At 43.2% G+C, this 144,179-nt stretch overlaps 11 protein-coding genes and 2 long non-coding RNA genes across 24 annotated transcripts; 6 read left to right on the top strand and 7 right to left on the bottom strand.

The window, feature by feature from the left end:
• Positions 1-32,123: 32,123 nt before the first annotated feature.
• LOC136117248 (uncharacterized) lies at positions 32,124-35,313 on the top strand. Of its 3 annotated transcripts, XM_070996103.1 has the most exons (3): positions 32,124-32,166; positions 32,221-32,285; positions 32,345-35,313. In XM_070996103.1, exon 3 carries the CDS (start codon positions 33,367-33,369, stop codon positions 33,802-33,804), a length of 438 nt encoding a protein of 145 aa, XP_070852204.1. In that variant the 5' UTR covers positions 32,124-32,166; positions 32,221-32,285; positions 32,345-33,366; the 3' UTR covers positions 33,805-35,313. The 3 variants fall into 3 exon arrangements, with proteins under 3 accessions (XP_070852204.1, XP_070852205.1, XP_070852203.1); XM_070996104.1 differs by having other exon boundaries at positions 32,126-32,285; positions 32,342-35,313; XM_070996102.1 differs by having other exon boundaries at positions 32,126-32,285.
• A 15,191-nt stretch (positions 35,314-50,504) lies between these two features.
• On the bottom strand, positions 50,505-53,916 carry LOC139352985 (uncharacterized). Of its 6 annotated transcripts, none has more exons than XM_070995949.1 (4): positions 53,822-53,916; positions 52,549-53,767; positions 50,739-52,454; positions 50,505-50,639 (listed from the first exon to the last, which is right to left on the bottom strand). In XM_070995949.1, exons 3-4 carry the CDS (start codon positions 51,131-51,133, stop codon positions 50,588-50,590), a joined length of 447 nt encoding a protein of 148 aa, XP_070852050.1. In that variant the 5' UTR covers positions 51,134-52,454; positions 52,549-53,767; positions 53,822-53,916; the 3' UTR covers positions 50,505-50,587. The 6 variants fall into 6 exon arrangements, with proteins under 6 accessions (XP_070852050.1, XP_070852047.1, XP_070852048.1 ...); XM_070995946.1 differs by having other exon boundaries at positions 50,739-53,643; positions 53,703-53,767; positions 53,822-53,899; XM_070995947.1 differs by having other exon boundaries at positions 50,739-53,646; positions 53,703-53,767; positions 53,822-53,870.
• On the bottom strand, positions 51,485-51,853 carry LOC139352844 (uncharacterized). The gene has a single exon (XM_070995482.1). The coding sequence runs from the start codon at positions 51,851-51,853 to the stop codon at positions 51,485-51,487; it is 369 nt and encodes a 122-aa protein (XP_070851583.1).
• On the bottom strand, positions 52,186-52,623 carry LOC139352845 (uncharacterized). The gene has a single exon (XM_070995483.1). The coding sequence runs from the start codon at positions 52,621-52,623 to the stop codon at positions 52,186-52,188; it is 438 nt and encodes a 145-aa protein (XP_070851584.1).
• A 15,075-nt stretch (positions 53,917-68,991) lies between the features above and the next one.
• Positions 68,992-72,314, bottom strand: LOC139353078 (uncharacterized). Of its 2 annotated transcripts, XM_070996295.1 has the most exons (3): positions 72,299-72,314; positions 72,180-72,244; positions 68,992-72,120 (listed from the first exon to the last, which is right to left on the bottom strand). In XM_070996295.1, exon 3 carries the CDS (start codon positions 69,606-69,608, stop codon positions 69,237-69,239), a length of 372 nt encoding a protein of 123 aa, XP_070852396.1. In that variant the 5' UTR covers positions 69,609-72,120; positions 72,180-72,244; positions 72,299-72,314; the 3' UTR covers positions 68,992-69,236. The 2 variants fall into 2 exon arrangements, with proteins under 2 accessions (XP_070852396.1, XP_070852397.1); XM_070996296.1 differs by having other exon boundaries at positions 68,992-72,123; positions 72,180-72,301.
• Positions 69,972-70,328, bottom strand: LOC139352846 (uncharacterized). The gene has a single exon (XM_070995484.1). It carries the CDS (start codon positions 70,326-70,328, stop codon positions 69,972-69,974), a length of 357 nt encoding a protein of 118 aa, XP_070851585.1.
• A 477-nt stretch (positions 72,315-72,791) lies between the features above and the next one.
• On the top strand, positions 72,792-76,300 carry LOC139353209 (uncharacterized). Its single transcript, XM_070996735.1, has 2 exons — positions 72,792-72,959; positions 73,011-76,300. The coding sequence occupies exon 2, from the start codon at positions 73,523-73,525 to the stop codon at positions 76,298-76,300; it is 2,778 nt and encodes a 925-aa protein (XP_070852836.1). The 5' UTR covers positions 72,792-72,959; positions 73,011-73,522.
• A 69-nt stretch (positions 76,301-76,369) lies between these two features.
• LOC139353211 (uncharacterized) lies at positions 76,370-78,727 on the top strand. The gene is made up of 2 exons (XM_070996738.1): positions 76,370-76,874; positions 76,941-78,727. The coding sequence occupies exons 1-2, from the start codon at positions 76,370-76,372 to the stop codon at positions 78,557-78,559; spliced, it is 2,124 nt and encodes a 707-aa protein (XP_070852839.1). The 3' UTR covers positions 78,560-78,727.
• A 563-nt stretch (positions 78,728-79,290) lies between these two features.
• On the top strand, positions 79,291-82,068 carry LOC139352847 (uncharacterized). The gene has a single exon (XM_070995485.1). It carries the CDS (start codon positions 79,291-79,293, stop codon positions 82,066-82,068), a length of 2,778 nt encoding a protein of 925 aa, XP_070851586.1.
• Positions 82,069-82,137: 69 nt separating this feature from the next.
• On the top strand, positions 82,138-84,606 carry LOC139353210 (uncharacterized). Of its 2 annotated transcripts, none has more exons than XM_070996736.1 (2): positions 82,138-84,495; positions 84,547-84,606. In XM_070996736.1, the coding sequence occupies exon 1, from the start codon at positions 82,138-82,140 to the stop codon at positions 84,325-84,327; it is 2,190 nt and encodes a 729-aa protein (XP_070852837.1). In that variant the 3' UTR covers positions 84,328-84,495; positions 84,547-84,606. The 2 variants fall into 2 exon arrangements, with proteins under 2 accessions (XP_070852837.1, XP_070852838.1); XM_070996737.1 differs by having other exon boundaries at positions 82,138-82,642; positions 82,709-84,606.
• Positions 84,607-87,045: 2,439 nt separating this feature from the next.
• On the bottom strand, positions 87,046-87,232 carry LOC139353212 (uncharacterized). Its single transcript, XR_011604385.1, has 2 exons — positions 87,133-87,232; positions 87,046-87,078 (listed from the first exon to the last, which is right to left on the bottom strand). It is a non-coding gene; the product is annotated as an uncharacterized lncRNA (long non-coding RNA).
• A 3,437-nt stretch (positions 87,233-90,669) lies between these two features.
• On the bottom strand, positions 90,670-94,267 carry LOC139353110 (uncharacterized). Of its 3 annotated transcripts, none has more exons than XR_011604257.1 (3): positions 93,701-93,770; positions 93,582-93,646; positions 90,670-93,522 (listed from the first exon to the last, which is right to left on the bottom strand). It is a non-coding gene; the product is annotated as an uncharacterized lncRNA (long non-coding RNA). The 3 variants fall into 3 exon arrangements; XR_011604258.1 differs by having other exon boundaries at positions 90,670-91,027; positions 91,083-93,522; positions 93,582-93,753; XR_011604256.1 differs by having other exon boundaries at positions 93,582-94,267.
• A 38,024-nt stretch (positions 94,268-132,291) lies between these two features.
• Positions 132,292-132,888, top strand: LOC139352848 (uncharacterized). The gene has a single exon (XM_070995486.1). The coding sequence runs from the start codon at positions 132,292-132,294 to the stop codon at positions 132,886-132,888; it is 597 nt and encodes a 198-aa protein (XP_070851587.1).
• Positions 132,889-144,179: the final 11,291 nt, after the last annotated feature.

Consider the following 144,179-nt stretch of genomic DNA (forward strand, 5'->3'; position numbering starts at 1 on the left):
AGATACTCGTTACTCAAAGGGAAATGGAGATATGCAAGCAGCAAAGCGAAATTAAAATGCGCCACCTACCGGCGGTAGACAGATTTAAGCGTTATGGGCGTTAGAGTGGGCGTGGCAAATTTATTTTTGGATCAATCGATAGGTATTGACGACACCAATACATTTCAGTTAAAATTTTTTATCTAGCATGCAAATTGTGGGCGTCACAGATTTTCGCGGTTTGTGGGCGTTTAAGTGGGCGTGGCAAACTTTTTTTTTAGGTCAATCGATAGGTATTGATGAGAACAATACATTTCAGTTAAAATTTTCTGTCTAGCATCAAAACTGTAGGAGTTACAGTTTTGGGCGGTTTGTTGGCGTTAGAGTGGGCGTGGCAGTCTACTGAAACAAACTTGCGCTGCGTAAGAAGCTCAGGAATCTGTACGCCAAATCTCAATAGCCTAGCTCTCATAGTTTCCGAGATCTCAGCGTTCATCCGGACAGACAGACGGACAGACGGTCAGACGGACAGACGGACATGGCTAGATCGACTCGGCTAGTGATCCTGATCAAGAATATGTATACTTTATGGGGTCGGAAACGCTTCCTTCTGCCTGTTACATACTTTCCGACGAATCTAGTATACCCTTTTACTCTACGAGTAACGGGTATAAAAAGAATGAATGAAATTGCATGTGAATTATAAAAAAAGTAAATATAATTTATTCTGATTAGTGAATATGCTTGTAATAAGAGTGCAAAAATAGTAAACTGTCAATAGATGTTGGTCCCAACCTATTCCGCTTTTCAGTAATGACATTGCCAGCTAATGAAAATACTCTTACAGCCGGTGCACTACTTGCAGGTATTGAAAGAAACTTCAATGCCACCTTTGACAGAAGAGGGTAACGGTTTTCATTTACTCGCCACCACTGCAGTACATCGAAATCATGACTTAAAATAACCCTTTCCCTAGAATATTGTTCTATTTCTTCTATTGGGGATTCTCTAGAGTTCTTATTAGATGGTGCAGCAACTAATGTTGGGAAAAAAAATTCTGGTCTTGAAACAGATCTTATGCTTGGTGACGGCTCTGATAAAGTGGACATTTCTGTGCAGGACGTATATAGACTAGAAACATGGGTTGTATCACTTTCTTTTGAAATTAAAATTTTTAACATTTCTGAAACACACTGCTGTTTAATGTCGGCCAGGTCTGTTTCCTGCATATGTGCAGCCGGGGGATACACAGAAAATGTTACCTTGTGCCATATGGTCAAATTTGCCGTCCATATGCCAACAACTTTTGTTTTTATTGTTTCTTTTAATGTTGCAATTGATAAGATGTCTGCAGCTGTGCACCCAGGACACAACCCGACCAGGGCGCTCTGTTCTCCAGGACATAGCGGAGGAAGCGGAGGGTACCCAGCCCGAACCCAGTCCCAAAGATGGTGCAGTTTCTGCAAATTAATCTGCACTACAGCAAGGCAGCATCCGCTGCCCTCCTCACCCGCCTGGCAACAGGCAACATAGACGTAGTCCTCATTCAAGAGCCAGGATTGTTGGTAGCAACATCTGTGGCTTATCAACCCCCCTATACAAGCTTTTTTACACCAAGGACAAGGGTAAAACCAGAACCTGCATTCTTACAAAGTCACACTTTAATACATTTCTTATTCCACAGTTTAGCGAAGGTGACCTTACCACGGTCAGACTGGAGCTAAACGAACACACCCATCACACCATAGCATCATTCTATCTGGCTCACGACTACGAAGGGCCACTACCAAACACCACTACACAACAACTCATACGCACTCACTCATCTAAGGAACTCATCCTGGGTGGGGACGCTAACTCACACCACACACAATGGGGAAGTACAAACACCAACGAAAGGGGTGAGTTACTCTACGACTATCTCCTTCAATCAAATCTATTCATCTGCAACAAAGGTAATGACCCAGATTTCATCATTAGAAATAGGAGGGAAGTACTAGACATTACTCTAATATCTGATCCCTTACTTAACCAGCTAGACGCGTGGAAGGTGGGGATCGAACACTCATTCTCGGACCACCGATACATAGAATTTACAATAAGTCTAGACTATCCTCCCGCCGAGAACATAACTAATCTAAGATTAACCAACTGGGGATACTATAAAAATCTCCTCAACAGGAACCTACTCGCTCCTCCGACACACATACGCAACCGTCAAGAATTAGATAGCCTAGTTAACACTTTTACTGATATCTGCGGTGAGGCCTTAAAAAGGGCTTGCCCAAGTAGAGCAGTCAAAACAAAGCACAAACCCCCATGGTGGAGCCCAACCCTAGCGAACCTTAAAAGAGAGTGTAGAACTTACTTTAATAAAGCTAAATACAACAATAGCGAATCCTCCTGGAATTTATATCATACAAAACTAAGCCTATACAAAAAGGAAATTAGAATATCAAAACGAAGAGCCTGGGCTAACTTCTGCAGTAGTATAGAATCTACTGCGGAGGCATCCAGACTCAGAAAAATTCTAGCTAAAGCTCCAGCGACCATTGGCTATCTTAAAACCAATGCTGACAGCTGGACGGAAAACAGTCAGGAAACCCTTGAACTACTGTTAGACACCCACTTCCCTAAGAACACCCATGTAGTGGAGGACCTCCACATAGAGGAGAATTTAGACGACCAGAGTATTGACAACATTTAAAACCCTGGCCGCATTCAGTGGGCTGTCAACTCTTTCAAGCCCTTCAAATCACCTGGCCCAGATGGGTTCTTCCCGGCCCAGTTACAACGGACACTAGATATGTCCCTTCCCTGGCTGACAGCCATCTTCCACGGCTGCCTTGCTCTAAACCATATTCCAACAAGGTGGCTGGACGTTTAGGTAATTTTTATACCGAAAGCCGGCAAGCCCTCCCACACCAACCCAAAGGACTTCCGTCCGATCAGTCTCTCTTCTTTCTTGTTGAAGACCCTGGAAAGGCTAATCGACACCCATATCAGACTAACCATCGACCATAGCCTACTCTCTGACGCACAGCATGCGTACCGTAAGGGTAGGTCAACCGATACCGCCCTCCACTCTCTGGTGTACAGTATAGAACGAGGCTTCCGCAATAAGGAATACTCTCTTGCAGCGTTTCTAGACATAGAAGGCGCCTTTAACAACGTCACCCCAACGGCGATTACTTGTGCTCTGACTGAACTGGGCATTGAGCGGCCCATAGTGGGACTCATACACACCATGCTAACCAGCAGGGTAGTGCACTCCACTATGGGACCGGCCCACTCGACCAGGAACGTCAGTAGAGGAACCCCACAAGGGGGCGTACTCCCACCTCTTCTATGGGTTTTAGTGGTCAACAAACTGCTTTCACTCCTAGAAGAGGCGGGCACAAAAGTGGTAGCCTACGCGGATGACGTGGTTATCCTACTGCAGGGTAAATTCCCGCAAACCCTTTGCAATCTAATGGAGACAGCCCTATCCACCCTCTCCCGGTGGACAGCTGGCTGTGGACTGGGAGTTAACCCGGAAAAAACCGAACTAGTTCTCTTTACAAGGAAGTACAAGGTACCAATTCTAGTTCCCCCAAAACTACACCAAACGCTCCTAACCTTTAGCAACCAAGCAAAGTACCTAGGTGTCATTCTTGACAAAAAGCTCCTCTGGACTGATAACATCCTAGATCGCACACGCAAAGCGGCCATAGCCCTCTTCGCTTGTAAAAAAGCCATAGGGAGGAAGTGGGGTTTCTCCCCCATGATAGTTCACTGGCTATATACTGCAATAGTCAGGCCCATTCTACTCTACGGAAACATCGTTTGGTGGCCTTCTCTAGATAAAAACTGTAACCTTCGGATCCTTCACAAGATCCAAAGAAGCGCAGAGCTCTGCATCAGTGGGGCGCTGCGCACTGCCGCCACTGAGGCACTAAATACAATGCTCGATCTCTAACCCCTGGACCTACTTGCCAAAAGCTGGGCATCTGCCACAGCGCTGAGGCTCCGTGAAGCAGCGGCATGGACAACAGGCTCCACGGGTCACTCCAAAATCCTATGAAATCATTCACCCCTACCACGTTATACAGACTACGTGCCACCCATAGTCGACTTCGAAAGAAGATACAAAATTGATATACCCACCCGTTCAGACTGGGACAACCTCCCACATCAATTCGTAAACGCCGTCAACATATACACTGACGGCTCCAAGCTTAACTCCCAAACAGGTGGGGGAGTCTTTTCCCCCGAACTAGACTTAAAAGTCTCATTCCGCCTACCAGACCACTGTAGTGTTTTCCAAGCGGAAGTGATTGCAATTCAGGAAGCCACTACCATCCTGAACACGTCTGTACATCAAGACATAGATATCTTCATCTTCTCGGATAGTCAAGCTGCCCTCAGGGCCCTCGACTCCTACACAACGAGCTCAAAAACAATCTCTGAATGCCGCAAATCTCTTAACGAGATGGCCACTCATCTGAGTATCAACCTCATCTGGGTGCCTGGACACCGCAACATTGAGGGCAACTGCATAGCAGACGAGCTAGCAAGACAGGGGACAACCGCCGATATCCTTCGCGATAAGGACACGGTAGGGATGCCCATGGCTACCTGCAAGCTCCATCTCAGACAGAGATTGTATACTCTTTCCAACAACCGTTGGAACTCAATCTCAACATGACACAATTCTAGACTCACATAGCGAAACTACAACACGAAAAGAACAAAAACTCTCCTACAATGTAGCAGGGAGAACATCTCCACTCTCCTAAATGCCCTCACGGGCCACTGTCTTATAGGGACTCATGCGATAAGGCTGGGTCTAAGTAACCACGACTTCTGCCGCAGCTGCAAACAGATAGACGAAGAGGAGAGCATCGAACACCTCCTATGCTTCTGCCCAGCGCATAACCTAAAGCGCTTTCAAACCCTAGGTAGCTACACACTTCCGAACCTTGCGGCCATTCAGGACGTAAGCATTCAAAAACTACTATGTTTCTTGAGATAAACAGAATACTTCGCGAAAGCAGATAACCCATGAGCTAGGGAAACGGATCTTTTCAGAGATCATGTGGTATCACAAGGGGCCCATTGTGGCCTAAGTGAGGGGACTAATATTTAGTCTCCAACCACTCCTACCCAACCTAACCTAACCTAAGATGTCTGATATATTCGGCTCGCATAGCGCACAAATTTTTGTAATTGAAGGCAGCACAAAACAAATTGAAGGCGAGCTGCAAGTTTGAAGTTTTTTAAAAATCCTTTCGAAGGATTCCAGCAACCCAACTAACATTTTTAATGTTGACTTATTGACATCCATCAATCTTTCGGCCCCTTTCTCGCTTAATATATTGTAGACAGCCACCCAATTATCGTCGATAGATTTTAGCATTGCGTAGTTTGAGTTTCACCTTGTTGGGCATGAACTCTTTAGAGATTTGTTTAACTTATGCTGCGAATTGGCTTTTTTGAAGTACCTAACAATTTTTTTGCATGCTGTCACTGTTTCGATTAGATCCGTTGTTTTTGAAAATGATTGTTCTAAACAATTGTTTAAAAGATGTCTGCTTCAGTTAAGCCTGATGTTGTTTTCTAATGCTTGTATTATGTTGCTGTCCCTATCTGTTACAAATATGATCTCGTCAATGTTTTCAATATTAAGTTTTGAGAAAACTTTTTTAATTTTAGTTAAAATGTTTTCTCCGCTGCTTTTCTCTGATTCCATTGGCTTAAGGCTCAAAATTAAATCACAAAGAACATTGTTTTTAAGATAATGAATTGTGATGCCCAAGAAGTTTCGTTGTATATATTGGTCAGACCACATATCAACAGTGGCAGCTAATCCTGCAGTATCTGCTGCAATTTGAATTTCCGATGATATCAACTCTTTTTTTTCATCAGCGTCTTTGTGGACCTTGCGACTTAACGTTGATGGACTAGGCAGCAAGTCATCCACATCTATGTGATCCCCATAGGCGGCACCAATTTTGATAAAAAACTGCACCATGCTTTTATATCCGGGCCCGGCCACTGATGAAAACGGCTGACAATCTTGGACAATCCATTGACTGCATTTTTTAATGGCTTCTGCTTTGTCTGTTGCCAACACTTTCGTCACTTCTTTTGGTTGCCTTAATGTCATACAACATTTATGCCGAGACAAATTTGATGTGTGGCCAGCCACAAATTTTAGAATTTTTCGACAGGTGCTGCAAAATAGCCACCCTTCCACGGCACTTTCGTCTGCTTTAAGAATAGAATGTAAAATGTTCCACATAGCACTTCTTCCTTTATGTTTTTGTGTTAAAGTGTACGTTCCACAATCAATTTTACTTTTTATAGAGTCCGGCGTTTCAGTCATTTTGCTTATTCCTTTTAAGGCTTCAACTAACAAATGAAATCAAGCGACCAAAAAACTAACCAGCGATCATGCATACATACAAGTTAAAAACACTCGAAACATAAGAACATCGTTGAGAGAATAGCCTGAGGAACTGGCCGCCGATCCATCAAAAACTACGCGAAGCTTCGAAGCGGAGCTATCTTCCTTTATGACGCAATAATGAGGCAAGAAGTATCGGCACAACCCGATGTCAGCGGCAGAACGACATGTCTTACGAAATGTGCTTCACAGTCCAATTCTTCCCTAGTAGCGCGTATAATTAGCTCGGCGCAGCTTTCCACTTCCCAAAATCGTCGAAGAAGATGATCATCTAACCGATCGAAACTATTCTCTCTACTAGCGAGAAGTACATCTTGAGACGAAATTAAAGCCGAGCCATTGGAAAGGCCATAACCTCCAGAAACAACCCAACCCAGACGCGTCTTTTGAATTAGGGGTAATCCAGGTGGGAGCTTGATTTGGCCAACACACAACATCTCGAAAAAGAAGCTGGCTCCGATTAAAAGATCCACCCGCTGGGGAGCATAAAACCTTGGGTCAGCTAACTGTATATTTTTGGGTATGTTCCACCTGCCAATGTCGACGTTGAAGCTAGGCTGTCGCTCTGTAATGTTCGGAGCAATTACCGCGGTAATTTTAGCTGAGTATTCGGAAGTTCGGGAGTGAATCGTAATATTGACCGACTGACCGTCCGTCACAAAACTGGAATCTCCTATTCCTGTTACAGAAGCTGAAGATTTTATTTTCTTTACTTTAAGCTGATTTGCGAATCGGGACGTTATTAGATGCAGTTGGGAGCCCGAATCGATTAGAGCTCGACAGGGAACGAAAACCCCGGAACGGTTTTTAACTAAAACGCTAGCCGTTGCTAAGGCACAATATCATTACTAAACTCCTGTGCAATAAGAGCAGTCGAAGTAGAAGGCAGTGCAGAGGGTGAGGCAGAGGGAAGCGCTTCTTGAAGCTGTGCTCCTTCTTGTGAAGGAAAGGACGGTGAGTTTCCCAGGTGAAGCAGGGTGTGGTGCTTAGATCAGCGTGCACGACAACTACTAGAGTTGCATTGCCGAACTTGATGACCAACCTTAAGACAATTTATGCAAAGACCGAGCCTTTTCGCTTCTTGAAGCCTATTCGCAGGAGACAGGATCTTAAAAGTCTGACAATAAGAAATGGAATGCCCCGTATCATTACAGAATATACAAATCCAAGGGTTAGCATTCGAGGCAACAAATACTGATCTACGCGCATTGGGTATTCTGTTACTTCCCACCTGATTGCCCGGCGCATAGTTTGCCATGGCGAAATCCATAGTCTCCAACGTCCTGCACCGCTGCTCCAGAAATGATGGCATTGACTCCCACGTAGGAATTCAATTGAAGAAGGCAGGGTCTTCTAAACGCTCTTCCCACTTTGCCTGAGTTGCCGGATCCAACTTTCGGAATAGGACTTGGACGATGATGCATCCTGCGATTTGTTCCGTCGTGCCCAGTCCTTTGAGAGCACGAATATGGGCGTTAAATTTATTGGACAGCTCCCGAAGTGTCGAGACGGAACCAATGTGCACCGCCTTAAATAAAATGAATAAAAATCAAGGAAGAACGCTGTAGTCGAGTAGCTCGACTAACAGATACCCGTCACTCAGCTAAAGCGACCAAAGGGAGATGGAGGCATGCAAGCAGCAAAGCGATATTGTAATGCGTCACCTACCTGCGATCTCAATCTATGGTTTTGTGGGCGGCAGACAGATTATAGCGTTATGGCCGTTAGATTGAAAGTGGCAAACTTTTTTAGGGTCATATATTTCCTACTTTTTTAATCTAGCATGTGGAGCTAGCAGGGCATATCGAAGATAGCAGCTCGGCTTTTTTCACTAACACACCTAGCCTATAGCGCCACCTATCTTCTTTCTCTGCAGCGCCAACTAGTGGCGTATTAGTGAAAACAACTTATTTGCTGCAAATGCTGTGCAATCTCGATTGAATTGCACAATATTGACAATTATGTGGTTTTAACTTTTTAATAACAGTTCCAATTTCAATGTTTTTTGGCATGTAGATAGTTATTGATAATAAAAATAAACTCTCATTTAAATTTTTAAAAAATATTAAAAAATGTGGTTTTTGGTGTTGTAGTCGTTTGTGGGCGTTAGAGTGGGCATGGCACCCTTGAGCTGCGCAGGATGCATGCCAAGTCCGAAACACTGTAGCTCTTATAGTTTACGAGATCTCAGCGTTCATACGGACAGATAGAGATGGCTCGATCGACTCTGCTAGTGATTCTGATCAAAAATGTATATATTTTATGAGGTTGGAAACGCTTCCATCTACCTGCTTCATACTTTCCGACGAATCGAATATATCCTTTTCTCTACGAGTAACAGGTATAACCATCATCGAAGCTGTTTAACCAACAATCATCTGGAGGATTTATGGAAAATATCTCTTTAATATATCTAATGTTGATGCTTTTTTAGACCAACAGTAACATTTTGTACACAAAAACATTATTTAAAGAATTAAACATGTTTCCTTTTTCTCAGTGTTCAACTTGCAGCAATAAAACGGCGTCGATACATGTGTGCGTGTGTATTTATACCCGTTACTCGGAGAGTAAAAGGGTATACTAGATTCGTCGGAAAGTATGTAACAGGCAGAAAGAAGCGTTTCCGACCCCATAAAGTATATGTATTCTTGATCAGGATCACTAGCCGAGTCGATCTAGCCATGTCCGTCTGTCCGGATGAACGCTGAGATCTCGGAAACTATGAGAGCTAGGCTATTGAGATTTGGCGTACAGATTCCTGAGCCTCTTACGCAGCGCAAGTTTGTTTCAGTAGACTGCCACGCCCACTCTAACGCCCACAAACCGCCCTAAACTGTAACTAATACAGTTTTGATGCTAGATAGAAAATTTTAACTGAAATGTGTTAGTCTTGTCAATACCTATCGATTGACCAAACACGCCCACTCTAACGCCCACAAACCTCCAAAGAATAAAGCTATGACGTCAGAGTCAGACAATGCGAAATGTTTTTACGCATGTATGTGTGTGTATGTAAATAGTTGCCGGCCGAACTTAGCGGCAAAGAAATAAGCCCTGCCGGCGCTCAGAGAGAGCAAAGTGCGCGGCTAACTTATTCTATTGAATAATGAACCCTTTATCCATTTGTCCCATTGACGGGCAAAAACCTTTAAAGATCTGTACATCTTTATTTATCTCTTTCAAAGAATATGAATTAGCTTAATAAATACCTATAGATTGTCCCAAAAAAACTTTTCCGTTTTCAGTCCAATGCTCTCAAACCAAAGTAGTTAGGTCAAGCCATGACACTAGAGCCAGAAAACGACATACATACATACATATGTATTTATGCATGTGTGTGGACGTAAAAAATTGCAATCTAATATCCGCGGCAAATAGAATTCTTTCAAACAAAGCTATTCAACCAAATATTTTGAAATACAGAATGTGCCTTAAAATTGTGTATTGGCGTAAGCAAGCATACATAAATATAAATGTTTTTTGTCTATTTTATGTGTTGCTTTCTCATTCTTGGCGCTGGCTGAAACAAAAGCAGAGCCGAGAAATGAGAGCAAGGGAGAGAGAACAAAGTGCGCGGCTAACTTATTTTAAAGTTTGTTATCTGAGTAACGGGTATCTGATAGTCGAGGTACTCGACTATAGCGTTCTTCCATGTTTTTTTTTGTGTTGGTTTTGAGCACCTCTGCCCTTCATATTCTGCTGCCAGCTGAGTTATATTAAATTATTTGAAAATTAAATATATGTTCGGTATACCTATATCTACTTACGGCTTAATTTTGAACTATCAGAAATTTTGGTATTTGATAGGATAGTTAAGCAAACTTTTATACCCAAATTTTTAACCTTTTTTTTACCGCCACCCTTTTTTTAACTCACGTTGCATATAAAATTGGAAATTATCATGCTACTGTTTTGTAATATTTAATATTTATATCGTATTTTTTTCTATCTTTAAATCCAGTTCTAAAATCTGCACTGCCACAAGGGATCGCAAGATCGCTTAAGGATGTAATTCACCTGGCGATCATTGAAAAGTGGGGAAAGGCCGGTCAAAATTATATGAGCTGGTCCAACAGGAAGCGCTGATGGTTATAAGATTTTTATGGCTTCCTTACTATTAGTCCTTAATCCAGAATTGAGGAGTTAATAACAGCAGACATAGACATCTTATTCGCAGGTTGTTAGGTAGTTTTGGGTCTTCTTTTTATATAGTCTTCTAAACAGTCCTAAATACAGAATTGAGGAGTTAATAACTGCGTTATTAGAACTGGATTGTGTAACCTATACTAAATAGACCATCTCCGTGGTGTATGAAAATGTTGTTCTTTAAACAAATGATTATTGACCAAATAAGTCTGACTTAAGTTGGGTTGTGATAAATTAAAGCTACGACCCCCAATTAGGACTGAGAAAAAGGGAGAAGTTAGTAGATTCGTTTCGCTAGCCGTTTCGATCCCAAACTTGTTATACCTCTTCTGTTATGGCCCCTATGTCTCACGCTGTTGCAAATAAAAACAAGGAAAAACGCTATAGTCGAGTACCTCGACTATCAGATACCCGTTACTCAAAGGGAAATGGAGATGTGCAAGCAGCAAAGCGAGATTAAAATGCGCCACCTACCGGCGGTAGACAGATTTAAGCGTTATGGGCGTTAGAGTGGGCGTGGCAAATTTATTTTTGGATCAATCGATAGGTATTGACGACACCAATACATTTCAGTTAAAATTTTTTTAGCATGCAAATGGCGGGCGTCACAGGTTTTCGCGGTTTGTGGGCGTTTACGTGGGCGTGGCAACTTTTTTTTTAGGTCAGTCGATAGGTATTGAACTGTAGGAGTTACAGTTTTGGGCGGTTTGTGGGCGTTAGAGTGGGCGTGGCAGTCTACTGAAACAAACTTGCGCTGCGTAAGAAGCTCAGGAATCTGTACGCCAAATCTCAATAGCCTAGCTCTCATAGTTTCCGAGATCTCAGCGTTCATCCGGACAGACAGACGGACAGACGGACATGGCTAGATCGACTCGGCTAGTGATCCTCATCAAGAATATATATACTTTATGGGGTCGGAAACGCTTCCTTCTGCCTGTTACATACTTTCCGACGAATCTAGTAAACCCTTTTACTCTACGAGTAACGGGTATAAAAATGTTTTTTGGAATATATCTAGTAATTCTAGTTAAAAATGCTTGTTATGTACCAAGACTTTTAAATTCAACAGACGCCTTAAACTAGGTAAATTAAATACAGGGTTGATGAATTTTGCTAAATTAAGAAACTGAAATAATTTTTTTTCAGTGTATGGAATTCATTTTTCTTTTATTCATGTTAAAGCTCATTCAATTTTATTAAATATAGCTTAATTAGTTTTAAAAGTAATGGAATTTAAATGCCTCCCTTCTCGTTGATGCATGTGCGGCATCTTACCAAAAAGTTGTTCATTACTGCTTGGAGAGTTGAGACAGGAATAGCCGCAATTGTTTCTCGAATGGATTGCCTTAGTTCATTCTAATTTGTTGGTTTTGCTTTGTAGACTTCCTGTTTGCAATAACCCCACAAGAAAAAGGCGAACTGGGTGGCCAACGGAATGTGGAGTTTCTGGATATCAGCTTATTGGGAAATTTTCGTCGCAATTCTGTCATAACAGGTTGGGCAATGTGAGGAGCTGCACCATCTTGCTGAAACCACACAGAGTTGAAAGAAATTCTCATTCGGCGTAATTCTGGATAGAAAAACTCTCTCAACATGCTCAAGTAACGGTCTCCAGTAAGCGTAACGGTGTGACCGTTTTCTTCGAAGAAGTAGGGCCCGACAATGCAGCGTGATGAAACTGCACACCACACTGTGACACGAAGTGGATGCAATTCCGTCTCATGGAGTATCTGTGGGCTGGAAGCACTCCTTATTCGACAATTTTGTTTGTTTATGTTGCCATTTAAATCGAAATGGGCCTCGTCAGACATGTTCAACATGTTTCCATCCTCTTCCACCATTTGAAGCATCTTCTGGAAAAATTCCAAGCGAATCGGCAAGTCTGCAGCGTTCAGTTTGTTGGCCATTTGAATTTTATATGGGAATAAGTCCAAATCTTTGTGCATAAGCTCAAAGCTCAAACTCATTTGCTTCATTCTTAGATGCTTCTTTTATTTTCATTTGTGTCCCGTCTCTATTTGTTTTTTGTATCTTCCTCGCGAACTCGTATTTTTTGCCCAAATTGATAAAAGGGCCCCGCGCGTAACAAGCACGTGCTTGGTGTCGTTGGGCCACTTGTTTGTACTGCTCGTAGTGCATCAACGTCCATCATTATAATTGACTGTAATGACTGTCTGCTTACACCCATTTGAGCAGATAAGCTTCTTGTCGAAACACGTGGATTGATTTGTATGGCAGCAGCTACAGCAGCGATTGTTTCCTCCGTTCGAACTGAAGGGTTTCGATGGTAAGGTCTTCTGTTGACTGTCCCATGCTCGGCAAAATTGTTTACAAGTGTCATTATGGTCCATCTGCTCGGAGAATTGCCGCCAAACGTGCGCCTATACTCTCTTTGAACCGAAACTACGGACTCCAGTGCGTGATAGCGGCGGACAATCCAAATTCTTGTTTCAGTGTCCCAGTTATCCATTTTTGTTAAATGTAAAAGTCAATCTGCAAAATAAAAAAAAAATTAACCAGATTCATTAAATAGAAAAAAAAATATTTAATTTTTTTTGGGAGCGGCTTTCATCAGCCACCCTACTTACATACTTAAAAAAAAAAGGAAACTCGTGGACAAAAATATTGGTACACAAAATATTTTTATGGATATATTTCTATAGAAATTACTAGGTATTATGTGAAATTATTTTGTCTCACTCTAAAATGATCACTTGGTCACACAGAACATGCACTCTTACTCTCTATTGCTGATTACTTTGATTATTCTGGAAATAAACGTTGTTCAATACACAACATAATTGGCGACGAGCACAAGCACAACATTTTTTTCCGTACTTAAAGCTAAAAAAAAGTTAATAGCAATGTCAACAAGTGAATCCACAAAGTATTACAATATCTGTAGTATAACCGAAATTTCTCCAAACGGCGAGACATTTGAAAGAGAAAAGAGGTGAATGTCAATTACATAAACCGAAGTATCGGACAAACACGAAGGCAAAACGCATGGAGCAGTGAAGTCGAAAATTTCAAGGGCACTGGAAGTCAGCATACGGTGAACATGAAGAGCAAAGGAAGAAGTGAAGCTCACGTTGGAGGCAATGGCAGAGAAAAGCAGCAGAAAACGTGTATGCATTGTGGTTGGCAAAATCACAGAAGTGAAGAATGCAAATATAAGAACTTAACCTGTCACAGATGTGGAAATAAGTGTGATTTGTCTAGAATTTGTAAATCGAGTAGGGTAAATTATGTACCAAACCATCCATCTGATTATTCAATATTTGATTCAATGACTAATAAATTTAACTATTCAGTACTTAGCGTGGCATCAACTTACGGCAGTGAAGGTTATTACCAATACCTGTGGTAGAGGATGGATCTCACATGATCATCGCTTGTGACACTGGAGCAGCCTGTAGGATAATACCGATGACACTATATGAGAATGCAACGCATAAGAAGCCATTAAGAAAATGTAATATTTCTTATATTGATTACAATTACAATTACAATCTATTGAAATTGTTGGTGAGTACGATGCAACAGTAGAGTATCGTGGCTTAACCAAGAAAATGGTCAAAGTAGTAGCAAATACAACAAGTCCAGCTTTACTTGGTAGAAAATTTTTAAGAGCCTATAATTTTGAATCAATTCAGGTGAATAATATTAGTGAAACTAATCAGCATGCTATTTTAATAGAACAGATAAAAAGTGAACTTGCAGATGTTTTTAAATCGAAACTCGGTTTTTTAATGGAAAGTTATACCAAGCCAATCTATTTTAAGCCAAGACAGTCGCCACTTGCCTGGAAAGACAAAGTTGAAAAAAAGCTACGTTCTATGATAGATGTAGGTGTATTAGAACATGTCGACAGCTCCGATTGGGGCACCCCCCTTTCACAATTCTAAAGCCTGATGGCGACATAGAAATTTGTGGAGACTACAAGGTTTCAGTAAACAAATCTCTAATAGATGTAAGATATCCGTTGCCAAGGATTGATGACATATTTGCGTCCTTACAAGGAGGTGTATTATACACCAAACTTGACTTGAGTAACGCCTACAATCAATTGCATTTAGACGGAAAATTGCAGTAAGACCGGCTCGTTTTGAAGGAAAAACTTTACTTTTTTGAGTATCAAAGTAGAAAACTTTTTAGAAGTGTTAATTTTTTTTTTTATTGTGAAGAAAAAGGAAAATTACATCCATTAGAAGTGTTGTATTTTGGTGAGTTTTTGGCAGGCTGGTAAAACCAGCGGCTAAGAAAAGAATTTTGAAAAGAAATCTTTATCAGCACCCAGCAACCAGTTTTCTTAAGGGAGGTACTTGCGAAAAAATCATGCCAAAAAAAATGTACAGGGGTAATCCGGAGTAGGCAAGTATTAGTACGAATCAGAGGGACCTAATGAATGACCAAACTGACAGCAATGTGAACCCAAAAAACATGGCCGCCAAATCAGACAGCGAAGAGTGTGGTAACATAAATAGGAAAAGTGTGGCTGCAGCCGACTGCAGTCAAAGTAACCCGGATGTGACCAAGAAAAATACCAACACTTTTTAGATCCAAATAAATTAACAAACAGTGAATTGAACACAGCAAACGTTGAGGAAAAGCGTCTATCTTGTTTATATGGAGAAAATCATGTTGGTGTAGCTGCTGTTTTAGTTTCAACCCAGGAGTGTCAGCTGTTTGAAAATGAGATAATCGAGAGTGCTCTATTTCTGACGAAAAAATCAGACATATCAAATTTCACGGTTTCAAGGAAATTATTCCACTTGCAGCCTCTCTATACAAAATATACTTTTAAAACGCTCGAGATGCCAATTCCCTAGTTCTAAATGCCGAGTTAAAGAAGATGAAGATAAACGCTTTTATTCCGCGAAACATTGCTGAGTCTCTAGGAGTTATTAGGGGTATTTCCACAAATTTCACTGACGTCACGAAAACTCAAACGGATCTGAGGGTGTTAAGTACAACTTGATACCAACCGAGACCGTTAAGGTCAGCTTCGATGGAGCTGAGTTACCTGAGAAGTTTGTTCTGTTTGAAATCTGTTCGTCGAAGGTTGACCCCTACGTACCGAAAGTGCGTCAGTGCTTTAAGTGTCGTAGACTGGGACACACTGCTTTTACATGCAAGTCATCAGAACGCTTTTAGAAATGTGGAGACAAGGAATGTCTTGGAACCTGCTCGGTGCCTAAGTGCATTCTGTGTAATGCTAAAAACCACAGTGCCAAGGATAGACAAATCTGTCCAATATGGGCGAAGGAGCAGGACATCAATAAAATTATGACAATCAAGAAGATAGCTAGGAAGGAGGTATTAAGTACTCACTCAGTATCTCAAAATTACTCTGGGAAAATTATAATGGTAACTTTCCTCCCCTCAACAAACTGGATAGTCAGACACAGAACAAGGATCTCAAGGTAAATGCAGTATTAAAAAAAAAACACAGCCACGTTAGCAGATTGGTGAAAGACCTGTAGGTCCCGTGCAGAAACCTCACTTATATTTGAAGCCGTATACAAATGACACAAGTGACCATGTTCCTTTTTTCCCTGGTCTATCCACTGAGGATAAAACTCATCATATCATCAAGCTGCTATCCCAAATCAGCAAACGAAATCATAGATCTGATCAAAGCTACAAACGATACCAAACAAAATAGCCCAATTACCGCAAGGGAAAGAAGACAACCAGTTACTACCATTGACAGAGATTTTTGCAACTTCACACATGAGTATCAAAATTCTTCAGTACACCATTCAATCCTTAAAAAACAATAAAAACAATCTTGAATTTTTTTTGAATAATGTTACCTGTGACATTGCCATCCTATCGAAGGTTTTTTCACATGACTTTTCATATAGGAATATAGTTAATTTTGGCCGAATTGAAAAGCACAGAGGTGATGGTTACGGTAGAGTAGCAATAGCCCACAAAAACAGCATTGTTATTGCAAGTGCCTCTAACAAGGGAACAAATATGCTTTTAACCTCTGTATATTTTGAAGTAAACAATTTAATAAAAAAACTTGACCCTTTCAACAAAGTAATTATATCCGGTGATTTCAATGCCAGATTTAGTGATTTTGGAGACAGTATAAACAACAGGAAAGGAGTTTTTTTAAAAAGGGTAACGTCAATTGCTGTGTACAGACTTGAAAACAACATTAGTCCAACCTTTAAAAGAACCATAGACTCAGTGTCGGGATCAGTGCTAGATTTGAGATTCACCAAAGGTATTCACTGTACTGAATGGACATGTAAAAGTTTATACATTGGTGGTAGCCATCATTTTCCTATTGTTTACAAAATAAATGCTGATTTAAGCTTACCTATACAGTTCTTATCAAAAAACAGATTATTCAACGTATTAGGAAAAATAGAGTCATGTGGTAGTATATCAAACCTCACTTAAAGTGTGACGAGTGAAATCAAGGCAGCCACATATTATTTTGGAGCTAACAAAACTCCAAGGGCATGGTGTAATGATGAATTAAAGAAACTTTTCAAGGAATTTTCCGATAGTCAAAGAAAAGCATGTCGTGATCCGACATATGAATATTATGTGAATGCAGTTAATCTCAAAATCAAATGGAAACAAAAGAGAACGCTATAGTCGAGTACCTCGACTATCAGATACCCGTTACTCAGCTAAAGGGACAAAAGGGAAATGGATCAACCCAAGTAAATCGTTTGTATTTAATGTCGGTAGGGGATGTAAAAAAGGCGAATATAGCCTTAGAGAATGTGGCTACACCTAATCAAAAAAGTTTTACTTTTCTAGGTAGGATCATATCTGCCAACATGTCTTATAAAGAGCATGTCAAAAAAATAAAAGCTGATACTAAGATCAGCTCAAGAATTCTTTAATACGCTACTACGATCAAGTCTGGGTTGAAAACCAAAGTCAGTACAAACCTTTTCATATCGTTTGTAAGAAGCAAGCAGGCATATGCTATAGCTAGTATTGCGGACAAGGGCTGTGGAGTGAACCAAACCTTAGAGATTGCTCAGGCTGGAACCTTGAGAAGATGTGTAGGTGTGCCTCCTGGTACAAGCAAGCATGACATTTTTGTTCTTTCTGGTGTGATGCCACCGATACTCAGAGCCAAACTTTTCACCGCCAAAGAATTGTTCAAGCTGAAAGCACAAAATCTCCCGCTCTTCGAGGTCATTTTTTTATTTTCTGCACCTTTCTTATGCACCGTTTTTTTTTTACTTGTCGCTTTGTAGTTTTAAGAAAATATTTTTAGCACTTTTGAGTTTTGATTAACTGCGTAAACATGACACCGGCAAAGAAAAGTATCAACATTTTAAAATATTAAATGCAAAACATGTTTCCGAGTTATAAAAAACCACCGTGTTTAAATTTAAAGAAACATTTACAAAGAACATAAAAAAAAACAAAGAAGAACGCTATAGTCGATACCCGTTACTCAGCTAAGTAGAGATATGCAAGCAGCAAAGCGAGATTAAAATGCGCCACCTACCGGCGGTATACAGATTTAAGCGTTATGGGCGTTAGAGTGGGCGTGGCAAATTTTTTTTTTGATCAATCGATAGGTATTTACGAGTCCAATACATTTCAGTTAAAATTTCTTATCTAGCATGAAAATTGTGGGCGTCACAGATTTTCGCGGTTTGTGGGCATTAAAGTGGGCGTGGCAAACTTTTTTTTGGGTCAATCAATAGGTATTGACGAGAACATTACATTTCAGCTAAAATTTTGATTCTAGCATCAAAACTGTAGGAGCCACAGTTTTGGGCGGTTTGTGGGCGTTAGAGTGGGCGTGGCACTCTACTGAAACAAACTTGCGCTGCGCAGGAATCTCAGGAATCTGCGTGCCTAATCCCAATATTGTAACTCTCATAGTTTCCGAGATCTCAGCGTTCATACGGACAGACGGACAGACGGACATGGCTAGATCGACTCGGCTAGCGATCCTGATCAAGAATATATATACTTTATGGGGTCGGAAACGCTTCCTTCTGCCTGTTACATACTTTCCGACGAATCTAGTATACCCTTTTACTCTACGAGTAACGGGTATAACAAACATGAGCGAGAGCCGTAGCACATGAAAAAAAAGCATGTGCTCTGCTCTCATCTCGCTATAAATTTTTTTCTACCGTTACTGCTACGCAGGGCACAGAACTTCATTTTCTGCTATCGCTATTGCTACAGTATCTCAAGCGACAAAACTGCGAGCAGTTGTTTTGCTATGGCTCTGCTACGGCTCTCGTCAAAAAGAGAGCGATAGCAATAATAATAATAGCTTTTCAAACGCTGCATGGTTCAAGAGAAACATAACACAATTGAAAATTAAGATGTTGAAATGCTAGAACTAGTTTGGGTACCTGACCACAAGGGCATTAACATTAAGGAAAAGACTGACCTCATTGCCAAATCAGCTGTAAACGAAGGGGAATCAATAGACATTAAGCTTAACGTTAAAGATGCCCTAAGGGAAATCAAACAACTTTTAGAATCCAACTGGGATGAGGATTACAAGAATAAGTGTACAATCAAGGGATCAAACCTCATAAATAAAACCATGGCACCATGATCTAAAATGGAACGCCAAAAGTATAAAAGTTTTAAATAGACTTATGGTTGATTCGACATAAGATAAGGGTTTTCTTCACAAAATAAAAGCTGTAAGTTCGAATTTATGTGATCTATGCAATGTATCTGAATATGCCAAGCACATGATCTTCGAATGCCAAAAACTTAACAACATACGATCCAAATTCAAAGTATTTAAGTACTATAAAGATTTGAATGAATTACTTATTAAAAAAGAACCACTTCATTTAAGAGAGCCGGCAAAATTCATTAGTACAGCCAATATAAACTTTTAATCTACCTTTTTTTTCACCATCTATAATACGTGAAATTTTTTGGAGTTTGGCCAACAAACCACCTATCAAGCTCACTGCCAGGAAGTCCTTGTACGACCACCTTCTGTGGTTCCAAATCTGAGACATTCAGAGTGAAGTACGAGTCTATTCACTATCACATCCTGAAGCTCCTTGCAAAACACAACCTGTGGTCCTGTACCAACAACGCCAGATCAAAGCTTCTCGGATAACCTACCCGGAGGATAAATTACCCACATTTTTTGACATCACTACCTTAAGAACATTCGGATTTGGATTAATTGACACTTTAGTTTCAGATAATGTAAGGCAATTTACGTCAGATGAATTTCGTACCTTCCTGGCCAACAATGGCATAAAACATATCTTGACAGTTCCTGGTCATCCGGCGACAAATGGCCAAGCAGAGAGTTTTGTAAAACTATAACAAAATCGTGAATATGCGAAACAAAGAAAGAAAACAAGGAAGAACGCTATAGTCGAGTACCTCGTCTATCAGATACCCGTTACTCAGCTAATGGGACCAAAGGGAAATGGAGATATGCAAGCAGCAATGCAAGGTTGAAATGCGCCACCTACCCGTGATCTCAATATGTAGTTATGTAGGCGGTAGACAGATTTAAGCGTTATGCACGTTAGAGTGGGCGTGGCAAACTTTTTTTTGGATCAATCGATAGGTATTGACGAGACCAATACATTTCAGTTAAAATTTTGTACCTAGCGTGAAAATTGTGGGCGCCACAGGCTTGGTCGGTTTATGGGCGTTAGAGTGGGCGTGGCTATCTTTTTTTTGATGAATCGATAGGTATTAACGAGAATAATACATTTCAGTTAAAACTTTTTATTTAGCATATAAATTGTGGGCGCCACAGGTTTGGGCGGCTTGTGGGCCTTAAAGTGGGTGTGGCATATTCGCTTCACAAACGTGCGCTGCGTACAAGGCTACGGAATCTAAATCTGAGATCCCAATTCTCTCTCTTTGATAGTTTCTGAAATATCCGCGTTCATACTTACGATTTCTTGAAGTTTGTGGGCGTGGCAAACTTATTTTTAAATCAAGTGATAGGTATTGATGAGAACAATACATTTCAGTTAAAATTCTTTTTAGTTTTATTCTAGCATCAAAACTGTAGGAGTCACAGATTTGGGCGGTTTGTGGGCGTTAGAGTGGGCGTGGCACATTTCTGAAACAAACTTGCGCTGCGCAGGAGTCTCAGGAATATGCATGCCTAATCCCAGAATTGTAGCTCTTATAGTTTCCGAGATCTAAGCGTTCATACGGACAGACGGACATGGCTATCAAGAATACAGAAACGCTTCCTTCTGCCTGTTACATACTTTCCGACGAATCTAGTATTCCCTTTTGGTCTATGAGTAACGGGTATAACAATTGTTCTTACTTTGACAAAATTTTAAAAAGATTCCCTATTGACTATAGAATTACAACTCATTGCACAACAGGAGAATCACCAGCAAAATTGTTTTTAGGTAGGAAGTTAAAAACAAGATTTTCACTATTGAAACCTCCTACCGTAATGGAAAAGATATCTCAAAAGCAAAAAGTAAGGACTACAAGGGCAGCCGTGGCGTTGAATTTAGAAAAGGCCAAAGTGTAATGGTTAGAGCTTACAAGGATTCTAACAAGGCAAGTTGGATAAAAGCAACCGTAAGCCGGCAGTTAGGACCTCGATCTTATTATTGTATTTTATCACATAACAATCGCGAAATTAAAAGACATTTAAATCAAATGAGAGATCGAGAATCCCCAGAAATCATAACTGAAGAACAGGGTAGCCAGGTTGAAAGCGATCGTACAAGTGAGACCGGACATGAAAAAGAAGAAGTATCTTTTGCATTAACAACAAATGATAGACAGTAAAGACCTCGGGTAGAAGGAAAGGTCGTAATAACAATGAAATTAAAATGAATAAATTGATGAGGTTGAATCAAATGTTTATTTGGAATCTTAGTTCTTTATATGAAATATGAAACAATAATGTAAGAATAATGAAATGATTAAGAACCTTTTTAATTTGCAATTGATGATAAGTAATATAATATATATATTAATCTGTTAACTATTGTTAAGAAGCAAAAATGTACGTTAGCTCTATACATATAAGAACAAATCTAAGAAGAGGCGTGTAAGGTATTATGTGAAATTATTTGGTTTAACTCTAAAATGATCACTTGGTCACACAGAACATGAACTCTTACTCTCTATTGCTGATTACTCTGATTACTCTGGAAATAAACGTTGTTCACTCGGCTGAGGAACTTGTGAGATGGTTCCAAAGTCGCCTAGCTGGGGCAACCGAGCGGGTCGCAGGTTGCGGATAGCGGACGACCTCTCTCGAGGTCAACTGTGAATAAGCTGGTGGGATAAGTTAAACACGGTACCGTGGACGGAAACTTAGTAAATAAACAGTCCCGGACAGCCAGCGGGTATTTTGCAACGAAGCAATACCGACGATGCGAGTTGTTCAGCCGCATCTAAATAATTGCTTTACACAAACCCACTCCCAACACAACACCTACCCAACTCCCCTCCCAAACAACATCTCAATCCGGGCCGGACTACGGTGTAATTCGGACCGTGCCAAGAGTCAGCCTGGCTGGGGGCCCGGATCAAAAATAGCCCAGTCTCAAACGGTGTGCTCAGGGACATGGCGACCCTCTGTTCTAACTATCGCCTTACTTGGGCATCGCGGATCTCTGCCCGGGCGGACCTTTCCCCTTCTCCGCAACTCGTGGGACCAAAGTATGGATCAAAAAACAGAGGACAAAATAACAAAACACATAGAGACGGGTACTCTTAAAAAACACTGGTTCCACCTTCCATACCAGCACGGCCCAGAAAGGGCCGCATCCCAAACTGGGGATGATGGGTGGCAGAAAGCCAACCGCAAACGCCTCCGCTACGTGCGCATCTGCGCCGAAAGCAACGGTAGGCACTGCCAAGGCGCTCGGGCCACCCGCTGGTGCTAAATATACATACGCAGAAAGGCGGACTGCCGCCCAGACTCTGAGCTCACACACCAGGAGCACCGTTGCCACGCCTTCGCCTGAATGGCTAAAAAAGGTAGAGTGGGCAAGGAAGGTACTTCTAACTACGGGCAGGAAAAGCCCTCTCAAGAGGCGACTCAGGCGAAAAGGCAGCGATCCCTCGAACTACCCGGGCCATCGGCGAAGAGATCTAAGATCCAGCCATCAGTCTCTTTCGCCGAAATCACGAAGAATCGTGTATTACTTGGCCTGATTGACAGGGGAAATCCGGAGGGCAGGATCCCCAGAAACAAGTGGAAGGCAATGGAGTCCCACCTTTCCCTCATTTGCCTGTGCATGGTACGAGAGAAGCCAGGCACCTCGCCCTGCTGCATGTACGCGGGCTGGTACCAGGACAGCGTCAAGGTGGTAGCATGCGACAGTCAGCGGTCGGCTGATATGTACAAAGAGGCGACAAGCAAGCTCGGCGAGGTTTACGAAGGGGCGAACATCGTTGCGCTTGACTGGTGCGATGTCCCCAGTAGACCCCGAGCCAGGATCTGGCTTCCAGCAGCGATCAAGACGCCGGAGGACATCCTCTTCATGTTGCAAGAATGCAACCCGCACCTCCCCACGAAGGACTGAAGAGTCGTCAAGGTGGAGGAGCATGAAGGGGATGTCAACCAGGCGGTTTTGGTCCTGAACGAGGAGTCAGTAGCTCCGATCGAGACTGCTCGTGGAGTGCTGAACTTCGGGTTCAGTGCGATACACATCAAAGTGTATAAGGGCGACTCCAACTCCGCTAGCAGCTCTGCCGGCAACTCAGCCGAGCAGGTGCTTGCTGAGGAGTTGGAGGCACCTGGTGGGCCGGAGGACGGCTACTCTACCGATTCGTCGCTAAGCAGAGAGATGCGTGCGCTCGGACCGGCAATCGAGGACGTGGACCTCAGCGACACAGAGGTGGCCGACGTCACTGTGGTGGAGGTTGAGGCTGTAGATGTCATTAAGACTTCTACAAATAAACTTTCACCACAGTAAAGCAGCGTCTGCTGCACTTCTGCTTCGCCTGACAGAAGGCGGAGCCGACCTAGTCCTCGTACAGGAACCTTGGGTTGTAGGAGGCAAGGTTGCAAGGAACAAAGGAATACAAGCTTATGCTTGACCCCAAGAAGGTAAAATTTGAACCTGCATATTAGCCAAAAGGCATCTTAGTATATTTCTACTTCGCAATTACAGCAACGGAGACAACACCGCAGTAAGCCTGGAGCTGCAGAGTGGCTCTATAAGGGTTCTATCGGCCTATTTGGCCTTTGAGAAGGAAAACCCCCCAGATGCGCTGGTCAGAGGACTAGCAGAGGAATGCGAAAAGCCCAAGAACGGATTGGTAATAGGCTGTGACGCCAACGCCCATCACACCCAGTGGGGTTGCCCAAACAACAACGACAGAGGTGAGTCTCTTTTTGATTTTATTCTAAATTCGAACCTATTCTTATGCAATAGGGGCAATGTCCCTACTTTCATAACTAAAGCTTGCCAAACGATCATAGATCTAACTTTGGTATCAGATTCACTCGTAGGCGCAGTCAAAAACTGGGCAGTCTCTGACGAGCACTCCTTTTCGGACCATAGATTCATAGAAACTGTATTGTCCCTTGATTTGCCCTTGCAAAACCAGACGAGCCGACTTGCACAGGTTCAAAGAAGTTCTGACAAATATCCTCCCCATGGAACCGTCAGAAAGCATCACAAACCCACATGAGCTGGACGAAACAGTATACAAATTCACAGAGGCATGCAACACTGCCTTCAAAGTGGCATGCCCCACAGAGAAACCAAGAGGAAGGAAAAAACCCCCCTGGTGGACCCAACAACTATCTATCCTCAGAACCAACTGCAGATGCCTGTATAACAGAGCAAAGGCGGGAAATGAGGACACCAATTGGCTGAACTACAAGTTTGAACTAGCCTCCTACAAAAAGGCCATTAGAGCAAAACGAACGGCATGGCAGACCTTCTGCTCTGAAAAGGCTCAGGAAAATACTCTCTAAGACAGCCGCGCCTTTGGGCTATCTTCAAAAAGCAGATGAATCATGGTCAGACTCCAGTAAAGAGTCTTTGGACCTGCTCCTAGACGCTCACTTCCCGGGGAGCCGACAAGCAGGTCATCCACCTGAAAGAGGAGCAGGAGAGGGAATCGAAATAGATCCACTCCTATCAGACGGCAACATGAAATTGTCCATTCATAGTTTCAAACCATACAAATCGCCGGGACCGGACGGAATAACACCGGCTCACATCCAGCAAGCAGGACAAATAGCCATAAACTGGTTGAAAAAAATCTTCTAATCCATCCTGGCGGTAGGAGAACTACCAACAGCATGGCAAGAAACAAAGGTGGTTTTCATTCCCAAGGCAGGGAAGGCCACTCACACCACAGCAAAGGCCAATAAGCCTTACATCATTCCTGCTTAAGAGCTTTGAAAGAATGATAAGCCTAGACATAAGGGCCACCGTAGACCCGACACAAATATCAGAAGCACAACACGCTTACACCAAAGGTAAGTCAACCGAATCGGCGCTACACTTGGTGGTAAACAGCATCGAGAAATCACTCAACATCAAGGAATACACACTGATCGCCTTCCTGGATATAGAGGGAGCCTTCAATAACGTGCTTCCCACCGCTATAACAGAACTTCTCACAGAACTAGGGTTTGAGCCGCCAATGGTGAGGCTAATCCATAAATTGCAGATAAGCAGAATGGTCACAGCCACACTAGGGACCTCAACCCAGACTAGACTAGACTAGACTAGACTAGACTACTGCGGATCCTGGAGGCAGGAGGTTGTAAGGTCTTGGCATACGCAGACGACGTCGCCATCATCTTTAATGGAAAATATCCACAAACACTTTGCGATCTTATGACCGCTAAACTTAAAATACTATCGGAATGGACGATAGGGAACGGACTCGGGGTAAATCCCTCGAAAACAGAACTTGTTCTATTTACAAATGGTACAAAATTCCACAACTTAACCCACCTGTTTTAAACAATTGTAATCTCTCCTTTTGCGATCACGCCAGGTACTTGGGGTTAGTACTAGATAAACGCCTCAAATGGGGCTTAAACAACCAAGAGAGAACCAAAAAAGCGACCATTGCACTTTACTCTTGTAAAAAAGCAATCGGGCTAAGATGGGGCATGTCCCCAAGAATAGTTAACTGGATATACACAGCGGTAGTCAAGCCAATCCTACTGTACGGAGTGGCTCTGTGGTGGACCTCCTTACACAAACAATGCATACTGACTCCTCTAAACAAAGTACAGCGAATTTCGGCTTTGTGTATTAGTGGAGCCCTTCGAACCACCCCGAATGAAGCGCTGAATGCGATCTTGAACCTCCCTAGTCTGGATTTAACAGGCATACCAAATCGGCAGCTATTCGACTGAGTGACAGTGGGCAGTGAAAAGCCCACTTTTATGGCCATGCTAAAATTCTCCAGCATGATAAATCGATTCCGAAGATCACGGATATATGCAAATCTGTTGAATATAGTCACACACCCTTTGAGGCCCTGATTCCTGATAGAGAGGAATGGGAACAGGGCCGACCGGGCACGACGGACGCAATCTGTTTCTATACAGATGGCTCCAAATTAGAAGGACACGTCGGCGGAGGTGTATACTCCGAACAATTAGATATCAGGAAGTCATTCAGGCTCCCGGACCACTGTAGCGTCTTTCAGGCGGAGGTCCACGCTATAAAAGAAGCACTAAACTGTTTAAGGAACCTTAGCCTCCAAAGAGGACACCTAAACATATATAGTGACAGCCAAGCGGCTATTAAGTCGATCTACTCGACAAACACCAACTCTCGAACAATAGCAGACTGTCGCAGATCTCTCCACGAGATGGCAAATCAGTTTACTATCAGCCTTATATGGGTTCCGGGTCACCGGGACATCGTAGGCAACTGCATAGCGGACGAATTAGCCAGGCAGGGCACCACCAAGCCTCTCCTACCAGGAGAGGAAAATGTCGGTATGCCCATGGCTACTTGCAAGCTAAACACAAAAAACCACTTCAACACACTAGCCAACACCCATTGGCAAAACGCACCACAGTGTCGCATCTCTCACCAGACATGGCCTGTGATAAACAACAAAAAAACCTCGGAGTTACTCAAGCTCAGCCGCACAGAGTGTGGCATGCTGATCCGAGCTCTTACAGGCCACTGGCTTGTTGGCGCGCATGCCGGCAGGTTAAAAGCCCCGCAAAATGATTTCTGCAGAAGCTGTAGGGATGAGGAAGAAGTGGAAACGGTAGAACACCTTCTCTGCTTCTGCCCAGCCCTATGCAGACTCAGACTGAAACACTTAGGAAGCCCCTTCATCGACGATCTTACCGAAATATCGGAGATTAATCTCAAAAGCATAAGTGCCTTTATTAAATCTTCCGGGTGGAAGACATGCTGATCAGCTTAACACAAGCTGAAACTACTAGAAACGGGACCCTAAAGAAGGAAGAAGCGAGATCATGCGGTATCACAACGGACCCATTGAGGTCTAAGTGTGTCGGACTATAGTCCGACAGCCGCCCTAACCTAACCTAACCTAACGTTGTTCAATACACAACAGAAATCGAAACAAAACAAACGCGGAGGAAAGTTTATCATGGAAGGAAATCTACCTTTCGATATTCAGTGCTACATTTGTTTTAAATATATAGAATTTTCTTCACAGTTATAATTAACATTTAAGTCACAAATAAAGAACATTGCCCTGTTCGCAGATATTAATTAGAGACCACTCGTATAAACTTGACTTTTAGTACGGATTTTAATCAGTCTTCTCAGAGCTTAGCATCGGACAACATTCCAACTAGACTTTGAAGCCCGTTCGGTGCTAGCCATGCCAGTATCAATGCTGATGATAATATCAATGAAGAACAAGCTTCACAAGAGCTTATTAACAGAGCCGAGTAGATTCCAAGTACATCCATGCAAAAAGCCATTGTCAAGGCGATGGCCGATGCAGCGGTAAGGCAAATTAAATCAATGACTCTAGCAATAACTGCAGGACTTAAAAAAGCAGATATCAGAATGAATAAAACAGTAACAGTAAACACCATGTAAATACTCAGTAAAGTGCCTAGAATTCCAATTATAGTGGAGTTAATCAGTTGGGACGGTCAGAGAGAAAACTTAACCCACTATCACCCAGTTTTATGCCAAGGAGCTCAGAACTACGTACTGTAGTAGGATAAGTGACTTTCTATAAGTATAATTTAGTGTAACTCATAGCAGATAGTAGATATATGTAAGTATAACTCTTTGATGTAAATGTATAGCAACAAGCATTTGAATGTAACGGCTAGCTGTTTAATAGTCGTTAGCATCTAAAAGTATCTCCTTTTGTAAAGTGGCCAACCTAGCAACTATGCTAAAATGTTAAGTATCGATATTGATCCCAACCAACTTCAAGTAACCGAATGTAAAACCGACGCTATGTTAAACAGGCCAATTGCGAACAACAAGTGAAGGAGAACAGTGAAGTTTAACAAAGTGTTGTAATACTACTACTGTTTATACTACTATAAACTTTAGAAGGGGTCCTGACCAATAAAATGGATCTAATTGATGTCCAACAGTTCACGGTCGTCCAGCTCAAAAGGTGGTTGGCGGCATTAAACTTGCCGACGATCGGCAATAAGGCCGAACTGGCGGCACGACTTAATGGCGTGGAACCGCTAGTTTGTGGAACTCGCTCGGAGTCGCCACTGCAGCAGGACGCTGAAAACGAGCTCCTTGCTGATTGGGTTCAGAAGTTTTGATATGGTTTTGGATAGAAATTTCATAGAAGCTTGCGATTTAAATTTAGATTTCAGAACTTTAAAGATGATAACTGTAGAAGATATATCAAAACATAACCCGACGAGTGCTACTAGGGATTGCGCATTGAGTGTAATATATAGTCATGTAATCTTGAGTGTTTAGGTGACTATATAACCGAGAATGCTTGGGAATTGGCGACTGAAGTTGTAAAAGCGGAACATGTAGTCGTGAAAAATCCTAATAAAAGAATATGTCACAGGGCGATGATACAAATCAATAAAACAAAGAGTCAAACAATTACGGGACGAAACAATGAAACAACGAGTCAAACAGTGAAACAACGGGTCAAACAGTTACGAGACAAAATTGTGAAAATGACGGTCAAACATTTACGAGACAACGTAGTGAAAATTACGGTCAAAGAGTTACGAGACGAAATAGTGAAAATGTCGGTCAGACAGATTATGAGACTTAACAATGAAACAAAGTAATGTTCAAATGTAAACAGGCAACTGGAAATTGACAATTTGAAACCGAAAAACTTAATATCGACTGTACAAACAACAAAACAATTGAATTTAACTGGGACAAAAGCACTACTTATCAAATACAATGTCGTTTCTTAAAAATAATTGAAAACAGTTATGTAAAAGCAACTAGACCTAAAAAGCGAAGGATAAGAGCAGAAATGAAGCTATGCCTAGATAATGCAAAAGCTTTAAATTATAGTCCTCGACGATTATCATATACAGAAAAGGATAAGCTTGAAAAATTACTAGACGAATATTTAAAAAGCGAGATAATAAGACCAAGCGAATCAGAATTTTCAAAAAGAAAACAGGTGAAATTAGATTATGCATTGATAATAGGAAACTTAACAAAGCACTGCTAAAAGACAACTACTTACTGCCACACATCGATGATTTATTAGATAAAATAGTTGAAAAAAAAGTATTCTCAAAGTAAGATCTTAAAAATGGATATTGTTAGTAAAATTTTCGATGACATGATTAGAAACAACAAAGTAGTAGTGTACATGGATGATATAATGGTCGCCAGCAAAGATATTAATGAGCATCTAGAAACATTGGAAGACATTTTTAAAAGGCTTACACAGAAGAGATTAAAACTTAGAATGGATAAATGTGAGTTTTTGAAATCAAAAATAAAGTATTTTGGATTTTTGATTTCCGAGAATGGCATCTGGGCAGGCGATAAGGGCATTGAAGCCGTAAAAAATTGTCCAGCTCCCTCCAAGGAACAGGCAGTAGAAAGTTTTTTGGGACTTTCTTCACATTTTCGAAGGTTTATAAAGGATTTCTCTTCAATAGCAAAACCCTTGTACGACCTGTTAAGGAAAGTCAAACCCTTTCAATTTGGTGAAGAAGAGATGAATTGTTTTATCAGTCTAAAGGAATTATTGAATCACCAGTACTAGCGTTAAATAATTACAAAGACGATACAGAATTACATTGTGACGCGAGCGCTCTGGATTTGGTGCAGTACTGTTACAAAATAGAGATGATGGCAAGTTACATCCTGTATTCTATTGCTCTAAGTGTACTACAGCAGATGAGCCTAAATTACATAGTTTTGAACTCGAGACTTTATCGGTTATTTAGGCTCTTCGTAGATTTAGGATATATTTGCAAAGAAAGCATGTGAGACTGGTAACCGACTGTATTCCACTTAAGTTAACACTTAATAAGGCAGAACTCAACCCGAAGATGCCAAGATGGGCCTTGGAGATGGAAAACTATGATCTTGAGATATATCACAGGGCTGGAAACAAAATACAACATGTGGATGCTCTCAGCAGGTATAATAATATTCTAATAGTGGAAACCAACAGCTTTGAGGAAAATTTAATTATTTGTCAAGGAAAAGATTTAAGAATTAAGAAGCTTAAACCCGTTTTAGAGAAAGCAGAACTTAAATTATTTGAAATGTGAAATGGTATGAAAGCAAATGACGATAAAATACTATTTTACGTGCCAGAAGAAATGGAAGTTCAGGTACTATATAAATACCATAACGAAATAGGACATGTAGGAAAAGATAAAATGATGGACATAATTTCAAAAAGTATTGGTTTCCAATTTTGAAAGAAAAGTACGTTGCGCATATAGAAATTTTTTTAGAACGTGTAGCGCTTTCACCAAAATCAGGTAAAGGACAAGGATTTTTAAACAGTATTCCCAAGGGAAGCAAGCCATTCGAGTTAATACACATTGACCATTATGGTATAGTAGACTCATCGAGAGCAAAAAAGCTTATTTTTGTGGTAGTTGATGGATTTACGAAATTTGTAAGACTCTATTCAACTAAATCAACAAGTACTAGGGAGGTAATAACGGCATTAAAAGATTATTTTAGGGCATACAGTCGTCCAAAATGTATAATTTCAGATCGTGGTAGTTCCTTTACGTCTAAGGACTTCGAAGAATTCATGGAAGAATATAATGTGAAGCATATCAAGATAGCCACAGGCTCACTACAGGCAAATGGTCAAGTCAAAAGGATTAACAGGAGCCTTGGACCAATAATAGCAAAATTAGTTGATCAAAGTAAACGTGTATACTGGGACAATTTTATAGATAAAATATAACATGCTCTTAATAATACGTTGCACAGAAGTATAAGACAACTTCCAAGTAAAATGCTGTTTGGAGTGGAACAAAAAGGAAAGATTGTTGATGAACTTAAGGAAAAGCTAGAGGACATAAATAAAAATACAAAATAAGATAGTTTACCACAGATAAGAAAAAAGCTGCGACCCACCAAAGACAAGCTCAAGATTATAATAAAAAGGGTATAAGAAAGGAGACTATGTAATGGTGAAGCATTTTGATTCGACTGTTGGAACTGCTAGGTAACTGATTCCCAAACATAAAGGACCATATGTGATTGCAAAAGCGATGCGCAATGACAGATTCTTATTAAAAGACGTCGAAGGGTTTCAATTAGCAGGAAGTCCTCATCTAGGTGTTTGGAGTGCGCAAATTTTAAGACATTTCGTAAAAAAAAAATAAAAAAACGAAAATAAAAATGTAATTCATAACAAAAAAATGAGACTTATGTAACCATATATTATAAAAATAAAATAAACATTACTTCTAAATCAATATGTCTTGATCAGGTGATCAACAAGTCAGGATGGCCCAATTGTAGTAGGATAAGTGCCTTGCTATAAGTATGACTAAGTGTAACTCTGCTATGAATAGATATATGTAAGTATAACTCTTTGGTGTAACTGTATACCACGGCTAACGGCTAGCTGTTTAATAATAATAAAATTGATTTTAACATTTAAAACATTTTAGTATTAACATTTTTAAAAAAATTCATATTGTATTTTTTACTCAAGAAGTAAAAATTATAAAGTCGAATATTTTTCGGCTTAGAAAGGGTATAGATGGTATAGAGAAAACAAAAGAAATCAGGTAAACGGATGAGAAGAAGACTTGGTGTATTCTGTTTGAGTGATTGCAAGAAAAGCATCCATTGTAATTGTGCGCAGCAGAGTTACTTAAATCGTTTCTTTAAGTTAATATAATAAAGACAGTTAAGTGCTACATTAAGTTTTAGATGTTGTGCATTGATCTTAGTTTGAAGTACGTAAATTTTGAAGGTATAATATGGGTTCCGTTAGCCGAAAGTGGATGATAAAATGGTTTGTGCCAAAAAAATCCCGCAAAGGGTTTATACACAGTTCTAAAAGGTAAATATATAAATTGTCGCATGTCTAATTTGAGCCCGATAGTTAAGTCAGTATTTAATCGATAGGAATTGGTATTGTGCCCTGATGGAGCAATTGGGCACACTAGAATATGCCGAAACTCGTCGAATTGTTGAAAGTCATGGAGTGTGGGAGGTTATACTGCGGTTAGAAACTGTTATATTTTAAGCCATTGTAATTAAATTTGTAATCTCCCACAGAATAAAATGTATACTATGCCATACAGTCCTACATTCAAGCGTTGCCCTTGCTTGTTGTAAATCGGGTTCGTGTATATTGTAGGCAGCTCCCATTCTTGTTTCGACAGTGGTCTTTTATTAGCAGGAAGGCGGACTGCCGTGGATCCTAACCTACAGTCTGGCGTACTGTGTTGAGGTAGGACTGACTTGGCGACTTGCGCTTATGGCTTTGGAACGCGCTTGTCCGTGTACATAGAAAACCCGACCGAGTGGACCAGCGGACTGCACTGGAACGCACATTGGCGTTGGACACCGCTTGGAGCGGATTAATTCGATCACCCGGAGAATTCCATCGGACCCCAGGCGTGGGTCGCATTTGGCGCAGGCAGCGCAGTCCATATTTGGACGCAACTGGCGTCACTGGATACGTCGTGGGATAAGTGCCTGGAGGAAGATGATGCAGCTTTCCCCCAGAAGGAGTCCTCGTCTGAACGATGGACAGGAAAACGTGAGTGCGACGGCGCAAACAGATACCAGTGTTTTGGTTCCGCAGCGTTTGGCGGCCGAGGCAGTGGAGCCCCGGCGCCATCCAGCCAGTCGGCAAGTATAGGTGCCACCAACATGGGCTCTAGGCAATCGCAGAGCAGGAAACCCAAGGTGCCGACCTCTTGGAGAGGATCGCCGAGCTGGAGAAGGATTTAGAGCGCTTGCGGCGCAAATACGGATCGCGCTGATCCCGCTATATCGGGTGCCGTGAGTGCGAGCCAGCCGCCATTTGCAACCGGCTTGTTCGTACCTAACCCAACAAGTGTGGCATCAGTGAGACCGCCATCTTGGAGCGGATCTCAAACGGTACCGTGTACAGTTACAGAGAACTGCACGACGAGAAGCAGCTACGCGTCACAAGGGTTTCAGCGCATGGTTCGGAGCCATATAGTGAAGTGGCTGGCGGAACATTAGGAGGAGTGTCGTCTCTCGGAGTCGGTGGATGGACGACGGCCCTCGGAGGAAATGGAAGCTGGGCACCACGAAAGCTTCCCGAGCTGCCTACGTTCGGAGGAAAGTCGGAGGATTGGCCCATCTTCTACTGCGCATTTACGGAGACGACGCGGGCGTCCAACTGTACGGATCTGGAGATTAATCAGAGGTTACTAAAGGCGTTAAAGGATGAAGCGCGTCGCTAAGGAGAGCGACAGGATTTGGTACTTGCCACATTTTGGAGTGGAGAATCCCAACAAGCCGGTAAAGATACGACTGGTATTTGATGCAGCGGCACGTGTCGTTGAATTCAGCGCTGAGACTACAAGCCCTTGGCATATATTCTCTTCCACTTCAGAGAAGGCGCAGTCGGAGTCAATCAAAGAGATGTTTCATCGGGTGCTGATCCGACCCGAGGATAGATGTGCGCACCGATTTCTGTGGAGAGATGGGGATGACCAGCGGGATCCCGACGTGTATGAAATGCGCGTAATGACATTTGGAGCAGCATGTTCACCGAGTGCTGCCCATCATGTGAAGACCTTGAATGCCAAGCGATTCATGGATTCGGATCCCAGAGCAGTCAAGGCCATCGTCGACTACCACTACTATCTACTATGTGGATAGTTTCGCCACTGAGAGCGAAGCTATTGAAGTAGATACCAGAGTGAAGGAGATAAAGTGGCACCCATCGTATTGGATGGGACTAGGGTTCCCACAAAGCGGGAATTCCTGAGCATGGTTATGTCAACGTTCGATCCCTTGGGTTTTCTTTGTTGCCTAATGGTAACAGCGAAGCTATTATTGCGAGAAGTCTGGAGAAGGAAGATCCCGTGGGACGATCCACTACCGGATGAGATGCACAATGCCTTTATGGATTGGCGTAAGAAGATGGAGAAAGTGGATCAGTTCCGGAGCCCACGTCACTATTTTGGACATGGGCAAGTGAAGGCTACTTCATGGATGCCAGTCAGTCAGCATTCGCGGCAGTGATCTACTGGAGGATCACCTATGAGGACGGCGACGTACAAGTAAGTTTTGTGTGCGCAAAGACGAAGTGCGCGCCTATGCGAACGATTACGATTCCACGGCTGGAGCTGCAGGCACCTGTTCTTGGTACAAGACTGATGGACACCGTCAGGCAGGACCACGCTGTGGCCATCAGTGACATTGAATTATGGAGCGGCTCAAAGACAATGCTGCGATGGATTGGCAGTACACTCAGGCGCTACAAGCAGTTCATCGGGAACAGAGTAGCGGAAATTTTTGGAGTCAACGCAGGTGGCGCAATGGAGATGACTACCGTCCGCCGACAATGTGGCGGATGATGCGATTAGGTCGCGTTGTAGCGTGGACTTGAGCGAGGAGTCACGCTGGCAAAATAAAGCGGCATCCCTGAGGAGACCAGCGGCGAGCTGGCCAGGATCTGCACCCAGCGACGAGGCGGATGCAGATGATGAAGAAGAAATGCCGAGTGAGCAAGTGAGACCTTTATACCGTTTCAGAGATTCTCAAGCTACAGGCGATTGTTGAGGACTGCAGCCTGGGTCCTAAGGTTCTAGCGTCGATGCCGTGGACAACGAGATGAGCTTGAGAACTATGGCCTCACAGCAGCGGAGTGTGAGGACCCTGAGAATCTGCTGATTCGGAAGGCGCACTATGAGGCGTTTCCCGACGAGATGCTGGCCGCTGAGAATAGACTGGAAGTCGCTAGACGCAGCCACATTTGTGGACTGGCGCCATACCTAGATGGCAACGGAGTCTTGCGAGCTTACGGCAGGATTGATGCGGCGCTGTGTATACCCTACAGCGCAAAGAGGCCAGTGATCCTTTCGCACCGGCACAGCCTAACAGAGACGGTTGTGCGCCATGCCCATGTGAGGATGAAGCATCAGAACGTGGATGCTACGATCGCGGAGATCCGGACCAAGTTCTGGATAACGAAACTGAGACGAGCTTTACAGGGAGCTGATAGAGATTTTTTTTTTTTTTTTTTTTTAGTATAACTAATTCATTTATTTAACGTTGATCAGCCAACCTAATGGCTATAAAACGTTGTGTACGAAGAGAAATAATAACGTGGATACATAACAGAAAAGGTGATTAACAATATTTACAATAAATGAACAAAAACAATTTTATTGCTTTAGGACTCGAGAGACCTGACGTCCTCTTGTCCAGAGATCACCGGGGTGCCTTCGCTTTAATCTTCTTCTAGTCCTTGGGTGGGCCAAGGAAGCTGCTAGGTGGTTTTCGTGTGCAGTGAGCCGATCATTGTACCGACTAGAGTGCCGGTTTATCTGCTCCCTGACTGAGGGAACATGAAGGTCATTTGTTAGGGCGTCATTCCTGATGTACCACGGCGCGTCTGCAATCATGCGCAGCGCACGGTTTTGGACCCTTTGGACTTTCATGACGTTCGAGTCTGAAGCCATGCCCCACAGTTGGATGCAATACGTCATTGAGGGCACCACAATTACTTTGAACAGCAAGACTTTGTTGCCAAGGCTGAGCTTGCTCGTTGGCTTAAGCAACCAGTTCAGTTTTCTCAGCTTAGCTCTACATGAAGCTGCTACTTTGGTAGTGTGCTGCTTCCAGGTAAGCCGCTTGTCCAGGATCAAACCCAAATATTGCGCATGGGGTGATTGTGGTATGGTGATATCCAGAAGCTCTACTCTGGGAAGGATCTTTCCTCTCAAGGTGAAATTGCAGTGTTGCGACTTTCTTCCATTTATGGATATGTTCCACCTATTTGTCCACTTCCCGTAAGAGTCGAGGAATTCCTGGGTAATCCTTGACGCTTCGATTGGGCAAGAGGCGTTCGCAATAAAGGCCGTGTCGTCAGCGTATGTAGCCAGAATCGTGCCCGGCTTGTTAGGACACGGCAGATCTGAAGTGAACAGAGTGTACAAAACAGGGCCCAGAACGCTTCCCTGAGGAACGCCAGCTCGAACAATTCTGATTGTTGACCTTTCCCCTCTCACCTCGACCATGAAACTTCGGTCAAGCAGGTATGATTTTAGTAAGAGGAACTGGCTAGTCGGGAGTAGGGACTTCAACTTATACAGTAAGCCATCGTGCCACACGCGGTCGAAAGCTTCCTTAACATCGAGAAAAATTGCAGAGCTGTATTGCTTGTTTTCAAAAGCATCTAAAATGTGCTGGACAACTCGATGTGCTTGCTCTGGGGTTCCATGATGATGCCTAAAACCAAACTGATGGTCGGGAATGGCATCTTGCACGCTTCTTACTCCCATGATTCTGCTAAGAAATATTCTTTCGAATATTTTAGAGAATGTGGGTAGCAAGCTTATCGGTCGGTAAGACTGAACAAGGTTCTCCGGTTTTCCTGGTTTTGGTATCATCGTTATCACAGCACACTTCCATTGAGAGGGAAAGTGGTGGATACGTAGCATTGAGTTAAACAAGAGAACAAGGAACAGGATTCCCTTTTTAGGCAAGGCCTTGGCGATTCTGCTATCAATGCCATCAAAGCCCGGCGCTTTTCTAGGATGAAGCTTTTGGATATGAAGATACACTTCTTCTGGGCTCACGTGTTGAATCGGCAAGGCATCCGGGGAAGGGGCATCAAGGAAGGCAAGAGTTTCTTCAACATCCTCGCGGCTCGCGAGTTCAAATGGCTGGAAGCGTCTTTCAAGTTCGTCTGCAAAAGCTAAAGAAATTTCTGAGTCGGACCTGCACCATGTGTCATCAGATTTCTTTATGGGGATCTTTCGTAGGGGCTGTCGTTTCATATTCCGTGTGCATTTCCAGGGGTTAAAGCCGTAAGGTTTGGTGGGGTCAGCATTCAGGAGCATCTCATCAAAGTATTTCCGTTTGGTTTCATAAAGAAGCTTTTTAAGATCATCCTCCGCTCGTCGATATGCACTTTTGTCGACAGGATCTTGAGATCTCATATATCTGCGACGTAGGGAGCGTTTCAGCCTTACCAGATCCATAATCTCAGGTTTTAAAGGAGCCTGAGGTGGACTGGAGGGGCTTGAGCTTGAGGTTGAGGACTCGGCAGCGATATGGATGTTCCGGACAAATAGCTCGACGGCGTCGTTGATGGCGTCAGGAGAGCGCAACACCATATTTAGGTTAACTAGCCGGTTGACTGCTTCTTGAAAGCGTGGGAGGCTCGCATTCCGAGGAAGGATGCAAGGCCTACGGGAAGTTTTTTGCGCAGCGACTCTTAGTTTCACTATCAATGGGATGTGATCAGAGCTTAGTTCAAGACTTTCTGAGATGGAGAGACTCTCGGGCCGAATCCCTCTGTAGACAGCAAAGTCAATGGCGGTTGGCGTTCTTTGACTATACGGATAGTGTGTAGGCCCTCCGGTTGCAAGGACCTGGACATTTGATCTTTGAACATAGTCAGCTAGTGCTCTCCCGCGGGTGCTTGAGTTACGGGATCCCCAGAGACGGTGGTGAGCGTTCCAGTCGCCTGCGATTATGAAATTTGTTCCCAGATCGTCGAAGAGTTTTTCAAAGTCGTCAGCAGTACATTGAAAATTTGGTGGACAATAGATAGACGCAATAGCTGTTTCACCAAGGTCTGTTTTAACTTTGACGGCGACACATTGAACATTTGGGCTTTGTAGACTATAAAACTGGTAACATTGAAGGCAGGATTTTATTAAAATTGCAGAGCCACCGCGTTTCCGATCACCCGGATGGGTTGCTTGATGTATATCGTACCCGTGCAACTTGTAGTACGACCTCGAGCAGAAGTGTGTTTCAATAACCAACATAATGTCAATATTATGACATTTTACAAAGAGCTCAAGCTCAAGGGCTTTGTTGGCAAGTCCGTCAGCGTTCCACACACCAATGTTGAGGCCGATTTGACTCATGGTTGTGCAACATTGACTGGGAGAAGCTCAGCGAATGCTTGAGCAGTTGCAGGAGAATTCAGAGGCAAAAGTTTTGAGACAAGTCCCATCATAGACACCATCATTTGGAACAGCTTGTCCATCTGAGCGACGAGGACCGACAGATTTTGGTTAGATTGCAAAAACATTTGCTCCTGGCGCTGCCATTGCTGGTCGTTGATCAACTGCTGCGAGCTGCGTCGCGGTTGTTGGGGGGAAGACTGCTGCTGGTGACTTGGCTGTTGTTGCTGTTGTTGAGGCCTTTGTTGTTGCTGTGATAGCTGCTGCTGCTGCCGAGGTGGTACTACTTGATGGTGTAGCTGACTTTGCTTTCGATTGTTGCTGCCCAGTGGAGGAAACTGTTGACTCTGTGGGAAAGTCATAGGGGCTTGTTGGTGCTGGGGACGACTAACTTGACCACGGACGGCGTTTGCGTAGGAGTTCTGACCCACAAAGTTTGACCGAACATTCGAATTATTTGACTGTTGGGGAACAGTGCTACGATGGGATGCGATACTTTTTCGTCGATATGCAACTTGCTGATAGACGACACAGCCTTTATAGCTTGCTGTATGGTTTCCGCCGCAGTTTACGCACTTAACTGGGTGAACATCCTTTACGCAGGCCTCCAAACCGTGTTGTAGACCACATCTGACGCAGTTGGATAGCTTTTGGCAATGATTTTTAGTGTGTCCAAATGCTTGACAGCGGTGGCATTGGACGACATCATCCTTTTTATAGGGGAGTTCAACTTGAACCCGTTGCCGACAAAGTGTCTTAATTTCGTGAATTTCTTTGTTATTTGCAGCCGGTTCTAATTCTACAAAGACTAGATTCACGAACTTGGTCTTGTCGAAGCGGCTTCTGGGTCTATTCACAAATCGAACCTTGTGGCCAGTCAAGGTAAGACTTTCCTTAATGTTTTCATCCGGGATGGAATGATGAACACCACGGATGACTACTCGATAGGATCTCTCTTCTTTTAGCTGCCACGAATGGAATGGCACTTTTTTAAGGGTTAGAGACTTGGTTATCGCTCTGTATGCATCTGGATCTGCAGCCAGAATAGAAACAGAGTTGTTCGGGTGGCATTTCAGGGAGTACTTGGACGGGTCAACAATCTTGTCAGTGGATCTAATAAGTCCATTCAGATTCTCACAGTGATCGACCACAATTGGGGGTGGTTTGTGGGAGGGTAATTGTACCTGACTGCCAGACGGTTGGCTATGAATCTTATTGTTGATGGCGGGGTTGTTGCCAACATTAGTGTTGACTACGTTGTTGTTGCTGGTAGAAGTACTGGCTTTTTCAGTGTCGTAGGGGCTGACCGTTTGAGAAGCTTCCACGTCTATGTCCATGTTCGACAGTTCTGAAAAGCGGTTAGCAGAGACGTTCTTTTTTGGGCTATTGGAGTTTCTTATTATTTTAGTGACTGAATTCGGTGATCTGGAGTCAAGACGGCGTTTGCTGTTTACCGAACTTGGAGTCCACCAGTCCTCATCCTCGGCATTTATGGCTGCTAGTTCCGGATCAACTTCATTGGTTGGTACAGGTGGGTTGATGTGAGACGTGGCATTATATAGGCGACTAAATTTGGTTAATGAGCAATTAAGTGCATCACTCATTTTCTTCTGTTGTAAGGCCACAGTTTTTCGGATGCTTAGCTCATCTTCGGAGTCTGAAAGACCAGCCATTTTTTGCTATTAGGCACTGGTGTGCACTGCTTTATCGACTTATGGTATACAGAAGGCCTTTGACCAGCCTGCTTTGAGGCGATCGTGGCCTAGTGGGTAAGGTGCAAGTCCCGCAATCGGGCGGTACCCGGATCGAACCCACCGAGAGGCGAACAGATTCAAAATTATTTTTCTTTTATTTGGAAAAAAAAAATAACTAATTCAAATATATTTCGAATTCGAATTTGAACCAACTAGCGGTGATTTGTACGTACAACAAATACAACTGTTAGTTTTTAATTTCTGTTCCACTTGTTTTGTTTTCGCGACAAGGCACAACTAACGGAGCATAGAAGCACTGACACCGCGACTTTAGAAGTCGGATTCACAAAAAAAGTAGGTTTTGCCACGGAGGTGGACTTGTCCATAGACTCTTCACAGGGAATTTCGCAGCGATGCAAAAACGCGTCTGCACTCCACGAAAGCATGATCGAGACTGAGCTGATAGAGAGGCCAAGAAGTTTGCGGAGGTATTTGAACCCGAGAGGATCCAGATAAAGCTGTCGAGCAAAGGGATTGACTAGATCTTCAATTGCCCAGCGAACCCATAAGAAGCAGAGGGTGAAAAGGGTGCTGCGCCACACGGTGAAGGAAGTGGCGCCGAGATTTTTAATTTTTTTTAATATGCCCACACATTTTTTTAGGAGCGTTGGCCAAGGACTCCAAGGACCCGGACGCATTTTTGAGAAAGACTAACAAAACAAAAAATCTGAAATACTAACAAAATTTGTCCCCTCATTAAAAATCTGAATAATACGATCTAATTAAAATGAATTTAAATGTAATTAAAAATGTGTGTATTTCAAATTCTATATTTTCATAAGTGAAAACTCATGGATAAAAATTCTGAATTTCACAAGTGATTTTACTTGGGACGTGTCACTTGCAAGTGATTTCATAAGTAAAACCGCATTGGAAATATTCTGAATTTAACAAGTGATTTCACGTGGGACGTGTCATCGGCACGTGACAGGCCATTTGACAAATCAGTTTAAGGAACAAGTGAAATCCCGTGGGACTTCGAAAAATGTTCATTTGAATTTTCACTTGTGAAAATGCGGACATCCCATACAATTTTCTAAATGGAGTGTCACTTGTGCAAGAGCACATGTCTCACGGGATTCACAAGGTGATTCACAAGTGAAACTTTTTTTTGGAACTGACGGGTGGTTGCACGTGATTTGGTTGTCGTAGGGCAGTTATATAAAAAAAGTCACTAAGAAAATCGCACACGATTTTAGCTTTTTCCACTTATTATGTTACTATATTAGTATTACACTTTAGACAGATACACATTATATATATGAAGTTTACTCACCTTTTATTGTTCTGCGCACTTAGGGAAACACTGATAATGTACAAGGTGATTTCCAAAGTAAACAGGACTTTTTTAATCTAGCGCCCTCTAGTGGCGCCATCTATATGTCAACTAGTGCGTTAGAGTCTGCTATCGTTTATCGACTTAAAGTAAAAATTTCATGACATTTAATCTATTGGAAGTGAGGTTATTGCGTTTTAAGTGTCAGTATCTTTTTGTCATCGGTGCGAAAATGAGCTTCGAACAAAGAGCCAACATTAAATTTTGTTTTAAAATTGGTAAAACTTTTACCGAAACGTTTCAATTGATAAAACAAGCTTATGGCGATGATTGCCTATCCCGTAGCAGAGTGCACGAGTGGTTTCAACGTTTTCAAAGTGGTCGTGAGGACATAAGTGACGATGAACATGTGGGCCAACCAAAATCTGTGATACCAGATGATGTTAATAATGATGATGGAGCTTCATATGAACCAGTTAACCGGCAGACATGTTTAATTTCGGCATTCGTTTCTCATTTTGGAACGCCAATGATCTCACTGATAAAAGTCTCGAATCAGAGCACTCTGTTACCGCTGATTTAATTGATGTGATGCTAATAATCGAAACGCATTGAAACTTTTGGATATGATTTATTGGACGTTTTAAGGATTTTCTTACAATCCTTATTGAGAATAAATAATAATAATAATAAACGTTTTCAAAGTGGTCGTGAGGACATAAGTGACGATGAACATGTGGGCCAACCAAAATCTGTGATCACCGAAAATTCCATCGAAACTGTGCGTGAACTCATAAAAATCAGCCGAAATCATCATTGAAATTTACGGAAATAGAATTGAACATCTCCAAAACATCGATTTATCGCATTTTGACCGAACATTTGGGCTTACAAGAGGTGTGTGCACGGTTTGTTCCGCACAAATTGACTGATGTCCAAAAATTGTTCAGAATTCAACATTCGAAGGACATCATTAAAGAGGCAAAAAAAGACCCGAACTTCCTTTACTGGTGACGAAACGTGGTGTTTTCAATATGATCCCGAAACGAAACGCCAGAGTGCTGAATGAAAGGCGCCGGACGAGCCGAAACCCAAAAAATCGAGCGTGAAGAAGTCAAAAGTGAAGACAATGCTGATTTGTTTTTATGGTTCCAAAGGTATTGTCCACAAAGAATTTGTTCCACCTCGCCAAAACGTTAATGCGGTATTCTACCTTGGAGTTTTGAAGCGTTTGGTGCGCCGTATTCGACGTGTTCGGCCCGAATATCGCGAAGATGGAAGTTGGCGTTTGTTGCACGATAATGCGCCGTCTCATCGATCGACGCTTGTGTCCGACTATTTAACCAAAAATCACATTTTAATCATCAACCACTCCCCGTATTCACCTGATATGGCACCGTGCGACCTCTACCTTTTCGGAAAAATGCATTTGCCGATGAAATGAAAGCGTTATGCAGACGTGGAGGCCATTCAAAAGGCTTGCACAGGCATACTAGCGGCCATACCGCCAGTATGCAAAACGCTATATTTAAGCAGAAGGAGATTATTTTGAATAAAAAAAAATTGGTTTTGCCGAAAAAACTATTTGTTCTGTCTCTTTTTTTAAAGACCTGTTTACTTTGGAACTCACCTTGTACGTCTGACCGGCTTCACGATAAAACTTAAGTGTCAAAAAATCCACTAAGACGTATGTAAGTGCAAGCGAGACTACATGATCGAAGTAGGCCAATTAGAATTTCGAATATATCTTCTTCGCTTCCACTCACGTGATTGATGTCGCCATATTGCTATATCCTCTCTTTTTCGATGTCAAAGAATTTCCGAAAAGAGAGAAATCGACAACTTGACATTTTTGGTTATCAATTTGACATTTTTTAATGGTAAAAATGATATGTGTCTAAAAATCACAAATTTACCATGCGCATATCAAATTGATCATGGCTCGTTTTTTTTCTGTGTATAACTCCAGACTTCAACAGTCAAAAGGTGACTGATCAGTTGCGTTGCGAGTCAAGCGCATAAGGAAGAGAAGCGAGCTTGATGCTGAATACGGTAAGGATGCTTCGAATGATTCCACGTTTGGACCAATTGTTAAGCGGATTCGTAATCTTCATCGCAAGGTCCATTTGGAACTATTTTGACTCTCCTGGCCAATAATATTTAGGGCATGGAGACGGCTTTGCCCTCTTATCTTATAATGACATTGAAAACCCACTAACTAATGATCGTATGGGCACCCAGTCTTCTCCACCGGAGCCCTCTAAATCCTGCCCGTCTTCTGTGACTAGTAATCGTACACATTGATAGAAGTTATTAATTAAGGTGGAATTTTCCAAAATTCTAGGAACATTTCTGGTACTGTTTCGACTAAATTTGACCCCGTCCTCCCGCTTTTGTGATAGAGGGTGTTTCTAATGACAAACAACTTATTAGTCTCATCAAGGCTGCCACAACCAATATAAGATTTATAATGGTGATACATACAATATGGTGATACATACAACAAGGCTCAATATCTTTTAAGGAGTAATAATATCCCGTTTAACTTTGGCAATTGAAAAGTTATCGATCTTTCAGGAACGTGGATCTACGAATCATGAAGATATCAAGGATGATTTAGGCACCGCTGGTCATGTTGTCCGTAATGTTAACAACCCTTTTGGTAAGAACAATGGTTACAGACCCAATATTTTCTTCCTTCCTTCGGCTAGGAAATTACGTCATTGGCATATCAGTAAACTGATATAGTCCCTCCTGATTTCCGAGATGAATTGGTTCGGTGTTATAATTGCCAGGATATTGGAAAAAATATACTGTTTCTTGCCTCCAAAATGCAATAAATGTGGAGGTGATCATAAATTTCGAAACTCTGTTTGCCCCGCAAGCTATCAGGATCCGTTTACGTGGTTCTAGCACTCTTCCGTCTAGTGCTGGCTGTGAACTACTTATCTTCCGTATTTACCAGATGATGTTAATAATGATGATGGAGCTTCATATGAACCAGTTAACCGGCAGACATGTTTAATTTCGGCATTCGTTTCTCATTTTGGAACGCCAATGATCTCACTGATAAAAGTCTCGAATCAGAGCACTCTGTTACCGCTGATTTAATTGATGTGATGCTAATAATCGAAACGCATTGAAACTTTTGGATATGATTTATTGGACGTTTTAAGGATTTTCTTACAATCCTTATTGAGAATAAATAATCTGGTAAACTGAGTTGTCCTCTGTATATTAATGCTGCCGTTAAAGACCTGACTCTAAAAATTCTGTCTGCCGATGCCGCATCCACTGCTAACGGTAGTCACTCTGCTGTTCCACAGCTAAATTATGCCCTATTTATATCCTGGAAGAACGACTCTGGATAAAAACGCGTCATCCACAAGACTAAGCTATATTTAAAAGGCGGATTCATTATTAAGCAAAGCTCTTTATGATGCTAGGTCGGACTTTTTCCTCCGTAAACTTAGTGGTGTCGATTTGGATGCTGATGTGGAAATGTACTCGCGAGCTTCAGCGACAGCCTCTCCAGAAGTTTATTTTGCTTCGATCGGACGAGCGTGATGACGATAGATGATGGAATTGGAAGAAAGACTTAAGCCTTTTGAATTGGTTACGGATGCAGAGACTTCTGTTACAGAAGCTTTTGATGATGTTCCCTGTGGTTCTGCTTCTCAAATTCTGCTTATTAATGCTGACGAAGTTAAAGACCAACAATACAACACATTTCAAACAAGGTGCAATGATAATAAACTAAACTTAAGTGGCTCTAAGTGCAAAGTACTACAAACTCACTGCGAATTTTAAAATCAATAATAGTATTCTACCTAGCAACTAACTTGAATTATTATTTGACTCTGGACTAATTGTATTTTTTCCTGGTTATGTGATCTATTTAATGTCACGTAACAAGTGTTGCTTGGTGTCGTAGGGCCACTTGTTTGTAATGCTCATAGTGCATAAACGTCCGAAGATGACACTCTATTTCTGCCGACAAGTTAATCCCGCAAGATCTCAGCATGCCACTTTTCGTTGAACAGGCTGCACGCCAAATCTCAATAGCCTAGCTCTTATAGTTTCCGAGATCTCAGCGTTCATTCGGACAGACGGACATGGCTAGATTGACTCGGCTGATCCTGATCAAGAATATATATACTTTATGGTGTCGGAAACGCTTTCTTCTGCCTGTTACATACTTTCCGACGAATGTAGTATACCCTCTTACTCTACGACTAACGGCTATAACAGGTCAGGGGATCTTAAAATGTCAGGACGGCCGAATTGTAGTAGTATTGCTACGTAGTAGTATGTATATATGTGTATGTTGTTATATTCCTTCTAAATCATTAATGTACCTTTAAAGAAAAAGTTGTTGTTGTTGTACCAAGCCTCTCACTGTTCTCTATCTCTCTCTCTCCCCATAAAGTATATATATTCTTAAGCCACTTAAGTTTAGTTTATTATCATTGCACCTTGTTTGAAATGCATCAAGATCAGGTTGTAAAGCGAGGCTCTACGCGGGTCCATTATATTGCTGGCACAGTCTAACATCACCAGCGTACATAAGTACACGTGACTTTGATAGGACTAGAGGAAGATCATTAATGAATAATGTAAAAAGGAGCGAACCAATGCGACTTACTTGTGGTACACCTGAAGTAACTCAAATTAAAAAGAGTTTTAAAAAGTGACTCTTTGTGTCCTTTCATTCAAATAACTTGAGATCCGCTTAAGGAGATCACACGGGAACCCAAATTGGTAAAATTCCAGAATTATAAGCGGATGTTTCACACAGTCAAACGCTTTACTGAAAACAGTGCAAGCCGCGTCAGTACCAAAATTTTTTTTATTACAATTGTCACAAATAAAGTAAACTCCAAAAGGTTCGTCGTCGTTGACCTATAAAAGAACGGCTATTCCCTGATCCGTATTTGCGGAAAAATATTCAAATTTGAGCGATGATGGGTAACTGGAACATTTACGCTTTTCGTTAACAAACTTGTAAAGACTGTTTTGTATGCAGTGTAAGCTGAATTTTGCAACGAGCTTAACAGTTTTTATAACACTGGGCATTAGGCAAAGCGAAATAAGACCGGGTGCGTGTCAACTCTTTGCTAAGCCAGGGAAGTTTTTTTTTAGATCGAAGGATAACATATAGGAACATATAATTCTATTTAAAAGTTGAAAGTTTACTTTAAGAAAAAAGGAGTCGATTCCTTATTCGTTTTCTACCGGAAAAAGATAGTTTTGAACGCAGAACTTCGATGTCGTTTCTTTCCTCGAGAATTAGTACTTCCGATGTCAATTCTTAGTCAACGGCATTCACTTCACCTTCACGTCGGGTCGGACGATCAAGGCCTAAAGTTGTGTATTTAGTTGGAAAAGTTCGGAACTAAGAATATCAACTATATCTTGATCAGGATCACTACCCGAGTCGATCTAGCCATGTTCGTCCGTATGAACGCTGAGATCTCGGAAACTATAAGAGCTACAATACTGGGACTAGGCATGCAGATTCCTGAGATTCCTGCGCAGCGCAAGTTTGTTTCAGCAGGGTGCAAAGCCACCTTTAACGCCCCACAAGCCGGCCAAAAACTTCAAAAAATCGTAAATATGAACGCGGATATTTAAGAAACTATCAAAGATAGAGAATTGGGATCTCAGATTTAGATTCCGTAGCCTTGTACGCAGCGCAAGTTTGTTACGCGAATATGCCACACCCACTCTAACGCCCACAAGCCCACAATGGAATCAGGCTCAGATAGCAAACGGCTATTGAGCTGCGACTCACGCGCATCAAGCAGATCCGTATTCTTACGGCTGTTGCGGATAACTTCCGAAACAGTGCTCTTATTTGAGCCGCCTTATACAGATTGCCTGGTCCTCGTATGCAACGCAATCATCACAATCACATTGAAGATACGCGTAAGAAACGAAATATCTGTCACTGGCAGAGCTTTCAATACTCTCATGACCGGGGGCCTTAGCTTTTGTCGCTTTATTTGGTCTTTAACTTCGTCAGCATTAATAAGCAGAATTTGAGAAGCAGAACCACAGGGAACATCATCAAAAGCTTCTGTAACAGAAGTCTCTTCATCCGTAACCAATTCAAAAGGCTTAAGTCTTTCTTCCAATTCCATCATCTATCGTCATCACGCTCGTCCGATCGAAGCAAAATAAACTTCTGGAGAGGCTGTCGCTGAAGCTCGCGAGTACATTTCCACATCAGCATCCAAATCGACACCACTAAGTTTACGGAGGAAAAAGTCCGACCTAGCATCATAAAGAGCTTTTCTTAATAGAACCACGTAAACGGATCCTGATAGCTTGCGGGGCAAACAGAGTTTCGAAATTTATGATCACCTCCACATTTATTGCATTTTGGAGGCAAGAAACAGTATATTTTTTCCAATATCCTGGCAATTATAACACCGAACCAATTCATCTCGGAAATCAGGAGGGACTATATCAGTTTACTGATATGCCAATGACGTAATTTCCTAGCCGAAGGAAGGAAGAAAATATTGGGTCTGTAACCATTGTTCTTACCAAAAGGGTTGTTAACATTACGGACAACATGACCAGCGGTGCCTAAATCATCCTTGATATCTTCATGATTCGTAGATCCACGTTCCTGAAAGATCGATAACTTTTCAATTGCCAAAGTTAAACGGGATATTATTACTCCTTAAAAGATATTGAGCCTTGTTTTATGTATCACCATATTGTATGTATCACCATTATAAATCTTATATTGGTTGTGGCAGCCTTGATGAGACTAATAAGTTGTTTGTCATTAGAAACACCCTCTATCACAAAAGCGGGAGGACGGGGTCAAATTTAGTCGAAACAGTACCAGAAATGTTCCTAGAATTTTGGAAAATTCCACCTTAATTAATAACTTCTATCAATGTGTACGATTACTAGTCACAGGGGACGGGCAGGATTTAGAGGGCTCCGGTGGAGAAGACTGGGTGCCCATACGATCATTAGTTAGTGGGTTTTCAATGTCATTATAAGATAAGAGGGCAAAGCCGTCTCCATGCCCTAAATATTATTGGCCAGGAGAGTCAAAATAGTTCCAAATGGACCTTGCGATGAAGATTACGAATCCGCTTAACAATTGGTCCAAACGTGGAATCATTCGAAGCATCCTTACCGTATTCAGCATCAAGCTCGCTTCTCTTCCTTATGCGCTTGACTCGCAACGCAACTGATCAGTCACTTTTTGACTGTTGAAGTCTGGAGTTATACACAGAAAAAAAACGAGCCATGATCAATTTGATATGCGCATGGTAAATTTGTGATTTTTAGACACATATCATTTTTACCATTAAAAAATGTCAAATTGATAACCAAAAATGTCAAGTTGTCGATTTCTCTCTTTTCGGAAATTCTTTGACATCGAAAAAGAGAGGATATAGCAATATGGCGACATCAATCACATGAGTGGAAGCGAAGAAGATATATTCGAAATTCTAATTGGCCTACTTCGATCATGTAGTCTCGCTTGCACTTACATACGTCTTAGTGGATTTTTTGACACTTAAGTTTTATCGTGAAGCAGGTCAGACGTACAAGGTGAGTTCCAAAGTAAACAGGTCTTTAAAAAAAGAGACAGAACAAATAGTTTTTTCGGCAAAACCAATTTTTTTTATTCAAAATAGTCTCCTTCTGCTTTAATACAGCGTTTTGCATACTGGCGGTATGGCCGCTAGTATGCCTGTGCAAGGCTTTTGAATGGCCTCCACGTCTGCATAACGCTTTCCTTTCATCGGCAAATGCATTTTTCCGAAAAGGTAGAGGTCGCACGGTGCCATATCAGGTGAATACGGGGAGTGGTTGATGATTAAAATGTGATTTTTGGTTAAATAGTCGGACACAAGCGTCGATCGATGAGACGGCGCATTATCGTGCAACAAACGCCAACTTCCATCTTCGCGATATTCGGGCCGAACACGTCGAATACGGCGCACCAAACGCTTCAAAACTCCAAGGTAGAATACCGCATTAACGTTTTGGCGGGGTGGAACAAATTCTTTGTGGACAATACCTTTGGAACCATAAAAACAAATCAGCATTGTCTTCACTTTTGACTTCTTCAGGCGCGATTTTTTGGGTTTCGGCTCGTCCGGCGCCTTTCATTCAGCACTCTGGCGTTTCGTTTCGGGATCATATTGAAAACACCACGTTTCGTCACCAGTAAAGGAAGTTCGGGTCCTTCGAATGTTGAATTCTGAACAATTTTTGGACATCAGTCAATTTGTGCGGAACAAACCGTGCACACACCTCTTGTAAGCCCAAATGTTCGGTCAAAATGCGATAAATCGATGTTTTGGAGATGTTCAATTCTATTTCCGTAAATTTCAGTGATGATTTCGGCTGATTTATATGAATTCACGCACAGTTTCGATGGAATTTTCGGTGATCACAGATTTTGGTTGGCCCACATGTTCATCGTCATTTATGTCCTCACGACCACTTTGAAAACGTTGAAACCACTCGTGCACTCTGCTACGGAATAGGCAATCATCGCCATAAGCTTGTTTCATCAATTGAAACGTTTCGGTAAAAGTTTTACCAATTTTAAAACAAAATTTAATGTTGGCTCTTTGTTCGAAGCTCATTTTCGCACCGATGACAAAAAGATACTGACACTTAAAACGCAATAACCTCACTTCCAATAGATTAAATGTCATGAAATTTTTACTTTAAGTCGATAAACGATAGCAGACTCTAACGCACCAGTTGACATATAGATGGCGCCACTAGAGGGCGCTAGATTAAAAAAGTCCTGTTTACTTTGGAACTCACCTTGTACATTATCAGTGTTTCCCTAAGTGCGCAGAACAAGGAAAAGGTGAGTAAACTTCATATATATAATGTGTATCTGTCTAAAGTGTAATATTAATATGGTAACATAATAAGTGGAAAAAGCTAAAATCGTGTGCGATTTTCTTAGTGACTTTTTTTATATAACTGCCCTACGACAACCAAATCACGTGCAACCACCCGTCAGTTCCAAAAAAAAGTTTCACTTGTGAATCACCTTGTGAATCCCGTGAGACATGTCCTCTTGCACAAGTGACACTCCATTTAGAAAATTGTATGGGATGTACGCATTTTCACAAGTGAAAATTTAAATGAACATTTTTCGAAGTCCCACGGGATTTCACTTGTTCCTTAAACTCATTTGTCGTATGGCCTATCACGTGCCGATGACACGTCCCACGTGAAATCACTTGTTAAATTCAGAATATTTCCAATGCGGTTTTACTTATGAAATCACTTGCAAGTGACACGTCCCAAGTAAAATCACTTGTGAAATTCAGAATTTTTATCCATGAGTTTTCACTTATGAAAATATAGAATTTGAAATACACACATTTTTAATTACATTTAAATTCATTTTAATTAGATCGTATTATTCAGATTTTCAATGAGGGGACAATTATTGTTAGTATTTCAGATTTTTTGTTTTGTTAGTCTTTCTCAAAAAGGCGTCCGGGTCCTTGGAGTCCTTGGCCAACGCTCCTGAAAAAATGTGTGGGCATATTTAAAAAAAATTAAAAATCTCGGCGCCACTTCCTTCACCGTGTGGCGCAGCACCCTCTTCACCCTCTGCCTTCTTACGCGTTCGCTGGGCAATTGAAGATCCAGTCAATCCCTTTGCTCGACAGCTTTATCTGGATCCTCTCGGGTTCAAATACCTCCGCAAACTTCTTGGCCTCTCTATCAGCTCCCTGTAGAACTCGTCTCATTTTCGTTATCCAGAACTTGGTCCGGATCTCCGCGATCGTAGCATCCACGTTCTGATGCTTCATCCTCACATGGGCATGGCGCACAACCGTCTCTGTTAGGCTGTGCCGGTGCGAAAGGATCACTGGCCTCTTTGCGCTGTAGGGTATACACAGCGCCGCATCAATCCTGCCGTAAGCTCGCAAGACTCCGTTGCCATCTAGGTATGGCGCCAGTCCACAAATGTGGCTGCGTCTAGCGACTTCCAGTCTATTCTCAGCGGCCAGCATCTCGTCGGGAAACGCCTCATAGTGCGCCTTCCGAATCAGCAGATTCTCAGGGTCCTCACACTCCGCTGCTGTGAGGCCATAGTTCTCAAGCTCATCTCGTTGTCCACGGCATCGACGCTAGAACCTTAGGACCCAGGCTGCAGTCCTCAACAATCGCCTGTAGCTTGAGAATCTCTGAAACGGTATAAAGGTCTCACTTGCTCACTCGGCATTTCTTCTTCATCATCTGCATCCGCCTCGTCGCTGGGTGCAGATCCTGGCCAGCTCGCCGCTGGTCTCCTCAGGGATGCCGCTTTATTTTGCCAGCGTGACTCCTCGCTCAAGTCCACGCTACAACGCGACCTAATCGCATCATCCGCCACATTGTCGGCGGACGGTAGTCATCTCCATTGCGCCACCTGCGTTGACTCCAAAAATTTCCGCTACTCTGTTCCCGATGAACTGCTTGTAGCGCCTGAGTGTACTGCCAATCCATCGCAGCATTGTCTTTGAGCCGCTCCATAATTCAATGTCACTGATGGCCACAGCGTGGTCCTGCCTGACGGTGTCCATCAGTCTTGTACCAAGAACAGGTGCCTGCAGCTCCAGCCGTGGAATCGTAATCGTTCGCATAGGCGCGCACTTCGTCTTTGCGCACACAAAACTTACTTGTACGTCGTCGTCCTCATAGGTGATCTTCCAGTAGATCACTGCCGCGAATGCTGACTGACTGGCATCCATGAAGTAGCCTTCACTTGCCCATGTCCAAAATAGTGACGTGGGCTCCGGAACTGATCCACTTTCTCCATCTTCTTACGCCAATCCATAAAGGCATTGTGCATCTCATCCGGTAGTGGATCGTCCCACGGGATCTTCCTTCTTCAGACTTCTCGCAATAATAGCTTCGCTGTTACCATTAGGCAACAAAGAAAACCCAAGGGATCGAACGTTGACATAACCATGCTCAGGAATTCCCGCTTTGTGGGAACCCTAGTCCCATCCAATACGATGGGTGCCACTTTATCTCCTTCACTCTGGTATCTACTTCAATAGCTTCGCTCTCAGTGGCGAAACTATCCACATAGTAGATAGTAGTGGTAGTCGACGATGGCCTTGACTGCTCTGGGATCCGAATCCATGAATCGCTTGGCATTCAAGGTCTTCACATGATGGGCAGCACTCGGTGAACATGCTGCTCCAAATGTCATTACGCGCATTTCATACACGTCGGGATCCCGCTGGTCATCCCCATCTCTCCACAGAAATCGGTGCGCACATCTATCCTCGGGTCGGATCAGCACCCGATGAAACATCTCTTTGATTGACTCCGACTGCGCCTTCTCTGAAGTGGAAGAGAATATATGCCAAGGGCTTGTAGTCTCAGCGCTGAATTCAACGACACGTGCCGCTGCATCAAATACCAGTCGTATCTTTACCGGCTTGTTGGGATTCTCCACTCCAAAATGTGGCAAGTACCAAATCCTGTCGCTCTCCTTAGCGACGCGCTTCATCCTTTAACGCCTTTAGTAACCTCTGATTAATCTCCAGATCCGTACAGTTGGACGCCCGCGTCGTCTCCGTAAACGCGCAGTAGAAGATGGGCCAATCCTCCGACTTTACCGAACGTAGGCAGCTCGGGAAGCTTTCGTGGTGCCCAGCTTCCATTTCCTCCGAGGGCCGTCGTCCATCCACCGACTCCGAGAGACGACACTCCTCCTAATGTTCCGCCAGCCACTTCACTATATGGCTCCGAACCATGCGCTGAAACCCTTGTGACGCGTAGCTGCTTCTCGTCGCGCAGTTCTCTGTAACTGTACACGGTACCCTTTGAGATCCGCTCCAAGATGGCGGTCTCACTGATGCCACACTTGTTGGGTTAGGTACGAACAAGCCGGTTGCAAATGGCGGCTGGCTCGCACTCACGGCACCCGATATAGCGGGATCAGCGCGATCCGTATTTGCGCCGCAAGCGCTCTAAATCCTTCTCCAGCTCGGCGATCCTCTCCAAGAGGTCGGCACCTTGGGTTTCCTGCTCTGCGATTGCCCAGAGCCCATGTTGGTGGCACCTATACTTGCCGACTGGCTGGATGGCGCCGGGGCTCCACTGCCTCTGCCGCCAAACGCTGCGGAACCAAAACACTGGTATCTGTTTGCGCCGTCGCACTCACGTTTTCCTGTCCATCGTTCAGACGAGGACTCCTTCTGGGGGAAAGCTGCATCATCTTCCTCCAGGCACTTATCCCACGACGTATCCAGTGACGCCAGTTGCGTCCAAATATGGACTGCGCTGCCTGCGCCAAATGCGACCCACGCCTGGGGTCCGATGGAATTCTCCGGGTGATCGAATTAATCCGCTCCAAGCGGTGTCCAACGCCAATGTGCGTTCCAGTGCAGTCCGCTGGTCCACTCGGTCGGGTTTTCTATGTACACGGACAAGCGCGTTCCAAAGCCATAAGCGCAAGTCGCCAAGTCAGTCCTACCTCAACACAGTACGCCAGACTGTAGGTTAGGATCCACGGCAGTCCGCCTTCCTGCTAATAAAAGACCACTGTCGAAACAAGAATGGGAGCTGCCTACAATATACACGAACCCGATCCACAACAAGCAAGGGCAACGCTTGAATGTAGGACTGTATGGCATAGTATACATTTTATTCTGTGGGAGATTACAAATATAATTACAATGGCTTAAAATATAACAGTTTCTAACCGCAGTATAACCTCCCACACTCCATGACTTTCAACAATTCAACGAGTTTCGGCATATTCTAGTGTGCCCAATTGCTCCATCAGGGCACAATACCAATTCCTATCGATTAAATACTGACTTAACTATCGGGCTCAAATTAGACATGCGACAATTTGTATATTTACCTTTTAGAACTGTGTATAAACCCTTTGCGGGATTTTTTTGGCACAAACCATTTTATCATCCACTTTCGGCTAACGGAACCCATATTATACCTTCAAAATTTACGTACTGCAAACTAAGATCAATGCACAACATCTAAAACTTAATGTAGCACTTAACTGTCTTTATTATATTAACTTAAAGAAACGATTTAAGTAACTCTGCTGCGCACAATTACAATGGATGCTTTTCTTGCAATCACTCAAACAGAATACACCAAGTCTTCTTCTCACCCGTTTACCTGATTTCTTTTGTTTTCTCTATACCATCTATACCCTTTCTAAACCGAAAAATATCCGACTATATAATTTTTACTTCTTGAGTAAAAAATACAATATGAATTTTTTTTAAAAATGTTAATACTAAAATGTTTTAAATGTTAAAATCAATTTTAACGGACTAAATTTCTAAAACTAAACTAAAAATAGGATACGATATACCCCTACAGAAGTTATCGACGCTCATCGACGATCTACCGGAGAATTTTATTTTCCAGTAACCTATAATAAGACTTAAGGGATCCGTAATATAGAAGTATAAACTGCTATATTTATTACAACATTTATTATGTTCGTAATTGGCCTTTTTAACATAGCGTCGGCTTTACATTCGATTACTTGAAGTTGGTTGGGATCAATATCGATACTTAACATTTTAGCACAGTTGCCAGGTTGTCCACTTTACAACAGGAGATACTTTTAGATGCTAATGACTATTAAACAGCTAGCCGTTACATTCAAATACTTGTTGGTATACAGTTACACCAAAGAGTTATACTTACATATATCTATTCATAGCAAAGTTACACTTAGTCATACTTATAGCAAGGCACTTAACCTACTACAAACAGCCCATCCTAGTTCGGTTGCGGCCGAATACGGTCCTTCTTTGGCAAACCGTCTTGTCCTCAATGGCAATCCTAAAAGGCCATGATCCAGTCCAATCAGCAGCTTCGGTACTGCGTTCTACTAGGGCTTCATCGGAAGTCGAGCGTCCTTGTATACGCTCCTCACATCTTGTCGACGCAAGCTCTGCATCGGCAAACTCAAATTCGAAACGGCATACACATTTCTCAGTACATGTCGGTGGACTTGCCTGCTCCACTAATTTGCAGATGTACCACGCTAGTAGGCTCCCTGGTGGCTATACCTCCAAACCATTGTATATCCAATAAACCGTTGGCAGTCCAAGACTGCATGTTGCCTTTCACAAATTGGGCAACTTCTTTGGCAATTTTCCTGTTGCTCTTCCTGATCCCGGTCGATGCTAGCATGAAGGACTCGACGTCTCGCCTCCTTTCCAGATCCACCAATATCTGCTACCACGCAGACCACGTTCGCATAGTCCGTCAGCCACGAACTAAAATCCACAATACTTGGAAAGGGCTTGATTGTAACAGCATGCCTTGCCCAGTCCACTCGTTTGCTTGTTGGGAGTTTGGCCACAAGGTCTTCCATCAGGGTTGGGTTACCCAAATGCTGCTCTGCCTTCGCTGACCGCAAAGTTACTCATATGCGTGGCATATGTGACAAGCTTTCCCAGACTGTGCTCCGATATTGAAGGCACATCTCGGATGCTGTTGAGCTGACTGCGTATAAGCTGCTCCGATCGGCCATATCTAAAACGCAGCTGCTCCACTACTGCATTCACATTGCTTGGGTGAATCAATAGCGACTTTACTGTCTCACGCGCTTCATCCTTTAACGCTTTTAGTAACCTCTGATTAATCTCCAGATCCGTACAGTTGGACGCCCGCGTCGTCTCCGTAAACGCGCAGTAAAAGATGGGCCAATCCTCCTACTTTCCTCCGAACGTAGGCAGCTCGGGAAGCCTTCGCGGTGCCCAGCTTCCATTTCCTCCGAGGGCCGTCGTCCATCCACCGACTCCGAGAGACGACACTCCTCCTAATGTTCCGCCAGCCACTTCACTATATGGCTCCGAACCATGCGCTGAAACCCTTGTGACGCGTAGCTGCTTCTCGTCGTGCAGTTCTCTGTAACTGTATACGGTACCGTTTGAGATCCGCTCCAAGATGGCGGTCTCACTGATGCCACACTTGTTGAGTTAGGTACGAACAAGCCGGTTGCAAATGGCGGCTGGCTCGCACTCACGACACTCGATATAGCGGGATCAGCGCGATCCGTATTTGCGCCACAAGCGCGCTCCAAATCCTTCTCCAGCTCGGCGATCCTCTCCAAGAGGTCGGCACCTTGGGTTTCCTGCTCTGCGATTGCCCAGAGCCCATGTTGGTGGCACCTATACTTGCCGACTGGCTGGATGGCGCCGGGGCTCCACTGCCTCGGCCGCCAAACGCTGCGGAACCAAAACACTGGTATCTGTTTGCGCCGTCGCACTCACGTTTTCCTGTCCATCGTTCAGACGAGGACTCCTTCTGGAGGAAAGCTGCATCATCTTCCTGCAGGCATTTATCCCACGACGTATCCAGTGACGCCAGTTGCGTCCAAATATGGCCAAGCGCGTTCCGGCAACTCTCTAGCTAATGACCGCCAAATGCCAAAGCCATAAGCGCAAGTCGCCAAGTCAGTCCTACACAGTACGCCTGACTGTAGATTAGGATCCACGGCCTACAGTATACACGAACCCGATCCACAACAAGCAAGGGCAACGCTTGAATATAGGACTGTAAGGCATAGTATACATTTTATTCTGTGGGAGATAACAAATTTAATTACAATGGCTTAAAATGTAACAGTTTCTAACCGCAGTATAACCTCCCACACTCCATGACTTTCAACAATTCAACGAGTGCGGCATATTCTAGTGTGCCCAGTTGCTCCATCAGGGCACAATACCAATTCCTATCGATTAAATACTGACTTAACTATCGGGCTCAAATTAGACATGCGACAATTTGTATATTTAAGCCTAGTAATCAGATCGGCTAAGAGTTTCACTAGTCGAAAAATCTTATTCTTTGTAGTGTGACCGAAGTTTTCAAAGTTCACCCGCAATGCATATAGCATGGTCTTACTGTCAAGCAGTTGGGTTTGAAATTTAAATTTAAAAAGGAGGAGTCTGCTGGTACACAAAGAAATTAAAATAAAAATAAATCGAATGTTCAACGAATGTTTTTATTTATGTAAATTAGTTTATTAGTTTAAAGCTTCCTTCTCGTCCCACGGATGCTAGACCATCTTTCCCGCTCCACCGCAGTCCAGCTCAGAGTCTCAATAGGCATATTGGACCTTGAGGAAGTGGGAGCCGGATTGGGAACGGGGTTGATCCGCTGATGCCGCAGGAAGTCGCCCAGGATCCTGGCAGTGGCTGGCTATGGCTTCTCCAACTGTTCCTTAGCGGGCGCTCTATTTTCCTCCTCCCTATAGAAGCCAGCGTGTCCTCCAGCTCCGCTTAAGCTGCCAAGTAGCTGGTGGTGGTGGTGTCCGGAGTCCTAATGGAAAGGTCGTCGTGGATCGTATTACTGGTGGATACTTCTATTAGTACAACGCGACCAAATTCTTTTGGCCAGATCTTACTTTCTTTGCAAGGACGCGCCCAGCAGGACGTCCATGTAGAGATCGAAGTCCCACTCGGCATGTTCCGTCCCACTGGGATTCTCTAGTGGATCTCCTCCAGCACTTCAACTATTCTGGGAATTTTCCCCTTTTGTGGAATTGCTTCCTGTCGGTGAAATCCCACAATAAAGGGCATAAGCTTGAATTTGGCGTTCTATTTCATCTGCACTGAGCTCCCGCATTCGATTTTGGTGTTTTCCTTCCATTTTTAATTTTTAGTTTCCACATCGCCATTGCACGAACACCGCCAAAGATGAAATTTCTTATTCTTTGGCCGCGGCTAATGGCGTTCATCGAAAATTCACTCGAGAAATCTGGTATTTTTCTGGTATTTCCTTAGCTCATCTGAGTACCGCGCTGAAAAACAGACCCGACGAAAAGCGTTAGCCGCGTATTTGCCTCTCGCTCACTGCTCGTTGTCGACCATCGTCACCGAAGAACCTTCATTCAGCAGGGCGTATGTATCCACCTGCTTCCCACCTCCGTATAGCGTCACCGGCAGTACACGGAACAGTAGTCGTTCTCTGTCCTCGTCGACAAAGCTTAAATTCGTTTCCGGCGTCGGTTGAGCATCCGCTGATGACAATGTTCCTTCATCCACTCGTACGCCTTGCCTTGGTCCAAACGCCCGTTGGTCCCGATCGTTGCTTCTCTAATTGCCGCCTCGCTGTGGCGGTCTCCTGAAGCCGTTGTCCGCTCCCTGCAGAAGTCGATGATGCTTCCTCCAGCATCCATTAAGAGGGCACTCTCCTGTCGCAGTGCAGGATCCCGTCATGTGCCCGATCCTCAGACACATAAAATGTCTTTCACAAATTTTTTGTTATTACTCAATTAGTTAGGGTTTCAAATTTTAGTGAGCACTTTCAAGCTTATATGGTGGATGCCGAACTGGAATCTTATACGATTGTATTAAAACTATAATAATAAGTTAATCACAACTAAGAAATTTTAGTAAATAAGTATACAAAAGTAAAAAAATGACCCAATGTATATATATAGATATATCTAAAATTATGTGTTAAGAAGAAATACTGTAAATATTTTGTACAAACTGTAAATAGGTAATAAAACGTATATGAAAATAAAATAAAATAAATAATAAAAAATGTGGTATATTATTTTTTATTAAAAATTGTCTTTGACTTTATAATATTAAATTAACAATAATATCAATTTGGTAGATTTAATATCCAATCTATAATATCAAATTTACAACAAAAATATTTCAAAAAATTGATACCGCTTAATGTAAAAATGATATTACTGAAATATCGTTCTTACCATTTCGAACATATCAAATTGATATGTGCCGTATCAAGGCCGAATTTATACTGGATTTCATCAAATTGACCATCGTTTCAAATCAATTTTTATACCCGTTACTCGTAGAGTAAAAGGGTATACTAGATTCATCGGAAAGTATGTAACAGGCTGAAGGAACCGGATCAGGATCACTAGCCGAGTCGATCTAGTCATGTCCGTCTGTCTGTCTGTTCATCCGGATGAACGCTGAGATCTCGTGCAGATTCCTGAGCTTCTTAGGCAGAGCTTCTTTGTTTCAGCAAAGTGCCACGCCCACTCTAACGCCCACAAACCGCCCAAAACTGTGGCTCCTACAGTTTTGAAGCTAGAATAAAAATTTTAACTGAAATGTATTGTTCTCATCAATACCTATCGATTGACCGAAAAATTGACCGCCCAAACCTGTGTCGCCCACAATTTTCATGCTCGATAAAAAATTTGAACTGAAATGTATTGGTCTCGTCAATACCTATCGATTGATCAAAAAAAAAGTTTGCCACGCCCACTTTAACTTTTAATTAGGCATGCGTCATTTCCTCGGCTGGTTCGTTCTCCAAACTCTGAGAGTAGAATTCATGGATTTTGTGATGCCAGCATAGAAGCATATGGTGCCTGTGTCTACATCGATTGGAACGGCCGATCTCAATTACTTTGCTCAAAGTCAAGGGTAGCCCCCTTGAAAACACTCACTGTGCTTAAGCTGGAACTGTGTGGGGCGGAACACCTGTCTAGGCTCATCGCAGAAGTGGCTGGGACGAGTGCATTTGATGGAAAGGTTTACTGCTGGAGCGACTCTGCTGTTGCGCTTTCATGGATCCGAGACGAGCCGTCCAGATTTAATATTTTTGTAGCGAATCGAGTAGCTGCCATTCAAGAGCTAACTGAGTCAGTGGAGTGGCGATATGTTCCAACTTCTTTAAATCCAGCTGACATTCTCTCCCGAAGTGCTTTTCCTGCTGAGCTCAACGAGTCCTCTGTGGCCCCAAAGCTGACTGGCCGACCCCAATCAATGCTGAAAAGCCAACGCTTGAGGCTCGCCGGAAGATTCTACTAACAAAATCTCCATACGAAGACATAGTGGCCAGTTCAAAATTTGCCAATTCCTTTGCTGCCCTTCAAAAAATTTTCGGATACGTCTATAAGTTTAGTAATCGCATCCATCGCCCTACGCTCACGGTGTCTGACCTTCAAGGCGGTACTCTGCTATTGCTTCGTCTTGTCAAAGGGAATGGTGCACTCCTCCAGCTCGCTCGCATCTCTTTCGCTATTCATTAACCAATTTGGGCTTCTTAGAGTGGATGGCCGGCTGAGGAATTCTTCTCTGGATTTTAATGGGCGTCATCTAATTATATTACCACGGAGTCATTCGGTCACTATTGCCATTATTACTCTTTTTCATGAACGCAATCTACACACTGGGCCACGGGCATTACTCGGCATAATTCGATCCCAATATTGGCCTATTGGGGGGAGTAAGACGGTTATGAAGGCGGTAAACAAATGTATTAGATGCTTTCGAATGAAGCCTCGAGTAGTGGAGCATATCATGGCGGATCTTCCAAAGGAGCGACTTGATGGATCTCATGCATTCGAAGTCACTGGCATTGACATTTGCGGGCCATTTTTCTACAAGTCAGAGGCGCGAAGCAAGCATCCAGTAATATGCTACGTTTGTGTCTTCATTTGTTTCGCCACAAAGGCTATTCATTTGGAGTTGATCAAGGATCTCTCTACGGTATCGTTTCTACATGGCCTCAAACGATTTATATGCACTAGAAGAAGGCCGCGGCAGATTTGGTCTGATAATGCAACCAACTTTGTTGGCGCTCGCTATGAGCTGCTCGAACTAAGGCGCCTATTCCTCAGCAGTGATCACCAGAGAGCTACGTTAGACTTTTGCCTAGCGGAGTCATTTAATTGGTGTTTCATTCCTCCTAGGTCGCCACACTTTGGCGGTCTTTGGGAAGGGGCTGTGAAGATCGCTAAGCATCATTTCTACCGCGCTGTTGGCACTGCTGTTTTAGCCTTTGAGGAGTTGCGGACCCTGGTGTGTCACGTTTCGGCGGTTGTTAATTCTCGACCATTAGTCTCGATTTCAGAAAACCCAGCTGATCTGGATGTATTAACCATATCACATTTTTTGATCGGTGGTCCGCCTTCCTCTGTCGTCGAGCCGGAAGTGACCAGTGATAACTTCAATCGCTTGAATGGATGGCAACGCGTGGCTTACTTGCAGCAGATCTTTTGGTCCCGATGGAAGGAAGAATACTTAACATTACTGCAGCAGCGCTCCAAATGGCGCACCCCAAAACCTGGCCTGGTTGTCGATGATTTAGTTCTGGTCAAGGACGAAAACTGGCCCCCCATGAAATGGCCCCTCGCCAGAGTGATCGAGCTTCTGTTCGGTGGAGATGGGGTTGCTCGAGTTGCCGTTCTGAAGACAGCATCAGGAGTGACAAGGCGAGCAGTAAACAAGCTGTGTCTGCTTCCCCTTAAGGATGAAGTTGAAACCCAGGCTTCCAACGGGGGGAGTATGTCAGGTCACGCCGGCGCAGCAGCTTATCAACGTCTTAATTCGATCTCTTATACTAATTGCATCGCGAAAGGTAGCTCTCTCTATCTAGCTCTCTCGTTTTTGTGTACTGGCATTCTTTGGCCCAGCATTCGGCTGGCTGTCCCTTTGTAAAATCAGTACGAATTCTGATCTCGACATTAAATGCACTCTCGTCTCGCCTGCTGTACTCTCTCTCTCTCTCGCTAACAAATTGTTAACAAGTTTAAAGCAACCTGAAATTCGTATGGGGCCGTCCATAAACCACGTGGACAAATTTTAATCACTTTTTGAGCCCCCCCTCCACCCCTCGTGGACAACCCGCCCCCCCCCCATTTTGTCCACGTGGACTTTTTCATTAAAAAATTTTTTTTTCTTATTTAAAATAATATCTATAGAGATTTTTAAAAATGGTAAATAAATATAAGTTTAATAGTAAATTTAAAAGTGGAATAAATAACATAAAGGTTACAATTAAATTTTTACTATGTCCACGTGGACATTTACCTCGTCCCCCCCCCCCCCCTCGTGGAAAATCGTGGACTTTTGACGAACCCCCCCTCCCCACAAAACTGTCCACGTGGTTTATGGACGGCCCCTATTTTAATTTAGCAATAACTAATAAAAAAAGCTTAATAGTTCAACAACCAGATTTCTGCGACCGATAAGCGATCAACATGATGAGGTCCAGCAGGGCGGCCAGCAAGCCAATGTAGGCAACGCCGGCAAAGACGATGGGGTCCAAGTTCAAAAGCACAAAAACTTACAAAAAGTTGTTTTCACAAAATTATTGGCTAAAATTCAGAGAGCTGCTTAGAAGCACGTTAGAATCGGGACTTTATCATCGGACTTGACCATTCATACTTGACATTCCCTGTTCTAAAGCAAGCTTACCTTGTAAAACCCCTTCAATAAATCCCAAGAGTAAATCTTGGACTGCCATGCGCATAAAAACATACTACAACGAACACCCAAAGGAGGGAAAACCCGAATTATCTGTCATCATCACATCCGATGTTCGTCTATATGCAAATGTGTGTGTTAGGTCGTTCTTTATCAGGACTAATGTACACAGGTGCGTCTATCAGTTGCATCGGTTGAAATATTGCAAGAAAATATTCCTCACAGCCCAGTCGGACCGTCAGGCATGTGGTGCCTGATTCCACAATAATTTCCATAGGAAAAATTCAGGGGTTGGCACCACGTGAACTTTTTCAGGAGGTTTCAGGTGGAATTTTTCGACGAAGCGTTCGCTGCTCGTGTACATAGGAAATTCCATAGGACAAAGTCAGGGGAAAATATTCCATTAGAAGCGAGCCCAAATCAATCTAGTTTTAAAGCAAACTGTATATAAATTTGTTCTCCCCGATAATTTAAAACCTAATCAAAAGGTAAAAACTTAGTAAGGGCTCAGTACCCAACCAATCACAAAAGAGAGTCGGAGAAAGTAATAGTGGACAATCAAGAATGCAAGTAGACGAAAATTATAAACAAAATAAAGAGTACAAAGAAGTAGATATTTATGATGAAAATGAAAATTTTCCAATGCAAGCCTCGGACCAATTACATACATAGAAATAACTATAAATAGTCATAATTACCGTTGCGTTGTCGATACCGGTTCATCAATTAACTTAATGAAAAAGAATTTTCTTAACGGGAGCATACATAAAGATCCGACAATTATACGCACTATGACAGGTCATTATGAACTAAATGAATTTGTAAAAGTTGCACCTAATAGTTTATTTACTCAAGAACAAATATTTTTTATTCACGACTTTTCTTCCAATTATGATATACTACTAGGACGGAAGTTAAAAGAGGCAAACCAGGCAAACATTGATTTTTTAAATAATCGCATTTAAATAATACACACAAACATTAGTTTGAAAAATCCAACACAAATAAATGATTTTGAGGCACTGCTAAAATCTAAAAACTATACTGATAAAATAAATTATGCTGTTCAAAATGAATTAGCAGAGGGAAAAAATTATAGTTTAGAACACTTAAATGAAGAAGAAAAAGTTAAATTATTAAAATTAATTATCCAATATAAATGCATTCAATATCGTGATGGTGAAAATTTTACCTTTACGAATGTTGTTAGGCATGAAATAAAAACTCATCATGAAAATCCAATTTATAAAAAACCGTTCGGGTATCCTTTTTCAAATGAAGAAGAAGTTGAGTCTCAAATATCACCTTATTGCAGTCCATTGTGGATAGTACCAAAAAAGAAAGATGCTTCAGGTAAACAAAAATTTAGACTTGTAGTAGACTATAGGGGCTTAAATGAGATCACTATTAGTGATAAATTTCCCACTCCCAATATGGACGAAATACTAGGCAAGCTAGGACGGTGTCAATATTTTACCACCATTGATTTGGCTAAAGGTTTCCACCAGATCGAAATGGACCAAAATTCCATAAACAAAACAACGTTTTTCACAAAGTACGAACACTACGAGTACGCACGAATGCCATTTGGACTGATCTGTGAGAATAGGAGGTGCGTTAGTCATTTGAAAAAATTGCCCAAAAAGAACGGCTATTCCCTGATCCGTATTTGCGGCAAAATATTCAAATTTGAGCGATGATGGGTAACTGGAATATTTACGCTTTTCGTTAACAAACTTGTAAAGACTGTTTTGTATGCAGTGTAAGCTGAATTTTGCAACGAGCTTAACAGTTTTTATAACACTGGGCATTAGGCAAAGCGAAATAAGACCGGGTGCGTGTCAACTCTTTGCTAAGCCAGGGAAGTTTTTTTTGAGATCGAAGGATAACATATAGGAACATATAATTCTATTTAAAAGTTGAAAGTTTACTTTAAGAAAAAAGGAGTCGATTCCTTATTCGTTTTCTACCGGAAAAAGATAGTTTTGAACGCAGAACTTCGATGTCGTTTCTTTCCTCGAGAATTAGTACTTCCAATGTCAATTCTTAGTCAACGGCATTCACTTCACCTTCACGTCGGGTCGGACGATCAAGGCCTAAAGTTGTGTATTTAGTTGGAAAAGTTCGGAACTAAGAATATCAACTATATCTTGATCAGGATCACTACCCGAGTCGATCTAGCCATGTTCGTCCGTATGAACGCTGAGATCTCGGAAACTATAAGAGCTACAATACTGGGACTAGGCATGCAGATTCCTGAGATTCCTGCGCAGCGCAAGTTTGTTTCAGCAGGGTGCAAAGCCACCTTTAACGCCCCACAAGCCGCCCAAAAACTTCAAAAAATCGTAAATATGAACGCGGATATTTAAGAAACTATCAAAGATAGAGAATTGGGATCTCAGATTTAGATTCCGTAGCCTTGTACGCAGCGCAAGTTTGTTACGCGAATATGCCACACCCACTCTAACGCCCACAAGCCCACAATGGAATCAGGCTCAGATAGCAAACGGCTATTGAGTTGCGACTCACGCGCATCAAGCAGATCCGTATTCTTACGGCTGTTGCGGATAACTTCCGAAACAGTGCTCTTATCTGAGCCGCCCTATACAGATTGCCTGGTCCTCGTATGCAACGCAATCATCACAATCACATTGAAGATACGCGTAAGAAACGAAATAGCTGTCACTGGCAGAGCTTTCAATACTCTCATGACCGGGGGCCTTAGCTTTTGTCGCTTTATTTGGTCTTTAACTTCGTCAGCATTAATAAGCAGAATTTGAGAAGCAGAACCACAGGGAACATCATCAAAAGCTTCTGTAACAGAAGTCTCTTCATCCGTAACCAATTCAAAAGGCTTAAGTCTTTCTTCCAATTCCATCATCTATCGTCATCACGCTCGTCCGATCGAAGCAAAATAAACTTCTGGAGAGGCTGTCGCTGAAGCTCGCGAGTACATTTCCACATCAGCATCCAAATCGACACCACTAAGTTTACGGAGGAAAAAGTCCGACCTAGCATCATAAAGAGCTTTTCTTAATAATGAATCCGCCTTTTAAATATAGCTTAGTCTTGTGGATGACGCGTTTTTATCCAGAGTCGTTCTTCCAGGATATAAATAGGGCATAATTTAGCTGTGGAACAGCAGAGTGACTACCGTTAGCAGTGGATGCGGCATCGGCAGACAGAATTTTTAGAGTCAGGTCTTTAACGGCAGCATTAATATACAGAGGACAACTCAGTTTACCAGATTATTTATTCTCAATAAGGATTGTAAGAAAATCCTTAAAACGTCCAATAAATCATATCCAAAAGTTTCAATGCGTTTCGATTATTAGCATCACATCAATTAAATCAGCGGTAACAGAGTGCTCTGATTCTAGACTTTTATCAGTGAGATCATTGGCGTTCCAAAATGAGAAACGAATGCCAAAATTAAACATGTCTGCCGGTTAACTGGTTCATATGAAGCTCCATCATCATTATTAACATCATCTGGTAAATACGGAAGATAAGTAGTTCACAGCCAGCACTAGACGGAAGAGTGCTAGAACCACGTAAACGGATCCTGATAGCTTGCGGGGCAAACAGAGTTTCGAAATTTATGATCACCTCCACATTTATTGCATTTTGGAGGCAAGAAACAGTATATTTTTTCCAATATCCTGGCAATTATAACACCGAACCAATTCATCTCGGAAATCAGGAGGGACTATATCAGTTTACTGATATGCCAATGACGTAATTTCCTAGCCGAAGGAAGGAAGAAAATATTGGGTCTGTAACCATTGTTCTTACCAAAAGGGTTGTTAACATTGCGGACAACATGACCAGCGGTGCCTAAATCAGCCTTGATATCTTCATGATTCGTAGATCCACGTTCCTGAAAGATCGATAACTTTTCAATTGCCAAAGTTAAACGGGATATTATTACTCCTTAAAAGATATTGAGCCTTGTTGTATGTATCACCATATTGTATGTGTCACCATTATAAATCTTATATTGGTTGTGGCAGCCTTGATGAGACTTATAAGTTGTTTGTCATTAGAAACACCCTCTATCACAAAAGCGGGAGGACGGGGTCAAATTTAGTCGAAACAGTACCAGAAATGTTCCTAGAACTTTGGAAAATTCCACCTTAATTAATAACTTCTATCAATGTGTACGATTACTAGTCACAGGGGACGGGCAGGATTTAGAGGGCTCCGGTGGAGAAGACTGGGTGCCCATACGATCATTAGTTAGTGGGTTTTCAATGTCATTATAAGATAAGAGGGCAAAGCCGTCTCCATGCCCTAAATATTATTGGCCAGGAGAGTCAAAATAGTTCCAAATGGACCTTGCGATGAAGATTACGAATTCGCTTAACAATTGGTCCAAACGTGGAATCATTCGAAGCATCCTTACCGTATTCAGCATCAAGCTCGCTTCTCTTCCTTATGCGCTTGACTCGCAACGCAACTGATCAGTCACCTTTTGACTGTTGAAGTCTGGAGTTATACACAGAAAAAAAACGAGCCATGATCAATTTGATATGCGCATGGTAAATTTGTGATTTTTAGACACATATCATTTTTACCATTAAAAAATGTCAAATTGATAACCAAAAATGTCAAGTTGTCGATTTCTCTCTTTTCGGAAATTCTTTGACATCGAAAAAGAGAGGATATAGCAATATGGCGACATCAATCACATGAGTGGAAGCGAAGAAGATATATTCGAAATTCTAATTGGCCTACTTCGATCATGTAGTCTCGCTTGCACTTACATACGTCTTAGTGGATTTTTTGACACTTAAGTTTTATCGTGAAGCAGGTCAGACGTACAAGGTGAGTTCCAAAGTAAACAGGTCTTTAAAAAAAGAGACAGAACAAATAGTTTTTTCGGCAAAACCAATTTTTTTTTATTCAAAATAGTCTCCTTCTGCTTTAATACAGCGTTTTGCATACTGGCGGTATGGCCGCTAGTATGCCTGTGCAAGGCTTTTGAATGGCCTCCACGTCTGCATAACGCTTTCCTTTCATCGGCAAATGCATTTTTCCGAAAAGGTAGAGGTCGCACGGTGCCATATCAGGTGAATACGGGGAGTGGTTGATGATTAAAATGTGATTTTTGGTTAAATAGTCGGACACAAGCGTCGATCGATGAGACGGCGCATTATCGTGCAACAAACGCCAACTTCCATCTTCGCGATATTCGGGCCGAACACGTCGAATACGGCGCACCAAACGCTTCAAAACTCCAAGGTAGAATACCGCATTAACGTTTTGGCGAGGTGGAACAAATTCTTTGTGGACAATACCTTTGGAACCATAAAAACAAATCAGCATTGTCTTCACTTTTGACTTCTTCACGCTCGATTTTTTGGGTTTCGGCTCGTCCGGCGCCTTTCATTCAGCACTCTGGCGTTTCGTTTCGGGATCATATTGAAAACACCACGTTTCGTCACCAGTAAAGGAAGTTCGGGTCTTTTTTTGCCTCTTTAATGATGTCCTTCGAATGTTGAATTCTGAACAATTTTTGGACATCAGTCAATTTGTGCGGAACAAACCGTGCACACACCTCTTGTAAGCCCAAATGTTCGGTCAAAATGCGATAAATCGATGTTTTGGAGATGTTCAATTCTATTTCCGTAAATTTCAATGATGATTTCGGCTGATTTTTATGAGTTCACGCACAGTTTCGATGGAATTTTCGGTGATCACAGATTTTGGTTGGCCCACATGTTCATCGTCATTTATGTCCTCACGACCACTTTGAAAACGTTGAAACCACTCGTGCACTCTGCTACGGGATAGGCAATCATCGCCATAAGCTTGTTTCATCAATTGAAACGTTTCGGTAAAAGTTTTACCAATTTTAAAACAAAATTTAATGTTGGCTCTTTGTTCGAAGCTCATTTTCGCACCGATGACAAAAAGATACTGACACTTAAAACGCAATAACCTCACTTCCAATAGATTAAATGTCATGAAATTTTTACTTTAAGTCGATAAACGATAGCAGACTCTAACGCACCAGTTGACATATAGATGGCGCCACTAGAGGGCGCTAGATTAAAAAAGTCCTGTTTACTTTGGAACTCACCTTGTACATTATCAGTGTTTCCCTAAGTGCGCAGAACAAGGAAAAGGTGAGTAAACTTCATATATATAATGTGTATCTGTCTAAAGTGTAATATTAATATAGTAACATAATAAGTGGAAAAAGCTAAAATCGTGTGCGATTTTCTTAGTGACTTTTTTTATATAACTGCCCTACGACAACCAAATCACGTGCAACCACCTGTCAGTTCCAAAAAAAAGTTTCACTTGTGAATCACCTTGTGAATCCCGTGAGACATGTCCTCTTGCACAAGTGACACTCCATTTAGAAAATTGTATGGGATGTCCGCATTTTCACAAGTGAAAATTTAAATGAACATTTTTCGAAGTCCCACGGGATTTCACTTGTTCCTTAAACTCATTTGTCGTATGGCCTATCACGTGCCGATGACACGTCCCACGTGAAATCACTTGTTAAATTCAGAATATTTCCAATGCGGTTTTACTTATGAAATCACTTGCAAGTGACACGTCCCAAGTAAAATCACTTGTGAAATTCAGAATTTTTATCCATGAGTTTTCACTTATGAAAATATAGAATTTGAAATACACACATTTTTAATTACATTTAAATTCATTTTAATTAGATCGTATTATTCAGATTTTTAATGAGGGGACAAATTTTGTTAGTATTTCAGATTTTTTGTTTTGTTAGTCTTTCTCAAAAATGCGTCCGGGTCCTTGGAGTCCTTGGCCAACGCTCCTAAAAAAATGTGTGGGCATATTAAAAACAATTAAAAATCTCGGCGCCACTTCCTTCACCGTGTGGCGCAGCACCCTTTTCACCCTCTGCTTCTTACGGGTTCGCTGGGCAATTGAAGATCTAGTCAATCCCTTTGCTCGACAGCTTTATCTGGATCCTCTCGGGTTCAAATACCTCCGCAAACTTCTTGGCCTCTCTATCAGCTCCCTGTAAAGCTCGTCTCAGTTTCGTTATCCAGAACTTGGTCCGGATCTCCGCGATCGTAGCATCCACGTTCTGATGCTTCATCCTCACATGGGCATGGCGCACAACCGTCTCTGTTAGGCTGTGCCGGTGCGAAAGGATCACTGGCCTCTTTGCGCTGTAGGGTATACACAGCGCCGCATCAATCCTGCCGTAAGCTCGCAAGACTCCGTTGCCATCTAGGTATGGCGCCAGTCCACAAATGTGGCTGCGTCTAGCGACTTCCAGTCTATTCTCAGCGGCCAGCATCTCGTCGGGAAACGCCTCATAGTGCGCCTTCCGAATCAGCAGATTCTCAGGGTCCTCACACTCCGCTGCTGTGAGGCCATAGTTCTCAAGCTCATCTCGTTGTCCACGGCATCGACGCTTGAACCTTAGGACCCAGGCTGCAGTCCTCAACAATCGCCTGTAGCTTGAGAATCTCTGAAACGGTATAAAGGTCTCACTTGCTCACTCGGCATTTCTTCTTCATCATCTGCATCCGCCTCGTCGCTGGGTGCAGATCCTGGCCAGCTCGCCGCTGGTCTCCTCAGGGATGCCGCTTTATTTTGCCAGCGTGACTCCTCGCTCAAGTCCACGCTACAACGCGACCTAATCGCATCATCCGCCACATTATCGGCGGACGGTAGTCATCTCCATTGCGCCACCTGCGTTGACTCCAAAAATTTCCGCTACTCTGTTCCCGATGAACTGCTTGTAGCGCCTGAGTGTACTGCCAATCCATCGCAGCATTGTCTTTGAGCCGCTCCATAATTCAATGTCACTGATGGCCACAGCGTGGTCCTGCCTGACGGTGTCCATCAGTCTTGTACCAAGAACAGGTGCCTGCAGCTCCAGCCGTGGAATCGTAATCGTTCGCATAGGCGCGCACTTCGTCTTTGCGCACACAAAACTTACTTGTACGTCGTCGTCCTCATAGGTGATCTTCCAGTAGATCACTGCCGCGAATGCTGACTGACTGGCATCCATGAAGTAGCCTTCACTTGCCCATGTCCAAAATAGTGACGTGGGCTCCGGAACTGATCCACTTTCTCCATCTTCTTACGCCAATCCATAAAGGCATTGTGCATCTCATCCGGTAGTGGATCGTCCCACGGGATCTTCCTTCTCCAGACTTCTCGCAATAATAGCTTCGCTGTTACCATTAGGCAACAAAGAAAACCCAAGGGATCGAACGTTGACATAACCATGCTCAGGAATTCCCGCTTTGTGGGAACCCTAGTCCCATCCAATACGATGGGTGCCACTTTATCTCCTTCACTCTGGTATCTACTTCAATAGCTTCGCTCTCAGTGGCGAAACTATCCACATAGTAGATAGTAGTGGTAGTCGACGATGGCCTTGACTGCTCTGGGATCCGAATCCATGAATCGATTGGCATTCAAGGTCTTCACATGATGGGCAGCACTCGGTGAACATGCTGCTCCAAATGTCATTACGCGCATTTCATACACGTCGGGATCCCGCTGGTCATCCCCATCTCTCCACAGAAATCTGTGCGCACATCTATCCTCGGGTCGGATCAGCACCCGATGAAACATCTCTTTGATTTACTCCGACTGCGCCTTCTCTGAAGTGGAAGAGAATATATGCCAAGGGCTTGTAGTCTCAGCGCTGAATTCAACGACACGTGCCGCTGCATCAAATACCAGTCGTATCTTTCCCGGCTTGTTGGGATTCTCCACTCCAAAATGTGGCAAGTACCAAATCCTGTCGCTCTCCTTAGCGACGCGCTTCATCCTTTAACGCCTTTAGTAACCTCTGATTAATCTCCAGATCCGTACAGTTGGACGCCCGCGTCGTCTCCGTAAACGCGCAGTAGAAGATGGGCCAATCCTCCGACTTTCCTCCGAACGTAGGCAGCTCGGGAAGCTTTCGTGGTGCCCAGCTTCCATTTCCTCCGAGGGCCGTCGTCCATCCACCGACTCCGAGAGACGACACTCCTCCTAATGTTCCGCCAGCCACTTCACTATATGGCTCCGAACCATGCGCTGAAACCCTTGTGACGCGTAGCTGCTTCTCGTCGTGCAGTTCTCTGTAACTGTACACGGTACCGTTTGAGATCCGCTCCAAGATGGCGGTCTCACTGATGCCACACTTGTTGGGTTAGGTACGAACAAGCCGGTTGCAAATGGCGGCTGGCTCGCACTCACGGCACCCGATATAGCGGGATCAGCGCGATCCGTATTTGCGCCGCAAGCGCTCTAAATCCTTCTCCAGCTCGGCGATCCTCTCCAAGAGGTCGGCACCTTGGGTTTCCTGCTCTGCGATTGCCCAGAGCCCATGTTGGTGGCACCTATACTTGCCGACTGGCTGGATGGCGCCGGGGCTCCACTGCCTCTGCCGCCAAACGCTGCGGAACCAAAACACTGGTATCTGTTTGCGCCGTCGCACTCACGTTTTCCTGTCCATCGTTCAGACGAGGACTCCTTCTGGGGGAAAGCTGCATCATCTTCCTCCAGGCACTTATCCCACGACGTATCCAGTGACGCCAGTTGCGTCCAAATATGGACTGCGCTGCCTGCGCCAAATGCGACCCACGCCTGGGGTCCGATGGAATTCTCCGGGTGATCGAATTAATCCGCTCCAAGCGGTGTCCAACGCCAATGTGCGTTCCAGTGCAGTCCGCTGGTCCACTCGGTCGGGTTTTCTATGTACACGGACAAGCGCGTTCCAAAGCCATAAGCGCAAGTCGCCAAGTCAGTCCTACCTCAACACAGTACGCCAGACTGTAGGTTAGGATCCACGGCAGTCCGCCTTCCTGCTAATAAAAGACCACTGTCGAAACAAGAATGGGAGCTGACTACAATATACACGAACCCGATCCACAACAAGCAAGGGCAACGCTTGAATGTAGGACTGTATGGCATAGTATACATTTTATTCTGTGGGAGATTACAAATTTAATTACAATGGCTTAAAATATAACAGTTTCTAACCGCAGTATAACCTTCCACACTCCATGACTTTCAACAATTCAACGAGTGCGGCATATTCTAGTGTGCCCAATTGCTCCATCAGGGCACAATACCAATTCCTATCGATTAAATACTGACTTAACTATCGGGCTCAAATTAGACATGCGACAATTTGTATATTTACCTTTTAGAACTGTGTATAAACCCTTTGCGGGATTTTTTTTGGCACAAACCATTTTATCATCCACTTTCGGCTAACTGAACCCATATTATACCTTCAAAATTTACGTACTTCAAACTAAGATCAATGCACAACATCTAAAACTTAATGTAGCACTTAACTGACTTTATTATATTAACTTAAAGAAACGATTTAAGTAACTCTGCTGCGCACAATTACAATGGATGCTTTTCTTGCAATCACTCAAACAGAATACACCAAGTCTTCTTCTCATCCGTTTACCTGATTTCTTTTGTTTTCTCTATACCACCTGTCGACGGTCGAACATTGTAATCGATAGGTAAACTAAGTATTGTAAGAGAAATCTAGTATTTGTTAATTTATCCGATCTCGTATGGATTTCTTGGCCCTTGAAGTGCGGGCCTACTGATATCGGTTTAATGGATGCCGCCATAAATTGTGCTTTTCATTGTCTTGTGAATCGTAGGAGGGCACACTGCGGTAAGATTAAGTTAGTTTGAAATGTATGAGGCTAATTTGAATTGTTAACAGAATAAAACGATCGCCCCGATCGCACCAATCGAGCGCCACCCGGCGCACGCCGCCCTTAAAGTTCACCCTCTCTTCGGACCTACGCGTGTGGGGTAGTCGTTAACAAGGCAACTCCATATGATGCAAGACAACTCCTTTTATTCGCAGTCCTAGGGAGACTGTGAGGGCAACTTGCGCTGGAGGACGGCTTGACGACCAGCTAGAGAGTTGCCAGGAGCAATTCCCGTACCAGTAGAGGAGTCGCAGGCAGCGACATAGACGGGCGCAGACAGCGCCGAACACTGGGTACGGACGGAGTCGCAGTCAGCGACAGGGAGACGCAGGCCGCGTCAGTTAAGGAGACCGCAGACAGCGGTCAGGAGGCGCAAGGAGCGCCAAGCACGGGGTCCGCAGACAGCGGGCCAGAAGACGCAAGGAGCGTCAAGCATCGCCTGCCGCAGCCAGCGGCCAGAAGGCACAGGTGCCGCCATTTTGGAGAGCGCTGAGGCAGCGCCGTATTTCGACCTGTTAGGATGCAGCATTCCCCGAAGAGGAGCTCACGGCTGAGAGGAGGGGAAGCCACCCCTACAGCAACGCGAGCGGATCAGCAGCCAGTGAGTAGTGGAGCAGAAAACCGGCCGCGAGTGAACATAACCTCGGCGGCGGCCATTTCTAGCCCAGCCACTACGGTGACTACAGTAGCGTCCCAACCGAGGAGTACTGCTGTCACAGCTGCGGGATCAGAGCCGGAGACGAACCAGTCCCTCACGTCGGACCTTTTGAAAAGGATTGCGGCGTTGGAGGAGGAGCTAAAGCAGGTTAAAGCCCTGAACAGTGTGAGCACCGCCAATTGCGCGCCAATCGCAGTTGGCCCAAGCGCAGATGGCGCCATCAGTGGAGCGTCGGGGCGGCCGCCATCTTGGAGCGGACCGCCATTAGCCACATCTAACGGTGAGGCCTCAACTAACGGGGTCGGGCCGGTCCCACATAGCGGTGTCGGTGCGAGCAGTGCGGCCTGCACGCTGCCGCCATCTTGGAGTGGACCGCCATTGCTAACGACTAGCAATCATTTTGTGGAGCCACTGTGTGCTACAAGTGTTGCGCAGACAGCGCATGGATTCGTGCTACCGGGCGGGAGCACCCACAACGTGGCAACAGCATCGCCATTTGTTGGGTCCTACGCCCCGATAACGCCGAATGAATCCCAAAGAGTGTACGGGCCAAGGAAGCTTCCGGAGCTGCCTGCATTTGGAGGGCAGCCCGAGGAGTGGCCGATCTTTAACTGTGCGTTTGTGGAGACGACCCAAGCATACAACTGCACAGACTTGGAGAACAACCAGAGGTTGTTGAAGGCGCTGAAGGATGAAGCACGCGAGACAGTGAAGTCGCTGCTGATTCACCCTGGGAACGTCAGCGCCGTGATGGAGCAGCTGCGCTTTAGGTTCGGCCGACCGGAGCAGCTTATACGCAGCCAGCTGAACAGCGTGCGAGAGGTGCCGCCGATTTCGGAGCAGCACCTGGCGAGGATCGTTCCCTTCGCAACCCGAGTGAGTAACCTCACGGCCTTCTTGCAGTCAGCGAAGGCGGAGCAGCACCTGCGGAACCCAACGCTAATGGAGGAGCTTGTGGCAAAGCTTCCTACGAGCAAGCGAGTAGACTGGGCCAGGCACGCTGCATCGATCGAGCCCTTTCCCACTGTGGCGCACTTCAGCGTGTGGCCGCAGGAGTACGCAAACGTCGTGTGTACGGTTTTGGACGTCGAGGGAAAGGAGCCGAGGCGTCGAGTTCTACATGCGAGCGTCGACCAGAACGGATGCGATCAACAGGATGATCGGCATGGAGGTTGTCTAATTTGTGGAGGGCAACATGCTGCGACGAGCTGCAGGGAGTTCATTGGAGCTTCGCCACCGGGTAGGTGGAGCATGGTGAGGAGGCACCGGCTCTGCTTCACATGCTTACGGAGTGGACATACGACCAGAACCTGCGATGTACATGGCGAGTGCCAGATCAACGGATGCCGCAGATTGCATCACCGTCTGCTACATGGCGCGGACGAGGAGCGAAGATGGCCGGCGCAGCGAGGCGGCTTCAGGAGCCACAACGGAGGAAACCAGCAGTCAGCAGTTTCCAGACGCGGCCCGGACAGGAGGTCTTCGCCACGAGGTGGTTACAGGGACCACGAGGGGAGCCTACAGTCGGCTGTCCCCAGAAACAGCCTGGAGATAAGGGCCCCGCAGCCAGCGGAGGCGCCCGTGCAGAGGAACTTAAACTGCGTTGACGCCGAAGGAGGCCGACTTTTGTTCCGTATACTGCCAGTAACGCTGTACGGAGCTGGTCGCCAGGTGGATACATACGCGCTCTTGGATGAAGGATCCTCCGTCACGATGATCGATGACGAGCTACGGAGGGATCTGGGAGTGCGAGGCGTACATCGACAGCTGAATATACAATGGTTTGGAGGAAGGGCCAGCAGAGAGCCCAGCAACGTGGTGAGCCTAGAGATAAGTGGAGCTGGGAAGTCCACTCGCCACGCTTTAATGAACGTGTACTCCGTTTCGAGCCTGAGTCTGCCAATGCAGACGTTAGGTCGACGAGATGTCCAGGGCGTGCATAAGGATGCGCGTCTGCCGATGAAGCCCTACATCAACGTGGTGCCTAAGTTGCTCATCGGACTGGACCATGGACATTTGGGATTGCCACTTAGGACGAGGCGGTTTGCCAGAGAGGGACCGTATGCGGCCGCAACCGAGCTTGGATGGGTTGTGTTTGGGCCAGTAAGTGGGCAATCGACTACGCCGTCACCGAGGTCCTGCCTTCTAGCCGTGTCAATGGATGATACGATGGAAAAGATGGTGGAGGACTACTTCGAGATGGAAAGCTTTGGTGTGAAGCTCGCGCCACAGGTCGCAGGCAGCGATGACGCGCGGGCACAAAGGACCCTCGAAGATACCACGGTGAAAGTGGGGCGTCGCTACCAGACGGGATTACTCTGGAAGGACGACTACGCTGTGCTGCCACGGAGCTATGAGATGGCGCACAGACGGCTGATCAATGTGGAGAAGAAGTTGAAGCGCAACGGGCAGTTGGCGCTGGAATACGATCGTATCATCAAGGATTACGTATCCAAAGGATATGCGAGGAAGCTGCAGCAGGATGAGGTCGCGGTGACGAGCGACCGGCTATGGTATTTGCCACATTTTGGTGTCGAAAACCCGAACAAGCCCGGTAAGGTCCGGCTTGTGTTCGATGCTGCAGCCAAGGTTGGAGGAACCTCGCTAAATTCGGAGCTGGACAAGGGGCCTCAGCATTAAAAGCCCTTGCCAGCCGTGCTCTTCCACTTCAGGGAAGGAGCAGTCGGAGTCTGCGGTGACATCAAGGAGATGTTCCACCAAGTGCTGATCCGACCCGAGGATCGATGTTCCCAACGATTCCTTTGGAGAGATGGCAACGACGATCGAGACCCGGATACGTACGAGGATGACAACGTGATGGTTAGCTTCGTGTGCGCAAAGACGAAGTGCGCGCCGATGAGAACGATGTCGATCCCAAGGTTGGAGCTGCAGGCAGCGGTTCTTGGAACCAGACTGATGAACACTGTCCAGGAGGAGCACAGTGTGGACATCAGCGAGACGGTGTTGTGGACGGACTCAAAGACGGTGCTGAGATGGATCGGCAGCACCCACCGCCGGTACAAGCAGTTTGTTGGCAACCGAGTGGCGGAGATTTTGGAGTCGTCGAAGGTTTCCCAGTGGAGGTGGGTACCTACAGCTGACAACGCAGCGGATGATGCGACGCGGTCGCAGAATAAGGCGGACCTTAGCCCGGAATCACGTTGGCTAAGTGGACCCGCATTTTTAAGGCAGCCAGCGAGCGGCTGGCCGGCGCCTGAGGAGGGAACTAAGCGTGTTCCAGATGCGCCTGAGGAGGGAACTAAGCGTGTTACAGATGCGCCTGAGGAGGGAACTAAGCGTGTTCCAGATGCGCCTGATGAAGAGGAGATGCCCGGTGAGTTTGCATTGGTGGCCGCGGATGAATTTGCCATTCCGTTCCAGAGATTCTCGAGCTTCAGTCGCCTGGTGAGGACCACAGCATGGGTCTTGAGGTTTGCGCGTTGGTGTCGCAAGCAGAGAAGCAAGATCGAGGAGTACGGACTCACTGCATCGGAGTGTGAGGCCGCGGAGAACCTGTTAGTCAGACAGGCCCAGTTGGAGTCGTTCCCCGACGAGATGAGGTCGGCGAAATGCGGAAAGGACGTCGCCAGCTCGAGTGAGATTCGAGGTCTGGCGCCTTACGTGGATGAACATGGAGTTCTGCGAGTTTATGACAGAGTTGATGCCGCGCTGTGCATGCCGTACAGTGCGAGGAGGCCTGTAATACTGTCACAAAGGCACAGTCTTACGGAATTGATTGTGAGGCACTTTCATGCCCAGATGAAGCATCAAAACGTGGATGCGACGATTGCTCAGATTCGGACGAGATTCTGGGTCACGAAGATGAGACGAGTGCTGAAGGAAGTAATCTCGTCGTGCAACGAGTGCAAGTTGCAGCGAACGCGGCCGATGCCGCCGATAATGGGACCCCTACCAGAAGATCGACTGGAAGCGGGAGGATGGCCATTCAAGTACACCGGATTGGACTACTTTGGGCCACTGCTGGTGACTGTATCCCGTCACAGAGAGAAGCGTTGGGTCGCCTTGTTCACATGCTTGACGACAAGGGCGATTCATCTGGAGTTGGCTCATGACCTGTCGACGGATTCCTGCATAATAGCGATGAGGAACTTCGTCTGCCGTAGAGGACCAGTACATAGACTGCGGAGTGATAACGGCAAGAACTTCGTGGGAGCTGACAGGGAGGCCAAGCGATTTGGAGACGTGTTCGAGACGGAGAGGATACAGAGTGAGTTGTCCAGCAGAAGCATTGAATGGGATTTCAATTGCCCATCGAACCCGTCTGAGGGCGGAGTATGGGAGCGGATGGTGCAGTGCGTCAAACGAGTGCTGCGCCATACCCTGAAGGAAGTTGCGCCGAGGGATCATGTGTTGGAGAGTTTCCTGATCGAGGCGGAGAATGTAGTCAACTCGCGTCCGCTCACCCACTTGCCGGTGGATGCGGACCAAGAGGCGCCGTTGACGCCAAATGATCTGCTCAAGGGAGCAGCTAACCTGCCGAATACGCCTGGATTGGATGCGGAGCTGCCCAAGGAGGGTTCTATGCGAAAGCAGTGGAGGATTGCTCGCATGCTGCGAGACCGTTTCTGGAGGAGGTGGGTCCTGGAGTACCTGCCTACGCTTGTGCGCCGCGAGAAGTGGTGCCGGAGAACGGAGCCCATCCGCCAGGGCGATATGGTCTTCGTCTGCGATCCTGCCTTGCCCAGACGAGAGTGGCGCAAGGGAATCGTGGAGGAGGTCTACAGCGGAGCTGATGGAGTCGTCAGACGCGCTACCGTGCGCGTGAACGACAATGGCCTATCTCGGACAATGTTGCGGCCCGTCTCAAAACTTGCAGTTTTGGATTTGAGTGAAGCGGTTCTTCACGGGGTCGGGGATGTCGACGGTCGAACATTGTAATCGATAGGTAAACTAAGTATTGTAAGAGAAATCTAGTATTTGTTAATTTATCCGATCTCGTATGGATTTCTTGGCCCTTGAAGTGCGGGCCTACTGATATCGGTTTAATGGATGCCGCCATAAATTGTGCTTTTCATTGTCTTGTGAATCGTAGGAGGGCACACTGCGGTAAGATTAAGTTAGTTTGAAATGTATGAGGCTAATTTGAATTGTTAACAGAATAAAACGATCGCCCCGATCGCACCAATCGAGCGCCACCCGGCGCACGCCGCCCTTAAAGTTCACCCTCTCTTCGGACCTACGCGTGTGGGGTAGTCGTTAACAAGGCAACTCCATATGATGCAAGACAACTCCTTTTATTCGCAGTCCTAGGGAGACTGTGAGGGCAACTTGCGCTGGAGGACGGCTTGACGACCAGCTAGAGAGTTGCCAGGAGCAATTCCCGTACCAGTAGAGGAGTCGCAGGCAGCGACATAGACGGGCGCAGACAGCGCCGAACACTGGGTACGGACGGAGTCGCAGTCAGCGACAGGGAGACGCAGGCCGCGTCAGTTAAGGAGACCGCAGACAGCGGTCAGGAGGCGCAAGGAGCGCCAAGCACGGGGTCCGCAGACAGCGGGCCAGAAGACGCAAGGAGCGTCAAGCATCGCCTGCCGCAGCCAGCGGCCAGAAGGCACAGGTGCCGCCATTTTGGAGAGCGCTGAGGCAGCGCCGTATTTCGACCTGTTAGGATGCAGCATTCCCCGAAGAGGAGCTCCCGGCTGAGAGGAGGGGAAGCCACCCCTACAGCAACGCGAGCGGATCAGCAGCCAGTGAGTAGTGGAGCAGAAAACCGGCCGCGAGTGAACATAACCTCGGCGGCGGCCATTTCTAGCCCAGCCACTACGGTGACTACAGTAGCGTCCCAACCGAGGAGTACTGCTGTCACAGCTGCGGGATCAGAGCCGGAGACGAACCAGTCCCTCACGTCGGACCTTTTGAAAAGGACTGCGGCGTTGGAGGAGGAGCTAAAGCAGGTTAAAGCCCTGAACAGTGTGAGCACCGCCAATTGCGCGCCAATCGCAGTTGGCCCAAGCGCAGATGGCGCCATCAGTGGAGCGTCGGGGCGGCCGCCATCTTGGAGCGGACCGCCATTAGCCACATCTAACGGTGAGGCCTCAACTAACGGGGTCGGGCCGGTCCCACATAGCGGTGTCGGTGCGAGCAGTGCGGCCTGCACGCTGCCGCCATCTTGGAGTGGACCGCCATTGCTAACGACTAGCAATCATTTTGTGGAGCCACTGTGTGCTACAAGTGTTGCGCAGACAGCGCATGGATTCGTGCTACCGGGCGGGAGCACCCACAACGTGGCAACAGCATCGCCATTTGTTGGGTCCTACGCCCCGATAACGCCGAATGAATCCCAAAGAGTGTACGGGCCAAGGAAGCTTCCGGAGCTGCCTGCATTTGGAGGGCAGCCCGAGGAGTGGCCGATCTTTAACTGTGCGTTTGTGGAGACGACCCAAGCATACAACTGCACAGACTTGGAGAACAACCAGAGGTTGTTGAAGGCGCTGAAGGATGAAGCACGCGAGACAGTGAAGTCGCTGCTGATTCACCCTGGGAACGTCAGCGCCGTGATGGAGCAGCTGCGCTTTAGGTTCGGCCGACCGGAGCAGCTTATACGCAGCCAGCTGAACAGCGTGCGAGAGGTGCCGCCGATTTCGGAGCAGCACCTGGCGAGGATCGTTCCCTTCGCAACCCGAGTGAGTAACCTCACGGCCTTCTTGCAGTCAGCGAAGGCGGAGCAGCACCTGCGGAACCCAACGCTAATGGAGGAGCTTGTGGCAAAGCTTCCTACGAGCAAGCGAGTAGACTGGGCCAGGCACGCTGCATCGATCGAGCCCTTTCCCACTGTGGCGCACTTCAGCGTGTGGCCGCAGGAGTACGCAAACGTCGTGTGTACGGTTTTGGACGTCGAGGGAAAGGAGCCGAGGCGTCGAGTTCTACATGCGAGCGTCGACCAGAACGGATGCGATCAACAGGATGATCGGCATGGAGGTTGTCTAATTTGTGGAGGGCAACATGCTGCGACGAGCTGCAGGGAGTTCATTGGAGCTTCGCCACCGGGTAGGTGGAGCATGGTGAGGAGGCACCGGCTCTGCTTCACATGCTTACGGAGTGGACATACGACCAGAACCTGCGATGTACATGGCGAGTGCCAGATCAACGGATGCCGCAGATTGCATCACCGTCTGCTACATGGCGCGGACGAGGAGCGAAGATGGCCGGCGCAGCGAGGCGGCTTCAGGAGCCACAACGGAGGAAACCAGCAGTCAGCAGTTTCCAGACGCGGCCCGGACAGGAGGTCTTCGCCACGAGGTGGTTACAGGGACCACGAGGGGAGCCTACAGTCGGCTGTCCCCAGAAACAGCCTGGAGATAAGGGCCCCGCAGCCAGCGGAGGCGCCCGTGCAGAGGAACTTAAACTGCGTTGACGCCGAAGGAGGCCGACTTTTGTTCCGTATACTGCCAGTAACGCTGTACGGAGCTGGTCGCCAGGTGGATACATACGCGCTCTTGGATGAAGGATCCTCCGTCACGATGATCGATGACGAGCTACGGAGGGATCTGGGAGTGCGAGGCGTACATCGACAGCTGAATATACAATGGTTTGGAGGAAGGGCCAGCAGAGAGCCCAGCAACGTGGTGAGCCTAGAGATAAGTGGAGCTGGGAAGTCCACTCGCCACGCTTTAATGAACGTGTACTCCGTTTCGAGCCTGAGTCTGCCAATGCAGACGTTAGGTCGACGAGATGTCCAGGGCGTGCATAAGGATGCGCGTCTGCCGATGAAGCCCTACATCAACGTGGTGCCTAAGTTGCTCATCGGACTGGACCATGGACATTTGGGATTGCCACTTAGGACGAGGCGGTTTGCCAGAGAGGGACCGTATGCGGCCGCAACCGAGCTTGGATGGGTTGTGTTTGGGCCAGTAAGTGGGCAATCGACTACGCCGTCACCGAGGTCCTGCCTTCTAGCCGTGTCAATGGATGATACGATGGAAAAGATGGTGGAGGACTACTTCGAGATGGAAAGCTTTGGTGTGAAGCTCGCGCCACAGGTCGCAGGCAGCGATGACGCGCGGGCACAAAGGACCCTCGAAGATACCACGGTGAAAGTGGGGCGTCGCTACCAGACGGGATTACTCTGGAAGGACGACTACGCTGTGCTGCCACGGAGCTATGAGATGGCGCACAGACGGCTGATCAATGTGGAGAAGAAGTTGAAGCGCAACGGGCAGTTGGCGCTGGAATACGATCGTATCATCAAGGATTACGTATCCAAAGGATATGCGAGGAAGCTGCAGCAGGATGAGGTCGCGGTGACGAGCGACCGGCTATGGTATTTGCCACATTTTGGTGTCGAAAACCCGAACAAGCCCGGTAAGGTCCGGCTTGTGTTCGATGCTGCAGCCAAGGTTGGAGGAACCTCGCTAAATTCGGAGCTGGACAAGGGGCCTCAGCATTAAAAGCCCTTGCCAGCCGTGCTCTTCCACTTCAGGGAAGGAGCAGTCGGAGTCTGCGGTGACATCAAGGAGATGTTCCACCAAGTGCTGATCCGACCCGAGGATCGATGTTCCCAACGATTCCTTTGGAGAGATGGCAACGACGATCGAGACCCGGATACGTACGAGGATGACAACGTGATGGTTAGCTTCGTGTGCGCAAAGACGAAGTGCGCGCCGATGAGAACGATGTCGATCCCAAGGTTGGAGCTGCAGGCAGCGGTTCTTGGAACCAGACTGATGAACACTGTCCAGGAGGAGCACAGTGTGGACATCAGCGAGACGGTGTTGTGGACGGACTCAAAGACGGTGCTGAGATGGATCGGCAGCACCCACCGCCGGTACAAGCAGTTTGTTGGCAACCGAGTGGCGGAGATTTTGGAGTCGTCGAAGGTTTCCCAGTGGAGGTGGGTACCTACAGCTGACAACGCAGCGGATGATGCGACGCGGTCGCAGAATAAGGCGGACCTTAGCCCGGAATCACGTTGGCTAAGTGGACCCGCATTTTTAAGGCAGCCAGCGAGCGGCTGGCCGGCGCCTGAGGAGGGAACTAAGCGTGTTCCAGATGCGCCTGAGGAGGGAACTAAGCGTGTTACAGATGCGCCTGAGGAGGGAACTAAGCGTGTTCCAGATGCGCCTGATGAAGAGGAGATGCCCGGTGAGTTTGCATTGGTGGCCGCGGATGAATTTGCCATTCCGTTCCAGAGATTCTCGAGCTTCAGTCGCCTGGTGAGGACCACAGCATGGGTCTTGAGGTTTGCGCGTTGGTGTCGCAAGCAGAGAAGCAAGATCGAGGAGTACGGACTCACTGCATCGGAGTGTGAGGCCGCGGAGAACCTGTTAGTCAGACAGGCCCAGTTGGAGTCGTTCCCCGACGAGATGAGGTCGGCGAAATGCGGAAAGGACGTCGCCAGCTCGAGTGAGATTCGAGGTCTGGCGCCTTACGTGGATGAACATGGAGTTCTGCGAGTTTATGACAGAGTTGATGCCGCGCTGTGCATGCCGTACAGTGCGAGGAGGCCTGTAATACTGTCACAAAGGCACAGTCTTACGGAATTGATTGTGAGGCACTTTCATGCCCAGATGAAGCATCAAAACGTGGATGCGACGATTGCTCAGATTCGGACGAGATTCTGGGTCACGAAGATGAGACGAGTGCTGAAGGAAGTAATCTCGTCGTGCAACGAGTGCAAGTTGCAGCGAACGCGGCCGATGCCGCCGATAATGGGACCCCTACCAGAAGATCGACTGGAAGCGGGAGGATGGCCATTCAAGTACACCGGATTGGACTACTTTGGGCCACTGCTGGTGACTGTATCCCGTCACAGAGAGAAGCGTTGGGTCGCCTTGTTCACATGCTTGACGACAAGGGCGATTCATCTGGAGTTGGCTCATGACCTGTCGACGGATTCCTGCATAATAGCGATGAGGAACTTCGTCTGCCGTAGAGGACCAGTACATAGACTGCGGAGTGATAACGGCAAGAACTTCGTGGGAGCTGACAGGGAGGCCAAGCGATTTGGAGACGTGTTCGAGACGGAGAGGATACAGAGTGAGTTGTCCAGCAGAAGCATTGAATGGGATTTCAATTGCCCATCGAACCCGTCTGAGGGCGGAGTATGGGAGCGGATGGTGCAGTGCGTCAAACGAGTGCTGCGCCATACCCTGAAGGAAGTTGCGCCGAGGGATCATGTGTTGGAGAGTTTCCTGATCGAGGCGGAGAATGTAGTCAACTCGCGTCCGCTCACCCACTTGCCGGTGGATGCGGACCAAGAGGCGCCGTTGACGCCAAATGATCTGCTCAAGGGAGCAGCTAACCTGCCGAATACGCCTGGATTGGATGCGGAGCTGCCCAAGGAGGGTTCTATGCGAAAGCAGTGGAGGATTGCTCGCATGCTGCGAGACCGTTTCTGGAGGAGGTGGGTCCTGGAGTACCTGCCTACGCTTGTGCGCCGCGAGAAGTGGTGCCGGAGAACGGAGCCCATCCGCCAGGGCGATATGGTCTTCGTCTGCGATCCTGCCTTGCCCAGACGAGAGTGGCGCAAGGGAATCGTGGAGGAGGTCTACAGCGGAGCTGATGGAGTCGTCAGACGCGCTACCGTGCGCGTGAACGACAATGGCCTATCTCGGACAATGTTGCGGCCCGTCTCAAAACTTGCAGTTTTGGATTTGAGTGAAGCGGTTCTTCACGGGGTCGGGGATGTCGACGGTCGAACATTGTAATCGATAGGTAAACTAAGTATTGTAAGAGAAATCTAGTATTTGTTAATTTATCCGATCTCGTATGGATTTCTTGGCCCTTGAAGTGCGGGCCTACTGATATCGGTTTAATGGATGCCGCCATAAATTGTGCTTTTCATTGTCTTGTGAATCGTAGGAGGGCACACTGCGGTAAGATTAAGTTAGTTTGAAATGTATGAGGCTGATTTGAATTGTTAACAGAATAAAACGATCGCCCCGATCGCACCAATCGAGCGCCACCCGGCGCACGCCGCCCTTAAAGTTCACCCTCTCTTCGGACCTACGCGTGTGGGGTAGTCGTTAACAAGGCAACTCCATATGATGCAAGACACCACCTATATCCTTTCTAAACCGAAAAATATCCGACTATATAATTTTTACTTCTTGAGTAAAAAATACAATATGAATTTTTTTTGAAAATGTTAATACTAAAATGTTTTAAATGTTAAAATCAATTTTAACGGACTAAATTTCTATAACTAAACTAAAAATACGATACGATGTACCCCTACAGAAGTTATCGACGCTCATCGACGATCTACCAGAGAATTTTATTTTGCAGTTACCTATAATAAGACTTAAGGGATCCGTAATATAGAAGTATAAACTGCTATATTTATTACAACATTTATTATGTTCGTAATTGGCCTGTTTAACATAGCGTCGGCTTTACTTTCGATTACTTGAAGTTGGTTGGGATCAATATCGATACTTAACATTTTAGCACAGTTGCCAGGTTGTCCACTTTACAACAGGAGATACTTTTAGATGCTAATGACTATTAAACAGCTAGCCGTTACATTCAAATACTTGTTGGTATACAGTTACACCAAAGAGTTATACTTACATATATCTATTCATAGCAAAGTTACACTTAGTCATACTTATAGCAAGGCACTTAACCTACTACAAACAGCCCATCCTAGTTCGGTTGCGGCCGAATACGGTCCTTCTTTGGCAAACCGTCTTGTCCTCAATGGCAATCCTAAAAGGCCATGATCCAGTCCAATCAGCAGCTTCGGTACTGCGTTCTACTAGGGCTTCATCGGAAGTCGAGCGTCCTTGTATACGCTCCTCACATCTTGTCGACGCAAGCTCTGCATCGGCAAACTCAAATTCGAAACGGCATACACATTTCTCAGTACATGTCGGTGGACTTGCCTGATCCACTAATTTGCAGATGTACCACGCTAGTAGGCTCCCTGGTGGCTATACCTCCAAACCATTGTATATCCAATAAACCGTTGGCAGTCCAAGACTGCATGTTGCCTTTCACAAATTGGGCAACTTCTTTGGCAATTTTCCTGTTGCTCTTCCTGATCCCGGTCGATGCTAGCATGAAGGACTCGACGTCTCGCCTCCTTTCCAGATCCACCAATATCTGCTACCACGCAGACCACGTTCGCATAGTCCGTCAGCCACGAACTAAAATCCACAATACTTGGAAAGGGCTTGATTGTAACAGCATGCCTTGCCCAGTCCACTCGTTTGCTTGTTGGGAGTTTGGCCACAAGGTCTTCCATCAGGGTTGGGTTACCCAAATGCTGCTCTGCCTTCGCTGACCGCAAAGTTACTCATATGCGTGGCATATGTGACAAGCTTTCCCAGACTGTGCTCCGATATTGAAGGCACATCTCGGATGCTGTTGAGCTGACTGCGTATAAGCTGCTCCGATCGGCCATATCTAAAACGCAGCTGCTCCACTACTGCATTCACATTGCTTGGGTGAATCAATAGCGACTTTACTGTCTCACGCGCTTCATCCTTTAACGCTTTTAGTAACCTCTGATTAATCTCCAGATCCGTACAGTTGGACGCCCGCGTCGTCTCCGTAAACGCGCAGTAGAAGATGGGCCAATCCTCCGACTTTCCTCCGAACGTAGGCAGCTCGGGAAGCTTTCGTGGTGCCCAGCTTCCATTTCCTCCGAGGGCCGTCGTCCATCCACCGACTCCGAGAGACGACACTCCTCCTAATGTTCCGCCAGCCACTTCACTATATGGCTCCGAACCATGCGCTGAAACCCTTGTGACGCGTAGCTGCTTCTCGTCGTGCAGTTCTCTGTAACTGTACACGGTACCGTTTGAGATCCGCTCCAAGATGGCGGTCTCACTGATGCCACACTTGTTGAGTTAGGTACGAACAAGCCGGTTGCAAATGGCGGCTGGCTCGCACTCACGGCACTCGATATAGCGGGATCAGCGCGATCCGTATTTGCGCCACAAGCGCGCTCCAAATCCTTCTCCAGCTCGGCGATCCTCTCCAAGAGGTCGGCACCTTGGGTTTCCTGCTCTGCGATTGCCTAGAGCCCATGTTGGTGGCACCTATACTTGCCGACTGGCTGGATGGCGCCGGGGCTCCACTGCCTCGGCCGCCAAACGCTGCGGAACCAAAACACTGGTATCTGTTTGCGCCGTCGCACTCACGTTTTCCTGTCCATCGTTCAGACGAGGACTCCTTCTGGAGGAAAGCTGTATCATCTTCCTGCAGGCATTTATCCCACGACGTATCCAGTGACGCCAGTTGCGTCCAAATATGGCCAAGCGCGTTCCGGCAACTCTCTAGCTAATGACCGCCAAATGCCAAAGCCATAAGCGCAAGTCGCCAAGTCAGTCCTACACAGTACGCCTGACTGTAGATTAGGATCCACGGCCTACAGTATACACGAACCCGATCCACAACAAGCAAGGGCAACGCTTGAATTTAGGACTGTAAGGCATAGTATACATTTTATTCTGCGGGAGATTACAAATTTAATTACAATGGCTTAAAATGTAACAGTTTCTAACCGCAGTATAACCTCCCACACTCCATGACTTTCAACAATTCAACGAGTGCGGCATATTCTAGTGTGCCCAATTGCTCCATCAGGGCACAATACCAACTCCTATCGATTAAATACTGACTTAACTATCGGGCTCAAATTAGACATGCGACAATTTGTATATTTAAGCCTAGTAATCAGATCGGCTAAGAGTTTCAATGTCCGTCAAATTAGCGTCGGTGACTTAGCGGCGCTGGCGGAACGGTGGAATCTGGAACATGGGGCCAATTTTTATTTTTTGTTTTTCTCGGCTTTTTGGGGCCGAATCGAAAAATATTAAATGCAGAATTGTTTAGAATAAAAATATCTATCGATCTAGATAGTTTGCAAACATATCCGTCTTCTAGAAATTTATTAAAAATCTATTTAAAAAATCGGGTCCCCACAATTTCGTCTATTGCTCCCCTCACAGAGGTTGTACCAATATGCACGGTAAACCTGGTTATTGGGCGTTAATTCAAGTTTCTTGTCAGAAAATATCATTAAGCGAAAGCCGTCAGTTTTTGAGAAAATAGCTTAACAGTGAAGGCACCTCGGATTTTCCCCATACAAAAAAGGGGGGCAAATAGTAAATTGCACAGGGCTCCACTCTCCGACGTTGTACCAACATGCACGGTATATTGGCAGATTGGGGATCGCCTAAAGCAAGTTCAGTGCAAAAATCATAACGATAAAGCCGTCAGTTTTTGAGAAAATCGCTTTACAGTGGGGGAAGATAAATAATTAAAAGAAGTGGTGCCAGATTAAAATTTGAACCAGTAAGTTCCAAGACATGAACCACTATGTAAAAAATGTATTCAGGACACTAACCATATGGCAAAAAATTATGTTTCGACGCTACCTCTATTTTCAATTAATTTGACTTTCACAGACGTTGTACCAACATGCACGGTACCACGTTGGAAAGGAAATTCATTTTACTAATTAACAAATGTGGTTCGGCAAACGAAAAGCCGTCAGTTTTTGAGAAAAAAGCATAATGCGTGGTTTGCATCTCATTTGTAACAAAATTGTTCACCCTGTTCTAAGCTCCCAAGACACTAACCATATGGGAAAAAAATAATGTTTCGACGCTATCTCTATTTTCAATTAATTTGACTTTCACAGACATTGTACCAACATGCACGGTACCACGTTGGAAAGGAAATTCATTTTACTAATTAACAAATGTGGTTCGGCAAACGAAAAGCCGTCAGTTTTTGAGAAAAAAGCATAATGCGAGGTTTGCATCTCATTTGTAACAAAATTGTTCACCCTGTTCTAAGCTCCCAAGACACTAACCATATGGGAAAAAAATAATGTTCGACGCTATCTCTATTTTCAATTAATTTGACTTTCACAGACGTTGTACCAACATGCACGGTACCACGTTGGAAAGGAAATTCATTTTACTAATTAACAAATGTGGTTCGGCAAACGAAAAGCCGTCAGTTTTTGAGAAAAACGCATAGTGCGTTGTGGGCATCTCATTTTTACCAAAATTTTAGCTAGGAACACATTAACCTTATATCGATACCCTATATCGATACTTCGATAAAAACGAATGCACGAGGCCTGGAGAAGAAATAATTAATATATTTTACTAAAACTCTTAAAATGGGAATTTCTAATAAACTACTGACCCGATTTTAATAAATAATACATCAAATTGATCAGGTGTGCGAGTATAATCGAAGGTATGTCTTTATTTCGTTGAAAATATTATTAAACATAATTTCGTTTTTATGTATTATGGCGCCAAGACGTTGCCAGAGCGCAAGGGCAGCTCCTTCAAATGCACGAGGGCTGGAGAAGAAATAATTAATATATTTTACTGAAACTCTTAAAATGTGAATTTCTAGTAAAATAGTAAACTACTATTTCAATAAATAATATATCAAATTGATCAGGCATGTCTTTAATTCATTAAAAATATTCTTTAACACAAGTCCGATTTTATCGGACTTTTTTTTTTATTTTACTAGTGTATTTTATAAAAAAAAAATTTTTAATGAAAATCGGTGGGAAACAGCAGGTTAATGTGTTCCTAGCTAAAATTTTGGTAAAAATGAGATGCCCACAACGCACTATGCGTTTTTCTCAAAAACTGACGGCTTTTCGTTTGCCGAACCACATTTGTTAATTAGTAAAATGAATTTCCTTTCCAACGTGGTACCGTGCATGTTGGTACAACGTCTGTGAAAGTCAAATTAATTGAAAATAGAGATAGCGTCGAACATTATTTTTTTCCCATATGGTTAGTGTCTTGGGAGCTTAGAACAGGGTGAACAATTTTGTTACAAATGAGATGCAAACCTCGCATTATGCTTTTTTCTCAAAAACTGACGGCTTTTCGTTTGCCGAACCACATTTGTTAATTAGTAAAATGAATTTCCTTTCCAACGTGGTACCGTGCATGTTGGTACAACGTCTGTGAAAGTCAAATTAATTGAAAATAGAGATAGCGTCGAAACATTATTTTTTTCCCATATGGTTAGTGTCTTGGGAGCTTAGAACAGGGTGAACAATTTTGTTACAAATGAGATGCAAACCACGCATTATGCTTTTTTCTCAAAAACTGACGGCTTTTCGTTTGCCGAACCACATTTGTTAATTAGTAAAATGAATTTCCTTTCCAACGTGGTACCGTGCATGTTGGTACAACGTCTGTGAAAGTCAAATTAATTGAAAATAGAGGTAGCGTCGAAACATAATTTTTTGCCATATGGTTAGTGTCCTGAATACATTTTTTACATAGTGGTTCATGTCTTGGAACTTACTGGTTCAAATTTTAATCTGGCACCACTTCTTTTAATTATTTATCTTCCCCCACTGTAAAGCGATTTTCTCAAAAACTGACGGCTTTATCGTTATGATTTTTGCACTGAACTTGCTTTAGGCGATCCCCAATCTGCCAATATACCGTGCATGTTGGTACAACGTCTGAGAGTGGAGCCCTGTGCGATTTACTATTTGCCCCCCTTTTTTGTATGGGGAAAATCCGAGGTGCCTTCACTGTTAAGCTATTTTCTCAAAAACTGACGGCTTTCGCTTAATGATATTTTCTGACAAGAAACTTGAATTAACGCCCAATAACCAGGTTTACCGTGCATATTGGTACAACCTCTGTGAGGGGAGCAATAGACGAAATTGTGGGGACCCGATTTTTTAAATAGATTTTTAATAAATTTCTAGAAGACGGATATGTTTGCAAACTATCTAGATCGATAGATATTTTTATTCTAAACAATTCTGCATTTAATATTTTTCGATTCGGCCCCAAAAAGCCGAGAAAAACAAAGATTCCACCGTTCCGCCAGCGCCGCTAAGTCACCGACGCTAATTTGACGGACATAGAGTTTCACTAGTCGAAAAATCTTATTCTTTGTAGTGTGACCGAAGTTTTCAAAGTTCACCCGCAATGCATATAGCATGGTCTTACTGTCAAGCAGTTGGGTTTGAAATTTAAATTTAAAAAGGAGTCTGCTGGTACACAAAGAAATTAAAATAAAAATAAATCGAATGTTCAACGAATGTTTTTATTTATGTAAATTAGTAGTTTAAAGCTTCCTTCTCGTCCCACGGATGCTAGACCATCTTTCCCGCTCCACCGCAGTCCAGCTCAGAGTCTCAATAGGCATATTGGACCTTGAGGAAGTGGGAGCCGGATTGGGAACGGGGTTGATCCGCTGATGCCGCAGGAAGTCGCCCAGGATCCTGGCAGTGGCTGGCTATGGCTTCTCCAACTGTTCCTTAGCGGGCGCTCTGTTTTCCTCCTCCCTATAGAAGCCAGCGTGTCCTCCAGCTCCGCTTAAGCTGCCAAGTAGCTGGTGGTGGTGGTGTCCGGAGTCCTAATGGAAAGGTCGTCGTGGATCGTATTACTGGTGGATACTTCTATTAGTACAACGCGACCAAATTCTTTTGGCCAGATCTTACTTTCTTTGCAAGGACGCGCCCAGCAGGACGTCCATGTAGAGATCGAAGTCCCACTCGGCATGTTCCGTCCCACTGGGATTCTCTAGTGGATCTCCTCCAGCACTTCAACTATTCTGGGAATTTTCCCCTTTTGTGGAATTGCTTCCTGTCGGTGAAATCCCACAATAAAGGGCATAAGCTTGAATTTGGCGTTCTATTTCATCTGCACTGAGCTCCCGCATTCGATTTTGGTGTTTTCCTTCCATTTTTAATTTTTAGTTTCCACATCGCCATTGCACGAACACCGCCAAAGATGAAATTTCTTATTCTTTGGGCCGCGGCTAATGGCGTTCATCGAAAATTCACTCGAGAAATCTGGTATTTTTCTGGTATTTCCTTAGCTCATCTGAGTACCGCGCTGAAAAACAGACCCGACGAAAAGCGTTAGCCGCGTATTTGCCTCTCGCTCACTGCTCGTTGTCGACCATCGTCACCGAAGAACCTTCATTCAGCAGGGCGTATGTATCCACCTGCTTCCCACCTCCGTATAGCGTCACCGGCAGTACACGGAACAGTAGTCGTTCTCTGTCCTCGTCGACAAAGCTTAAATTCGTTTCCGGCGTCGGTTGAGCATCCGCTGATGACAATGTTCCTTCATCCACTCGTACGCCTTGCCTTGGTCCAAACGCCCGTTGGTCCCGATCGTTGCTTCTCTAATTGCCGCCTCGCTGTGGCGGTCTCCTGAAGCCGTTGTCCGCTCCCTGCAGAAGTCGATGATGCTTCCTCCAGCATCCATTAAGAGGGCACTCTCCTGTCGCAGTGCAGGATCCCGTCATGTGCCCGATCCTCAGACACATAAAACATAGTCGGTGTCTTCTGGCTAGCCTCAACCTCTCTGTAGGCGCGGCTCCAATAAACCGTTGGCAGTCCAAGACTGCATGTTGCCTTTCACAAATTGGGCAACTTCTTTGGCAATTTTCCTGTTGCTCTTCCTGATCCCGGTCGATGCTAGCATGAAGCACTCGACGCCTCGCCTCCTTTCCAGATCCACTAATATCTGCTACCACGCAGACCACGTTCGCATAGTCCGTCAGCCACGAACTAAAATCCACAATACTTGGAAAGGGCTTGATTGTAACAGCATGCCTTGCCCAGTCCACTCGTTTGCTTGTTGGGAGTTTGGCCACAAGGTCTTCCATCAGGGTTGGGTTACCCAAATGCTGCTCTGCCTTCGCTGACCGCAAAGTTACTCATATGCGTGGCATATGTGACAAGCTTTCCCAGACTGTGCTCCGATATTGAAGGCACATCTCGGATGCTGTTGAGCTGACTGCGTATAAGCTGCTCCGATCGGCCATATCTAAAACGCAGCTGCTCCACTACTGCATTCACATTGCTTGGGTGAATCAATAGCGACTTTACTGTCTCACGCGCTTCATCCTTTAACGCTTTTAGTAACCTCTGATTAATCTCCAGATCCGTACAGTTGGACGCCCGCGTCGTCTCCGTAAACGCGCAGTAAAAGATGGGCCAATCCTCCGACTTTCCTCCGAACGTAGGCAGCTCGGGAAGCCTTCGCGGTGCCCAGCTTCCATTTCCTCCGAGGGCCGTCGTCCATCCACCGACTCCGAGAGACGACACTCCTCCTAATGTTCCGCCAGCCACTTCACTATATGGCTCCGAACCATGCGCTGAAACCCTTGTGACGCGTAGCTGCTTCTCGTCGTCCAGTTCTCTGTAACTGTACACGGTACCGTTTGAGATCCGCTCCAAGATGGCGGTCTCACTGATGCCACACTTGTTGGGTTAGGTACGAACAAGCCGGTTGCAAATGGCGGCTGGCTCGCACTCACGGCACCCGATATAGCGGGATCAGCGCGATCCGTATTTGCGCCGCAAGCGCTCTAAATCCTTCTCCAGCTCGGCGATCCTCTCCAAGAGGTCGGCACCTTGGGTTTCCTGCTCTGCGATTGCCCAGAGCCCATGTTGGTGGCACCTATACTTGCCGACTGGCTGGATGGCGCCGGGGCTCCACTGCCTCTGCCGCCAAACGCTGCGGAACCAAAACACTGGTATCTGTTTGCGCCGTCGCACTCACGTTTTCCTGTCCATCGTTCAGACGAGGACTCCTTCTGGGGGAAAGCTGCATCATCTTCCTCCAGGCACTTATCCCACGACGTATCCAGTGACGCCAGTTGCGTCCAAATATGGACTGCGCTGCCTGCGCCAAATGCGACCCACGCCTGGGGTCCGATGGAATTCTCCGGGTGATCGAATTAATCCGCTCCAAGCGGTGTCCAACGCCAATGTGCGTTCCAGTGCAGTCCGCTGGTCCACTCGGTCGGGTTTTCTATGTACACGGACAAGCGCGTTCCAAAGCCATAAGCGCAAGTCGCCAAGTCAGTCCTACCTCAACACAGTACGCCAGACTGTAGGTTAGGATCCACGGCAGTCCGCCTTCCTGCTAATAAAAGACCACTGTCGAAACAAAAATGGGAGCTGCCTACAATATACACGAACCCGATCCACAACAAGCAAGGGCAACGCTTGAATGTAGGACTGTATGGCATAGTATACATTTTATTCTGTGGGAGATTACAAATTTAATTACAATGGCTTAAAATATAACAGTTTCTAACCGCAGTATAACCTCCCACACTCCATGACTATCAACAATTCAACGAGTGCTCCATATTCTAGTGTGCCCAATTGCTCCATCAGGGCACAATACCAATTCCTATCGATTAAATACTGACTTAACTATCGGGCTCAAATTAGACATGCGACAATTAGTATATTTACCTTTTAGAACTGTGTATAAACCCTTTGCGGGATTTTCTTTGGCACAAACCATTTCATCATCCCCTTTCGGCTAACGGAACCCATTGAATACCTTCAAAATTTACGTACTTTAAACTAAGATCAATGCACAACATCTTAAACTTAATGTAGCACTTACCTGACTTTGTTATATTAACTTAAAGAAACGATTAAAGTAACTCTGCTGCGCACAATTACAATGGATGCTTTTCTTGCAATCACTCAAACAGAATACACCAAGTCTTCTTCTCACCCGTTTACCTGATTTCTTATGTTTTCTCTATACCACCTATACCCTTTCTAGACCGAAAAATATCCGACTATATAATTTTTACTTCTTGAGTAAAAAATACAATATGAATTTTTTTAAAAATCTTAATACTAAAATGTTTTAAATGTTAAAATCAATTTTAACGGACTAAATTTCTATAACTTAACAAAAAAATTATATTTTAATACAAATGTATAATACGTAAGCATAGCATTAAAAGAAAATTTAATTTACTTAATTTTACTATAATCAAATAATTTATTTTTATAAAACAATATTATTGTTTTTCTTATACCCGTTACTTGTAGAGTAAAAGGGTAAACTAGATTCGTCGGAAATTATGTAACAGGCAGAAGGAAACGTTTCCGATATTCTTGATCAGGATCTCTAGCTGAGTCGATCTAGCCATGTCCGTCTGTCCGTCTGACCGTCTGTGTCTCTGTCCGTCTGTTACTGTCCGTATGAACGCTGAGATCTCGGAAACTATAGGAGCTACAATACTGGTTTTAGGCATGCAGATTCCTGAGATTCCTGCGCAGCGCAAGTTTGTTTCAGCAATGTGCCACGCCCACTCTAACGCCCAAAAACCGCCCAAAACTGAGACTCCTACAGTTTTAATGCAAGAATAAAAATTGTAACTTAAATGTATTGTTATGTATGTACATGCGAAAGCGTGTATATGTGTAGAGGCTGTGTCAGCGTGAAAACAAAATTAATAAGTATGTATATCTAACAATAAACAATATTGCATTTAAACATAAACATATTTAAAATGTACATGCCTATTAGTTATTTTTTCTACGCCGCCCTGCAAAGTCGCTTCTCATGTACATACATACATATGTATGTATAGACGATGCACATGATTTCCATTGCTTTTCAATTGAATACCTTCAAAATTTACGTACTTTAAACTAAGATCAATGCAAAACATCTAAAACTTAATGTAGCACTTAACTGACTTTATTATATTAACTTAAAGAAACGATTTAAGTAACTCTGCTGCGCACAATTACAATGGATGCTTTTCTTGCAATCACTCAAACAGAATACACCAAGTCTTCTTCTCACCCGTTTACCTGATTTCTTTTGTTTTCTCTATACCATACCCATACCTATACCCTTTCTAAACCGAAAAATATCCGACTATATAATTTTTACTTCTTGAGTAAAAAATACAATATGAATTTTTTTTGAAAATGTTAATACTAAAATGTTTTAAATGTTAAAATCAATTTTAACGGACTAAATTTCTATAACTAAACTAAAAATACGATACGATGTACCCCTACAGAAGTTATCGACGCTCATCGACGATCTACCGGAGAATTTTATTTTCCAGTTACCTATAATAAGACTTAAGGGATCCGTAATATAGAAGTATAAACTGCTATATTTATTACAACATTTATTATGTTCGTAATTGGCCTTTTTAACATAGCGTCGGCTTTACATTCGATTACTTGAAGTTGGTTGGGATCAATATCGATACTTAACATTTAAGCAGAGTTGCCAGGTTGTCCACTTTACAACAGGAGATACTTTTAGATGCTAATGACTATTAAACAGCTAGCCGTTACATTCAAATACTTGTTGGTATACAGTTACAGCAAAGAGTTATACTTACATATATCTATTCATAGCAAAGTTACACTTAGTCATACTTATAGCAAGGCACTTATCCTACTACAAACAGCCCATCCTAGTTCGGTTGCGGCCGAATACGGTCCTTCTTTGGCAAACCGTCTTGTCCTCAATGGCAATCCTAAAAGGCCATGATCCAGTCCAATCAGCAGCCCTCATAGGGCTTTATCGGAAGTCGAGCGTCCTTGTATACGCTCCTCACATCTTGTCGACGCAAGCTCTGCATTGTTTTTCTTATACCCGTTACTTGTAGAGTTAAAGGGTAAACTAGATTCGTCGGAAAGTATGTAACAGGCAGAAGGAAACGTTTCCGATCCCATAAAGTAATTATATTCTTGATCAGGATCTCTAGCCGAGTCGATCTAGCCATGTCCGTCTGTCCGTCTGACCGTCTGTCACTCTGTCCGTATGAACGCTGAGATCTCGGAAACTATAGGAGCTACAATACTGGTTTTAGGCATAATCTGCATGCCTGAGATTCCTGCGCAGCGCAAGTTTGTTTCAGCAATGTGCCACGCCCACTCTAACGCCCAAAAACCGCCCAAAACTGAGACTCCTACAGTTTTGATGCAGGAATAAAAATTGTAACTTAAATGTATTGTTATGTATATACATGGATACGTATGCGAAAGCGTGTATATGTGTAGAGGCTGTGTCAGCGTGAAAACAAAAATAATAAGTATGTACATCTAACAATAAACAAGATTGCATTTAAACATAAACATATTTAAAATATACATGCCTATTAGTTATTTTTGCTACGCCGCCCTGCAAAGTCGCTTCTCATGTACATACATACATATGTATGTATAGACGATGCACATGATTTCCATTGCTTTTAATAAATTTTGCATATTCTTGAATGTCTTTCACAAATTTTTTGTTATTACTCAATTAGTTAGGGTTTCAAATTTTAGTGAGCACTTTCAAGCTTATATGGTGGATGCCGAACTGGAATCTTATACGATTGTATTAAAACTATAATAATAAGTTAATCACAACTAAGAAATTTTAGTAAATAAGTATACAAAAGTAAAAAAATGACCCAATGTATATATATAGATATATCTAAAATTATGTGTTAAGAAGAAATACTGTAAATATTTTGTACAAACTGTAAATAGGTAATAAAACGTATATGAAAATAAAATAAAATAAATAATAAAAAATGTGGTATATTATTTTTTATTAAAAATTGTCTTTGACTTTATAATATTAAATTAACAATAATATCAATTTGGTAGATTTAATATCCAATCTATAATATCAAATTTACAACAAAAATATTTCAAAAAATTGATACCGCTTAATGTAAAAATGATATTACTGAAATATCGTTCTTACCATTTCGAACATATCAAATTGATATGTGCCGTATTAAGGCCGAATTTACACTGGATTTCATCAAATTGGCCATCGTTTCAAATCAATTTTTATACCCGTTACTCGTAGAGTAAAAGGGTATACTAGATTCATCGGAAAGTATGTAACAGGCAGAAGGAACCGGATCAGGATCACTAGCCGAGTCGATCTAGCCATGTCCGTCTGTCTGTCTGTTCATCCGGATGAACGCTGAGATCTCGTGCAGATTCCTGAGCTTCTTAGGCAGAGCTTCTTTGTTTCAGCAAAGTGCCACGCCCACTCTAACGCCCACAAACCGCCCAAAACTGTGGCTCCTACAGTTTTGAAGCTAGAATAAAAATTTTAACTGAAATGTATTGTTCTCATCAATACCTATCGATTGACCGAAAAATTGACCGCCCAAACCTGTGTCGCCCACAATTTTCATGCTCGATAAAAAATTTGAACTGAAATGTATTGGTCTCGTCAATACCTATCGATTGATCAAAAAAAAAGTTTGCCACGCCCACTTTAACTTTTAATTAGGCATGCGTCATTTCCTCGGCTGGTTCGTTCTCCAAACTCTGAGAGTAGAATTCATGGATTTTGTGATGCCAGCATAGAAGCATATGGTGCCTGTGTCTACATCGATTGGAACGGCCGATCTCAATTACTTTGCTCAAAGTCAAGGGTAGCCCCCTTGAAAACACTCACTGTGCTTAAGCTGGAACTGTGTGGGGCGGAACACCTGTCTAGGCTCATCGCAGAAGTGGCTGGGACGAGTGCATTTGAGGGAAAGGTTTACTGCTGGAGCGACTCTGCTGTTGCGCTTTCATGGATCCGAGACGAGCCGTCCAGATTTAATATTTTTGTAGCGAATCGAGTAGCTGCCATTCAAGAGCTAACTGAGTCAGTGGACTTTTTCATTAAAAAATTTTTTTTTCTTATTTAAAATGATATCTATAGAGATTTTTAAAAATGGTAAATAAATATAAGTTTAATAGTAAATTTAAAAGTGGAATAAATAACATAAAGGTTACAATTAAATTTTTACTATGTCCACGTGGACATTTACCTCGTCCCCCCCTCTGTCATCATCACATCCGATGTTCGTCTATATGCAAATGTGTGTGTTAGGTCGTTCTTTATCAGGACTAATGTACACAGGTGCGTCTATCAGTTGCATCGGTTGAAATATTGCAAGAAAATATTCCTCACAGCCCAGTCGGACCGTCAGGCATGTGGTGCCTGATTCCACAATAATTTCCATAGGAAAAATTCAGGGGTTGGCACCACGTGAACTTTTTCAGGATGTTTCAGGTGGAATTTTTTCGACGAAGCGTTCGCTGCTCGTGTACATAGGAAATTCCATAGGACAAAGTCAGGGGAAAATATTCCATTAGAAGCGAGCGCAAATCAATCTAGTTTTAAAGCAAACTGTATATAAATTTGTTCTCCCCGATAATTTAAAACCTAATCAAAAGGTAAAAACTTAGTAAGGGCTCAGTACCCAACCAATCACAAAAGAGAGTCGGAGAAAGTAATAGTGGACAATCAAGAATTCAAGTAGACGAAAATTATCAACAAAATAAAGAGTACAAAGAAGTAGATATTTATGATGAAAATGAAAATTTTCCAATGCAAGCCTCGGACCAATTACATACATAGAAATAACTATAAATAGTCATAATTACCGTTGCGTCGTCGATACCGGTTCATCAATTAACTTAATGAAAAAGAATTTTCTTAACGGGAGCATACATAAAGATCCGACAATTATACGCACTATGACAGGTCATTATGAACTAAATGAATTTGTAAAAGTTGCACCTAATAGTTTATTTACTCAAGAACAAATATTTTTTATTCACGACTTTTCTTCCAATTATGATATACTACTAGGACGGAAGTTAATAGAGGCAAACCAGGCAAACATTGATTTTTTAAATAATCGCATTTAAATAATACACACAAACATTAGTTTGAAAAATCCAACACAAATAAATGATTTTGAGGCACTGCTAAAATCTAAAAACTATACTGATAAAATAAATTATGCTGTTCAAAATGAATTAGCAGAGGGAAAAAATTATAGTTTAGAACACTTAAATGAAGAAGAAAAAGTTAAATTATTAAAATTAATTATCCAATATAAATGCATTCAATATCGTGATGGTGAAAATTTTACCTTTACGAATGTTGTTAGGCATGAAATAAAAACTCATCATGAAAATCCAATTTATAAAAAACCGTACGGGTATCCTTTTTCAAATGAAGAAGAAGTTGAGTCTCAAATACAGGATATGTTAAAGCAAGGAATAATTAGGTACAGCCAATCACCTTATTGCAGTCCATTGTGGATAGTACCAAAAAAGAAAGATGCTTCAGGTAAACAAAAACTTAGACTTGTAGTAGACTATAGGGGCTTAAATGAGATCACGATTAGTGATAAATTTCCCATTCTCAATATGGACGAAATACTAGGCAAGCTAGGACGGTGTCAATATTTTACCACCATTGATTTGGCTAAAGGTTTCCACCAGATCGAAATGGACCAAAATTCCATAAACAAAACAGCGTTTTCCACAAAGTACGGACACTACGAGTACGCTAGAATGCCATTTGGATTAAAAAATGCACCTGCAACTTTTCAGCGATGCATGAACAATGTCCTTCGTGAATTAATAAACAAGAATTGCCTTGTAGACTTGGACGATATATTTGTTATTTTTACGTCTCTTGACGAACACCTTACTTCATTAAAAATCGTTTTCGAAAAACTTAAAAACGCTAATCTAAAATTACAACTAGACAAATGTGCATTTTTGAAATAAGAAACAGAATTTTTGGGACACATAGTTGGACCAAACGGTGTAATGCCAAATCCAGAAAAGGTTAAGGCAATCAATAAATTTCCAATTCCCAAACTCAAAAAGAAATAAAATCATTTCTTCGTCTTTGCGGTTATTACAGAAAATTCATTCCAAACTTCGCAGACATTTCAAAGCCTTTAACGAAATGTTTAAAAGCTGGTTCTAAAGTGACATTCATAGATGATACATTTGTTGCAGAAAACTATAGTACAATTGAAAAAGAATTATTAGCTATAGTATGGGCGACAAAGAAGATAATGCAAATTTAATAACAATTACTGAAAAACCAATCAATCATTTCGCAAGACAGGTAGAAATTATTCGAAGCAATACAGAAGGTGAAGAAAGTGAAAATTATTTTAAGAAAGTCATGATTAAAATTATGTTTCATGAATTAAACATCGAAAAAGCTAAGCAAATATTAATATAACACTTTTGTACCAAGTCAAGTGCACTTTACATCGAACACAACTCTGATTTTGAAATCATTCAACAAGCTTTTAAACAGGTCATGAACTCTACTACAAAAATTGTAAGAGCAGTAATTAAATTACAGGACATACAAACTTACGCTGAATTTAAAGAAATTATTGTTAGCAACCACGAAAAACTATGGCACCCAGGAATTGAAAAAATGGTAAGGCTTTTCAAAGAAACCTATTATTATCCCGACTACCAGAAGTAGTTTAGTAGTTCAGAGTTTAATTAATGAGTGTAATGTTTGTAACCAAGCAAAAACCGAACATAGAAAATCATCGCTTTTATTAAAAACAACTCCAGAAAAGGAATTTTATAGGGAAATTTACGTCGCAGATATTTACACGATCAAAAATCAAAATTACCTAACTTGTATTGATTTATACTCAAAATTTGGAAGCGCGATTGAATTAAACGGAAAGGACTGGATGGAAGTTAAAAGAGGACTTTTTCGAATATTCAATTCAATGGGAAAACCCAGAAACTTATGAAAATGGAAGTAATACTGTATACTTACAATCATAAAATAAAACACAATGCAACAGGTAGAACCCCAGCTGATATTTTTATTTATGCAGGTACCCCTGCATATAATAGCCAAATTATAAAAGAAGCTAAAATAGAACAACTTAATAAAAAACGACAACATTTTGAGGTAAATACCAAATTTAGAAAGGCTCCCATAATTCACGGGAAATTACACAATCCTTATAAAAAGACAGGAAATATAGAACAAATAGATAATGATCATTTTGAGGAAACTAACAGAGGTCGAAAAATAAAACATTACAAAAGAAACTTCCAGAGACAAAAGAAAGTTAATAAAAGTAAATATTTGCAGGAGGACCCAGATCAAGACCCAGCGCTTTGATTTTAATCTTTCTGACATCAACGTTAATAATAATGATGCCAATGGGTAATAACCAATTTATAGAAATTAACCCTATAAAATCATACAATGGCTATTTGTTATTTATGACCGACACAATCAACATCCCAGATAGTTTTGAATACCATTGTCTCACAATTAATATTACAAAAACGGAAGAAACTTACAAAAATTTGCTATCACAAGCGTTTGGCTTTAAGGAAATAATGCAGATTAAATATTTAACAGAAAAACTACAAAGAGAAATGAATGGGTTAAAAATTGTTAGGAGAAACAAAAGAGGATTAGCTAATTTTGTAGGAACAGCTTACAAATATCTTTTTGGAACATTAGATAATAATGATAAAGAAGAATTAGAAGAAAAAATCAATGTAATAGCTCAAAACAGTGTACAGATAATCGAACTAAATAATATAAACGATACAGTTAACAAAGGCATCGATATAATAAACAAACATCTCAAATACAACGAAAACGAAAAAATTATTGAATTATTGGTTTTTAATTTAGAACATTTCGCAGAATACATTGAAGACCTGGAAATGGGAATGCAGTTAGCAAGATTAGGAATATTCAATCCAAAGTTATTAAAACACGACTACTTGACAAACATTAATTCTGAGATACTTCTGAACATAAAAACCTCGACTTGGCTTAGGTCAGATTCAAATTAAATTTTAATTATATCCCACATACCCAGAGAAATAAAGAAACTTCCCGTATACGAAATATTACCTTATCCAGATGAAAATAATAAAATATTACAAGATAACACCCAAAACAAATATTACGTATACAGAAATAGTTTGTATAACAAAGAAACAAAAAAACCTGTTACCAACACATGTCTTTTAGGTCTCGTTAATCAAACAGATAATAGTTGCAGGTACACAAAAACGCTCTTAACTACCCAAATTAATTATGTCGAACCAAATATCATAGTTACATGGAATTTGTCAAAAACTATACTGAATCAAAATTGTATTAAAAATGAAATTGTAATTGAAGGAAACAATATGATCAAAATACACAATTGCCCAATTGCATTTAACGATTTATCCATAAGCAATTATAATTCTGACTACACACAAAGCATATACACAAGAAATAATGTCACAAAATTAGACCCAATATCATACATACAAGAAAAAGAAATATTTTTTGAACAAAATAAAAAAACCAGATTTACAAAATAATTATAATTGTAACACTGGGTCTCTTAATAATAAGTATATAACTGTACCTACTTTATAAGTTTAAAGAAATACCTAAAAGAATATTTATTAAATACAATAACACAAAAGGTGATGACGCAACAATAGAAACACAAGAGTTACAAGAAATACCAAAACTATACCCCAAAGTCACATAAATAACCATATGATTTTGTCTAAGTGATGGGGGAGTGATGAGTCTGCACTGCGATTTCTTAACGGCCACCAAAATCTAATAAGACTGAATTATGTAAACACAAACAAAGAAGTGGCGATCGCATCATCCACTTGCGATTGCGTCACCTAATGAACTAACAGTAAATTCTAAAACGCAAACCGAGGTTTCATTCTAACCAATTCTGTAACATACAATTAGTCTTTATCCAACATTCTAATAAAGAGTAACCAACGCATATAAAAAAATCTTCTGATTTTTTTATTCGGGCGAAGAACTCCTCATGTAAATATATATGTTTAAATAAAACTAGATTTGTGTTACCGGCGGAGCCTGCCACAGTAGCGAGTGTGGCCGTTGTTTTTGTATATGTATGTACATATATATGTACTTATATGTAAATTTGTTTTGCTTACAAATATTTTGGTTTGGCGTCGGATTAGTTTAATAGAAAATAACAATGGTTAATCTAACAATTATATTACTGTATTATATTGTATTAAATGTTGTATTTTAAAAATATTATTTTGACTACATTTTGTATTTATTTTACAGAAGCAACCAGGTCTGACGGCGCTAGCTTCTAGGACCACACCAAAAATGTCCGTGAGGCGCTCCAAAAGTCAAAAAACAGGGCATACAAGGATGCCGCCAGGACCAAAAAATAAACAAAAAGGACTAACATAATTTTTAGTGTGCAAAAGTTCCTTATAAGTTTTTAATTTTTGATGTAGATTAAAAAACTAGTTAAATAAAGCATATATTAGCATATATTTTGAAGAACAAATAAAATTTAAACTTATTTATTTCGAGATTTTTTTAGGCATTTTTGAAAATATTTTCCCTACTAATTCCATAGAAATTTCTTTTATCCAATTCCATAGGAAATTCCTATATACAATTCCATAGGAAATTTCTATGTAAAAAGGCGAGGAAAATTCAGGGGGTCAAGCCCTGAAAAAATGAGACCCCCTGAATTTCCCTTGCCCTTTTCCATAGGAATTTCCTATGTAAAGCGTTTCAGTACTGAAAATTTTGGACAGCCTTAATAAAAGCGAATGGACTTTGTCCATTATGGGGATGTGAACCTACAACCCTTTTCCAAAGTAAAATGTATAGCCAATGTGTTCCACTGCTCGAGCCGCAGATAGACAAACGCAAAATATATAAGGAATAACAAGAAAGGAAATAAATTTCGGCAAGTTGAAGTTTGTATACCCTTGCAGTAATCATTATTAAATTTAAAAATACATTAAATGATATTCCCAATGGTATAAGATAATTTATCAAAAAACAACGAAGCTTTAATTTGTTTCGTATTATTTTTCCAAAAATTTTCAGATCGTTCATATGGCATCTATATGATATAGTCATCCGATTTTAATAAAATTAAATGCGAGACTCAGAACTAAATAAAAATTTTTATTTCCAAGCGTAGGAGGTTATATGTTAAAAAACACCGAAGCTATAATTTGTTTCATATTATTTTCCCACCAATTTTCCGATCGTTCCTACGGCAGCTATAGATAAAGTCTTCCGATTTTGATAAAATTAAATTCGAAATTACGAACTAATTAAAAAATGTTATTTCCAAGCGTAGGAGTTCATATGTTAAAAAACACTGAGAGACTAGTTTGCGAAGAAACGGACGAACAGACGGATAAGGCTAGATCGACTCGTCTAGTGATGCTGATCAAGAATATACATACTTTATGGGGTCGGAAACGTCTCCTTCACTGCGCTGCAAACTTCTGACTGAAATCATAATACCCTCTGCCAGGGTATACAAAGTACCGAGGTGGATACAAAGGTGATTTAATAATTTATAACCTTTTGTATAGTTTCTTCCATAGTTCGTCCCTTATATGTAGGAATCGACTCATAGACCGAGTTTCAGTTGCTTCCTTCAGACATTTGTAAGTATAGTACCGAGCAAAGTCTAGCATCAATCGACGTAGACGTATTTCGGTCACTATCAAACGAGCAACGATCACTGATTGTAGTGCGTAAATCAGGAAAAGTGCGTTTATGCGTAAATGGCCGTAAGGCAAAGACAATTATCCCATGCAATGATATTTTAAGCCGGCTTCCGATATCGGATTTCATAACCAGCCCCGATTTAAGGGACGCCTACTGGCAAAATCTCCTCGAGCCAAACTCACGTGATAAAACCGCATTTACAGTAACCGGTAGGGCCATTTGGGTTAACTAACTCCCATCAAAATGTTCAAAATTAATGGATAGAATTAGTCCAGTCTCTTTGAAAAACAAGGTATGTACATATATATTTGGACAATTTACTGATCGTGTGTGCTACATTTGAGAGTCATATAGTTATTACATTATAGTAGTCGCGTTATGTTTGGCCAAAGCTGGATTGACTATCTACGTGAAAAAAAACACATTTTGCTTGAAGAAGGCTCGATATCTAGGCAACGTGGTTAGAAATAAGACCATTATGACGGATGTAAACAAAATACCTGCGATTTCAAACTTTCCAGCTCCTCGCCCAGTTAAGCAATTACACCGATTTCTATGGATGACTGGGTACCAAAAGTGTATCTGCAATTTTGCTTCCCTCGCTGCTCTTTTGACCGATGCGTTAAAACATACGAAGCGTTTGAGTGTTCCGAAGCGGCGAAACGAGCGTTTCAAGCGCTTATATGTATGTATAAGTTAACTTACTCAGCCGGGCGACGGCATTAACCGATCGCCCAAAAGTCCGCTCCGGCCAAACTGCTGACACAGCGTCTAGCCGGAAGCTCTTGCAAGCTCTGCCCATTGGAGTGGCCGCTATGAAGTTCAATTATTTTAGCTTTAAGATTCAGTTTATTTTCAACATTCAAAGAATAAAGAACAGAAGTTCATTCTGAAATAACTCCGGCAACCGCCGTATAACTTCTTATTACTTAAACACTGACTGAGTCTCTAGGCCAGCAGCGAACGGAGGGCAGTTACCCTTCCAGCGTAATCATCATAACTCTTCAGTAGATGAGAAGCTAATCAACCGACTACCGGCAGCTAATCGAGAGCTGGACAGTTATCATTTCCAGAGATCACATCAATTTTGACCATCGGCCAACCGGCTACTGATTGAGGACTGCAGCGAAAACTTTTTACACTTTCAAACATACACTGCCAGAATATTTTCTGCAGCTCCGTATTAAAGTTGCGTGTGAACATTTTTATTAATTAACATACTCGTTAATTGTTTGACAATTTAATTGGTATTATCACATGTGATATTGTAAATGTTTATCGTTGTATGTTGTTTGCATTATTTACATTTTTTAAATAAATATCTTAGTGCCAAAACATGTTGCCCATATATCAACCAGACTTAATAAATATTCCAGACTAGACGCAAAGGCGCTGCTGGAAAATAAATGAATTTTCCATTTATTGAATTATTTTTTTGGCGACTGTTTCGTCTCATTTAAATTAGTTGCGTTTAATTCACCCTTTATATGTAGTTGTTTTTTTTTTGCCTGCACCGAAATTCTTTGTATTAGCTTTGCAACAATCTTGGGTTTGTCTTTTTATCGCTCCCCACTCCACTACAACATTCGAACTCGACACCCCGACGTTTGTATTCCAATTTTGTTAGCTTCGCTTTTTTGTCCATCAGAGCGGCAGGTTAGCCACCACGGTCCCTCGACTGTGCCAATTTTTTGTTCCTTTGTTACCAAGCGGCGACTCAGCCCCCGCAGCCCCCTTGCCATATCCATGGGCAAGACTGCTTGAACATACATTAATTCGCTATTGCGATTTAGCTTACACAGCTCCATATGAGCTACCCGTTCCAGCAATATAGAAGTAACAAACAGTTCGACAGCGACTCTGAGTCCGAGATAGAAGGGCCGACCAGAGCTTCTACACCGAAAAGTGTAAACGCTAGCACATCCGCAGCCATAAAAATGGCATTTAACCCAGACCAAATAAGGGAGGTCGTCCAGGCTGCCGTTAACCATGCCCTACAGGAAACGTCCGCAGACGGCCAGCGTAGGGAAGATCAATTACGTCAGACTATTCAGGAACTGGCCCGCCAAGTGGCGGCGATACAAATCGCGCCCGCCCAAACAGTAGCCCCTCAGATTAAAGTTTATGCACCTATAGATATAAACAGGGACATAGTTTGTAATGAGCCGCCAGACGCTGTCAAGTGCCTGCCCGAATTTGCGGGAACCCAGGAGACATACGTCTCCTGGTGGCCAGCAGCAGTAGTTCACGCCATTATCAGGCGGTTATTATTATTAGGAGTAAGATTAGAGGCCCTGCCGATGCCGTACTATCTTCATTTGGCACCGTGCTGAACTTCGATGCGATTATAAATCGACTCGATCATAGAGCAGGAGATGGGTACCCTCAGACAGGAAAATCTCTCGCTTCTACAGTATTACGACGAGGTGGAAATGAAACTTACCCTCCTCACTAATAAGGCAACTATGTCATATAAAGCCTCGGCGGCACAAGTTTTAAGCGAAAAATTCCGGGATGATGCCCTCCCCGTATTTATCTCTGAACTAAAACGCAGTCTCACCGACGTCCTCTTCTCGGCAAAGCCGAAGGACATGCCATCAGCACTTGCATTGGCTCAAAAAGTGGAGTCCAACCATGAAAGGTACATCTTTGCATCATCTTTTGCAAGAAGCCAGGAGGAAAGGCACAAAAAACTACTACTACTACAACAGGCCAATCCTCATGCTAATCCGCAACCAGGTACTAGTAAAAATCCGTACTTCAATAAACAGCACAAAGCTCAAGTACACTCTGCTCCACGCAGTGATAGGCTTCAAAGAAATACTCTCTAACCCATGGATGTTGACCCGTCACTGTCCTGGATGCTTAAACCATCTCAGGCCCCGGCATACCAAAATAGGAATAGGATCGGGACCACATAAAAAACAGAGGGTTCACCATGTCAATGCAGAAGAAACGTACACCACCGCAGCTTGTAGACATGAAGCTTCTCATAGCGCCACCACAATTACAAAGAAATGCTTTGTATCAATTTTTAACTTGAAGGCCACGTTCTTCATCTTACCTGATTTGTCCTCCTTTGATGCTATTGTTGGTCTTGACCTGTTAAAACAGGCAGGGGTATCACTTTGTTTAGCCTCCGGCCACCTCAAATGGGGAAACGAAGTAGAAAAAGTCGAATTTCAATCATGCCCCGATGTCAATTTTACTAACGTAGATTGCTTCGATGCACCGCCTCTAGCTAGGGATGCTTTTGTAAAAATGCTCCGCGACAGGAAGAAAGCCTTCGCGAACCCCAACGAAGCCCTTCCTTACAACACGTCGGTGGTTGCCACCATCAGAACTGTTAGTGAGGAACCCATTTATGCCAAACTTTACCCATACCCAATGGGAGCGGCAGATTTCGTCAACAGCGAAATTCAAGACTTGCTGAAAAATGGCATAATTCAAAAGTCGAAATCCCCCTACAATAACCCAATATGGGTGGTAGATAAAAAGGGCGTCGACGAATCGGGCAACCGAAAAATGCGGCTGGTGTTGGACTTTCGCAAATTGATCGAAAGGACGATACCCGATCGCTACCCTATGCCAAACATCTCTATGATACTTGGAAACTTAGGCAAGGCCAGGTACTTCACAACTGGCAGAGCGCGACCACGAAAAAACTTCCTTTTCCGTAAATGGGGGGAAATATGAGTTTCGCCGACTGCCATTTGGGTTGAAGAATGCTGCCAGCATCTTCCAGAGAACCATTGATGATATTCTACGAGAACAGATCGGCAAATTCTGCTATGTTTATGTTGATGATGTTATCGTTTTTTCAGAAGACGAAAACGCCCACATCCGGCACGTAGACTGGGTTCTTAAGAGCCTACACGATGCTAACATGAAAGTGTCAGCACAGAAATCACGTTTTTTCAAAAAAAGCGTTAGCTTTTTGGGATTCATTGTCACCAACAACGGTGCCACTACTGACCCAGATAAAATTAGGGCCATTCAGGAATTCCCCAAACCTAAAAACGTATTCGAGGTCAGGTCATTCTTAGGCCTGGCTAGCTATTAACGATGCTTTATTAAAGATTTTGCATCGATAGCTAGACCCGTTTCTGACATTCTAAAAGGGGAAAACGGAACTGTCAGTAGTCACAGATACAAAAATATCCAGGTGCAGTTTAATGAGCAGCAACGGCTGGCTTTTCAAAAATAGCGTAACATTCTGGCTTCCGAGGATGTCATCCTCAGGTACCCCGATTATAAAAAGGCGTTCGATCTAACGACGGATGCCTCAGCACATAGCATTGGCGCGGTGTTATCCCAAGAGGGACGACCTATTACTATGATCTCGAGGACTTTAAAGGACAGGGAGGTTAATTATGCTACCAACGAAAGGGAGCTATTAGCCATAGTTTGGGCACTGGTCAAATTGCGCCATTATTTATATGCAGTCAAGGGTATAAATATCTTTACTGACCACCAACCATTGACTTTCGCAGTGTCGGAATCCAATCCGAATGCGAAAATCAAAAGGTGGAAAGCTCGCATTGACGAGTCCGGCGCTATAATTTTTTACAAGCCCGGCAAGGATAACCTCGTCGCAGATGCCCTCTCCAGACAGCAACTTAACGTTGTGGAGGAGGAAGAAGCTTTTTCGTGTGCGGCCACTATTCACAGTGAAATGTCGCTAACTTACACAATTGAAACCACGGATAAACCTTTGAATTGCTTCAGAACGCACCTTCGTGCTCTTCGGAAACAAGAAACGTCATGACATTAACTTCGTATGCAAGGAGTCGTTGCTTGAGGAGCTCGCAGACATTATTGTCCCTAAGGGCGTAAACGCCATTCATTGCGATTTGCACACGCTAGCGATGATACAGGATGAATTGGTTCGGCAATTCCCAGCCACCAAAATTTGGCACTGCAAAAACCGTGTTACGGATATTTTTGCAGTCGCTGAGAGGCGAGAAGTCCTCACTGCTGAGCATAATAGGGCCCACAGATCGGCACAGGAAAATGTTAAACAAGTACTCTCAGAGTATTACTTTCCAAAAATGGCAAATTTGGCGAATAAATTCGTCACTAACTGCAGGACATGTGAAAAGGCAAAGTATGACAGGCACCCAAGGAAACAAGAACTCAGCGAAACGTCAGTCCCGTCAGGGGTAGGAGAAATGCTACATGTAGACATATTTCCACCGGTAGGAAATACTTCCTTACGTGCATTGACAAATTTTCAAAATTTGCCATGGTCCAGCCGACTCCATCTAGAACCATTGAGGATCTTAAACCAACCCTATTACAACTCTTGAACGTTTTCCCCAAAGCTAAAGTCATCTATTGCGACAATGAGCCATCATTGAACTCGCACACTATTTTAACCATGCTGGAAAACCACTTCGGCATTAGCATCTCGAATGCTCCGCCCCTCCACAGCGTCTCAAACGGACAAGTGGAACGTTTCCACAGCACCCTAGTGGAGCTCGCCAGATGCCTTAAAATTGACAAAGGCATTAGCGACACCGTGGAGCTAATTTTGCTGGCCACTGCCACGTACAACAAATCTATCCATTCGGTCATCGACAAGAGGCCAGCCGATGTGGTTATGGCACAATCGAGTGACCCACAGTACGCAATTCAGGATAGGATTAGGCAGGCCCAAGACAAGCTTAGAGCCAGGGAAAATTCTTCCCGACAAAATAGGGTGTTTAAGGTTGGCGACAAAGTCCTAGTGAAATCCAACAGGAGGCTAGGCAACAAGCTTTCACCGTTATGTGAGGAGAAAACTGTGGAAGCGGACATGGGGACCAATCTCCTTATTAAGGGGAGGGTAGTCCATAAGGACAACCTTAGGTAGGCGAAACACAACCATGTTGTCATTTGTCTGGTAAATTTTTTATTATTTTCACTATTTGTCACCCCTAGCCACTTGGCACAAGTTTTTGTTATCATTACGCTTAATCATGCTTTAGCTTTTATGTTTGGTGGTGGGCTACTCTGTTTCAATTAAACACTACATTACATCCAAAATTACAGGTTTACGTCCATATCCCTGCTATCCCTGTTGACCTTAACATCGGCCACGTCACGGACTACTCACAGGCAAAATATATTCCCATCACTGATGGTCGAATTCTAGTATGGTAAGAATTCGCATTCGTCACACACTCGGCGAATCTCTCAGAGTATAGGCGCGTGGTGGAAGAAACTAATGGCATGACCAGAATGTTTCCCCAGTCACGCATGCAGAAACTTTTGAGCGTCGATGTCGCTCACCTGCGTGACCTGCTCGAGTCGTTGAGCATCCACCATAGAGTAGCTAGAAGATTAGACTTCTTAGAACAGCGCTAATGGTAGTGGCAGGAACGCCGGACGCAGATGGAGATGTTATTATCTCGAAATAGGATGCTTACAATGGAGCTGCAAAATTTATTACTGGCAATAGCGCTTGCTAAAGTCAATATCGTTAGCCCTAGCATACTAGACCATGCAGACCTGGAAGGTATGTGGATGGAGGAGCCCACAGATACTCCCATCAAAGTTATATTGTCCGTTGCATCCGTGAAAATATTACAGTCCATTAACATATTGCATTTTATTATTAAATTCCCCAAAATCAAATCGGCGTGTATTAAAATCACTATTTTCCCCGTGTCACATCACGACACTATGCTCAGGCTAGAGGACAAGATCATAGCGGATTGAGATGGAGAAATCCACACGGTCAATAATTGCTCCGTAACATCTGGAGCTACATTTTGCCAGCTGGCGCATAGAAGGTCGTGCGCCTAGGAGCACCACGCTGGGGGCATAGCGCATTGTGACATCCAGCACAGCGATCTACATCCCATTACCTACGTAGATGAAGGCATCATAATTGTAAACGATCGTCCGGCACGTGTAAGTGTGAATAATGTCAATTATGTCAACCATGACATGGCCCAAAAAAGGGCCCCAGGAGTGGCTAGCTCGCCCTTCCTGAATATTTCTATGGAGCATAACATACTCAGTCTTCCATTCCTTCACCGCTTGAGTGAGCGTAATCTGGAACACATTAAAAGATTCGGGGAGGATATCAACGACTATCATTCACATCAGATAGTACTAGTCGCAGGAGCGATATGCTGCGCGTTGATCTGCGTCGGCTTAATATATCGGCGAGTCATCCAGGCCAGGAGATCTGCGGCCCAGCTAGTAGAAGTGATCGCCCAAATAGGGTCGGCCAAGGGCGGCCTTTCTCCTGAGGGGGGAGTAGTTAGGCATTAACCGATCGCCCAAAAGACCGCTCCGGCCGAACTGCTGACACAGCGTCTGGCCGGAACCTCATGCATAGCCGGCAAGCTCTGCCCATTGGAGTGGCCGCTGTGAAGTTCAATTATGTTAGCTTTAAGATTCAGTTCATTTTCAACATTCAAAGAATAAAGAACACAAGTTCATTTTGAAATAACTCCGGCAACCGCCGTTTAACTTCTTATTACTTAAACACTGACTGAGTCTCAAGGCCAGCAGCGAACGGAGGGCAGTTACCCTTCCAGCGTAATCATCATAACTCTTCAGTAGATGAGAAGCTAATCAACCGACTACCGGCAGCTAATCGAGAGCTGCTGCGAAGGAAGCTGGACAAGTATCATTTCCAGACATCACATGAATTTTGACCATCGGCCAACCGGCTACTGATTAAGGACTGCAGCGAGGGACACTTTTGCAGCTACCCCCATACTAAACCTAATTTATATTTATGTGCACCGTGATGCAAGCCATACAGGCGAAGATGGAGTTCTAGTGCAGAAAATTAGTGATGGTGATGAGGTTCCCATGTTGTGCATGTCTCGTGAACTCAATAAATGCAACTGTAACAGAGACAGAGAAAGAATGTGTGACAGCCATACTAAGCACTCAGAAATATGGAGCATACATCGAGGGCATCCCTTTTCGGTTATAGCCTACCATGCTCACTAAAATGGTAAATAAGCCAAATTGACCTAAGTAGCAGACTAGCCCGATGGGCAGTAAGGCTAGTAGGCTAAGATTTCACCATTCACTTATACGTCTCCGCCTTACCTTAATCTTCTGCCCCATCTGGCAACTGATGTGAGAAACTATTACTGTGTTTATCGGGAATTGTTGTTGTTGAACGTTGATGCACTAAGAGCAGTACAAACAAGTGGCCCAAACGACACCAAGCACGTGCTTGTTACACGCGGGCCCATTTTTATTTCGGGCAAATACGGTTCGCGAGGAAGGTACATAGAACAAATAAAGACAGGACAAATCATAGATCAACAAGATTAAAGCAAATGAGCTAAGATTTTAGTTTTTTGTACAGGGATAGAAGTTGAGGAACAAATTAAATGATATAGGTTGTTATAATTATTAGAAAGAACGCGAAAGGGCTCATGCTGACTAAACTTAGATGAACATCGAGGCAAGTTGATAGGATACTAGTTTCGCATTAGTCTAACAGGAACATTGAAACTTAGGCGGCTTACCAAATCTACAGAATCAATATCGCCTCTGATAAGATTATTCATAAAAATAGTACCAAGCATAATTCTACGGCTTACTAGAGTATGCAAATTAATTAATAGCAATCTACTCGAGTAAGAAGGCAACCTGATGTTTTGATCCCAGTTCAAACCACGTAAGGCAAAAAGAAGAAATTGTCTCTGTACGGACTCTATACGGTCAATGTGCACTTGATACTGAGGACTCCAAAAGGAAGAACAGTATTCTAAATTAGGTCGGACAAGTGAGGTAAATAATAATTTGGTAGTGTATGGATGATCAAATTCTTTAGACCAACGCTTTATAAACCCAAGAACACTCATAGCTTTATTTACAGTAGAGGTTATGTGGGAGTCAAATTTAAGTTTAGGATCTAGAAGAACACCTAAATCGTTTACTGAGTATATTAGGTCCAAGGACATGTTCTGAAGAGAGTAACTCATGAACGTTGGCGTACCCCTATAAAAAGTCATAACGTTGCATTTAAGATAGTTTAAATTCAAAAGGTTGTACTGACACCATTCCTGGAATCTATCTATGTCTGACTGCAAGCAGAAACCAGATTCAATATTATTATATGAAAAACAAAGATTAACATCATCAGCATACATTAGTACACGAGAGTGATTTACGATAGAAGGAAGATCATTTATAAGCAGAGTAAACAGCAAAGGGCCTAAATGACTGCCCTGAGGCACTCCAGATGTCACGTTGATCATCTTGGAAACAGCGTTTTTGAATAAAACCCTCTGAGATCTACCATTCAAATAACTTGAAATCCAAGTTAACAGATTATTCGGAAACCCCAGCTGATCTAATTTGAATAAAAGAAGAGAGTGGTTAACAGAGTCAAAGGCTTTACTAAAATCTGTATATATAACGTCCGTCTGCAATTTTTTGTTAAATCCATCTAGTACAAAAGATGTCAATTCGAGCAGGTTAATGGTGGTCGATCTACGCTTAACAAAACCATGTTGACACGGCGATATTAAAGAGGAGCACAAATGTTGCAACTGAGAGGTAATAATGCGTTCAAATGTTTTAGGAATTGCAGACAATTTGGAGATTCCTCTATAGTTCTGAACATTAACCTTCGCACCCTTTTTGTGGAGTGGAATAATAAAAGAATCTTTTCAGATAGTAGAAAAAACAGATGATGAGATAGACAAATTAAAAAGTTTAAGAATGGGTTTACAAATAGTTCGGGCACAAAACTTAAGAACACACCCAGGGAGTCCATCTGGCCCCGGAGAATAGGTTGGCGTTATAGTTTCTAAATCACTTAAGAGAGAACTCTCGGTGATTACAGGAGAAACAAGGAAAAACGCTATAGTCGAGTACCTCGACTATCAGATACCCGTTACTCAAAGGGAAATGGAGATGTGCAAGCAGCAACGCGAGATTAAAATGCGCCACCTACCGGCGGTAGACAGATTTAAGCGTTATGGGCGTTAGAGTGGGCGTGGCAAATTTATTTTTGGATCAATCGATTGGTATTGACGACACCAATACATTGGCGGTTTGTGGGCGTTTAAGTGGGCGTGGCAACTTTTTTAGGTCAATCGATAGGTATTGATGAGAACAATACATTTCAGTTAAAATTTTCTATCTAGCATCAAAACTGTAGGAGTTACAGTTTTGGGCGGTTTGTGGGCGTTAGAGTGGGCGTGGCAGTCTACTGAAACAAACTTGCGCTGCGTAAGAAGCTCAGGAATCTGTACGCCAAATTCACATACAGTGACAAGCGAACAATGCACGTCATAGAGCAGGAGATGGGTACCCTCAGACAGGAAAATCTCTCGCTTCTACAGTATTACGACGAGGTGGAAATGAAGCTTACCCTCCTTACTAATAAGGCAACTATGTCATATAAAGCCTCGGCGGCACAAGTTTTAAGCGAAAAATTCCGGGATGATGCCCTCCCCGTATTTATCTCTGAACTAAAACGCAGTCTCACCGACGTCCTCTTCTCGGCAAAGCCGAAGGACATGCCATCAGCACTTGCATTGGCTCAAAAAGTGGAGTCCAACCATGAAAGGTACATCTTTGCATCATCTTTTGCAAGAAGCCAGGAGGAAAGGCACAAAAAACTACTACTACTACAACAGGCCAATCCTCATGCTAATCCGCAACCAGGTACTAGTAAAAATCCGTACTTCAATAAACAGCACAAAGCTCAAGTACACTCTGCTCCACGCAGTGATAGGCTTCAAAGAAATACTCTCTAACCCATGGATGTTGACCCGTCACTGTCCTGGATGCTTAAACCATCTCAGGCCCCGGCATACCAAAATAGGAATAGGATCGGGACCACATAAATAACAGAGGGTTCACCATGTCAATGCAGAAGAAACGTACACCACCGCAGCTTGTAGACATGAAGCTTCTCATAGCGCCACCACAATTACAAAGAAATGCTTTGTATCAATTTTTAACTTGAAGGCCACGTTCTTCATCTTACCTGATTTGTCCTCCTTTGATGCTATTGTTGGTCTTGACCTGTTAAAACAGGCAGGGGTATCACTTTGTTTAGCCTCCGGCCACCTCAAATGGGGAAACGAAGTAGAAAAAGTCGAATTTCAATCATGCCCCGATGTCAATTTTACTAACGTAGATTGCTTCGATGCACCGCCTCTAGCTAGGGATGCTTTTGTAAAAATGCTCCGCGACAGGAAGAAAGCCTTCGCGAACCCCAACGAAGCCCTTCCTTACAACACGTCGGTGGTTGCCACCATCAGAACTGTTAGTGAGGAACCCATTTATGCCAAACTTTACCCATACCCAATGGGAGCGGCAGATTTCGTCAACAGCGAAATTCAAGACTTGCTGAAAAATGGCATAATTCAAAAGTCGAAATCCCCCTACAATAACCCAATATGGGTGGTAGATAAAAAGGGCGTCGACGAATCGGGCAACCGAAAAATGCGGCTGGTGTTGGACTTTCGCAAATTGATCGAAAGGACGATACCCGATCGCTACCCTATGCCAAACATCTCTATGATACTTGGAAACTTAGGCAAGGCCAGGTACTTCACAACGCTAGACTTCAAGTCTGGCTACCACCAGATTACACTGGCAGAGCGCGACCACGAAAAAACTTCCTTTTCCGTAAATGGGGGGAAATATGAGTTTCGCCGACTGCCATTTGGGTTGAAGAATGCTGCCAGCATCTTCCAGAGAACCATTGATGATATTCTACGAGAACAGATCGGCAAATTCTGCTATGTTTATGTTGATGATGTTATCGTTTTTTCAGAAGACGAAAACGCCAACATCCGGCACGTAGACTGGGTTTTTAAGAGCCTACACGATGCTAACATGAGGGTGTCAGCACAGAAATCACGTTTTTTCAAAAAAAGCGTTAGCTTTTTGGGATTCATTGTCACCAACAACGGTGCCACTACTGACCCAGATAAAATTAGGGCCATTCAGGAATTCCCCAAACCTAAAAACGTATTCGAGGTCAGGTCATTCTTAGGCCTGGCTAGCTATTAACGATGCTTTATTAAAGATTTTGCATCGATAGCTAGACCCGTTTCTGACATTCTAAAAGGGGAAAACGGAACTGTCAGTAGTCACAGATACAAAAATATCCAGGTGCAGTTTAATGAGCAGCAACGGCTGGCTTTTCAAAAATAGCGTAACATTCTGGCTTCCGAGGATGTCATCCTCAGGTACCCCGATTATAAAAAGGCGTTCGATCTAACGACGGATGCCTCAGCACATAGCATTGGCGCGGTGTTATCCCAAGAGGGACGACCTATTACTATGATCTCGAGGACTTTAAAGGACAGGGAGGTTAATTATGCTACCAACGAAAGGGAGCTATTAGCCATAGTTTGGGCACTGGTCAAATTGCGCCATTATTTATATGCAGTCAAGGGTATAAATATCTTTACTGACCACCAACCATTGACTTTCGCAGTGTCGGAATCCAATCCGAATGCGAAAATCAAAAGGTGGAAAGCTCGCATTGACGAGTCCGGCGCTATAATTTTTTACAAGCCCGGCAAGGATAACCTCGTCGCAGATGCCCTCTCCAGACAGCAACTTAACGTTGTGGAGGAGGAAGAAGCTTATTCGTGTGCGGCCACTATTCACAGTGAAATGTCGCTAACACACACAATTGAAACCACGGATAAACCTTTGAATTGCTTCAGAACGCACCTTCGTGCTCTTCGGAAACAAGAAACGTCATGACATTAACTTCGTATGCAAGGAGTCGTTGCTTGAGGAGCTCGCAGACATTATTGTCCCTAAGGGCGTAAACGCCATTCATTGCGATTTGCACACGCTAGCGATGATACAGGATGAATTGGTTCGGCAATTCCCAGCCACCAAAATTTGGCACTGCAAAAACCGTGTTACGGATATTTTTGCAGTCGCTGAGAGGCGAGAAGTCCACACTGCTGAGCATAATAGGGCCCACAGATCGGCACAGGAAAATGTTAAACAAGTACTCTCAGAGTATTACTTTCCAAAAATGGCAAATTTGGCGAAAAAAATCGTCACTAACTGCAGGACATGTGAAAAGGCAAAGTATGACAGGCACCCAAGGAAACAAGAACTCAGCGAAACGCCAGTCCCGTCAGGGGTAGGAGAAATGCTACATGTAGACATATTTCCACCGGTAGGAAATACTTCCTTACGTGCATTGACAAATTTTCAAAATTTGCCATGGTCCAGCCGACTCCATCTAGAACCATTGAGGATCTTAAACCAACCCTATTACAACTCTTGAACGTTATCCCCAAAGCTAAAGTCATCTATTGCTACAATGAGCCATCATTGAACTCGCACACTATTTTAACCATGCTGGAAAACCACTTCGGCATTAGCATCTCGAATGCTCCGCCCCTCCACAGCGTCTCAAACGGACAAGTGGAACGTTTCCACAGCACCCTAGTGGAGCTCGCCAGATGCCTTAAAATTGACAAAGGCATTAGCGACACCGTGGAGCTAATTTTGCTGGCCACTGCCAGGTACAACAAATCTATCCATTCGGTCATCGACAAGAGGCCAGCCGATGTGGTTATGGCACAATCGAGTGACCCACAGTACGAAATTCAGGATAGGATTAGGCAGGCCCAAGACAAGCTTAGAGCCAGGGAAAATTCTTCCCGACAAAATAGGGTGTTTAAGGTTGGCGACAAAGTCCTAGTGAAATCCAACAGGAGGCTAGGCAACAAGCTTTCACCGTTATGTGAGGAGAAAACTGTGGAAGCGGACATGGGGACCAATGTCCTCATTAAGGGGAGGGTAGTCCATAAGGACAACCTTAGGTAGGAGAAACACAACCATGTTGTCATTTGTCTGGTAAATTTTTTATTATTTTCACTATTTGTCACCCCTAGCCACTTGGCACAAGTTTTTGTTATCATTACGCTTAATCATGCTTTAGCTTTTATGTTTGGTGGTGGGCTACTCTGTTTCAATTAAACACTACATTACATCCAAAATTACAGGTTTACGTCCATATCCCTGCTATCCCTGTTGACCTTAACATCGGCCACGTCACGGACTACTCACAGGCAAAATATATTCCCATCACTGATGGTCGAATTCTAGTATGGTAAGAATTCGCATTCGTCACACACTCGGCGAATCTCTCAGAGTATAGGCGCGTGGTGGAAGAAACTAATGGCATGACCAGAATGTTTCCCCAGTCACGCATGCAGAAACTTTTGAGCGTCGATGTCGCTCACCTGCGTGACCTGCTCGAGTCGTTGAGCATCCACCATAGAGTAGCTAGAAGCTTAGACTTCTTAGAACAGCGCTAATGGTAGTGGCAGGAACGCCGGACGCAGATGGAGATGTTATTATCTCAAAATAGGATGCTTACAATGGAGCTGCAAAATTTATTACTGGCAATAGCGCTTGCTAAAGTCAATATCGTTAGCCCTAGCATACTAGACCATGCAGACCTGGAAGGTATGTGGATGGAGGAGCCCACAGATACTCCCATCAAAGTTATATTGTCCGTTGCATCCGTGAAAATATTACAGTCCATTAACATATTGCATTTTATTATTAAATTCCCCAAAATCAAATCGGCGTGTATTAAAATCACTATTTTCCCCGTGTCACATCACGACACGATGCTCAGGCTAGAGGACAAGATCATAGCGGATTATGATGGAGAAATCCACACGGTCAATAATTGCTCCGTAACATCTGGAGCTACATTTTGCCAGCTGGCGCATAGAAGGTCGTGCGCCTAGGAGCACCACGCTGGGGGCATAGCGCATTGTGACATCCAGCACAGCGATCTACATCCCATTACCTACGTAGATGAAGGCATCATAATTGTAAACGATCGTCCGGCACGTGTAAGTGTGAATAATGTCAATTATGTCAACCATGACATGGCCCAAAAAAGGGCCCCAGGAGTGGCTAGCTCGCCCTTCCTGAATATTTCTATGGAGCATAACATACTCAGTCTTCCATTCCTTCACCGCTTGAGTGAGCGTAATCTGGAACACATTAAAAGATTCGGGGAGGATATCAACGACTATCATTCACATCAGATAGTACTAGTCGCAGGAGCGATATGCTGCGCGTTGATCTGCGTCGGCTTAATATATCGGCGAGTCATCCAGGCCAGGAGATCTGCGGCCCAGCTAGTAGAAGTGATCGCCCAAATAGGGTCGGCCAAGGGCGGCCTTACTCCTGAGGGGGGAGTAGTTAACTAACTCAGCCGGGCGACGGCATTAACCGATCGCCCAAAAGACCGCTCCGGCCGAACTGCTGACACAGCGTCTGGCCGGAACCTCATGCATAGCCGGCAAGCTCTGCCCATTGGAGTGGGCGCTGTGAATTTCAATTATGTTAGCTTTAAGATTCAGTTCATTTTCAACATTCAAAGAATAAAGAACACAAGTTCATTTTGAAATAACTCCGGCAACCGCCGTTTAACTTCTTATTACTTAAACACTGACTGAGTCTCAAGGCCAGCAGCGAACGGAGGGCAGTTACCCTTCCAGCGTAATCATCATAACTCTTCAGTAGATGAGAAGCTAATCAACCGACTACCGGCAGCTAATCGAGAGCTGCTGCGAAGGAAGCTGGACAAGTATCATTTCCAGACATCGCATGAATTTTGACCATCGGCCAACCGGCTACTGATTAAGGACTGCAGCGAGGGACACTTTTGCAGCTACCCCCATACTAAACCTAATTTATATTTATGTGCACCGTGATGCAAGCCATACAGGCGAAGATGGAGTTCTAGTGCAGAAAATTAGTGATGGTGATGAGGTTCCCATGTTGTGCATGTCTCGTGAACTCAATAAATGCAACTGTAACAGAGACAGAGAAAGAATGTGTGACAGCCATACTAAGCACTCAGAAATATGGAGCATACATCGAGGGCATCCCTTTTCGGTTATAGCCTACCATGCTCACTAAAATGGTAAATAAGCCAAATTGACCTAAGTAGCAGACTAGCCCGATGGGCAGTAAGGCTAGTAGGCTAAGATTTCACCATTCACTTATACGTCTCCGCCTTACCTTAATCTTCTGGAGCTGCCCCATCTGGCAACTGATGTGAGAAACTATTACTGTGTTTATCGGGAATTGTTGTTGTTGAACGTTGATGCACTAAGAGCAGTACAAACAAGTGGCCCAAACGACACCAAGCACGTGCTTGTTACACGCGGGCCCATTTTTATTTCGGGCAAATACGGTTCGCGAGGAAGGTACATAGAACAAATAAAGACAGGACAAATCATAGATCAACAAGATTAAAGCAAATGAGCTAAGATTTTAGTTTTTTGTACAGGGATAGAAGTTGAGGAACAAATTAAATGTTATAGGTTGTTATAATTATTAGAAAGAACGCGAAAGGGCTCATGCTGACTAAACTTAGATGAACATCGAGGCAAGTTGATAGGATACTAGTTTCGCATTAGTCTAACAGGAACATTGAAACTTAGGCGGCTTACCAAATCTACAGAATCAATATCGCCTCTGATAAGATTATTCATAAAAATAGTACCAAGCATAATTCTACGGCTTACTAGAGTAGGCAAATTAATTAATAGCAATCTACTCGAGTAAGAAGGCAACCTGATGTTTTGATCCCAGTTCAAACCACGTAAGGCAAAAAGAAGAAATTGTTTCTGTACGGACTCTATACGGTCAATGTGCACTTGATACTGAGGACTCCAAACGGAAGAACAGTATTCTAAATTAGGTCGGACAAGTGAGGTAAATAATAATTTGGTAGTGTATGGATGATCAAATTCTTTAGACCAACGCTTTATAAACCCAAGAACACTCATAGCTTTATTTACAGTAGAGGTTATGTGGGAGTCAAATTTAAGTTTAGGATCTAGAAGAACACCTAAATCGTTTACTGAGTATATTAGGTCCAAGGACATGTTCTGAAGAGAGTAACTCATGAACGTTGGCGTACCCCTATAAAAAGTCATAACGTTGCATTTAAGATAGTTTAAATTCAAAAGGTTGTACTGACACCATTCCTGGAATCTATTTATGTCTGACTGCAAGCAGAAACCAGATTCAATATTATTATATGAAAAACAAAGCTTAACATCATCAGCATACATTAGTACATGAGAGTGATTTACGATAGAAGGAAGATCATTTATAAACAGAGTAAACAGCAAAGGGCCTAAATGACTGCCCTGAGGCACTCCAGATGTCACGTTGATCATCTTGGAAACAGCGTTTTTGAATAAAACCCTCTGAGATCTACCATTCAAATAACTTGAAATCCAAGTTAACAGATTATTCGGAAACCCCAGCTGATCTAATTTGAATAAAAGAAGAGAGTGGTTAACAGAGTCAAAGGCTTTACTAAAATCTGTATATATAACGTCCGTCTGCAATTTTTTGTTAAATCCATCTAGTACAAAAGATGTCAATTCGAGCAGGTTAGTGGTGGTCGATCTACGCTTAACAAAACCATGTTGACACGGCGATATTAAAGAGGAGCACAAATGTTGCAACTGAGAGGTAATAATGCGTTCAAATGTTTTAGGAATTGCAGACAATTTGGAGATTCCTCTATAGTTCTGAACATTAACCTTCGCATCCTTTTTGTGGAGTGGAATAATAAAAGAATCTTTTCAGATAGTAGGAAAAACAGATGATGAGATAGACAAATTAAAAAGTTTAAGAATGGGTTTACAAATAGTTCGGGCACAAAACTTAAGAACACACCCAGGGAGTCCATCTGGCCCCGGAGAATAGGTTGGCGTTATAGTTTCTAAATCACTTAAGAGAGAACTCTCGGTGATTACAGGAGAAACAAGGAAAAACGCTATAGTCGAGTACCTCGACTATCAGATACCCGTTACTCAAAGGGAAATGGAGATGTGCAAGCAGCAACGCGAGATTAAAATGCGCCACCTACCGGCGGTAGACAGATTTAAGCGTTATGGGCGTTAGAGTGGGCGTGGCAAATTTATTTTTGGATCAATCGATAGGTATTGACGACACCAATACATTGGCGGTTTGCGGGCGTTTAAGTGGGCGTGGCAACTTTTTTAGGTCAATCGATAGGTATTGATGAGAACAATACATTTCAGTTAAAATTTTCTATCTAGCATCAAAACTGTAGGAGTTACAGTTTTGGGCGGTTTGTGGGCGTTAGAGTGGGCGTGGCAGTCTACTGAAACAAACTTGCGCTGCGTAAGAAGCTCAGGAATCTGTACGCCAAATTCACATACAGTGACAAGCGAACAATGCACGTCATAGAGCAGGAGATGGGTACCCTCAGACAGGAAAATCTCTCGCTTCTACAGTATTACGACGAGGTGGAAATGAAGCTTACCCTCCTCACTAATAAGGCAACTATGTCATATAAAGCCTCGGCGGCACAAGTTTTAAGCGAAAAATTCCGGGATGATGCCCTCCCCGTATTTATCTCTGAACTAAAACGCAGTCTCACCGACGTCCTTTTCTCGGCAAAGCCGAAGGACATGCCATCAGCACTTGCATTGGCTCAAAAAGTGGAGTCCAACCATGAAAGGTACATCTTTGCATCATCTTTTGCAAGAAGCCAGGAGGAAAGGCACAAAAAACTACTACTACTACAACAGGCCAATCCTCATGCTAATCCGCAACCAGGTACTAGTAAAAATCCGTACTTCAATAAACAGCACAAAGCTCAAGTACACTCTGCTCCACGCAGTGATAGGCTTCAAAGAAATACTCTCTAACCCATGGATGTTGACCCGTCACTGTCCTGGATGCTTAAACCATCTCAGGCCCCGGCATACCAAAATAGGAATAGGATCGGGACCACATAAAAAACAGAGGGTTCACCATGTCAATGCAGAAGAAACGTACACCACCGCAGCTTGTAGACATGAAGCTTCTCATAGCGCCACCACAATTACAAAGAAATGCTTTGTATCAATTTTTAACTTGAAGGCCACGTTCTTCATCTTACCTGATTTGTCCTCCTTTGATGCTATTGTTGGTCTTGACCTGTTAAAACAGGCAGGGGTATCACTTTGTTTAGCCTCCGGCCACCTCAAATGGGGAAACGAAGTAGAAAAAGTCGAATTTCAATCATGCCCCGATGTCAATTTTACTAACGTAGATTGCTTCGATGCACCGCCTCTAGCTAGGGATGCTTTTGTAAAAATGCTCCGCGACAGGAAGAAAGCCTTCGCGAACCCCAACGAAGCCCTTCCTTACAACACGTCGGTGGTTGCCACCATCAGAACTGTTAGTGAGGAACCCATTTATGCCAAACTTTACCCATACCCAATGGGAGCGGCAGATTTCGTCAACAGCGAAATTCAAGACTTGCTGAAAAATGGCATAATTCAAAAGTCGAAATCCCCCTACAATAACCCAATATGGGTGGTAGATAAAAAGGGCGTCGACGAATCGGGCAACCGAAAAATGCGGCTGGTGTTGGACTTTCGCAAATTGATCGAAAGGACGATACCCGATCGCTACCCTATGCCAAACATCTCTATGATACTTGGAAACTTAGGCAAGGCCAGGTACTTCACAACGCTAGACTTCAAGTCTGGCTACCACCAGATTACACTGGCAGAGCGCGACCACGAAAAAACTTCCTTTTCCGTAAATGGGGGGAAATATGAGTTTCGCCGACTGCCATTTGGGTTGAAGAATGCTGCCAGCATCTTCCAGAGAACCATTGATGATATTCTACGAGAACAGATCGGCAAATTCTGCTATGTTTATGTTGATGATGTTATCGTTTTTTCAGAAGACGAAAACGCCCACATCCGGCACGTAGACTGGGTTCTTAAGAGCCTACACGATGCTAACATGAGGGTGTCAGCACAGAAATCACGTTTTTTCAAAAAAAGCGTTAGCTTTTTGGGATTCATTGTCACCAACAACGGTGCCACTACTGACCCAGATAAAATTAGGGCCATTCAGGAATTCCCCAAACCTAAAAACGTATTCGAGGTCAGGTCATTCTTAGGCCTGGCTAGCTATTAACGATGCTTTATTAAAGATTTTGCATCGATAGCTAGACCCGTTTCTGACATTCTAAAAGGGGAAAACGGAACTGTCAGTAGTCACAGATACAAAAATATCCAGGTGCAGTTTAATGAGCAGCAACGGCTGGCTTTTCAAAAATAGCGTAACATTCTGGCTTCCGAGGATGTCATCCTCAGGTACCCCGATTATAAAAAGGCGTTCGATCTAACGACGGATGCCTCAGCACATAGCATTGGCGCGGTGTTATCCCAAGAGGGACGACCTATTACTATGATCTCGAGGACTTTAAAGGACAGGGAGGTTAATTATGCTACCAACGAAAGGGAGCTATTAGCCATAGTTTGGGCACTGGTCAAATTGCGCCATTATTTATATGCAGTCAAGGGTATAAATATCTTTACTGAATACCAACCATTGACTTTCGCAGTGTCGGAATCCAATCCGAATGCGAAAATCAAAAGGTGGAAAGCTCGCATTGACGAGTCCGGCGCTATAATTTTTTACAAGCCCGGCAAGGATAACCTCGTCGCAGATGCCCTCTCCAGACAGCAACTTAACGTTGTGGAGGAGGAAGAAGCTTATTCGTGTGCGGCCACTATTCACAGTGAAATGTCGCTAACACACACAATTGAAACCACGGATAAACCTTTGAATTGCTTCAGAACGCACCTTCGTGCTCTTCGGAAACAAGAAACGTCATGACATTAACTTCGTATGCAAGGAGTCGTTGCTTGAGGAGCTCGCAGACATTATTGTCCCTAAGGGCGTAAACGCCATTCATTGCGATTTGCACACGCTAGCGATGATACAGGATGAATTGGTTCGGCAATTCCCAGCCACCAAAATTTGGCACTGCAAAAACCGTGTTACGGATATTTTTGCAGTCGCTGAGAGGCGAGAAGTCCTCACTGCTGAGCATAATAGGGCCCACAGATCGGCACAGGAAAATGTTAAACAAGTACTCTCAGAGTATTACTTTCCAAAAATGGCAAATTTGGCGAAAAAAATCGTCACTAACTGCAGGACATGTGAAAAGGCAAAGTATGACAGGCACCCAAGGAAACAAGAACTCAGCGAAACGCCAGTCCCGTCAGGGGTAGGAGAAATGCTACATGTAGACATATTTCCACCGGTAGGAAATACTTCCTTACGTGCATTGACAAATTTTCAAAATTTGCCATGGTCCAGCCGACTCCATCTAGAACCATTGAGGATCTTAAACCAACCCTATTACAACTCTTGAACGTTATCCCCAAAGCTAAAGTCATCTATTGCTACAATGAGCCATCATTGAACTCGCACACTATTTTAACCATGCTGGAAAACCACTTCGGCATTAGCATCTCGAATGCTCCGCCCCTCCACAGCGTCTCAAACGGACAAGTGGAACGTTTCCACAGCACCCTAGTGGAGCTCGCCAGATGCCTTAAAATTGACAAAGGCATTAGCGACACCATGGAGCTAATTTTGCTGGCCACTGCCAGGTACAACAAATCTATCCATTCGGTCATCGACAAGAGGCCAGCCGATGTGGTTATGGCACAATCGAGTGACCCACAGTACGAAATTCAGGATAGGATTAGGCAGGCCCAAGACAAGCTTAGAGCCAGGGAAAATTCTTCCCGACAAAATAGGGTGTTTAAGGTTGGCGACAAAGTCCTAGTGAAATCCAACAGGAGGCTAGGCAACAAGCTTTCACCGTTATGTGAGGAGAAAACTGTGGAAGCGGACATGGGGACCAATGTCCTCATTAAGGGGAGGGTAGTCCATAAGGACAACCTTAGGTAGGAGAAACACAACCATGTTGTCATTTGTTAATAAATTTATTATTATTTTTACTATTTGTCACCCCTAGCCACTTGGCACAAGTTTTTGTTATCATTACGCTTAATCATGCTTTAGCTTTTATGTTTGGTGGTGGGCTACTCTGTTTCAATTAAACACTACATTACATCCAAAATTACAGGTTTACGTCCATATCCCTGCTATCCCTGTTGACCTTAACATCGGCCACGTCACGGACTACTCACAGGCAAAATATATTCCCATCACTGATGGTCGAATTCTAGTATGGTAAGAATTCGCATTCGTCACACACTCGGCGAATCTCTCAGAGTATAGGCGCGTGGTGGAAGAAACTAATGGCATGACCAGAATGTTTCCCCAGTCACGCATGCAGAAACTTTTGAGCGTCGATGTCGCTCACCTGCGTGACCTGCTCGAGTCGTTGAGCATCCACCATAGAGTAGCTAGAAGCTTAGACTTCTTAGAGCAGCGCTAATGGTAGTGGCAGGAACGCCGGACGCAGATGGAGATGTTATTATCTCGAAATAGGATGCTTACAATGGAGCTGCAAAATTTATTACTGGCAATAGCGCTTGCTAAAGTCAATATCGTTAGCCCTAGCATACTAGACCATGCAGACCTGGAAGGTATGTGGATGGAGGAGCCCACAGATACTCCCATCAAAGTTATATTGTCCGTTGCATCCGTGAAAATATTACAGTCCATTAACATATAGCATTTTATTATTAAATTCCCCAAAATCAAATCGGCGTGTATTAAAATCACTATTTTCCCCGTGTCACATCACGACACGATGCTCAGGCTAGAGGACAAGATCATAGCGGATTGAGATGGAGAAATCCACACGGTCAATAATTGCTCCGTAACATCTGGAGCTATATTTTGCCAGCTGGCGCATAGAAGGTCGTGCGCCTAGGAGCACCACGGTGGGGGCATAGCGCATTGTGACATCCAGCACAGCGATCTACATCCCATTACCTACGTAGATGAAGGCATCATAATTGTAAACGATCGTCCGGCACGGCCGGCCTTACTCCTGAGGGGGGAGTAGTTAACTAACTCAGCCGGGCGACGGCATTAACCGATCGCCCAAAAGACCGCTCCGGCCGAACTGCTGACACAGCGTCTGGCCGGAACCTCATGCATAGCCGGCAAGCTCTGCCCATTGGAGTGGCCGCTGTGAAGTTCAATTATGTTAGCTTTAAGATTCAGTTCATTTTCAACATTCAAAGAATAAAGAACACAAGTTCATTCTGAAATAACTCCGGCAACCGCCGTTTAACTTCTTATTACTTAAACACTGACTGAGTCTCAAGGCCAGCAGCGAACGGAGGGCAGTTACCCTTCCAGCGTAATCATCATAACTCTTCAGTAGATGAGAAGCTAATCAACCGACTACCGGCAGCTAATCGAGAGCTGCTGCGAAGGAAGCTGGACAAGTATCATTTCCAGACATCACATGAATTTTGACCATCGGCCAACCGGCTACTGATTAAGGACTGCAGCGAGGGACACTTTTGCAGCTACCCCCATACTAAACCTAATTTATATTTATGTGCACCGTGATGCAAGCCATACAGGCGAAGATGGAGTTCTAGTGCAGAAAATTAGTGATGGTGATGAGGTTCCCATGTTGTGCATGTCTCGTGAACTCAATAAATGCAACTGTAACAGAGACAGAGAAAGAATGTGTGACAGCCATACTAAGCACTCAGAAATATGGAGCATACATCGAGGGCATCCCTTTTCGGTTATAGCCTACCATGCTCACTAAAATGGTAAATAAGCCAAATTGACCTAAGTAGCAGACTAGCCCGATGGGCAGTAAGGCTAGTAGGCTAAGATTTCACCATTCACTTATACGTCTCCGCCTTACCTTAATCTTCTGGAGCTGCCCCATCTGGCAACTGATGTGAGAAACTATTACTGTGTTTATCGGGAATTGTTGTTGTTGAACGTTGATGCACTAAGAGCAGTACAAACAAGTGGCCCAAACGACACCAAGCACGTGCTTGTTACACGCGGGCCCATTTTTATTTCGGGCAAATACGGTTCGCGAGGAAGGTACATAGAACAAATAAAGACAGGACAAATCATAGATCAACAAGATTAAAGCAAATGAGCTAAGATTTTAGTTTTTTGTACAGGGATAGAAGTTGAGGAACAAATTAAATGATATAGGTTGTTATAATTATTAGAAAGAACGCGAAAGGGCTCATGCTGACTAAACTTAGATGAACATCGAGGCAAGTTGATAGGATACTAGTTTCGCATTAGTCTAACAGGAACATTGAAACTTAGGCGGCTTACCAAATCTACAGAATCAATATCGCCTCTGATAAGATTATTCATAAAAATAGTACCAAGCATAGTTCTACGGCTTACTAGAGTATGCAAATTAATTAATAGCAATCTACTCGAGTAAGAAGGCAACCTGATGTTTTGATCCCAGTTCAAACCACGTAAGGCAAAAAGAAGAAATTGTCTCTGTACGGACTCTATACGGTCAATGTGCACTTGATACTGAGGACTCCAAAAGGAAGAACAGTATTCTAAATTAGGTCGGACAAGTGAGGTAAATAATAATTTGGTAGTGTATGGATGATCAAATTCTTTAGACCAACGCTTTATAAACCCAAGAACACTCATAGCTTTATTTACAGTAAAGGTTATGTGGGAGTCAAATTTAAGTTTAGGATCTAGAAGAACACCTAAATCGTTTACTGAGTATATTAGGTCCAAGGACATGTTCTGAAGAGAGTAACTCATGAACGTTGGCGTACCCCTATAAAAAGTCATAACGTTGCATTTAAGATAGTTTAAATTCAAAAGGTTGTACTGACACCATTCCTGGAATCTATCTATGTCTGACTGCAAGCAGAAACCAGATTCAATATTATTATATGAAAAACAAAGCTTAACATCATCAGCATACATTAGTACACGAGAGTGATTTACGATAGAAGGAAGATCATTTATAAACAGAGTAAACAGCAAAGGGCCTAAATGACTGCCCTGAGGCACTCCAGATGTCACGTTGATCATCTTGGAAACAGCGTTTTTGAATAAAACCCTCTGAGATCTACCATTCAAATAACTTGAAATCCAAGTTAACAGATTATTCGGAAACCCCAGCTAATCTAATTTGAATAAAAGAAGAGAGTGGTTGACAGAGTCAAAGGCCTTACTAAAATCTGTATATATAACGTCCGTCTGCAATTTTTTGTTAAATCCATCTAGTACAAAAGATGTCAATTCGAGCAGGTTAGTGGTGGTCGATCTACGCCTAACAAAACCATGTTGACACGGCGATATTAAAGAGGAGCACAAATGTTGCAACTGAGAGGTAATAATGCGTTCAAATGTTTTAGGCATTGCAGACAATTTGGAGATTCCTCTATAGTTCTGAACATTAACCTTCGCACCCTTTTTGTGGAGTGGAATAATAAAAGAATCTTTTCAGATAGTAGGAAAAACAGATGATGAGATAGACAAATTAAAAAGTTTAAGAATGGGTTTACAAATAGTTCGGGCACAAAACTTAAGAACACACCCAGGGAGTCCATCTGGCCCCGGAGAATAGGTTGGCGTTATAGTTTCTAAATCACTTAAGAGAGAACTCTCGGTGATTACAGGAGAAAAAATACAATTTACCCTGTTTAAGTGATTAGAATTAGAATTAGACCATTAGACAGAACTATAAGTAGATTGGAAGAATTCAGCAAATAAATCTGCAATTTCGGGATCCGTAGATGCCTCAATAGAGTTTAATCGATGATGGCAATGCTGAAGACTTTCGCTTAGCATTGACAAAGTTATAAAATTGCCTCGGATCCTTTGAAAATTCAAATTTACATCGGTTCAAATACATGGAGTAGCAATGACTGTTAAGTACGGATGGCCTACCCGACTTTTTGTACTTTTTATAGAAGTTTGTTTTTAGGTTTCTAAGTCTTTGCAACTGATTGGTAAACCAAGGTGGCCTGTCTAACTTAGGAGGAAAACTGTCAGGAACACATTCACAGAAAAAAGTGTTTAGGACACTATAAAATAGTTCCGTAGCACTTTCAATATCCATGCAATTAAATAAATTTGTCCAGTTATATTGTGAAATCAAGTTGTTGAGTTTACTAAAGTCACATTTACGAAAGCATCTACATTTATTTGGAGAAAGTGAAGGAGAGAGGGTATCAACGCCGGGAAGACAAATTGTAAGTTCTAATGTGGGATGATACTGGTCTTCAGGCACAACTAGTGGGTCAATTCTAGATACAGTGACTTCAGACGGATCTAAAACAAATAAAAGATCTAATTGTCTGTTTAGTGAATTACGTATAAAGCTAACTTGCTGTAATGATAATTCTAACAGACCATCAACGAAGTCATGGTCAGATAAAGGGGTAGAGACAAGTAAGTCAGTGGAAAGGGACCAAGAAATGTCAGGGAGATTGAAATCACCCAAAACAATTAAAAGATCCCTTTCGGAAAGATGAGATAAAACAGTTTTTATTGCAGACAAATGTTGCCCATAAATTGTTAAATCGGATCCAGGTGGAATATAAGAACAAGTTACATAAATAGAAACAGATTTCAAAGATACTTTAACACCAACAAATTCTATGTCATTGGGATTAAGAAAGTATATTCTCTCCGATGATAAAGTAGAGGTAACGGCAACCAGCACCCCACCCCCCCTACGAGGAGAGCGAGCAGTTCTATACGTATTAAAATTTTTGGACAGAACTTCGGAGTCTGATATCTCCGGTTTCAGCCAAGTCTCAGTAAAGGCCAGAATGTCTTCAGAAAAGGCAGAGGAGTCAGCATAAAGCTTAGGTAGCTTCATATTGAGTCCCCTAACATTTTGATAGGCCAAAAATAAACTGCTCAGTTTTTTGGCGCAGGTACAGTCGTGGAAGGCCTATTATTAGTTCTCCGTCTGTTTGGAACAAATTCTTTAATGACCAATTCATCATTAAGCCAAAAACTTTTAGAATTTAGTACATTAAATACTTCCGGAGGAGCAGATATTTTAAATGAAGATATCATACGAACATATGGAAATTTAAACTCCTCCACTGTGATGTTTTGAGATGGGAATTCCTGTTGTATAAATTCCAAAACATCTGCAGATGTGGTTTCAGGTGTTAAACGAGACACAAACAATTGCTTCCTATAAGGAACAACCGAGAGGCTCTTTCTTCCACCATTAGCAATCTGAACATCGTTCGTCTGATTATCAAGACTAGGGTCTCTTATAGAGCTAACTTCACCAGTAGGCACAGAAAGCTGCATAGGGTTTGACCCCTTAGGCTGACTAGCAGAAACAGGGACTCCTCCAGAGCTTTTGGTACCTGTGGGTACTGCTGTCAGTGAAACTTTAGGTACCCCAGACCCAGTAGATGCCGACATAGCTGCCGTTACCGATCGGGTACAAATATTTGGAGCTAAGTTGGGATTTGGAACTGATGCCTTTACGGGAGCAGATTTTGAAGGAGCGGTCTTTTTGCGTTTAGGTGACCCTACTGACATTTTTTTATTATCAAGGTCCGCCTTAAACTCTTTAAAATCAGCAACTACGCTCATAAGCTTATCAAAAAGTTTCATAAAACGATCATTGGTCTATCACGGTCTACTTCAACGCAAGAGGCACAAGTCCACGAAAAACCGACACGCAGATCAATAAAATCTTTTACTCTGACAACAAGTCCAGTACATTTTGGATGAAATGACTGGATCTTCAGTTGCCCAGCGAACCCGTCAGAAGGCGGAGTCTGGGAACGAATGGTGCAGTGCGTGAAGAGGGTGCTGCGCCACACAGTGAAAGAACTGGCGCCGAGGGAGCACGTCTTGAAGAGTTTCCTGGTGGAGGCGGAGAACATTGAAAATTCTCGTCCGCTCACCCATTTGCCAGTTAGTGCGGACCAGGAAGCCCCTCTTACGCTGAACGATCTGCTCAAGGGAACAGCTTGCCCGCCGGATACCCCCGGCCTGGATGGAGGCCTTGTTAAGGAAGGCGCCACAAGGAAGCAGTGGCGCATAGCAAGTATGTTGAGGGACCGATTCTGGAAGAAGTGGGCCTTGGAGTACCTGCCCACATTGACGCGGCGAGAGAAGTGGTGCCGCAAAGAGGAGCCGATTCGTCGAGGAGACATCGTCTTCGTTTGTGACCCAGCTGTACCGCGGCGAGATTGGCGGAGAGGCATCGTCGAGGAGGTCTTTGCTGGAGTCGATGGGGAGATTAGGCGAGCCAGAGTGCGGATCATGGATGGAGATCGGACTCGCTGGATAATACGCCCCGTTTCAAAGTTGGGGGTTGGAGTGAAGATGTCCTTCACGGAGGTGGGGATGTCGCGGGTCGAATTTAAGCCCAATAGTTAAGTCAGTATTTAATCGATAGGAATTGGTATTGTGCCCTGATGGAGCTATTGGGCACAATAGAAAGCCCGAATATGGCGCACTCGTTGAATTGTTAAAAGTCATGGAGTTATACTGCTCTAAGAAACTGTTACATTTTAAGCCATTGTAATTGAAAATAAAATATATATGTAGAATTGGCAGCCCTATTAATAACAGGTAGTGTTAAATAGCGTGAAAATTGCGCAAGAGTAGTAGAGATTGAGCATCAGCAGAGGAAGGTCGCGTGTGTCTCAGTAATAATTAATGTGTGAACTTAAGTATATAAACTGTATCAATGAAGTGTAGTAATCGAAGAATAAACTATTAATAATCAATAAATAAATTTACGGAAGCAATGGAAGCCTTTCTCTACAATTTTGGGGGCTCGACCGAGAACAATCGACAAATGAAAAATTGAGTGTGATACGCGGCCAAACAACCATCAAGTTCTTGTGCTAAGAATCCATCGACCGCAGTTTAATGAACAAAACGAAACGGAGAAACTAGAAAGTTATTAAACTGAAGTGATTACGAGAAATAGAAACTAAAAAACCATCCAGAAGAGCGGAGAATTTTCATGTTGCGCAATTCCACCAAGTTTTGCAAAGTTTTATCAAATTCTGAAACTACAAAACTGCAAAATTGGTTCTGTGGCGACAAGTAAATACCTAACAGAAGACGACGAAAGGCATTTATACAATCCGTTGTCGCACAAAGCGACAATACTGACTAAAGCGACAACTTGACCAGGAGGAAAACTTAGAAACGTAAAAGCTGGAGGAGATCACGACGGAGCAGAGATCCAGATGAGGTGATTGATACGAGGCGGCAAAGTGACGTTACTGAAGTTGAAAGCGATTGAAGGAGGGGTTGTAGACGATATTGAAGGCGTGGTTGAAGGCGCTATTGAAGGCGTGGTTGGAGGCGATATTGAAGGCGCGAGTGAAGAGGGAGTTGAAAAGCAGTTCGAAAAGCAGTCATCAGAGCAGACAACGGTTGCCGCATTTATTGCAACGATTTACCGGAGACGAAATTAAAAAGCAGTGGCAAATATCAGAGATGAGTAACAAAAGACTAGATACAGCAGGCGATACGCAATTATAAATCCATACATGCATACATTATATTGAATTGAAATACCGATATTTTATTCCCGTTTAAATTGTTCTCACTTTTTAATTTAAGAGAAAAGTAAGCAGTACATATTTGGTTGGGGTAAGAAATAAAATAAGTTATGTAAGTTTAGAAAATATGAATGTTGAAGAGATTACACGATTTTCTGTTGCAGAGCTTAAAGACAAGCTAAAAGAATTAAGATTACCAAGTTCAGGCCTCAAAGCAGTATTAAAGGATAGACTCATCTCCTATTTTGAGGGAGAAAATATTGACCAGCAGGAAAACACAGAAAGTTCAAAGGAGTCAGTGAACGAGGAAACTGACGTCGTGGAGTCAGATTCTTCTGATTCTCAATCCTTAGCCATGACATTCACTCTGAGAGATATTGAAGATTCGCTTTCTGCATTCACTGGAAATGGTTCTCCGGATATTGATGAGTGGCTTGCAGATTTCGAGCTTAATTCTATTACAGTTGGGTGGACTGATCTTCAAAAATTCATTTACGGCAGACAGTTGGTAAAGGGAGCTGCAAAATTATTCTTGGGCAGCCAACCAGGAATAAATGATTGGGAAGCACTAAAAGAAGCTTTAAAAAATGAATTTAGAGAAAAGCTTACAGCAAAACAGGTTCACAAGATGCTCGAAAACAGGAAGAAAAGCCAGAAAGAGTGTCTGATAGAATACTTCTACAGTATGACCGCATTGGCAAATCAGTCGAAGTTGGACGAAGAAGGTATTATAGAATACATAGTGGAGAGTATACCAGACTCGAAGCAAAATAAAAGTTGATTGTACCAGGCGTAAAATCTTAAGGAGTTTCGTGAGAAACTTAAGGTTTACGAGAAGATTTCAGCGAGTCAGGGGTTTAAACCAAAGCCCGAGTTTGACAGTTCCTTAGTTAAAACTAACCAAGATGGCAGACGTTGCTTTAAGTGTGGTGGCAGCAATCATATTGCAAAGGATTGTAAGGAAGTAGGTATAAAATGTTTCAAATGCATTCAGTTTGGTCACAAGGCAAATCAATGCGGTACCAAGGAATCTCGTAAGGAAGTGAAAAATGAAAAGTCAAACATTCAGCAGCTGTCACAGTTAACTTTCAACAGAGCGTTTAAAAACATAAACATGGGTAGCGACCAGATTACGGCGTTATTCGATTCTGGCAGTGATTTTTGTACCACTTGCGAAACGGCTTACACTCGCATCCACCCCGACATTCTCAAACCTGATATTACAGAGCTAATTGGAATAGGTGGCAAAAAGATATACACTCTAGGTTCGTTCACAGTTGCGACTAAGTTAGATGACGCTGACGTTGATATGTGCTTTCATGTAGTGCGCGACAAGGATACCCTTTATGAAGGTGTGATCGGTACCGATGTCCTTAATACAGAACCCGCAACAAATGGAGCAAACGGAGGCGTTTTCCACGCAGTTCATCCAGTAGATCTTGGACATATGTCTGATCTTACCTTAGGTAGAGATGAAATTAGTCCAAACCATGACATAAATCTCACTCATTATAGTGACAATCAAAATTTGACTGTAGGTGCGTCTTGCACTGGCATTTCAGACTTGACAGAAACTTTTCATCAGCTAATGGCATCTAATTTCATTGAAGACTATTTCATGCCAGATTTAGATCTGCTTCACTTGAGCAACAACATAAGATCAGCAGTGGTTGGGTTAGTTCAAAATTACAAGCTTTTAAAACCAGAGTCAAGCCCAGTAGAAATGAAAATACTCCTCACCGATGAAGTCCCAGTCTATCAGAGACCTAGGCGCTTACCGTACGAGGAAACTGAGAAAGTCGACAAGCAGATCAGGGATTGGCTTAAGGAAGGAATCGTTCGTCAAAGTGTTTCCAAATACGCCTCACCCATAGTGTTGGTTGCAAAAAAAGATGGCACTAAAAGACTCTGTTGCGACTACCGCAAATTGAACCAGAAGATTATTCGCGACAACTTCCCTATAGCCTTGATCGACGATGTTTTACATAAGCTTCAGAAGCTTATCAAACGAATTTTTGCATGTCCCCGTGCAGGAAAGCTCTCGCAAATACATTGCGTGCGTCACCCAAAGTGGTCAATACGAATTCTGCTTCGTACCATTCGGAATTTCCACTTCTCCTGCAATGTTTATGCGATACATTTTTGCAGTGCTCAGGCCATTAATTGAAGACGGTACCCTTGTCCTGTACATGGATGACTTAGTTATTTTATCATAGGACGAACGGGAAGGTTTAGAGAAATTAAAGAAAGTTTTAGATGTCGCAATGTGTTTCGGTCTGCGTATAAAGTGGGAAAAGTGTAAGGTCTTAAAGAAGAGGGTCCAATTCCTTGGCTACATAGTCGATAACGCAACTATTCAACCATCAGCAGAGAAGACTTGTGCAGTGGAAAACTTCCCAGTCCCGCGAGACAAAAAAGGAGTTCAACGGTATCTTGGCCTAACATCCTATTTCCGAAGGTTTGTGAAATACTTCGCTATCATTGCCAGACCTTTGTCGAACTTGCTTAGGAAGAACACTTCCTTTAAGATGGGCGAGGAAGAGCGAGCATCGTTTAATCAATTAAAATTATCCTTGTCTAGTTCCCCTGTTTTGAAGTTATTCGATCAAAAGAGTGCTACAGAAGTCCACTGTGATGCAAGCATGTACCGATATGGAGCAGTCCTTCTTCATAAGGATTCAGCTGATCAAGAATTTCACCCAGTAGAGTACATGAGCCGCAAGACAACAGATGCCGAGGAGAACTATCCTTCTTATGAGCTAGAGGTACTCGCTATAGTACAGGCTCTGAAGAAGTGGAGAATCTACTTGCTGGGAAGAAGGATTAAGATCGTCAACGACTGCAATGCGTTTGCTATGACCATGCGGAAGAATGATGTCCCAGTGAAAGTATCTCGTTGGGCCATGTTTTTACAAGACTTTGAGTACATAATAGAGCATCGTCCAGGCACAAGGATGAAAGATGTCGACGCCTTAAGCCGCTTACATACCTTGTTGCTCCAAGAGTCAGTCAGACATCGAATTCAACAGGCTCAACTTCAGGATGAATGTATAAAAGCCATTTGTAAGGTCCTGGAAACACATACCTACGACGACTTCTATCTGAAGCACGAAGTTCTTCATAAGTTCACACAGTTTGGTGCAGGATTGAAGTTGAAAAAGAAGTTCTTAGGGCCTTACGCCGTTACTCGTAAAATGAGACATGGTCAATACCTTGTCGAAAAAGTAGGAGATGATGAAGGTCCAGATTAAACGAACACTGTCGCTGAATATATGAAATTGTGGTCATCCTCATTCGGGTCGAATGAATTGTCAGAATAGCCAAATGTAGGATTGGCAGCCCTATTTATAACAGATCAGTGGTTCTGTTCCGTAACATTTTTCGGTAGTGTTAAAGAGCGTGAAAATTGCGCAAGAGTAGTAGAGATTGAGCATCAGCAGAGGAAGGTCGCGTGTGTCTCAGTAATAATTAATGTGTGAACTTAAGTATATAAACTGTATCAATGAAGTGTATTAATCGAAGAATAAACTATTAATAATCAATAAATAAATTTACGGAAGCAACGGAAGCCTTTCTCTACAATTTTGGGGGCTCGACCGAGAACAATCGACAAATGAAAAATTGAGTGTGATACGCGGCCAAACAACCATCAAGTTCTTGTGCTAAGAATCCATCGACCGCAGTTTAATGAACAAAACGAAACGGAGAAACTAGAAAGTTATAAAACTGAAGTGATTACGAGAAAGAGAGACTAAAAAACCATCCAGAAGAGCGGAGAATTTTCATGTTGCGCAATTCCACCAAGTTTTGCACAGTTTTATGAAATTCTGAAACTACAAAACTACAAAATTTATTGCGCAGTTTGCCGATCTGAGTGCAAAATTGGTTCTGTGGCGACAAGTAAATTCCTAACGGAAGACGACGAAAGGCGTTTATACAATCCATTGTCGCACAAAGCGACAATACTGACTAAAGCGACAACTTGACCAGAAGGAAAACTTAGAAACGTAAAAGCTGGAGGAGATCACGACGGAGTAGAGATCCAGATGAGGTGATTGATACGAGGCGGCAAAGTGACGCCACTGAAGTTGAAAGCGATTGAAGGAGGGGTTGTAGACGATATTGAAGGCGTGGTTGAAGGCGCTATTGAAGGCGTGGTTGGAGGCGATATTGAAGGCGCGAGTGAAGAGGGAGTTGAAAAGCAGTTCGAAAAGCAGTCATCAGAGCAGACAACGGTTGCCGCATTTATTGCAACGATTTACCGGAGACGAAATTAAAAAGCAGTGGCAAATATCAGAGATGAGTAACAAAAGACTAGATACAGCAGGCGATACGCAATTATAAATCCATACATGCATACATTATATTGAATTGAAATACCGATATTTTATTCCCATTTAAATTGTTCTCACTTTTTAATTTAAGAGAAAAGTAAGCAGTACATATTTGGTTGGGGTAAGAAATAAAATAAGTTGTGTAAGTTTAGAAAATATGAATGTTGAAGAGATTACACGATTTTCTGTTGCAGAGCTTAAAGACAAGCTAAAAGAATTAAGATTACCAAGTTCAGGCCTCAAAGCAGTATTAAAGGAAAGACTCATCTCCTATTTTGAGGGAGAAAATATTGACCAGCAGGAAAACACAGAAAGTTCAAAGGAGTCAGTGAACGAGGAAACTGACGTCGTGGAGTCAGATTCTTCTGATTCTCAATCCTTAGCCATGACATTCACTCTGAGAGATATTGAAGATTCGCTTTCTGCATTCACTGGAAATGGTTCTCCGGATATTGATGAGTGGCTTGCAGATTTCGAGCTTAATTCTATTACAGTTGGGTGGACTGATCTTCAAAAATTCATTTACGGCAGACAGTTGGTAAAGGGAGCTGCAAAATTATTCTTGGGCAGCCAACCAGGAATAAATGATTGGGAAGCACTAAAAGAAGCTTTAAAAAATGAATTTAGAGAAAAGCTTACAGCAAAACAGGTTCACAAGATGCTCGAAAACAGGAAGAAAAGCCAGAAAGAGAGTCTGATAGAATACTTCTACAGTATGACCGCATTGGCAAATCAGTCGAAGTTGGACGAAGAAAGTATTATAGAATACATAGTGGAGAGTATACCAGACTCGAAGCAAAATAAAAGTTGCTTGTACCAGGCGTAAAATCTTAAGGAGTTTCGTGAGAAACTTAAGGTTTACGAGAAGATTTCAGCGAGTCAGGGGTTTAAACCAAAGCCGAAGTTTGACAGTTCCTTAGTTAAAACTAACCAAGATGGCAGAGGTTGCTTTAAGTGTGGTGGCAGCAATCATATTGCAAAGGATTGTAAGGAAGTAGGTATAAAATGTTTCAAATGCATTCAGTTTGGTCACAAGGCAAATCAATGCGGTACCAAGGAAGCTCGTAAGGAAGTGAAAAATAAAAAGTCAAACATTCAGCAGCTGTCACAGTTAACTTTCAACAGAGCGTTTAAAAACATAAACATGGGTAGCGACCAGATTACGGCGTTATTCGATTCTGGCAGTGATTTTTGTACCATTTGCGAAACGGCTTACACTCGCATCCACCCCGACATTCTCAAACCTGATATTACAGAGCTAATTGGAATAGGTGGCAAAAAGATATACACTCTAGGTTCGTTCACAGTTGCGACTAAGTTAGATGACGCTGACGTTGATATGTGCTTTCATGCAGTGCGCGACAAGGATACCCTTTATGAAGGTGTGATCGGTAGCGATGTCCTTAATACAGAACCCGCAACAAATGGAGCAAACGGAGGCGTTTTCCACGCAGTTCATCCAGTAGATCTTGGACACATGTCTGATCTTACCTTAGGTAGAGATGAAATTAGTCCAAACCATGACATAAATCTCACTCATTATAGTGACAATCAAAATTTGACTGTAGGTGCGTCTTGCACTGGCATTTCAGACTTGACAGAAACTTTTCATCAGCTAATGGCATCTAATTTCATTGAAGACTATTTCATGCCAGATTTAGATCTGCTTCACTTGAGCAACGACATAAGATCAGCAGTGGTTGGGTTAGTTCAAAATTACAAGCTTTTAAAACCAGAGTCAAGCCCAGTAGAAATGAAAATACTCCTCACCGATGAAGTCCCAGTCTATCAGAGACCTAGGCGCTTACCGTACGAGGAAACTGAGAAAGTCGACAAGCAGATCAGGGATTGGCTTAAGGAAGGAATCATTCGTCAAAGTGTTTCCAAATACGCCTCACCCATAGTGTTGGTTGCAAAAAAAGATGGCACTAAAAGACTCTGTTGCGACTAGCGGTAGGCAAATTGAACCAGAAGATTATTCGCGACAACTTCCCTATAGCCTTGATCGACGATGTTTTACATAAGCTTCAGAAGCTTATCAAACGAATTTTTGCATGTCCCCGTGCAGGAAAGCTCTCGCAAATACACCGCGTGCGTCACCCAAAGTGGTCAATACGAATTCTGCTTCGTACCATTCGGAATTTCCACTTCTCCTGCAATGTTTATGCGATACATTTTTGCAGTGCTCAGGCCATTAATTGAAGACGGTACCCTTGTCCTGTACATGGATGACTTAGTTATTTTATCAAAGGACGAACGGGAAGGTTTAGAGAAATTAAAGAAAGTTTTAGATGTCGCAATGTGTTCCGGTCTGCGTATAAAGTGGGAAAAGTGTAAGGTCTTAAAGAAGAGGGTCCAATTCCTTGGCTACATAGTCGATAACGCAACTACAACCATCGGCAGAGAAGACTTGTGCAGTGGAAAACTTCCCAGTCCCGCGAGACAAAAAATGAGTTCAACGGTATCTTGGCCTAACATCCTATTTCCGAAGGTTTGTGAAATACTTTGCTATCATTGCCAGACCTTTGTCGAACTTGCTTAGGAAGAACACTTCCTTTAAGATGGGCGAGGAAGAGCGAGCATCGTTTAATCAATTAAAATTATCCTTGTCTAGTTCCCCTGTTCTGAAGTTATTCGATCAAAAGAGTGCTACAGAAGTCCACTGTGATGCAAGCATGTACCGATATGGAGCAGTCCTTCTTCAAAAGGATTCAGCTGATCAAGAATTTCACCCAGTAGAGTACATGAGCCGCAAGACAACAGATGCCGAGGAGAAATATCCTTCTTATGAGCTAGAGGTACTCGCTATAGTACAGGCTCTGAAGAAGTGGAGAATCTACTTGCTGGGAAGAAGGATTAAGATCGTCACCGACTGCAATGCGTTTGCTATGACCATGCGGAAGAATGATGTCCCAGTGAAAGTATCTCGTTGGGCCATGTTTTTACAAGACTTTGAGTACATAATAGAGCATCGTCCAGGCACAAGGGTGAAAGATGTCGACGCCTTAAGCCGCTTACATACCTTGTTGCTCTAAGAGTCAGTCAGACATCGAATTCAACAGGCTCATCTTCAGGATGAATGTATAAAAGCCATTTGTAAGGTCCTGGAAACACATACCTACGGCGACTTCTATCTGAAGTACGAAGTTCTTCACAAGTTCACACAGTTTGGTGCAGGATTGAAGTTGAAAAAGAAGTTCTTAGGGCCTTACGCCGTTACTCGTAAAATGAGACATGGTCAATACCTTGTCTAAAAAGTAGGAGATGATGAAGGCCCAGATTAAACGAACACTCGCTGAATATATGAAATTGTGGTCATCCTCATTCGGGTCGAATGAATTGTCAGAATAGCCAAATGTAGGATTGGCAGCCCTATTTATAACAGATCAGTGGTTCTGTTCCGTAACATTTTTCGGTAGTGTTAAAAAGCGTGAAAATTGCGCAAGAGTAGTAGAGATTGAGCATCAGCAGAGGAAGGTCGCGTGTGTCTCAGTAATAATTAATGTGTGAACTTAAGTATATAAACTGTATCAATGAAGTGTATTAATCGAAGAATAAACTATTAATAATCAATAAATAAATTTACGGAAGCAACGGAAGCCTTTCTCTACATATACTATGCCATACAGTCCTACATTCAAACGTTGCCCTGGTTTGTTGTGGATCGGGTCCGTGTATTTTGTAGGCAACTCCCATTCTTGTTTCGACACAAATAAATAAGTAAAACGATTTTTTAACCAAGCACTCCGAAAACCTGGACACATTTTTGAGAAAGACTAACAAAACAAAAAATAGATTTACTAACCATAATTGTCCCCTCATTAAAAATCAGAATAATACGATCTAATTAAAATGAATTTAAAAGAAAATTTAAAATGTATGTATTTCAAATTCTATATTTTCACAAGTGATTTCACTTGGGACGTGTCACTTGCAAGTGATTTCATAAGTAAAGCCGCATTGGAAATATTCTGAATTTCACAAGTGATATCACGTGGGACGTGTCATCGGCACGTGACAGGCCATACGACAATTGAGTATAAGGAACAAGTGAAATCCCGTGGGACTTCGAAAATTTTTCATTTGAATTTTCACTTGTGAAAAAGCGGACATCCCACACAATTGTCTATATGGAGTGTAAATGATCTACCCTTGCAGTTATAAATACGAAATTTAATTCGAAATTCTTAAAAATACAAAAAATGATGTTTCCATTAGAATAAGGTAATATGTATAATAGCACCGAAGCTATAATTTGTTTCATATTATTATCCCACCAATTTTCCTATCGTTCCTATTGCAGCTATATGATATAGGCGTCCGATTTTGATAAAATTAAATGCAAGACTCAGAACTAATTAAAAAATGTTATTTCCAAGCGAAGGAGGTTATATGTTAAAAAACACCGAAGCTATAATTTATTTTATATTATTTTCCCACCAATTTTCCGATCGTTCCTACGGCAGCTATACCATAAAGTTTCCGATTTTTAAAAAAATTAAATTCGATATTAAGAACTATTTAAAAAAAATTATTTCCAAACGTAGGAGTTTATATGACAAAAAACACCAAAGAAATTATTCAAACAAATTTTTTCCCGATTATTCCAACGGAAGCTATAAGATAGAGTTGTCCGATCATGCTGGTTCCGACTTATATAATACCTGCAAAAGAAATAAGACTTTTGGGAAAGCTTCAGCCCGATAGCTTTAAAACTGAGAGACTTTTTCAAGTTTGGAAACAAAAATAAGTCACACGGGCCCAAATCTGGGGAATATGGTGGATGGGGTAGCAGTTCGTAGCCCAATTCGACCAATTTGGAATTGGCGAGGGCGGAAGTGTGAGCCGGTGCGTTGTCATGATGGAAGAGCACTTTTTTCTTCGCCAAATGGGGCATAGTACAGCCCTGTGACCGTTTTGCCCTTTTGCGTCGTTGTAGATCACACCTTGTGAATCCCAAAAAACGGTGGCCATCACTTTCCGGCCGATGGGACAGTCTTCGCCTTCTTCGGAGCAGGTTCGCCGGGTGAAGTCCACTGTTTCGACTGTTCCTTGCTCTGGTGTGTACCAGTGGATCCATGTTTCATCGACGGTCACGAAACGACGCAGAAACTCCTTCGGATTGCGCTTAAACAGCGACAAGCACTGCTCTGAAGTGGTCTCACGGTTGCGTTTGTTGTCCGGAGTGAGCAAACGTATCTACGTAGGTAATGGATTGTAGATCGCTGTGCTGGATGTCACAATGCGCTATGCCCACAGCGTGGAGCTCCCGGGCGCACGACTTTCTATGCGCCAGCTGGCAAAGTGTAGCTCTAGATGTTACAGAGCAATTATTGACCGTGTGGATTTCTCCATCATAATCCGCTATGATCTTGTCCTCTAGCCTGAGCATCGTGTCGTGATGTGTTACGGGGAAAATAGTGATTTTAATACACGCCGATTTGATTTTAGGGAATTTAATAATAAATTGCAATATGTTAATGGACTGTAATATTTTCACGGACGCAACGGACAATATGTCTTTGATGGGAGTATCTGTGGGCTCCTCCATCCACATACCTTCCAGGTCTGCATGGTCTAGTATGCTAGGGCTAACGATATTGACTTTAGCAAGCGCTATTGCCAGTAATACATTTTGCAGCTCCATTGTAAGCATCCTATTTCGAGATAATAACATCTCATATAGGTGCCCCGAGTCAATTTGGGCTTTAAGTTTAATTTTTTCGAAAGCCTCTGCGTCCGGCGTTCCTGCCACTACCTTTAGCGCTATTCTAAGAAGTCTAAGCTTCTAGCTACTCTATAATGGATGCTCAAC

This window comes from Drosophila suzukii, chromosome 3, assembly GCF_043229965.1.
Source record: "Drosophila suzukii chromosome 3, CBGP_Dsuzu_IsoJpt1.0, whole genome shotgun sequence".
Classification (NCBI taxonomy): domain Eukaryota; kingdom Metazoa; phylum Arthropoda; class Insecta; order Diptera; family Drosophilidae; genus Drosophila; species Drosophila suzukii.

Bases quoted from the DNA above. Each gene is read 5' to 3' on its own strand.
- LOC136117248 (XM_070996103.1), top strand. From the start codon at position 33,367: ATGAAGCGCGTCGCTAAGGAGAGCGACAGGATTTGGTACTTGCCACAT.
- LOC139352985 (XM_070995949.1), bottom strand. From the start codon at position 51,133: ATGCTGGCCGCTGAGAATAGACTGGAAGTCGCTAGACGCAGCCACATT. The intron at 50,640-50,738 runs GTAAGAAGGCAG...ACATTTTTTCAG, and splicing joins TTCAATTGCCCAGCGAACGC to GAGCGTTGGCCAAGGACTCC.
- LOC139352844 (XM_070995482.1), bottom strand. From the start codon at position 51,853: ATGGATGCCAGTCAGTCAGCATTCGCGGCAGTGATCTACTGGAAGATC.
- LOC139352845 (XM_070995483.1), bottom strand. From the start codon at position 52,623: ATGAAGCGCGTCGCTAAGGAGAGCGACAGGATTTGGTACTTGCCACAT.
- LOC139353078 (XM_070996295.1), bottom strand. From the start codon at position 69,608: ATGCTGGCCGCTGAGAATAGACTGGAAGTCGCTAGACGCAGCCACATT.
- LOC139352846 (XM_070995484.1), bottom strand. From the start codon at position 70,328: ATGGATGCCAGTCAGTCAGCATTCGCGGCAGTGATCTACTGGAAGATC.
- LOC139353209 (XM_070996735.1), top strand. From the start codon at position 73,523: ATGCAGCATTCCCCGAAGAGGAGCTCACGGCTGAGAGGAGGGGAAGCC.
- LOC139353211 (XM_070996738.1), top strand. From the start codon at position 76,370: ATGTTCCACCAAGTGCTGATCCGACCCGAGGATCGATGTTCCCAACGA. The intron at 76,875-76,940 runs CTGAGGAGGGAA...TTACAGATGCGC, and splicing joins AGCGAGCGGCTGGCCGGCGC to CTGAGGAGGGAACTAAGCGT.
- LOC139352847 (XM_070995485.1), top strand. From the start codon at position 79,291: ATGCAGCATTCCCCGAAGAGGAGCTCCCGGCTGAGAGGAGGGGAAGCC.
- LOC139353210 (XM_070996736.1), top strand. From the start codon at position 82,138: ATGTTCCACCAAGTGCTGATCCGACCCGAGGATCGATGTTCCCAACGA.
- LOC139352848 (XM_070995486.1), top strand. From the start codon at position 132,292: ATGGTGCAGTGCGTGAAGAGGGTGCTGCGCCACACAGTGAAAGAACTG.